This window comes from Choloepus didactylus, chromosome 7 (genome assembly GCF_015220235.1).
Source record: "Choloepus didactylus isolate mChoDid1 chromosome 7, mChoDid1.pri, whole genome shotgun sequence".
Taxonomy (NCBI): domain Eukaryota; kingdom Metazoa; phylum Chordata; class Mammalia; order Pilosa; family Megalonychidae; genus Choloepus; species Choloepus didactylus.
The window spans coordinates 7642742-7786920 of NC_051313.1; the positions used below are offsets into that span (position 1 = coordinate 7642742).

Consider the following 144179-nt stretch of genomic DNA (forward strand, 5'->3'; position numbering starts at 1 on the left):
TCCAGGAAACTGGGTGAAGGCCCACCCTGATTCAGTGGACCACTCCTTAATTAAAAAATCGTCTTCAAAAGTTCTCATTTACAATGGGTTCATGCCCACAGAAATAGATTAATATCAGGAACACGTACTTTTGCTAGGGTACACAATTTAACCTACCACAATAGCAGGTACCAGTGTGTACTTCTTAGCTTGACAAACGAACCATGGAAACATGGGAAGACACCAACTTAGGAGAAATGAAACCTGGGTGACAGTGAGATGGGAACTCTCTTTACCACCCTTGTATTACCTAAATTTATTCCAAACTAAAAAGTTTATTTTAAAATTTCCTGGAAAAAATGCCTGCAGCACTTGTCATAGCAATTACCATACTGCTTGAGTGGCGTGGGACCTAAGAATTAGCTCAGGTCTCTGTAGCCCCAGCTTACTTTTCTATAAAATTTGGTTACTACTCATTTTCTGTGAATATTAAATAAAAAAGTTTTGTGAAAGACTCAGAACAGCACCTCACACCCAGTAAGTACATCTTCAGAGTTATTTATAACTGTCATTATTGATGAAATCATTGATTTTTCTTGCCTGCCACTCCCAGCAGACACTAAACTCCTTAAGTGCCTAGCATGGGCCTGGCAAACAGAAAATACCCAGCAAATAGCTGTGGAATAAATATTGAATGAAAGTAGAGATTCTGATATTTTCCATCTTCGTTCCTTGGGTGTGCCTCTCGTGACATGAGAGAAATAAATACCCTGCCGGTTGGTTTACTTCAGAGATCAGACTTTCCCACAGTATCACGATCGTCTGCTCTCTCACTGAACTCTTCTCTACCTCGGACCCTGGGAGAAACTACATTTCATCTGTCATCCTAGAATCATAACTGCAGTTTATTAAACTGCACAAAGACATCTAAACTGCAGATGGAAAGTCTTTCAGCCAGCACGTTTTGGACGTCAAAACTCTCCTTTTATTGAATTCCTAGCTTTATGCTCAATCAGAATTCTCAAGTTACCCCTAGTGAGAGATTTTTCTTTTTTTAATATTGGACAGTCTTCAGGATTAAAATGATAAGTTGTAGCTGGAAAGACTCTGGTTATTCTGCAGTCATGAAAATTACAAAACAGAAATAAAAATTTTAACCACTCAGTGGTAATTAGATAAAATCATTGAATTGCATGTAAAAGAGACTTAAATTACAGATAATCTGAAACTTAAATTACTTGCTGGAGGACACAAAGTTCAGGTGCCTCCTAAGCAATTGCTTCTTTTACTGTTCTGTACTGCCCTATGGGTGATGGACACTGTGTTCTACTTCCTATCCTCTTTGAAGAAAAATCGTCATTTCTACCAGGAAAAGTGCACACACACACAGCCTGCACACATAAACACATAGACCACAAACATGCACACACACACATACACAGACACTACAGATATACGCATATGCACACAACATGAATACAAGTACATGCCCACACACCACCCAGATTCAAGGTCCCTATGAGCTTCCTGTGCACCAGGTCAGCCCCTTCAAGGCCTCATGACACTTATTTCAATTACGTCTTTCTTTGTTTGCCCTAGCTGCTAGAATTTAAACTCCATGGTCAGATAAATAAGCCTATCTGACTCTTCATTGGATTTCTAGTTCCAAGTACAGTGAGAACCTCCAGAAGCACATGAACGAATGAATGAATGAATGAATGAATGAATGAATAACAGAATCTTGCTAAAATTGAAAACTTGGCCCCAAATATGCATTGCTTTGGCATTAAGTTAAAATTGATTTGATAAAAGGGAGTGTTTGTGTTTTTACTCCTATATTGCATGACCTCAAGTTCCTCATGCCCCAATAAAGCCAAGGATTTGCAATCCCACCTCTACTTCCAACCACTGCCACTCCAATCCCTCCTGGGCACTTGTTCCAGATTGTCGTAAAATATCTCATGTGGACCTTTTCTTCCACTGGGGAAATTCTACAAACTGGTAGGACAGTAAGGGGCTTTCATTTGAAAAATTGCTACAGCAAAGGGTTGGCTACTTCCCTTTGTTACCCCCACCCAGTGATTCCAAATCTAGAAATAATTTATTCCCAGAATATATTCTATCCATAAGAATCAGAGGAAAGTGGAGAAGTTATTTCTTCAAATATCTTCAAATGAAGAACATAATAACCTTTCAATAGGAACATCTTCCAAAATATTCTAAGTAAGCAACACTATGCTAATATATAGGATGTTGCGTTGGAAACACTGTCGTGGGGACGTGTTTTTCACGTGTGTGGGGGTGGCAGAAGTGCTGCTGTCAGGCTTTCCAGCTGAATTTGCTTTGTATGATTAATCAATTTTCCAAAGCTTGAGATGATTTGTATTTCTTCCTCTTTATGACTGCCTTATTACCCTGATATTGAGGCCAAAATCTTTAACCACATCCACATCCCTAAATGTCACCGTCCCACCGAGTCTGATATTTGTATATAAACAATAGACATTAACGGCTCGTCAGTAGCAATGATGATGAGATAAAACCTGGGGCATCTCTGTGTCTTTCCTCCAAACTAATTAACCCCAATATGTTGAGAGAATGGATTAGTTCTAAATTCCTGCAGCATTCTGATACACTTCTGCAAGCATTTATCACACTGCAAAGTAATTATTCATATACGATTGACTTCCCTCCTGGCTTAGGGACCCTTGGGGTAGAGTCTGTGGTTTATCTGCCTGCAGATCTCCTGGTTCTATAACAATGCCCAGCACAAAGCAGGTTTTCACTAAATGCTTCTTGAGTGGATATAGATTATAATCCTAGTAATGACTCCTGTTATCCTAATTTCATAACAATAGCATAGTATAATTAATTCATCTTGTGGTAGCCCATACTGTAGTATTTCCATATAGTCAATTTTACTTCCATCTTCCTTTTTTTTCAGCACTTTTTTCCTTTAACAGCCTTCTCTGCATATGTTTCCTTTCCCTTGGCGTAAGATAATTATGTACAGGAAATAAAAGATCAATCATTGGATCAGATAAATCCAATGCTCCTTTTTTAGGGTATACATTGAAAATAATTTCATAATAAAATAAAGGTCACTTCCTAAATTGGCAATACAATTTTTTTCTGAAAATCTTTTAAAGTTCCTGAAGAAAATAAGATATTAAAGTTACTTCAGCATAAAACAAATAAAAACACTAAGCTAATCAAGATGGATGAGTGCATTTTTTTTTCTAAACTTGAATAAGTCATTCACCAACCCCAAAGAATTTATTTCTTACTTTCCTTTACCTTTCTTTCCATTGCCTGGGCTGCAGAGGTCCCTCTTGATCATCAGAAAGAAAAGTGAAATGCTGTTTTTAATTTCTAACTCTTCTTCCTTTCCCTTCTCCATAGTCCTCTATAGGAAAATCACCATTAGCCTTTTTTTATTATGCATTTACAGTATATTCCTTACCAGTTACATGAATTACATATTACATCCCCATGTTTATGCAAACAACCAATTTCATCTCCACCCTGACCCTTCCTCTCTGACCCTTCCTCTAAGCTCCAGTACCACACTTTTGAATACCTGCTGGACACTACCTCCTATAGTCTCTCTGGAAATTCAAGCTTGTGGTATTCAACATTTTCCATCTGAAGCCTCCTCTTCTTTTGTGTTCTTCATTTCAGTATAGTACCATCATTTGTAAACTTCAGAGTCATATGTGGCTCTTCTCTCTCTTATGTGGTCCCTGGGTCCGATCAGCTTCCATATCTTCTCAGAGCTGTCTCATGTCTTACATCATTTTCCCCTCAACTTGATTGACATCATCAGTTCTCTAGTATAGGCTTCATCATTTCACGTCTCTACTACAATATTCTCAGAACTATCTACACATTATACACCTGATACATATCTAATTGTTTATTACTCTATTATTAAAAATCATCTATGAGAAAAAAAAGAAAAAAAAAAAAGGATGAGATGGTTCCAAGGAGATGGAACCCAAATGTGGCTTGCTACCTGGGGCAGATGGGATGCTATGCATTCACTAAATCTAATTAATTTTATTCCTGGACTGACAGGAAGATAACTTTCCCAGCTCCTGTTGGGATTGATGGAGGACATATGACTAAGTTCTGGCACACAGAGTCCAGGTTAATTTACATATGGGACTTCCAGACTTGGCCTAAAAATCTCTTGCACAATCCTCCAGTCTTGTTTCTCATCCTTTTTTGTAGTGACTTTGGAAGCTACTATTAAAGTTGTCACAAGAAGGAAGGCTCACAGCCTCCAAATGGTGACATTGAGCAAAGTGCCCCACAGTTCCCATTGACCACATTGAACTTTGATATGAGTGAGAAATTCACACATTGTTACATGCCTGTGATCTTGCATTGGCGATTGTTTTACAGCATTTAACCCATACTGAAATCCTCTGCTTCCATCTCCGTATTCTACGGATGCCTCTCTTATGCGAAGTGGTTGGTGGAGTAGAAGCACCGCTGTGTGTCACTGAGGACCCGGCACTGCAGGAACCTCAGCTGGAGGAAGGTGCACGTGACTTTCTCTCTTGCAGGTCAGGAAACACCCTGGAGACCAGCAGGAGAAAGCACCAAGGTGGGCATCAGAATCCAGTAAATCACTAAGAGAGCTTGCCCCTGAGAGATGCGTGAAAGGTCAACATCAGCCAACATCCCTGGCCCCGGTGAGTCTCTGAAGCTGAAAGTGGGTGGGAAATGGGGAGGCAGAGAAGACTCTTCCCAGTAGCTCTCAGGAGAACTGGCATTCTGCTGCAGCTGAACCCTAGCCATGGGTAGAGACCCTGTCAACATTCACAGGACCAAGCCTCTTGGAGAACCCAGCCAACTAGACTTGCCTCCTGATGAGGAGACAGAGGAAAAATAGCAATGCAATTAGGGAGGTATAGAAGCACTAAAGAGGAAAATAGGTCAGAAGAGACCAGACCCATGCTTTGTAAATGCAGGTTTCTAAAGCAGATACAGCAAGCCACTTATTAATGTTATGCAGGCTGTGCCCTGCACAAAGCACCAGCCAGCGGGGCTCATGGATCTGAAATCCAGGCCCACTTTTCTTGTTCAACCAGGCACCCTCCTGGAGGCCACACACCCAGTGGAAGGAAGACCTGTTAATGACCAGAGAAAGTTGTGTCTGTTAGCCAAGCCATGTGCCACGGAAAGGGTCCCACCCAAGTCATACAGAGGCAAGTTTTGTAGATGCAAGGGTCACTTTGTGAACCAGTAGTGTTCCTTGAATAAGAAGGCAATTTAAAAATTAGCACCAAATAATGATAAGAACACTGCCTTAAGTCTGTAGGGTAGCAGATGTACACACGTGCACATGCATGCACCATTCTGGAGTAAACCATGACTCCCCAACTAAATAGATTTTACATTTAAATATGTCCCAGTTTCTTATAGAAGTAATGGCCTGGGAGGTCAAATATAAGAAGTATCTCAATACACAAAGCCGAAAACAAACACAATGAAATCATGACAAAAAAAACTCAAAGACTTGGAAGAGAGATACTAAAGAAGTAACATTCAAATAAGAGTTCATTTATTCATTCATTCAATGAAAAATATTTGAATGCCTGTTACATTCCAGGATATTTTCTAGGCCCTTAGAATATATCAGTAATATATCAGTAAACCAAAAAGACAACAACCATTCCCTCCTGGAACATATCTTCCAGTAAGGAGAAACAGGCTAGTGACACTGAACATAATAAATTACACAGTATGTTCATGAGGGATGAACACAGATTTGGGGGGCCCTGAGGGTTACACAATTTTGAGACTCCCTTTAAGAACAAGAATTCAAACCAACGGGTCTTCTTTTTCTGTTTCTTGTTCCCTTATCTGCCTTCCCAAATAATTTCTTCCATGAAAGAAACCTTCATTTATAACAGAGGTGTATTGCAGATTAGTGAGGCTAAGATGAATTATTCAATAAATGCTACTGAGACAAATAGTTATTCATGGTGGAAGAAATATAACTCAGTCCCTACCTCATATCATGTATAAAAATCAGTTCCAAGTGAAATAAAAATTTAAAACTAAACCTTTAAAACTTTTAGAAGATAAAAAAGAAACTGTATTTATGACACTGGGGTATGGAAGGATTTTTTTTTAACCAACACAAATCATAAAGAAAAACATCAACACATTTGTCTAAAATAAAAAGGAAAATGTCTATGCACCCACATACTCTTAAAACATGAAAATACAATATACAGACCATAATGGATTGGTATCCAATGCAAAAATAAATGCAAACAAATATGAAAGTAATTCATTGAAAAGAGAGCAAATGATACCTAAAGCAATTCACAGAAGAGGAATCCTGTAAAACCAATAAATGTTGCACTAGTGTTCAAGCACTTCAGTAATCAGGGAAATGCAAATTAAAATAACTGTGAGGCATTAATTCATATCGAATCATATTGGCAACATTTTGAACATCAGGCAATACCAACCAAGAGGCAGCAAGGACCTAGAACAAGACGAATTCGCATCGTTGGTTGTAGTGTACTATGTGTGTTCAACCACTTTGGGAGCAATTTGACACTATCTAGTAAAATTGAAAAAACACACCCATCAACTTAGCAGTTTAACCCTAGAGAAAAATCTCATAAATATGCGCAAGGAGATATAGAAGCAGTATTTGAATTAAGAAAAACAAGGGAAACAACTTATCTATCCATTAAGAGTAAAAAGGAAAATAAATGATAAGATAGTCATACAATGGGACACTGTATCAGTGATGCATATGGTGAAGGCTGGGTTGTTGGAGTTGGCCACTGACTTTGGAAGGGTTTGTTAAAGTTCTAAACAGATACGATATTGAGGACAGCTCTTTAGGACTTATTTCCCATTTTATTGAATTCTACTATACAATGTTGTAGATGTAGCACATCCAAACTGTGCTGGTTTGGATGTATTATGTCCCCCAAAATGCCATTATCTCTAATGCAATCTTGTGTGGGCAGGAAATGTATTGGTGTTGTTTGGGTTGCAGACATTTGATTGGATGTTTCCATGGAGATGTGATCACTCAACTGTCGGCGAGATCTTTCATTGCATAATTTCCATAGATGTGTGGCCCTGCCCATTCAGCATGGGTCTTGATTAGTCTACTGGAGCACTATATAAGCTCAGACAGAAGGAGTGAACTTGCCACAGTCAAGGGGACACTCTGAAGAATGCACAGGAGCTGAGAGATGAGCTGCAGATGAGAGACAGTTTAAAGATGGCCATTGAAAGCAGACTTTTGCTCTGGAGAAGCTAAGAGAGGAAAAACACCCCATGAGCAACTAAGAGTGACATTTTTGAGGAACTGCAGCCTAGAGAGGAACATCCTGGGACAAAACCATTTTGAAACCAGAACTCTGGAGCAGACACCAGCCATGTGCCTTCCCAGCTAACAGAGGTTTTCTGGACACCATTGGCCATCCTCCAGTGAAGATATCCAATTGTTGATGACTTCCCTTGGACACTTCATGGCCTTAAGACTGTAACCGTGTAACCAAATAAACCCCCTTTATAAAAGCCAGTCCATTTCTGGTGTTTTGCATTCTGGCAACATTAGCAAACTAGAACATATACTGAGCTGCTGCAAGTCTTTTTCACAGATTCCCCTATTGAATGTGATCGTGCCCCTTGAATCAGATCCTGTTTCATGAGGGGCTTTGATGAGTCTATGGGAAACACTGCATGTGATTTTCAGTGATCCAATCATATATAATATTTCTGAGAGCGTAAGTGGCTTTCTCTGGCTAGAGAAACCCAGTTGTACTCAATGGCCTAGCTGATGGCAAAATGCTCCCTACCCCACCCCTCAAGCACATTTGCACACACACCCACTTCACTGCAGATGAACCCAGAAGAAATATTAGTAGCAAATCCACTAATGCATATGCAACACTAAGATCAAAAGGGATCAGTTCAGATAAGTACATGAATGAAAAAGGACTGCTTTGCCAGTGTCCCCTTTTCCTGCCTCTCCACCTGGCCGGCCAACCTTAGCCTATCAAGTAGGTGGAGTGCATTTATAACAGGGAAGTGCCTTATTTTATGCACAAGAGCAAGGTGATTTTATATTTTCCCAGAGTGGATTAAGTAGTAACAGACAATTGTTAAACTACTAAAATAATCATGAAGAAGAAGGGGTAGAAGAAGGGATCCTTGCAACAGCCCCATGTTAATTATCCTTGCAGCTGGGAGATCAATTTGCATAGAGTCTTTGAAGTCCCTCAGGTTTGAATTGAACCACTGAACTACTACATTTGATAATTCAGCCTTTGAGCTTATTTTTGTCCCCCTGAAGATGTGGTTTCAGCCTAGAATGCAGCTTTCCTCATAGAAAAGTCCTCGTTTCTAATTAATTTGATCTTGTTTTTAGCACACACACGTTTGTGATTTTTAAGGAAGTGATTAACAAAATATTATCAAAAATAGAGATATCGCTCATTACAAGTATGAAAGGAGCAACATTTGTATACTGTACATTTTAAATTTGGTTCTGAAAATCTGAGAACTTAAGAACAAGGTGTCCTGGGATATTTATAGCTTCCCTGTTGGCTGTGATAATGAGGCAGTATCATGAAAGGCTTCACCTGGATTCACTCACTTTGGCTTCCCAACAGCCCTGTGAAGTAGGTAGGACTGTTTTTCTCATTTTACCCAAAGGGAAACTGAGGCAAAGAGGACTGTGACAAATTAACCCAAGTCCCTCCATGAAGGAAATGGTGGAGTCAGGATTTGCACCCAGTAGGCTGACTCTCAGCGCATTCTCTGACCCACCTTGCACTGTCTCTCTTGAGGAGCAGGGTCCTTTCTGTCTAATCATGTTCAGTTAAACAGAAGGAGAAGCCCGGAGCTCGCTGAACCTAGGATTAGTTAACCTCTGGAATAATCTATCCATTTCTGTGCTTTGCAAATTAAAGGGCTACTAGAGGAAGGACAGGAGTGTGATAGGCAATAAGGAAAAGGAAGAAAAATATCCAAGAAGAACTTGAATGGAACTCTACTAAGGTTAATTATGCTTTTAGAAAATAGGATTGAGGCAAAAATTACTTAATTAATTTAAAAAGTTAGAATCAGGAGTCTTAAAAAAATGATACATGCCTACCTTACCTGAAAACATATAAGTCTATATTCTTTCACTAATATTTTGATGATAGGACAAGATCTCTTCTTTGAGTGTGGATCTGCTGAATGAAATTATAGTTATGTTTCTTGATAACCAAACCAGGTTAAAAAAATCTCCCTTCTATGTGAATGTAAATGCTCATAGAATTTAGCAAAAATTTTTCATCTTTTCGGTGGTTTCAATCACACTGAATTCAGTTTGCCTTTATCAAGCTTTTGCAAAGTAGTCAATTTAGTTTTCATAAAAATAAGAAATATTTGCACATTTATATTACTGAAATTTTCATAATATTCAATTAAATTTCATAATTACCAAAGCAAAAATGTTGGCATGTTTGGGGCATGGAGGGAACAGACTTGGTAATCATAAAAGTCACTGAGAAAAAAAAAATTTAATAAAAAAATAAAGTTACTGAGTAGATGCACACAAATGGAGGGTAAAAAAAAAAAAAAAGCCACCCAGAAGCATGCATTTTAAAGTAAGAAATGTTTCTAATGCTAAGGCAAATATTCTTGCCTTAGGATACATGGAACATTCTTGAACTAATTTTATGAAGCCAACATTACCAAACTACAATATTGACAAAGAGAAGGGAAAAGAAACATCAATCTCAATCATGAAGATAGATACAAAAATTCTAAATAATAAATTAGCTAATTAGGCTCAATAGTTCATGATCTAGTTGTTTAAATATAGAAATATGTTTGTTTTACTAGTAAGGAATCTATTAATTTAATTGGAAATATCAACTAGTAAAAGAAGAAGATCAAGAGAACATCTTGATAAAAGAAAGAAAGCCATTCAATCAATTTCTTTGTTCTTTCATGATAGAAAAACTTTAAAAAACAATGAAAGGCCATAGTGAAGCAAGAATAATGCTTACCTCAAACCCATGGCCAATGTAATACATACTGGGAAAACTTGGAATCATTCATTAAAATCAGAAACAGCTGCAGCTACCGTATTAATATTTTATAGTTCTCTGGAAGTTCCTACCAAAGTAAAAAGAAAACAAAAAATAAATATGAAATATAACCACTCTAAAGGAGAGGAAATTATTGTTATGTTCAGACATTTCATTATTGTAAATTCAAAAGAATCAAGCTGAAGCACATTTTAACTGATAAAAAAAGTCCCAATTGTATGTATCAATTGATGATTGCTGATGTATAGAAACTATTTTATACACACACACACACACACACACACGCACACACACATAACACAAGAATAACCTTAAGAAGAAACATGCAATACCTTATTGGAGAAATATTTTGAAACAGAGTGCATGAAAGAAAAGAAAAAAAACACGACTACACAGAGAGAACAACAATGAGAAAATGTATTAATGTGTGTGCCCAGTCTTCCCAAATCAATCCATACATAAATATATACATTTAATTTTTAAGGGCATATATACAGCAAATCTGGAAGAAAAACTGGTAGCGGGATTATTGAGGAAAAGGTTAAAAATCAATATGTAGTAGGGTCCTCGCTCTTTCATATTTCAAAATGTACCAAGAAAGTTCACTAATTTTTAAGTAAATAAATGCAAAACAGAAAGATTAAGGGAAATTAGAGACAATAGCCAGATGATAAAGCACTTAATTCATTCTTTGTAGAATTAAATAAATTCCCAAGTTTACATTGTATGTGTGGGCCTTCCATCACAAATATATAGTTGGACTTAACAAATTCATATAAAAAAATGATAGAGGAATGAGATGAAAATGTATCTGATCTCAGAGTGAAGATTTCCATAAGCATAAATGTAAAGGAAGACTATTTTAAGTAAAACTTGAGATCTTTATGCACATGGAAATTTAAACACTTCCATATGTCAAAATAATGTTATAAACAAATTTTGAAAGCAAAAGAAAACACAGAAAAACATATGTAAATGTGTAACAAAGCTTAATAATCTTACTATATAAAGATTTCTAAGAAATTGATTTGAAGTAGATAAAAATCTCAATTGGAAAAATTGTGGTGAGGCTACGAGCAGAAATTTCATGCAAAATAAGAACAAAAATAGTAAGCATATAAAATGGTGTCAAACCAATGGGACACCAAGTAGTCTTTAAAAATTATGTTTTCAAATAAAATGTGCCCAGATTCATTTTGTTAGTGGAGGTAACCCTTCAAATGACAGCATAAAGACACTGAGAAGCAGAATAGAAGGCTGATATACGCAGGTCCCCCGTCGGCGCCACCCCCTGCCCCTGGCTCCTGCCCTTGGCCCCGCCCCTCAGTGCCTGCCCACCCTCAGGGTGGCCTTTATTTGGAAATAACTGCTTTAGAATAATATTTAGTGTCAAATGAACATGGATAAATTCAATGTTAACTGAAACATAAACAACTTATAAAACAATACACAGTTGAAATGTGCACATACGTACATTTAGGCTTAAAAGGGTTTAAAATATCCTTTCAGTCTGTGGTGGGATGAATGTTTTTGTCATTGTCTTTTTGGGGGGTTTTTTTCTGTATTTTTCAAATGCAAAGCAGGGTGCCCAAACATAGATGAGGGGATTAGGGCTGTAGGGAGGGCACTGGAACTACACCTGTTACCTGTAGGTGACCTGTTATTTGCATCAGGCTGCAGTAAACTTTTCTATGAAATGCTCCTTAGGTTTTGTGGAATGTAGAAAATTAATTTTCTCTTCCAACCAAAGGAGCAAAACAAAAGCTTTATCCCCACCCCACCCCACCCCCTCCAACCCCACAAGCTTGAAAAGAGCTCTATTATTTCTTATATAATCAGGGGGAGGGGAGGGATGATCATACAAGTATTGACTGAGACATTCCCAAATTAAAATAAATGCAAAATACCAGGAGGAATGGCTGGGGGACAAACGTTCACCTGATCTTGGACGAGTTACTACATTCTATGTTCCGTTGTGCTTCACTTACTAACTTGTAAAATTGAAAAATCGTACATATGTAACTCAAGGACCTATGTCCCCACCTGTCAATGGCTGTCTTCCTCTAGTACTGCAGGACACTGCCGTCCATCTGCTCCTCAGTTGTCACTTGTCTCCTGCCACCTGCGCTGTCCCTCTGTCACTTCCTGCCAATTTCAGTCAAGACAGCACTGTCCAATAGAAATACCATGCTGGCCACGTGTGTCATCTCCTATTTCTAGTAGCCACACCTGGCCGGCCGCTGCCATATTGGTTGGCACAGCTCAAGAACTTCTTGTCTTTCTGCTGTTGCCACCTCTGCTATTGCCGCCACTTCTAGGTGGAGCTGTCATTATGCACCCATCTCAGGCTTCTCTCCAAATTGTTTCCACCCAAAGCTCAAAACTTGTATCAGAAAGGCTTGAGAAAATCTAGAAAATAAAAGTGTCAGATACTTCTCTAAGAAAAATATTCCAAAAGGAGTTACACCTCTCCTGGGGAGCAACTCAGTTCCTTACTGTTCTCCCAACAACCCCATCCGTCATTCTCTCCGAGAGTGCTCTCTTCTCCTCACTTCCACCAAGAGGCTCTTCACTCAGCGAGTGGGAAACCCTGCCCCTCACCCCACGGGGCTGGCTCACAACGCACGACACTCCCCTTTCAAGCAGCTAGTCTGAGATGAACGTGGAGACCCGAACCACAATCTGAAGTCACACCCCTTTGTGGTTTATAGACTTTCATGTCCAAGAAAATAGTGGGGATGAGACGAAGCACGTCAGCACCACCCAGTCAACGTGGTCTTCAGCTCATGCATCTGTCCTTCTCACTGGCAGGACATCGTAGCCAGAGCGCACACACACATACACACACACACACACACACACACACAGCTCCCTGCCTTCCCAGTCAAATGTTAACCGCCATCAACAACACTGTTGAACCCAACTGATGAGAACATAGCTTCCTCTCTGCCCTGTAATTTGCAAGGTTACGCTCTTACAAGAGTCTGTCTAGCACCCACCCCAAACATTCCAACACTTTGCCCCCCAGTCCTGCCAAGGGGAATGGCAAGCCACTGAATAACAACTACCTAACAAGGTAGGCTGCTCAGTGAAATAAAAACCATGCTTCAGCTTTTAAGCTTTGAATCGTGTGTGTGGTAAGGGGGCGTTGTCTTCCCTTTCAAGAACCCCAACCCTCTCCAGAGCCTGTGTGATGGGGAAAGGGTCCGGTGGCTCTTACTTCACAGCTTAATTGTGAGGATAAAAAGAGAGAAATCTGAGTGCCTGGGAGGGAACCCGGCATGTAGGAGACATTTGGTGACTCACAGCTAATAAATTATTTCAAGGAAGAAGATGGTAAGGAAAACATGGTCACTGCCTCGATTAATTACCATCAAAACTTATGATGCTGTATTTTTAAAGTAACAATGCAAAAGTTCATGAAAGGAAAGCATTTATTGCTTCAGGATCTTGTACAGTCCCTGCTTGAAGGCATTTTGTGTTAAAACAATGTGGTTTTGGACTTGGGCAAGAAGGCGGCATAGAGAGGAGTAGAAGCTAAGTAGTCCCCCTGGAACAACTACAAAAAATCAGAAACAACTAGTAAATAATCCAGAATAACTGCAGGGGGACAAACGAGACCATCCACTCATCATACACCAACCTGAATTGGGAGGAATGCCCGAGAACACAGCATAAAATCTGTAAGTAAAACCTGCGGATCCAAGTCGTGAGACCCCCTCCCCCATAGCCCGAGCTGCAAAGCCTCGTGGTGCCAGAGAGAAGCTCTCTCCCAGCAAGCGAATATAGCTCAGCTGAGCTCCAGCTGGGGTTTTAAGTAGCGAGTGTGAACTGCTCACTACAGGTACGCATCCCCAAAAAACAGACAGAGGCTTTGGGTGACGACTGACCATGGAGAGCTGGAGGGTTGCCTTGGACTGGGTCTGAAGGGGACTATCTGTTTCTTTTTCAGCTCAGTGGAGAAAGCCCCAGTCATATTCAGTTTCCAGGGCTGTGACTCTGGGAAGGGTGGAGACAGCACAAGCAGAGAGCGAGACCATTGAAATGCTAATGACCTCCACCTGGGGGGTCTGTCTTCTCTAGGAGGAAAGGGGTGGGACCCTTTCCATTCAGAACCAGACCCCAGAGCCTGGGGGAACACGGCCACACCTCCTCACACCAGTCAAGAATTATAGGCTAACAGGCATCACCTGCTGGGCAGAAAAGCACAGTGACCTGAGGCATCAAAGGGTGGAGCAATTTTCTAAGACACACCCGCAGGGAAACCAGATACTGAATATTTCTTCCCTCTGGGACCTGAGCCTGTTCTGGTCTGGGAATACCTGATTTGGATAACCAAGGAAACCATGCCCAGACAACAGAAAATTACAACCTACACTAAGAAAAACAAAGTTATGGCCCAGTCAAAGGAACAAATGTACACTTCAGCTGAGATACAGGAATTTAAACAACTAATGCTAAATCAATTCAAAAAGTTTGGAGAAGATATTGCAAAAGAGATAGAGGCTGTAAAGGAAGCACTGGGCATGTATACGGCAGAAATCAAAAGTTCAAAAAAACAACTAGTAGAATCTATGGAAATGAAAGGCACAACACAAGAGATGAAAGACACAATGGAAACATACAACAGCAGATCTCAAGAGGAAGAAGAAAACACTCAGGAACTGGAGAACAAAACACCTGAAAGCCTACACGCAAAGGAGCAGATGGAGAAAAGAATGAAAAAATATGAGCAACGTCTCCGGGAACTCAAGGATGAAACAAAGTACAAGAATGTACGTATCATTGGTGTCCCAGAAGGAGAAGAGAAGGGAAAGGGAGCAGAAGCAATAATAGAGGAAATAATTAATGAAAATTTCCCATCTCTTATGAAAGACATAAAATTACAGATCCAAGAAGCGCAGCGTACTCCAAACAGAAGAAATATGAATAGGCCTATGCCAAGACACTTAATAATCAGATTATCAAATGTCAAAGACAAAGAGAGAATCCTGAACGCAGCAAGAGAAAAGCGATCCATTACATACAAAGGAAGCTTAATAAGACTATGTGCGGATCTCTCAGCAGAAACCATGGAAGCAAGAAGGAAGTGGGGTGATATATTTAAGATACTGAAAGAGAAAAACTGCCAACCAAGAATCCTGTATCCAGCAAAGATGTCCTTCAAATATGAGGGAGAGCTCAAAATATTTTCTGACAAACAGACAGTGAGAGACTGTGAACAAGACACCTCTCCTACAGGAAATACTAAAGGGAGCACTACAGGGTGATAGAAGACAGGAGTGCGTGGTTTGGAACACAATTTTGGGAGATGGTAGCACAACAATGTAAGTACACTGAACAAAGGTAACTATGAATACGGTTGAGAGAGGAAGGTGGGGAGCATGTGAGACACCACAAGAAAGGAGGAAAGATAAAGACTGGGACTGTGTAACTTGGTGAAATCTAGAGTATTCAACAATTGTGATAAAATGTACAAATATATTCTTTTACGAGGGAGAACAAGCAAATGTCAACCTTGCAAGGTGTTAAAAATGGGGAGGGATGCAATCAGCATAAACTAGAGACTGTAACTAATAGAATCATTGTATTATGCTTCCTTTAATGTAACAAAGGTGATATACCAAGGTGAATGCAGATAAGAGGGGGGGATAGGGGAGGCATGTTAGACACTTGACATTGGTGGTATTGTCTGATTCTTTATTCTACTTTGATTTAACGTTATTTTTCCTTTTGCTGCTTCCTAGCTGTCATTTTTTTTTCCTCTTTCTTTTGCCTCTCTACCTTCTTTGACTCTCCCTCCTGCCTTGTGGAAGAAATGTAGATGCCCTTATATAGATACTGGTGAAGGTGGTGAACACATAAATATGTTACCATACAGAGAATCATCAATTGTTAATTAGGATGGAATGTATGGTGTGTGAACAAAACCATATTAAAAAAAAATGGGTTGATAACAAAACCTCGATGGCAATATACTGAGTGAAATAAGCCAGACACATAAGGACAATTATTGCAGGGTCTCACTGATAGGAACTAATTATAATATGTAAACTCATAGACATGAAATATAAGGTACCAAGATAAAGGACGAGGCTTAAGAATGGGTAGTGGTTGCTTAGTATGAGCAGAATGTTCAATTAGGATGAACTTAAATGTTTGGAAATGAACAGGGGTGTTGGTAGCAAGATGTGAGAATAACTAACAGTGCCGAATGGTGTGTGAATGAGGTGGAAAGGGGAAGCTCAGAGTCATATATGTCACCAGAAGGAAAGTTGGAGGTCAAAAGATGGGAATGTATAAAACTGGATCCTATGGTGGGCAATGTCCATGATCAACTGTACAAATACTAGAAATCGCTTCCATGAACCAGAACAAATGTATGACAATACAATTAGAAGTTAATAATAGAGGGGCATATAGGGAAGAACTATATACCTATTACAAACTATATACTACAGTTAGTAGTATTTCAACATTTTTTCATAAACAGCAACAAATGTACTATACCAATACTATGAGTCAACAATTGAGGGGGGATGGTTAGGGATAGGGGAGGATTAGAGTTTCCTTTTCTTGTTTTCTTTTTTCATCTTTCACTTTATTTCTTGTCTGGAGTAATGAAAAGTTTCTAAAAATTGAACAAAAATTAAGTGTGATGGATGCACAGCTGTATGAGGGTACCCAAGGGCAAGAGATTGTACACTTTGGATTTTTGGATAATTGTATGGTATCTGAACAATCTCAATAAAAATGAAAAAAAAAAAATGTGGTTTTGCCAGAAAAATTTTAAAAACTAATACAGTAGGGAACTTTAATTGTCAGATTTATTTTTTATTTCTGTATTTTTTTCATAATTTATTTGGATTTCAATATAGAAGGCCAAATGACATCATTTTAGAACTTTTTAATGGACAGATATGAAGAAGTTTTTTTTGATAATGCATATTCTAAAGATAATTGTATACCTACAATCATGGCCAATAAAACTGTCCCCATCTAAGCACAGTTTCAGGTAATTTTTAAAGTAAATCAAGTTTAGTGAAACAAGGTTTCTGTTTTCGTAAACATTTTGCGATTGAGTGGACCTTGTGTTCTCTCATGTAATGAAAGGAAAGAAATACATTGAAAGCAAACTTATTCATGGCTAAAATACAGTTTTTAAAATACAAAATACAAAGATTTTCTTAATATAGTGAATATAATAGATAATATCAATATAATTCAAATTATATGCAATGAACTTTTCCAGGCATGATCTCTGTAAATATTTTTGCATATATCCCTAAAAGATAAGGTCTCTTACAAAACACAACCTCAATACTATTTCACACCTAAAAATTTAACAATAACTCCTTAATGTTATCAACTATACACCGAGTGTTTAAATTGCTCTGATTGTCACACCATGCAATGAATTTTAAATGCAGGGTATACAAAGATGGGATTTAAACACAATTTTAGGAGAAAAAAAAATCACAGAACATAATGCACCCAAGTTAAAACTGGAGGAATGATAAATATTTTGAAACACAGGATGACTTTAAGAGGACATTTTAGAAGTGACACCATCAGCAAATGCACAAAAGTAGTTACTCTTTATGGGATGATGAGGAAACCGACAGAAGAAAACACTAAGAGAACAGAAAGCCAGCTGAGAGGTGAGAAATAAGCTTTGATAGGTGAATGCCAAAAAGAGGTGGAGGGACTTGAAAATTATGTAGTTACTAAAACACCTCAACTAGAAGAGGTTTGTGATTATGGTGCAGAGTTTAAGGAAAACATAATCATATTCTAAACTGATGGAGGTGTCGCAACACAACCCAGATGCAAAGACAAAGGGTGAGTCTCCGAGCTATGAGAATAAGCTAGCTCTCCATAGAGAGGGACTCAAAGGGAGAAAAGAAGAGGATGGGGCTTTGGGGATCCTGTGGAGTAGGAGAGAAAAGGAATGAAAAGGAAAGGAAGACAGGTATCCAAAGCGCACCTATTATAGTTATCTATTTCTATGTAAGGAACAATCGCAAAGCTTAAAACAGTGATTTTATTTTCCACAGTTCTGTGGATGGACCGATGCTTAGCTCCCTGTTTCTTTGCTGCTTTCACTTGGGTTCTCTCAGGCAGCTGCCCCCAGGACAGACGGGCTCACATATCTGGGACCCTGGTAGAAGTGGCTGGAAAGCCAAGCTCGGCTGGGACATGGCTATAGCGATTGGGACGGCTCGACCTCGCTCCCAGTCCACCAAGTGCCCCAGGACATCCCTTCTTCACCTGACCTCATCCATCACCCCTCCACATGATCTTTCCACCCAGACTTCCTAGAGGGCAGCTCCAGGCTCCAAAAAGCACAGAGGCCACTGCCTCCAGGCCTTCTTAAGTTTCAGGTCCAGACCTGGCCCAGGGATGGCTTTCCTGTATCTCTCTCTCTCACCTTACTTCTCTCTTTTCCCAGCATGCTTTGTCTTCTCTTGGAAGTCGGTCTTCTTCTTGTCCCATAAACATGTCCACTAAATATCTCTGTTGGCTGTGCTGCTGGGCTTTACCTTTCCTAAATGTCCCCTAACTCCCGTCCACCTTCTAATATGCTGGTGGTGTCACTGCACATCACACGGCAAGTCCCAACTGGTTACGATTGGGTGTGAGCTCCAGGAAGCATCGTTCCCTGGTCACTCTCTTTGGAGTCCAGCTCCCATACCAACCCATTGGGCATTTTTCAGTAAATATTAGCACATTATGCTTTACAAAATCCATGTCAGGAACAAATTGTGATGCCCAGCGGACAGATACAGGAACTGAGGCTGGAAACTGTCAAGTGGTTTTTGTTAAAGTTGCACAGCTAACAAGTAGCAGCACAGAGTTTGTCCAACTCCAAAAAGCTATAGCATGCTACACTGCTTTGTGGGAATAAAAGGAATTCCAGTTTTTATAAAAACAAGGTAAAGGCCAGGGGTTGAGTGCATGATGCTTTCCCACGCTTTTGGTTTAAAGCAGCAGAGTGGCAAGAATAATAAGCTAAGGGAAAACATGCTATAAAGATGCTGTGGGACTCTTTAGAATGAAAGGCCCCTTCAAAGTCACCATTCTCAGTTATGCCTTTGGGCAAGAAACTTAGCTTTCACTTTACAAATGATAGTCACAGACCTGGACACCTTTTTAAATGCTATTTCTCAAGGCTAAGAGCAAGCGATCCAATTATAAAAGAATTGATCGTGTTAAATTTATTCTTAAATTTTTTATTTCCCTCCTTGGTTAATTCAATTTCCCTTCAAATGCATGAATCATCAAGACATAATGTGAACATTCAGACACGATGGAAGAGGATGTTACATTATTTGGATGTACCTGATAGAATTCAGACAGAACCCATTGAGCAGGGTCAAATGAAATTGCTTTGCTGCATATCTACTATGACAAACACGATTCTTGTTTTCTTTGTTTCATAGGAATTTACCAAAGATTTGTGATAATTAAAGAGAATGCACCTATCTCTTTGCTTATTTAATCCAAAATGACAGCAAACTGAAAAAGAGATCGGAGGCTAATGTTTATCTGTGCTAAGAAGGGTGTTGGGCATCCTCTCTTCATCTCACTTTCATGACAGCTCTCCTAGAATATGTAATATTAGTCCATTTTTACAATGGGGGGAAAATGATGCTCAGAGAAGTTGAGTGACTTTCCCACATTTGCACAGCTGATTAGCAGCAGCAAAGTGGGGATTGAAATGCAGAACCATGTCACCTCTAAGCCATCCCTTACTCTTTACCGCTGAAGCACTAAGCTTCAGATCAGTTTTGGTGATGACAGTCAAGAAATGGAATATTCATAAACAAAAAAGTCACCCAATAATATCATAAAACCCATTTGGAGGAAGAATCAGAAAGTTTGCCCTCTGGGGGCTTCTGATGTGTAGGGTCTTCCGAGCAGAGGTGGCAGAGACTAAGAGTCGTGGCTTTTGTTTCTCGGAGAAGGAAATGGGAACAAAACAGGCCCCAGAGACCCTCCCTTTCATCGGGATTTCTCTCCTGAAATATTTTGGAATTGTCCTCTCCCTTACCCCCGACCACTGTAACCCAGAAATTTCTGACTGCACATTTGCCAGAGGGGTTTTACTATGGCAACCTCCAGGCCTACACAAAGGACACAGTGAAAACAAATAGCTCTCCTTAAATGTCATTATGGGGAGTAAAATTCTATGTGGTATATTAATGGGCCTCCCACAGCTAAATCCTAGCGCACCACTTTGAAAAATGTCCCCTGTGGGTATCTCTTAAATCAACAAAAGTGAGGGAATTGGAGAGTTAAGAGAAAATCTGATCTCGCTGTGGTGAAAATTAATAAAAGAGAGATGAGTATGACTAAGAAGTGAGAAACCAGGGAAACAAATTAAATTTGCCTTGTTTTCATCCTTTTTAATGTTATTTTCATAGAGAAGAGCTAAAGAAAAGGCTGGCTTTTTTTTTTTTTTTTTTTTTTTTACATCCAATGTCCTTATTTTTAAATTTTACAAATCTTTAATGAAAGTAGAAATCCTGCTTTCAGCTTAAGAAATATAAAACAGAAGAGAAATCTATATATATATTTCTAACCGAGGCACCCGACACTATAATACAGTATGCAGCAAAGAATAAAAGATCAAGACAATACCCTAAGAAAATAAGATACATAGAGTGCTTAACCAGCATGCACTGCTTACATAATAAATATATGGCTGCTCATTTTTTAAGGGCTTATTATGGAATAAGCTAATTTTCAAAGCTTATTAATGAATTAGTCGGCATACCTAATAGATCTCTGGAGACAATTTGACTTACGATATAAGTGTATCTTGAGGACGGAACTGATGTATGGTTAGAAATCGCCATGAAAATATTTTAAAGCTTTCACTAGTTCTTTATTAAACCAACTTATTTGCTTTTTGTTTCTTTTTCAAAGCAAATGAATTTATTCTTGTTTTGCTTTCCTCTGCCTGAAGCCTGAGGCGGCTTGTTTTAATCTATGCCCGGACTCCCCAGGAGAGCTGGGAAACTTCACTATCCATATCCTACAGGGAGGAAAATGGCAATGAGCCTAATCAGCACCGTCTGCAACTGGGATGCTTCTGACGCGCAGACGTCCTCAAGCTCCCTCTCCTTTGTTCCCACTTCCCCGTCCTTTCTCCCAGTCCTCTCCCCACTAGCTCTGTTCCTAAATGGTCTATGCACAGCCAAACGCAAAGAGTAACAGTCCGCCCGTGGGGTACCCGGGGACACCTGGCCGGCCTCTTGTGGTGGGGTGGGGGGCTTGCTGGTGGTTGCTGGGGGCTGAGGGTGCATCTCCCAGTCCTGTGCCCAACATGCATTCAACAAGAAAGGGACCCTCAGCTCCTAAAACATGGTTTGTGGTTTCTTTTCTAGAAGTGAACAAAATGTCACTCATTATCGATTTCTGAGAGGGACCTGTCCAAGAAAACAGAATTGACTACCACGGTACTTTGGGATTGTCTTGTTGGCTTCAATTCTGGAGGGATAGCAATGGGCGTGGTGTAGGATTCCAGGCTCCACGCCCCACCCAGGGGTAGAGAGACAGCACTCTCCGCCAGGGACCACCAGGGCCAGTGCCTAGGGAAACTGCTAACGTCTATGTAAACAGTTGCTACCTATTACAGAAGAAGGTATCCCAAATGGATTTGGAAAGGAGGCTGACTTGTATATGCTCACCCTCCTTATTAGGCAATAAGGTATGGGCCAAGTTTATTTCTCATGGAAGTAGACCATGATGTGCTGGTGACAGGTGGTTGGTGGAAAGAGCACAGATTTGTGCCTGGGAACCACCTGCCCTAGACTTAGGTTGTTTGGCCATTTCAGTTCTCAGATCTTTGTCTCTCAAAGGGGATACTGGTAATATATATCGCATAGAGTTTATATTAGAGTATATATTGGTTAGAATCCAATTATGTAATATCCATTTGTTTAACAAATGTTGCTTGTACCTGGGCCAATAAAACCCTGGTGATGAAAAAAGACACATGATCAAAAAGCTCTCCCCTTCAGACTTTTTATTCCGTTGGGATTCAGAAAAAATAAAGGTGCAGCAGAGTGAGGAGCAGAGAATGAGAGAGAAACTGGTCGACACCATCAGAGAGGTAGCCAGGGCCAGATCCATGTAGAGTAAGAGCTTTAAAAGAGGTTTAAATGTTTTAGGGTTAGGGTTAGGGTTAGAGTTTGGTTTAATGGAAGCAGATGGGTCATATGATTTGACTTTCCTGTGAGAAGATTCACTTTGACTAGTAGGTGAAATAAGCTAAAAGGGACAAGACCCAAATTAGGGAGACCATTTAGGAATTTACTGGGGTTGTCCTAACACAAGAGGACAGTGACTTGGACCAGTGTGTTAGTGTTAAAACTCATCAGAAATGATTGAATTTGGAGTATATTTTTGTGCAAGTTTGAATGTATTATGTCCTCCAAAGGCCATTATCTTTGATGCAATCTTGTGTGGGCAGACCTATCAGTGTTAATTAGATTGTAATTCTCTGAGAGTTTCCATAGAGATGTGCCCCACCCAACTGTGGGTGATGACTCTGATTGGATAATTTCCATGGAGGTGTTGGCCCGCCCATTCAGGATGGGTCTGAATTAAATTACTGGAGCACTATATAAGCTCAGACAGAAGGAGCAAGCTTCATACAGCCAAGAGGGACACTTAGAAGAATGCATAGGAGCTGAGAGAGTAGCTGCAGATGAGAGACAGTTTGAAGACAGCCATTGAAAGCAGACTTTTGCTCCAGAGAAGCTAAGAGAGGACAAATGCCACAAGAGCAACTGAGTGACATTTTTGAGGAGCTGCAGCCTAGAGAGGAATGTCCCAGGAGAAAGCCAATTTGAAACCAGAACTCCGGAGCAGACACCAGCCACACGCTTTCCCAGCTAACAGAGGTTTTCCAGATACCATTGGTCATCCTCCAGAGAAGGTACCCTATTAATGATGTATTACTTTGGACACTTTATGGCCTTAAGACTGTAACCGTGTAACCAAATAAACCCCCTTTTATAAAAGCCGATTCGTTTCTGGTGTTTTGCATTCTGGCAGCATTAGCAAACTAGAACAATTGGTTTAAGGAAGAGTCAGCAGCATTGCAGATTAATTACCTGTGGGGTGGAAGATGCAGACAATCAAATGATTCTGGCCTGAACAAGAGGGCAGATACTAGTGTGTGGGGACCAGGAAACTTTGGTGCTCTCGACGCCAAAGCCTCTGAGCTCCTCATTTGCACAGGACAGCCCTAAGGCTCTGGTCTGGGCCCTGAAATGCATATACCTGACCATATATTTTTTTAACTTTCCCAAATGAAGAGGTATTAACTGTGATTAGTAAAAACCACCATCTCCTTTCAGTCCAACTTAGCCTGGGTCACACCACTCCCGAGGTCACGGGGTTTCACAGTGGTCAGAGACAGCTCTGGCTCTGGGACCTGACTAGAAGGCAATTGAGTAGGGGGTTGTGGTGGATTGCTAAACATGACCCCCAATAAACCCTCCTCCTCTGTCCTACCCCTTTGCTCCTTCCATTGAGGAGTGGAGTGAATTTCCCTGCTCCTTGACTCAGCCTCGTGTTATGACTTGCTTTCAACAATAGAATGCTGCAGAAGTAAAGTCTTAAAGTCGTGGCTGTGTGAAGCCCAGTAACTTCCACTTTCAGTCTCAGAACCCAGCCACCATGTAAAGAGGTCCAGGCTGCCCTGGGGAGACAGAAGCCATCTCATAATGACTGACACACCTAGGGAGAGAGAACCCACGTGGAAGACGCCACAGCGGCCCAGCCGGAAGCCAGCAGCAAAGCCCTGGCATGGGCTGGAGGCCATCTTTTGTCTTCCAGCCCCCGACAAGCCCCCAGCTGAGGCCACGTGGAGCTGAGACTGGCCATCGCCACTGAGCCTGCCAGACCCAGAGCCACGGAACTGCAAGGCAGAAAAAAGGTTGCTGTTTGAAGCCACTCTATCCTGAGATATTTGATTGCGTAGCAATAGACAACTAGTACAGCGAAGCACAGCTTGGTTTCAGTTGGATATATTCACATAGTTTGCAATCACTTAATAAATTGTTAGATTATTGTTACTGCCCATGGGTGCGACTGGACTACAGGAATCTTCCCACGAGACTGTGCTGACTCTTGACCCCGTGGGCTGGGCCTGAGGTCCCATGGAAAGTGAAAGTGGGGTCCAGTGTCTGGACCTGAAGTATATGGGCACTGGAAGAAAAACAATGCTAAAATGTACAGATCCAGAAAGAGTGCATGGGTTGTGTAAAAAATCCAAGCATGGGTTGTATAAATTTCGAAGAGGAATATTGGACTTTCCCTGATGTCTAATCAAAATGGAAGCTCCTGAAAATGTGGTCTATAAACAACCTTACCATGTATTTTTTTTTCTTTTTTTGATGAGAATTGCACATAATACAATTTATCAGAAATTCCGTGCTTGTAGGACATGAACCTACATCAGAAATATGAGATACAAATATATTTGGGAAAAACCTCAAAAAATCTTCTCTCTGTCAAAACATTTTCTAAATGTGACCACAGGTTTAAAACACATCCATGACATATTAATAATGATTGTGAAGCTGAAAAAACTTTCCTAAGCTAGCAAGAATGTGAATTTATTTTTAATTTAATTTTTGAATGTTCAATTTTGTTAAGAAAGGATTTAGCATGCTGGAGGAAAGAATGAATTATCTTTCTGTTCTCTGTAGAAAATACTATAAAACTTGGTTCAAATGAAAAAGTGATTTAAAAAAATATCCAGCCAAAAATGTAAACAAACAAACAAACAAACAAACAAACACCACACAACTGTATAATATATACAGAGATGTGTTTTGGGCAGTGATTCTTAAAAATTCAAAGTGGTTTTTTGGATTTTATAATTTTTCAGTGTTTGCTGGCTTTTTAAAATTTGTACTTTGTTGTGGTTTCTCATTCAAAGAATTAATCACTTCCTTACCAAATTTTGAATCTATTTTTTAAATTAGTTTTCTTAAAGAAAACTCCCCAAACTGTCTATGTTTCAGGCATCACAAAATAAACATAAACTTAGTGGCACTATTCACTGTAACGGGAACACTGAGGAAGGTATTAAAGGGCTTTGAGAATTGCAAGGGACAACCTCAACTTAGTCTCACCATTTTTATATTTCCTTTCCACAGAGCACTGAATGCATCCTCACAGTTGCACGCTTTCCAAGCTCTTCAAGGGCAAGTGAGCCTTTGGCTGCACCAGGGGCACTTAGAGGTGTCCTAGGCTGAAAAGTAGAAAGGGGAAAGTACACACACGGCTGCCAAAATCTTGGGGTGCAATGGCCAACCATATTGTCAGAGGACCCACAAGCAATGACCAAGGAGCTCCCCCTGGACAGCTTCTCCCGGCTGTGGCAGGAGAGCCGGTGCCAACCCACTGGGTGGCAGTGACGTGGCCCTCACTTAACAGGTAACGCCAGCCTGAGCATGGGCTCTGCACGTCAGTACTGTGGCCAGCCATCGTGCCCATCTTGCTGCTCTGTATTCTCCACAAAGACCTTGCCCCTCCACCTCCAATTCTTTCTGATGAGTGCTTCAAGAGCCTATTTGGACATTTTAAAACAAAAGAAAAGAAGGTCACCCAACCAGAGAACAAGATAATGCTTGACACTTGCTCTTTACATTCCTGCTAATTTCTAATCCTAAAAGTCACACACAAGAAGGGCAAAAGAGTAAACCCAAAGATTAATACATCAATATACAAAGCCATTTCAAACTCCCAGAAATTCATTTCACCAGTTCCACATCTGTAAACATCACAAATAACAGGGTAATTGGGCATGCCTTGAGAGTGTATTAGAGAAGCAATGTGCTCATAGCATTGAAAAAGCAAATTTCTGAGAGTAAGTTACTTGCTTCACCCAGTAGCAGATGATAATGGTTTAAAATCCAGCCCCCTGAATTCACTGAAAAATCCTCTCTGAATCCCTGTTCAGTAGTAACCAACTGAAACCCAAAGGTTGATGAATCTGTGAGAAAAGACGAAATAAAACAACTGGGTTTTCTGTAATATTATATGAAAAAGAAAGACAAAGACTTACATGACTTTTGACTACAAACTACATCTTATTGCTAGATTCAGTATGATTTACATGTGTTCAAAACTAAACAAAACTCTTAAAAGTTTTGTATTCAGTAAACCTAGTGTTTCCTATTCCTATGCATAAATTTCGTTGTCCATATGCTCTTTGATGGAATGCGGGGCTTCTTTTCATAATAATCAGTAAGATTTTTTCTCATCTGAATCTAGGCTTTGGCCATTTCTTTAAAGTATTTAATTATTTTCTGAAGGCAACTCAAAAACAGAAACTTGTTCAAAATATAAAAACTCGGTTATGTAAACCTATGACGGAAAGAACACATTCAATGCTAATTATTATGTTGAAGTAAAATACTGAGTTATATTTAAAGCCATAGCTTCTGTTTGTCCAATGGCTAACCCATTTGGTACAAGTGTGCTTAGAATTCAACTTGATTTCCTACATTTATCATGCCAAGAAAAAAGCTACTCATTTATTAAAAATAAACAAAAACCATTATTAAGGTGCAGCTTCATATTCTCATAAGATTTTGCTTTTCAGGCTAATCTGTAAAGGCTTTACCAATTGTATTCCATACATAGGTTTAGAGCCACATGTGCAAAGCCTGTATTTCTACCAAATCACTTCAAAAGATCCAGACAGATGAATCTGTCTGCTAACTAAACCATGATAACGTCTTTTAAATGCCAGATAAAATCCTTCTGTGACACAGTTGCATCATTTTCTACAGATTTGAGTTCTCAGTTGAAAAATGAAAACTTTAAATATTTGGACCTCAAAGAGAAACATCAAATTATTAAAATCTGGGGCTAGTTTGAGAGAGAAAACAACATCCTTTTTTTCGGTAATGGCCAAATAAAAGGGTTGTCTGTGAGATCTAAAATTTAGTCTCCTTCATCGTTGTAGAAGAAAGTTGTGGAAGCGTCATTAGAAAATCATCGCTTTGTTTTTGTGGGGGTTTCTGGTCAGTTTCAGTCAAATCTTAATATAAGGTCCCAGAACCTTTCAAATGTACTCAATTTTTAAAGACATCAAATTATTATTTATGGCTTCTTCAGGGCATCTTACTATTGGTCTAAATCTTTGTTTTCAATTGTACTCCCTTCTTTTCTTCCCCCATTTTTGGAACAAATCATAGTATGGATCTCCCGACAGGGCATTGCTATCAGAAAACCAGGGTACCGTAGGCCTCCAGGGGTTGAGAAACACTGGAGGCACAAGAACATGAGTTTTGCAGTTGTTGATGGGGACGTTTATTCAAGAAATGGAAAATGTAGAACATTCCGGGTGTCTTACATTTCACTGGGAAGTTCTTTCCTCCATCAGGTGTTTTTCCCTTCGGGCTTGGGGAATTATAACTGCAGGGCAATGACCTTGACTTCAGCAGGGTTCAGTAGCTTAGCATGTGCCCTTTAGTAACCCATGGTGATTAAGAGGGCATTTGCATCTTCCAATTGTTCATCTCTGCTTCTGCTCATATTAAGAGATGTAAGTCTTGGAGGACCAACTCCATAGAACAGACATTTCTGTACCTGCAGGCAGGGGACCTAGGGGGGGAACCTGATAGAGCAGAAAAGACTTTGCCTATCAATGAATCAGACAGGATCTTCAGATGGATTTTTTTTTCTTTATACATAGAATAGCATAATCTACCTAGTGTGCCAGACCAAACTCACAATCTTAGTTCTTTAAACAATATTAAACGAGTCTCATCTTTTTGTTTGATTGTTTTGTATGCAAATTTTTCTTTCTTTCTTGTCCCTATCCAGATGTGTGGCTCAAGCTTATGTGAATTCCCACCATCTTCTAGATCCTTTATATTTTCAGAAACTGGAGAGGAAACTCTAGATTGCAACTTGAGACTGAAATGCTAAGGCAGTGGCAATACGAGCCGAAAACCGGACCTCTTCCAAATCCCCAGCACCTTGGCCAGCTCGTCCACATCCCCACTAAATCTTCAGCAAACTTTCCAGGGTGGTTAACATGCGTCCAGAAGAAAAGACAACCTTGCCGCCACACAGTAACTCTCACATTTCCACTTGTGGAGGCTTCTGTCCTTATTTAAAACCTACCGTTTCCTTCCTTTAGAGTTCAAAACCAGTGATGAAGAAAAAGTAACATATTTGCTCCCCTCCTCTAGTCACGGTCAGATGAGATTATTGCTTTGCCTAGATACCAAGAATCAAGGTGTTGGAACTAAACTAAAAATTAATTTAACAGAGAAGACTACACAAAATTGCTTTGTTAATTAAAAAAATTAAAATTCACGCCTTAGTCACTGAAATCTACTGGGAAATTTGTATCCTGCTTAATGAGTCTTGGTAAAAATCTGAATATCATCAGCTTATTTCGTGCATGCAGTGGAGCTGGTGTCCCAACCTGAAGTTGAGGAGAACCCAGGCCCCTCTGCCCAGGACACACCTGTCATTCACTTGGCTGGTACCCAGCTTTCCACTGTGTCCCTCCCCCAGTTCAAAATCTCTGTAAGATTTCCAAACAGCCCTGTAAATGGATTCTATCAACCCGTGCTCACAAATAATTCAGAATATAATAATGCCAGGCAGAAATGGATTTCCTTCCGTACAAATTGGTAGGGAGGAAAAACATCATTTGGTATGAGCATGTGCTTTGTCTTAAATTTTGAAATAAGGTGTAGGGAGATACCATCAGGACCACTCATCAGGATTAAGATCCAAGTAATACTAAAGTTAAAAGTCTGCGCAAGAGGTCATCAAGCCCATCCTTGTCCCTCTTAATCAAAGGGACACCAAGAATATACCCAGCATGTGCCATGATTTGTAATTTGAAGTTGACGTAGTATAGATTTCTGGGAAACTGTGAGTAAATTGCCTCACCGTTTTCTGCCTTAGTATCACCATCTGCAAAATGAAGGACGTGAATAACCATCTCAGAGAGCCACTACAAACAGATGTAAGATTCATCTAAGAAAATATGTCTTGATAAAATAATGGTTGAATTGGTGACTAATAACCTTAGAATAGAAAAAAACAAAAACAAAAACCTCATGCTTAAAAAGTACCATGCATATTTTGTTCAGTTTTCAAAACCAAAATTCTAAATCTAGAAATATATAAAAATAATATGCAGTAGAGAAATACATGGAAATAACCTCCTTGATTTTTTGTATTTCTTGATCCATCTCTGAGTTGCTTTTTCTGTCAACTTCATGTCTCTAATTTCAGACTGTTCAGCAGAATAATAGGTTTGCTCTTGTAGATCCAATGTTAAAAATAGCACTGAGCACTGCAGATTTGGAGGGTGGTACTGAGAATATTGATTAGCTAATAATGGGCAGAGGAAGAGGGTTTTACTTAGAAGGGATCATAGACTCTTGAATCAAATAGAACATGCTTTAAAAAAGGATGTCTTAATACTTAATCTGAGTATGCAGTTTCCTTCCTCCTCTCAAAATTCTTGTCCTAACAGGAGTTGACTATCCCTTGCTGATCAGCCTCAAAGCGGACAGTAGGACCCTACAACAGGGGGAATGGCTTCCAGTTCTCTGGGTTCCTTCCTCAATGGAAGAAGGACCAGCTCTTCCAATTCAAGCTTCTCCTCCATGAAAGTTGAAGCCTCTCAGGGCTTGTTTTTAGCAGAGTTACCTCTAGCCACTAATATGCATCAATATAAACAAAAAGAGAGAGAAAGAAAGAAATGGATCATATGCCTTTGCATCATATTTCCAAGAGCCAAGGTGGGGGGGAACCCTATAACCTCTGAGAATGCAGGTGATATGAGTTCTGTAATATATTACTCTTTTCTCTCCCTCAGGCCCCAGAAAAGATGATTATGGTAATAACTATCATATTTTGCTGCTCACTGAATATCAGTTGACTCTGTGAGATCTAAATTCTGCAGAATGTGGACCTCAACTCTTTACGTAGCTGTGCTTTATCGTGTTGTGGAAAGAACTCATCTGCTAAAGAGCTGTGGTTGTAGCATGCCCCCCCCCCAATTAAAAAACCTGATGGAAATACTGTTCAACACTTTGCATTTTTTCATATGCTTTCTAATTTTCATTTTTATCTGAACCTCTTTATTTGGTGAAATAAACAATGAGGGGACTAAAGGAAATATCTCTGGGTCCACTGTACCAGAATAAGAACCCATAAGCAGTTTGACTGATACCCAAAGGACACTTTGAATGGGAAAATTTTGCCATTTAATTCAGGGTCAGAATACCCCGTGCATAGCCCTTCCCCACCCCTTACTCACGATGGACATCACTGATCAATCACAAAACACCGCTCACTGCAGGACCCACCTCCCACCCTCACCCAAAGGCCTGGCGGTTCTTCTGAAGGCAGCGTTCTGGTAATTACTACTCGTCTCTGAAGATGATCTGCAAGGGAAAACCAGTGTGGGTCCTTGTGGAACTTCTTGACCACCAAAGGAACTTGGGCTACTGAAATCTAGAATGTTCTTTCTGAATAATCAGTTTTTCATCTCCTGTAGAGATTTCTTCCTTATAATATCCTATAGCTAAAATCCTGACTCACATTACTCAAAACAGAGTTAAATTTAACAAAATTTGCAGGCAACTGCCTTTAAATTTCAATTGACGATGTATTTATATTAACATATTTCCAGTGCATTCTTTCAGTCAGCTGCATCATTACTGTGTGTGTCATCCATGATAAATTGTGTTTAAATATTTGTATCATTCCTTTCCTCTCGTGGCATTTAAATAGGAAGTCAAGCTTTGCAGTTAGCTTGGCGAACCGACTGGGATTCCTCTGTGATAATGACCTTCAACCTTGAATTTCTGCCTCTAACGTTTCTTTTCTGTCCTGCTGTTCTCATCTTTCCATGTATCTAGTTTCAGGATAATTTGCACTATTACAAATCAATCTCCTGCCCTCTCTCTTTTTGCATTTTGATCTTATGCCTTGATCCTTGGCACTGTTACTAATAATGTCTCTTCTTAAAATTACGTGTTCAGTAAACAAAGTCTTTCAGGGATAGAAAACTCTACTCTCTGAAAACACACCCTCACTCCTTCTGAGTTTCCAGGTGTTCCTATCATTGTTTATAAATAGAAAAGCCAGCTTCCATTTGGCCATAAAAGAGCACATAACCACAATGAAGAATAATAACAAAAGATTATTATTTGCCCTTTAATAAATGGAATTTATTAAATTCATTTTGCTCTTTCCCTTTTTAAACTCTTTCTAAGCATTAAAAAAGATAAAGCTGACATTTTCCCCATAAGTCTGTGGATTTCCTCCAAAGAGAAAAAGAGAGAACATTTGGAAACACCTATTAAAGAGCTTCCAAACCAGTGCACAAGTGCGGCTGTCAAGACTGGACCAAGAGATGGACACAGGCTGGGTATTAAAAATGCACACAAGATGGGAAGATGGAAAAATCAAAGATTTAAAGCTCTCTCTTCTCCCTATAATTCAATAACATTATACTTTTTTTAAAAATTTTCTATTAATATGGAAGATCCATACAAGCCAATATCCTGGGAAACTTGCAGTAACAATTAATTGAATGTGTAGATGAGACCTAAAGTGAACCTTAAAATTAGATACTCCAAAAACATAGCAAAAGGATGACGTGACTGGAATTGCAAAGCATATTTTATTGCACAGCTTCTTCTTTGAAATAAGTCTTTCTATGCTGAACCAACCCTGCAGTGTATTATAGAGGAATCTCAGACTGAAGAATAGACACAGGGTAGCTGGTTTTAATATCCATCTATTGAAGATTTCTAAAATCAATTCATTTGGTTACTCTTACTCTTTGTTTTGTAGCAGAGAATCAATAGCTAAAGTTTGCTTTTTCCATCCGTGAAGTAGCTTTTTATTTGTTCTTTCATGCCAACAATACCAATGCACACGAATGTACTAGCACCTCTGAGTATTTGTCAGAAAACAAAATACGGTCTTTTCCTGAGTCACCTTGCACTCACAGTGACAGATTGACTCACAGTCAGACGGGATGCTTTATGGTTTTGTTGGCGAGACTTCCATCTGCACGGCTGTTTGGGGTCTAAGAATATCCCTGCCTTGGCCACTGCTCTTTCCAGCACAGCTTTGCTTGTTCAGTGCCCTTTATTTAACCTTGATACAAAGGAGAGTCAGTCCTAGGCATTTTGCCTTTTACCAAATAAAATGCTATTAAATATGTGCATGTCTGACCATGTGTATGATTTGAATAGCCTAGGAGCAATGCCAAAAGGGAAAGTCTCAATGCAAGTTTGAACAGCAAGTGTCTTTGACTTATTGCTATGATTATACTAATTGCTCATCTACTTGGTGGGAGGTGGCAGGAAGCTGTTTTGAAGTAATCAAGCTGAGATGGGCCTTTCTATTTATAATAGTGCTGAATCCTTATACCCCAAAAAGACTAAATTGCATTTTCTTCTCTTAAAAATAGATTCCATTCTTCCTTCTTCTCACCCTTCCCTTTGCCTCAATCCAGTAGTAAATATTCAGTACCTTCTTAGTTATTTTATAAATAAAGGTAAACTATCCTTCATTACACAGATCTGAACACAAAGCCCTTGTTGGGGATTGAATTATGGGGCCCAGAAACACATGTTCTTATTGGTAATCCTTTCCTGTAGATGTGAGCCCACTGTAAATAGGACCTTTTGAAAATGTTATTGTTAGTTAAAGTGTGGCCCAACCGAATCAAGTTGGGCCTTAACCAGGATTAAATCCTCTGTAAACAGAATGAAATTCAGCCATGGAGGAAAAAGCCATGGGAAGTAAGAAGACGGAAGTCAACACAACCCGGAAGAGAAAGGAGAACCACTGCCCTGTGCGTGGCCATGTGACAGAAAAGCCAAAGGACCCCAGAGATTGCCGGCCACCCAGAAGATTCCAAGGGAAGGAAGCAAGCCTTGTAGCCTCTGAAACCGTAAGCCAATAAATTCCTGTTGTTAAGTCAACCCATTGTGTGGTATTTATTTTAGCAGCCAGGAAACTAAAACATCCCTCAATGTTCCTTAATGGATTTGAAGTGCAATGCCCTCCTTCTATAACAGTAATTCCTTAGGTAATGTCTGCAGAGGGTAAATTTTATTTGCATGTCATCCTTGTGAAAATATTTCTGTTATGAGAAAAGACAATGATGGCATTAGCTCAAGGCTTGTATTCTTATTTATTTTGTCAATATTTTTATTAGCATTATTATATAAATTAATAGTGTATAATCAGCAGACAATCCTTTTTAGCACCATATAGAGTCAAGCATACTTATTTTAATTTGTTCTGGGTAAGAATTTTTTTTTAATTAAATATCCAAATTTAGTGAAATTTACTGATCTTGGAACTATTGAGAACCCAGACATAAAGGTATTTATTGTTTATGCTACTTAACCCTACAATATGCACTTCTCTTTTGCTATTCCACCCTGAGAAACCAAGGCCACACTGTAATCTTGTAAGAGCATGTGTGGGCTTCCGAGTAATAACTCAACGCCTCAAACGGCAGCTACGTACTTCCTACCTGTGGCTCTTGGGCTTCTTTGAGCCACAGTTTACCTATAAGTAGAAGTTGGATATTAATATCTGCTCTAGAAGTGCGGGAGAATTAAACAACTTGCAAACATAACATGCATGGCACAAAGCAGACATTAAAATCTACAACAGCTATGGCCTTTTCTTCAACTACCCCTCAAAAATTGTGCTGCCTACGACATCTTTTAGCTCTTTGGGCTTCTGGAACTGTTCCCTATTCCTGCCTCTTGCCCCCTCTTCTCCATCTTTGATACTTCCCTGAATGTGAAGGAAACAAAATAAAACCAAGAGTGTGAAACACTTTAAAAGAGTCCGTATACAAATATGTACCCATAAATTGATAAATTAAGATATCATAGATTTCATAAAATAAATAGAAGAAGCATTAGATAGTTGATCCTGGAGAAACCTAAGAGATACCTAGTCCAACCCCCTCATTTACAGATGAAGAAACTGCAATCAGAAAAGGAATTGACTTACCTATGAGCACACAGTTCCGATATTTCTTTGAAAGTAAACACTGTACATTTCAAACAATTACATTTTTAATATTTCACTTTTGAATTATTTTCAGGAAAAAATCTGATATAAAATGATCTTTATTTTCAGTTATAACCCACACAATTGAAGGTGACTGTTTATGTATCTGTGTGATTTTCTTTTATCTTCACACCAGTTTCTAAACTTCACTGTATTTTTGGCCTATTTTCAATATGCCTTTCCCCAACAAATAGACACAAAGGCACACATACACAATGTAGCTCTATTCTGTGTATTTTGAGTGTCTGCTCTCAATGAAGAGCCTAGAACATATCTACATCTTAACCAGATACAATTTCTGAACTTGTGAAATTCTAGAAATAATCTAGAAATGTTCCATATGTTGAAATAGTGTGAATAATAAAATATAGAGTCTAATTATAAGTAGCTGTGCCAAGCATGCCCTGTCAAGACATCTTCAGCTAAAATATAATTATATAAATATCCTCATCTTAGTTCACTAAATTGGCACCTCTTTAGTATCATGCATTAAAGAAAATAAACTGCAAAGAGAAAACAGCCATAGAAAACTGAAATGTATCACTGACATAAGAAGACAAATTGTCTAGTGCATGACCATGCTATGTATAACATTTATTTTTCTTCAGAATAATTGCATATCAAACTACTGTATAAACAGGATGATATATGTTTTGCTCAGTAATGATTATCTGCAGAACTCACTGCTGCTTTGCCTAAATAGGATTCCTTTGAAGTCAGAGGGAGTTCTGAGTTTAGAGGAGGAGTTTGAGAGACAAAGAAGAATACAAATCTGTTATTTAAAAATTATATTTATCCTAAATTCATAATTTTCTCTTTTGAATAATATTTTGGTTTGCTAAAGATTCCAGAATGCAATATACCAGGAATGGGTTGACTTTTACAATGGGGATTTATTAGTTCACAAATTCACAATTCTAAGGCCATGAAAATGTCCCAATTAAGGCATCAACAGGAGGACACCTTTTCAGAAGAAACCCTGCTGGCATCCGGGGTTCCTCTGCCACATGGGAAGGCACATGGCCAGTGTTCGTCCATCCTTCCTTCCTGGGTTCCACTGCTTTCAGCTCCTGGCTTCAGTAGCTCTCTCAGCAGCTCTAGGGGCTTTCCTCTAAGCTTCTCTGGATGTTTCTCCCTGAGCTCTTTTTGGGCCTTTTCTGTCCTTTCTCCTCTCATAAAGGACTCCAGTAAAGGATTAAGACCCACCTCGAATGGGCTGGGTCACATCTAATTTGAAATAACTTTATCAAAAGGTCCCAGCCACAATAGGTCTGCCCCCACAGGAATGGAGTAAAACCACATGGCCTTTTCAGGGGCACATAACAGATTCAAACCAGCACAGACGGTGATTACATTTCCTTTGGAACTACCATGGTACCTTAGACAGAAACCCACACAGACTGGATATTCCATATCCGTAACTTGGTTGAATGGCTGATCTATTACTTCTTCTTTCCTTTTACTGCTTGTTCAACAAGTCATAGAGTAACAACTATAGTTGTTGTACTAAAGTAGTCAAGTGAAAAGGACTATTCTTTTTCCCCTTAAACATTATTTTCTGCTAACACAGCACACTTGACAAGGTCCCTGAGTATTTCAGCAATAGGCATCCCATAAACATACAAATAACCAGATAAATAACTGACAAAACACTGTATACTGCTTGGGGATAAATGTACGCACACCACAAATTGTAAGATTAATACTTAGTTTCATTAAAGAAATGCTTCCAAGCTGAAAAGAATGTATGATGAACCGAAGATTATAGATCAGGGTTTTTTAATATTTAAAAGTTCTTTTTAGACTGCGTGCTTTCTAGTTGTTAGGTAACAGTGATAACATAACATAGTTGGATTCTGTCAGAAGAGTGATGATTAAATAAATTATCAAAATCAAAGCTCTCTGTTTGTGTTATGGAGCATATGAGCTTGCACTGTAAATAGGACTGGAAAGAATTCACACGACTCAAGACTCAGTCAAGACAGTGAAGCCTCATTTGTGTAGAATGTTAATACAATTAGGAGATTGAGAATGCAGATCATAATGTCCAGTTTTCTCAGACAAATGCTATAGGTGCCACAAACAGGACACCCATGTTTGAGAAAAAAAATCAGAATAAAACACTGTGTCCCCAAATCACGGCAAGCCAATGCAAACCGGGTACTTCCTATGGGAGGGACAATCCCGTATGTTAGTGGCCATCCCTGCCGGACCCATCAGGAGGCCACGTGCTGCGCTTCTCAGTGGGACACGCACCACATGGGGATGACGTATGGAAGCCAGGGAAATTTCCACTGTGTGTCCTGATCCCGCAGAGTGCAGGGCCCGGCTGCTGCTGACAGTCAGTGATGGTATTAGCTGGCCTTCTGGAAAGGCAGCAGCAGAAAATTTAGTCAACATAGTTTAACCTTCAAAGTTATTCAGGCACATTCTGATCTTACCAAATGGGCTGATAAGAGTGAAGTACAAACGTGGCGTCAAACAGCTGTTTCCAAACAACCCATGGAGGCGGGGCAAAGGAGAGCTTTTTTCTGTTTTTAGATACAGTCAGTGCCTTTCAAGGCTAAGACATCAACAGCAATTTTTCCATTGCATAAAACACGGAGAGCTTCTCTTTTGAACTTGTCAGAACACAGAAGGGCAATGGGGAAAAAAAGGAGAAGAAGAAGAAAGAAAAAATAAGTTAAATGTTAGGGGCGCAACCAAGCAGGATCAAGGCCAAAACAACCTATAAAGATTAGATTATGCAGTTGATTCAATTCTAGCTTGAGTCAAGCCTGTTCAGTGTTTCACTTACAATAGCTTCTCCTTTTATGCTTTTTGCTTCTCAAGAAATCTGATCTATTTGTAAATTTAGTGCAGGGGACAGGGAAAAAGCTGGCCTAACTTTGGCATTATTGGGGACTGCACTAAATGTGGGAGTGAGAGCAAGTCCACAGCTTCCTTCTTGGAGATGAGCCCAGCTTGAAAAAATACAAACAGAAGTGTCTGAATCCAATCAAAAAGCTCAGCCACATGGAATTAAAATGCCCATTTCCTTAAGCTATATTCCGCAACCCCCCCCCCCCTCCGCCAGTTAGAATTTAGAATTCCAAAGCCCCCAAATGTGAAAGCCCCTGAAGTCCACTATCTTTTTTGGTAACTCCTCACATTGATCCAAAAGTCACTGCATATACAGTGATTTCAACCTGACTATTCTCATTCCTTTAAACAGACAAAAAGCCCAAGTTTAACATGTACATAAATAAATAAATAAGCTCCAGACATGCAGAAACTTGAGGGCTGCACTTGGTTAGCTGGTGGCCGTCCTGAAGATTCCAGAATGCATTAGAAACAACTTTTTCTGCCTACTAAGTAAACACAAAATTTTAAACTGAAACAAGAAAAAAAAATTTCCTACAGTTTTACCAACCTCTGTTTCCAATTTGCCCAAGGCCGTATTTAGCATATTTTCAGTATCATATATTCAAAGTAGAAGACCTGGAAACAAAAAACAGATTTAGGAAACCAAGATATACCACTTGCATAAGATGACAATTTGGTGTATCTGATGATGACTATATACATCAATTGTTTTTGTGAATACTTCCACATTTTAACTCCTGTCTTCTTAAAAATAGATATGACTGGATGTTCTCAGAAAAATTGAAATCTCTCTCTTCCTCTACCATTCATTGATGTTTGGCCTGAATGAGATGTCTTTGAAATTGAGGGACTTTGTTTGCTTAGATGATGTTCTTAGGGTGCAAAGAAGAGAAAGAATCTGACCCGGGCCATTTTCAACTCATGTTTATGCAGCATTCATCCTTTTCTCCTCCAACATATGAATATAGTTCCCCAAACCACAAAGCTCACAAGTGTTTAGATCCCAGACTTGTAAACAGGTTTGATTTCCTTTTATTGAGTGTCTTCCTTCCTCCTCCCTTATAGCATTCAGATGGCTCTAATTCCTTTTCATGCGTTTAAAGAAATGACATAGTTTGTCCAAATTAAGAATAATCATATGTTCGAGAAGATCAGTCCTGAAACGATGGAAAAGTGAATTGTTTTCAATGAATCTGTTGACAGTGACTGAGTATCTAGGGCTTAGATGAATAAATAAAATAACCAGTAATTTTATTGAATTATATTGTTTAGTTTCAATTGTGTCTCTTAATATAATCAGCTCCGTGACTGATGTGTTATTGAATATTCACGCCCAGTGTCTATAATGAATGTTCTTATGAATGACCCTCTGAGAGTGAATCAATTATAGAAAGAGGTGTCTGTCGATTTGGAGTTTAAACAATTGCAAATCAAACTTCAAAATGTCCATGGAGTCCTTTAAAAATTTCAGAGGGGAAAAAACAAAAACTAAAACTAAAACAGAAAGCCAAAGAGTCAAGGATTTATGGGGAAAGGGGAGCAGACAATCCTCATTGCCTTTTATTTTTAGTATCAGATACCATCTTAAGAACATCACCAGAATATCACCATGACGTAGTCCAATACACCAGTGTCTTAAACCAATCATGCCTTTCTTTTAAAATTATGCAGTTGTTAATAGTCAGGAAATGAACTTATTACACTATCCAATGTATACCTCTTTGAGAATGATGTTCTCAAAAAGCTACTGAATCACATGTTCTCTTGAGTTTCATAGATGCTTAAGGGTCTGAATCATTTTTGCTGATAGCCAGCTGCAGAATGCTTCACTTCTTCCTCCTTTTATATTTTATAAAATTTATGATCTCCTTCAATTGCCCTACTTTGCCAGATGCCTTGGCTTGGTCCAAGACAATAATGAATCATAAAGGATATTCTGGATGTACATCTTCCACCACCCATCTCATAAACCCCACAGGCAAATGAGGTGCATCCTTACTATGCACAGCAGAAAGAATGTCTGTAAACTCAACAGACGGTTATCCTCCATCACATGGATGCGAAATCTGTTGACACAGCCCAGGGTAAACCAGTAATGCTATGTCCTGGAGCTAGAATACGATCCCTTGTTCAATGAAGCCTCCTCCTTCTCACATCTTCCAAATGTTTTCTCTTCCAAGATTTTGTGCTTCATCTCTTTTCTTTCTGTACACCCACATATTCAGGAATATCATACAATCACATGTGTACAGCTCCTAAATTGGTATCTTTAAATTCTTTTTCAAGCTTATTTCTGCCTCATATGTTTCAGCTGCCTGCTACTTTTCTCAAAATCAGCATTTTTCTTAAACCAGTTCATCTTCCTGAATTTTCTATTTCTATAAAATGCCCCAAATTCTCTTAGTCAACTTAAAACTCACAGTTGTCCTTTCTGTTTTCTCTATCTACCAATCCACTACAATCCCCTTACATTTACATTTTGCAAAGGGTTTTTATTTATACACTTTTATTTAATTATAACAATAAGTGTGTGATATATGGGAAAAGAGCGGCTTAAGAACTTGCTACCCAATGTCTGGTACATGGACATCGGTAGCACCTGGGAGCCTGTTAGAGTGCAGAAGCTCAGCTCCCATCCCAGACCACCTGAATGAAATCAGCATTATGACAAGATCCCCAGGTAAATCCTACATTATAGTACTTTAAGCATTGTCCTAGAAAAAGTAATGGAATTGCTTGAGATGTCACAGCCAGTGAGTATCAGAATAAAAGTTGATAACAAGACATACAAACTCCAGGACCCAAGCTCTAATGCAGTGCTTTTCAAAATGCAGCCCTCAAACCAGCAGCAGCACTACCTGGAGTTTGTTACAATACAAATTCTTGGGCCTCGTATCTCCTAAAATAGAAACATGGAAGATGGGGCCAAGGAGTCTGTACTTTTACAAGTTGTCCAAGTAGTTTTTAGGCATGTGGAAGTTTGAGATGCACTATTCTAATGTGATATAGAGAGAGATGGATAGATAGATGGATAGATAGATAGATAGACATCTTCTAAGATCAATTAGGTGTCAACATGTCTCTCTTATATTCTTTCCTTTCTGTGTCCTTTATGGCTACAACATCCTCATTTTGGATATATGCCAGTAGCCATCTTATCCTTTAACCAACTAGTTTATCTATACTGGTCTCTGGATTTCTTACGAAGCATTCATTTACTCACTCAACAAATATTTCAGTATCTTTTGTGAATGGGATACTGGATTCATTGCAAACATTTCCATGACTCCCCACTATCTCCTACACAAAAGTCATATGCCTTTGTTGCATCCTCAAACGCCCTTCCCTTATGCCCCATACTAAGGTCTACAGGAGGAGCTCCAGTGAGATCCTGATTTCAGCAGCCAAGTCTGCACTGGTGTCGAGCCAAGTTCTTTGCAGGACAAAGGCTTCTTAGGCTCTTCCAGCCTGAGGCCAAAATTGATCTCAGAAAAGGGTTGGGTGTGAACCCACTGGAAGAAAAAAGTGGCATGCATGCTTGGTGAGGATATGTGGACCAAGGCACCTTCTAACCATCCGGAGGGAGTTCTTTGACTGGCTGACGATCATTCGGTATGAGCTCCACTATGAAGCCACATAGAGGAAGAACCTTCAAAATGGTTGGTAAAGACTAAGATAGGAGTTTGCAGTCTTGGAAATACTGGATGTCAGGAACATCATTGGACTTAGCAATTTTCAAGTGACCCCCAATTTTTACAAATGAGGTAACTGGACTCCATTACGATTGAGCATCTTTCACTAAAGAGATGCCTGCCGGCAGCAGCCAGAGACGTTCTGACTATCGCTGAGGGCTTTACACGCTACCAGTTATTCTCAGTCTGGGCTATACCTACAATCATGAGGGGAGCTTTAAAAACAAACAAACAAACAAACAAACAGAAAACTATCTTCAGGCTGCAGATGCAGAAATTACAGTTTAACGGATCTAGAGTGAGGACTGGACGTTTCACTTCACTTTGTTTTCTTATATTTTTATTCTCTGAGTAATCCCTGTGTGGTGATCTCCAAACTATAAATGCAGACAGAACACCCAGACTCTGCTCCAGTCGTTCTGGGTGGGGTCTGGGATTCCAATTCCAGCCACGCTGCTGATCATTCGTGATGCTCACTGAGAACCCAGTCACCACATGACTTCAGCTTCCATTGCTGTTAGCTCTGCCCTCCAAATGGCTGCCTTTTCTGAGCACAATCAAACATGGCATCCTCCACTGAAAGACTCTCTTACATCTTATATACCTTAGCCATTCATTCAACAAATATCTGTTGAGTTCTTACTCCATACCATACATTGTTATAGAGAGCGTCCAGGCGAGTTGTAAATTATCACAATCAAGTTCTGTACAAAGAAAAGCTTGAAGAAAATAAATCAAACTTTTGAAAAGCAAGAGTCTGATACTGGCATACTACCTTGAAAATGAGCCGATCCATAATTATCTTGGAAATGAGCCACAAAGCCAAGGCAAGAGGTGGGGTATACAGCAGGGATAATGCAACTCAGGGCAGGAATTATGCAGCTCATGGAAAAACCAGAAGCCCAAGTAAGTGTGTATCGAGCCTCTGTGACCTCACCTTTAAACCATGGTGGTGGAGATAGAGCCATCTCAGGGCTGCTGTCAAGTCAAGGAGAATATGTATTTAACAGCACTTTGTAAGCAGAAGTGCTAGCTCTTTACTTTGAAATCCTGAGAAAATTTTCCACAAGATTAACTTCTCATTTATGTGTAATTCCTGACAATAAGTTGTGCAAATATTTCTTTACCAGTTTACAGCTTTGTAAACTTGCTCTAAATTTTCTTTTTTAAACAGTTGAGGAAAAAGCAATAATGGCAAAGCTAATACAGTTTTCCCTATCACAAAGCCTTTATAAGTATATACTCAGATTAAATATGCAGATCTTTATATATATATTCCAATTGAGTTCTTTAAACATTTTTAGAGATGTTTTAAGAACTACAAAGCAGTAAGGGGAAGTAATAAAATATGCAAAGCCCTACCACATAGCAGTTATCAAATACATACTTAAAAATACATACATCTCTCTCAACCAAGGCACATGTATATTCTTATAAATAAAAGAGGCTTGCCCATCACAGTCCATCAAAAACCAGGATGTTTCTTGTTTTATAGATCACACAGATTTTGTGTGACCATATCCATCTCATCAGCCTGAAAAATTCTCCAACACGCAAAGTTTATCAGAAACAGGAGCAAGTTTAGTCCATTTCCCCTTTTTCTACCTTTTGCAACAAAAAATAAAACTTGAAAAAGTTAGCTCTAGTTGCTCATGCAAAATTTCAACTTTTTTCTCATCTCTATGAATACTTAGATTTTATTTGCCCAACTTACCTCCTAAAATAAACTTTGTCTTTAACTCTTCTAAAAAATGACAAACAAGACAAGTTCAAATATCTATCAGGGTTTTGATGAAACCCAACTGGATATTTCTGTCTGTTTTACAACTTTAATTGAGGGCATGTGAGTGTTTTTTAAGCTTTTCGTGCTTAGTCTTCATGTTTTGATGAAATCAATACTGTTCTGCTATGTGATTTTTTAAAATACTGCTGACAAGTAAATGTTTGATTCTTTCCCCTTTAAAACAGTCTTAAAATAAGAAAACAAATACACTCTGAAGGGTGAAAGCACAGGAACCCACACAGCTCTGAAAAGGACAGGTGGCAATCAACCATACACAGCACCAAGCCATGATTAGTTTGAGAGGCATAATGTTTGTGAACGAGAAGCATATTTTGCCAGTGATCAAATTCAAATATTCTAGATGCTTGGAATTACAAACATTTGCTTCTTTGTCTGCCAGGGGGCAATTACAGGCAGCAGCTAGAGAATAATTAGTAGAAGATGACGCCAAGGAGTAACATCAAATATTACTAGTTAAAATGACAGGAATGCAAAATGTGAAAACTCAATATGTGGTAAGAAGGACATAAATGGAAAAAAAATCTCAAATGTTTAGGCTGTGACTCAAAGAAGTTTAATCTAGAAATAGTATCTTTAAAAGAACCATTCCAACACATGTCATATCCACTGCATCTTCTCAAGTAAGAACAAATTGCCCCTTTTCCTGGGATGGTGAATCCTAACAGTTCTGTGACATGGTCTTAAAATCCACTTTGATAGCAAATGATTTAAAATACTGAATTCTAGATTTCTTCCTTCTGCCTTCAGTCACCTTGAAGATGGGAAGTCAAAGAGGTGATAGCTGCATGTTTCCGTCCCAATTCATTGCATCATTGTCCATCCATGGCAGGGCAGAGTAGAAGAGACTAGCGCAAGTTTCCATGCTTTCTACGCCAGGCAACTTACAGCTAATTAAAAGACCAAGTCCTTACACTGTGTTGAATGAAACAAGTCAGAGACGAAAAGACAAATATTATACAATTCCAATTATAAGGAATACCTAGAATCAGCAAATTCATAGAGATGGAAAGTAGTTAGAGGTGACCAGAGTCTGGGGAATGGTAAGCTATTGCTTAATGGGACAGAGTTCCTGTGTGGAGTGATAAAACAGTTTTTTTAACAGTTGGTGGTGGTGGTAGCACAACATTGTGACTGTAAATAATGCAGCTGAATTGTACACTTATAAATGGTTTAAGCGGCAAATTTTGTGTTATGTATTATTACAACAAAAATTTTTAAAAAGAAGATCAAGTCCTTTAGACAACCGAATTAATCATTTCCATGATCCTTTAAGATGATAGGCATGTCAAGTCTTATCCCCACCTTCTCAGAAGTGTCCTTCCTGCTTCTCAATCTTCTTTGGGTTCAATGGAATTGTCTCACTACCTATGAACTGTCATAAAAAATGTCCTTGATTACCAGGAAGGGAAGAACATCTCTTAGAGTCTCCTCTGAACTCTGCCATTAGGTTGAAGATGTGGATTAATTTTTTAAATTCACTCATTTTCATTCTCATTCGACGCTGGCCCTAAGAATAAGCAGGGGAGTGTTAATTGGAGATAGGGAGCTGGGGGGGGGGGGGTGGGCAGAGGGCTATCAGACCCAGGAGAGCCAGGCTGTCAAGTGTGGTTGGAGATAACTGCGAATGGAGAGGTGCGGGAGTGGATTTGGGGATGGGGAAAGCCCTTATTCGTTTAGCACTTTTCCACAGGACAGGCCCCATCATAATGCAACATCTTGTCCTCCTGTGAGGAAATCTAAGTCTGGTTGAAATACCTCTCTGTAATAAGGAGAGGGTTGCTCCACTTGTCTTCCCATTCGGGGACCACAATTTATAGAAAAAGAGACACACAGTTGACCCTTGCCATTTATGAGGACTATATTTTGAAACATCCATGACTTCCTAAATTCACAAGTCCTACTTTTATAACTAATCTCGTCATAAAATGCAACAAAGTATAACTGAAAAATTTAAGTAAGCCCTTCAAACCCTTGACAGGTCTGAGAATACAGGACTAAAAGATCCATAAACCATTTTTGCAGATAAAAAATCATAATATATTTTTTTTCACATTTTCTTCTCTTTCATTACTGGCAGTAGCTTTCTATCCCGACTCCCTACCCCCAGTTGGGTAAACTTCTACCAAGAGCCCTGGTGTCTGCGCTTCTGGCCGGTTACCGGCATGTTTGCAACAACTGGGAGCCGGGGAAGGGCCCCGTGAGGGTCAGGGCCGGGGGCTCAGAGGGGCCCCAGGGCACGGTTTGTTCTGCTACATCACCGTGTGTGCGCGCTCCTGCCTCAGCGAAATGCAAATCGTCCCAAGTACCGTCTATCAAGACTGTCTTGTTGCTCGTGAATGACTGAATAAGCGTTGCATTTGTAAACGCCAGCCAACAGTCTACTCGCACAGATTATGAGACGCTTTATGTAAACATTGTCAATCTCACTTCGTATCCTCGCTGGAGAATCTGGGAAACTGGTGGCTGACGGAGCTACCTCTGTTGGGTCTCCGTTTGTAATCAGGGTCCCGTGCAGTCTTCACCCACCAGATTCTCCATGAACTAGGTATTGCTTTTCCCGTTGTGTTGACTCTTCACTGAGGGTAATTCTCAGATCTTCATTCTCACAGCCTCCAACTGATCAATTGATGCTTTAAATACAGTCATCATCTCTGGCATTTCTAAGTCAGTTTTCCTTGGCAGAACATGGCAGCTGCCAATTCTTCCCTGGCATGATTTCTCCACTTGCACGGCATTTCAGCTATTTCGTTACGATATGAGCAATTTCTGATCCCCACCACTGAACCTCTCCGTATGACAATCTCTCGGATACATTCTGAGCCCTACTGTAGGAAGGAATTTTTATACAAAACACTGGTGACATGGCAGAAAATAACAAGTTGAGTTCTGACTGGAGAAGGCCCACCCTCACTGAACAGAAATTACTCATTCTCTGATCGTTACCATCTGATACTGGAAACCACTGGCTCTGGTTGTAGTTGCCCAGCGTTTACTCATGCTCACTTGTATGTCATCCAGAACAGCACCAATGAGACCAGAAAATACGAATGAATTTACAAGTAATGCCTGTGTATTAGTCTAATTAATGATGAATTTCCTTCATCTAAAGGTGAAACTAGGAGCAGAGTCTTTCCCTCTAACTCAGAGGGCCCTTTCATAGGAAACACAGACAAACATAGCAAAAGCATGTATTTTCCTGCCATCCCTAAAGGTGAGGAAGGGAGGATCAATCTGAGAGCTCTGCTCTACTCCTCCAGCCAGCTACAGCCACCCGGAACCAGCTTTGAGGCCTGGGTCCCACAGAGGGGGCATTGCCCAATAGAGAGAAAAAAGGCATTTCTTTTTAATGCCTTTTTACTGAGCTCTCCCTCCAGGGCTTCCTAAGCTAAGGATTTGAATTTTTTCTAGAAGCTTCATCATCTATCTTATCACTGAGGATCTCTTTGGTTTGGGATGAGTTCTGGATCAAAAACGGGTTTATTGAGGAATATCTAACCAATACCAAATTACTGATATTTTAATGACATGGATATTATGTATAAATTTTAATTTACTTTAAAGCAAAGTTCTGCATATTGTACATCCTTAGGATGAGAGGGAACAACTGCTGTCCACATGCCATTGGTAAGGAATTTATTTGATGTTATTGGGTGGATCCTGAAGAACTCACACCATTTCAGTCTGAGTCATTCTTGACCACAGGGCAGCATTATGGGATCAGCCTAAGAAACCAGTGGAATTTTTTACTCTTCAGAGCAGATTTTCTAGTTTTGGAATCCAAGTCATGATTTTGACCTCCTAGCCTCACGATTTAACAGCTGAGTTGAACTGACCAGATTATCTCCCTTCTGGTTCTGTGAATCCCCAAATGTATAAATATTAACGTTATGCCATGCTTAGGGTTCACACCAAAAGTGTTTACAAGGGGTTTTAATTCCTGTGGTACCCGGAGTATGTGTTTATTATTTTACATCTTGCCCTGAGTAGTGATCGTATCTTTATGTGTCGATCACCCGCACCTGGCCTTGGAGTTCACTGAAGAGGGAAGAGTGCCTTACCCGTCTTTCTCTCTCGTGGCTCAGCAGGACGCAATAAGGCACGTTAAACAAAGGAGTGAACAAAGAAGCACTGAAGTCATATGTTCCCCCACAGAAATCCTCTCATGGCAGAAATGCAAAACTATGAAACCAAAGTTGCAGCTAACAGTTTGAACTCCAGTTTAAAACCTATGAGCCTCTTTGAATGGAAAGGCCTTCTCTTTGGAACAGCAATGTAATAGTAAAATTCATTTCATCATAAGCATTTAAATACCCACTACTCTCCTCTCATTTAGGGAGGTATTAATCCTGCTGATTGTATTACAATTAGAAGAGTTCAGACGAAAGGAGGAAAATAAGAAATTCAGGCTTTTAAAAGTAACTAATATTTTGTGCAAACCACACAAACCTCTGAGTCCTGTTAAAATCACCGACACGCAATCTTGGAAAGACAGACTCCGGTAATGGCTAACTGGGCTCTTGCAGCAAAGCAAATTGTTTTTTCTTGGCAAATGTCCCACAAGAAGAGGCAGCAAGAAATTGTTCTACACATACAAGTTCTCATGTTTATCTGCAATTCAAGTGCCAAATTTGGTTCTATCTCAAAAGCCACTTTAACTGCAAAGAAAACTGCCAGAGACTTGACCAGAATATCTAATTGATCCTTAGCAGAGGTTCCCAGGTTACCAGAATGAACTTCCACATGTTAACATGGCCAACATAGAAACTCATTCTAGCCATTTGGCTAAAGATTCCTACATATTTTCTTCCCCTTTGCCCTGGCAAGATTTTTTGTTTGGTCAGAGACATCTGGTTAGCATGTGGTACACAGAAGGCATTACTGCTTTCCCTCCAGAAACTTAAAATAAAAAGATGTTAAAAAAAATAAATAAAAATAAAAAAAAAAATAAAAAGATGTTAATAACAAATAAAAGGAAAAGCAGAAGAAATATGCCTTAGTGCAGTGCCATGGATCCTTGGACAGCTTGAGGTGGCCAAGCCAATTGGACTAAGCTGAAAGGATTGGTGAAGGTCAAGAATTTGAAACAACACTTGAAGCAACAGATATAATTGAACTATGGGAACTTAAGTAGGCATTTCTCAAGAAAAGCTGTGCTGTACAATAATTGGCAGAAGACTGAACACATCCAAGGAAGGGTCTATATGTGTTTCTGAATATCTATAGGCAGGTGTCTGAGTTGAACAAACAGGCAGAAACACACACACACACGCACACACACACGCACGCACATACACAGTACTTTTGAGACTCCTCTTATCAGTTGACGTGGCCTTGCTGTTTTTTCAGAGGTAAGAAAATGACCTTCGGATGCCCTAATCACAGAGATAATTTCTGGATTTTCCAACAAGCAACTTAGTGTATTTGAAGTTAAGTAAGACACAAATGACTGGACACAAATGACTGATATTCAGGATTTCTCTCCATTTTTGGTTATGTCTGTATCTGAACATGGATTTCTTTGCTCTGTGATGGAAAGTAAGGCCACAGAGAGGGAATAAAGACTGGGATGGGGTTGAAAAGCAGAGGGGGGCTGCCATCAGAACCACAGCGCTGCTCAAATACATGGGTTTCCTGGAAGATCATCCAGAAATGAAGGGGCTGCGGAACACAACTGTTTGCACAACATCACCATTTTCTCTGACATCCGTTAAACCATATGACTCTCACTTAGACATACCTCTGCGTTTTGGGGTCAGAAATACCCAAGAAACCATCTATTTTAGATTTATTTATTAATTTAGTCTATTAAACAGAGGTTTAGGTGGTGATAAGGCAAGAAAAATGAGAACCAGATTGTCACTGATTTTCAATAATTCATCCCAAAGAAAGGAGCAAATTAAGGAAAAACTCTTTTAGGTTTTAAAAACTTTAAAGTTAATTTTATATGAGTCTTCACATTATTTCAATGATTTTATAACATTTTCTTACAACACTTTTAGTTTCAAAGCCTATGAAGGAATTAAAAAAAGCAAGACAGAAAACACATTCAAAGAATTAAAGTGAGACTATTACTAATACTCTGAAGTTAATGAGTCTAAGTAACAACAAAACATCTAGATTAAAACTGAGTAGAAATTTTGTGAATGAGCCGCCTACTTTTTCCAGCAGCCCTGGCATTGCCAAATTCTAGGCTCTGATGTTCAGCATCAGTGGGTACATTTTTTTTTCTCTATGAAAGGAAATAACCAGAAAATTATATTGATTTATAGTTGACTTTCGAGACACAAACTCATCTATATACTTATTCAAAAACAAATTACGAAAGATTTTAAAATGTATTATTGTCAATTCACATTATTTTTATTTTTTAAACTTAGGGTGGAAATTGCTCATATTTATTGTCCCAAATATATAGACTTTCTAAATGTTCACTGTTATATAAGCTACTATCTTCTGATGGAGGTCACTGTCTCAACCCAGCTGGAATGCGATAGAATCAAAATTGGTATTGGAAGAAACTTCAAGTCTTTGGAATATGTCAGTGTTAGGGAGGGGAAGAAAAAAAAAGTAACATTCCATGAGCTATATGTAGCAATAAGGAATGCTCAAACGTGGAAAAATTCCAAGGAATGAAATCAGAGGCAAGAGGAAGGAAGAAAAATAGTGCTACGATATGTTCAAATGAATGTTAAATGTCCCTGGGAGCCTATGTCTAGCTAGTATGGTTTGCGAAAACCAGTGTCTTCCGTGCCCATGCTGCCCACAGACCTAGTCCCCTTCCCCAATAGCATGGCCAGTTGCTTAATTTGTTGTGCTTTTTCTCCATGTGAGTACTCACCCCATGTTATAATGGAAGAAATGGAAAAATGGGATTAGGTGCTTGGAGATTCCCATTACAGCCATATTTACCATACTAAAAATATTGCTGGATTCTTAAATGGCTGGAATGGGTTGACTTGTATCCCCCAAAAAGACATGTTGAAGTTTTAATCCCCAGAACCTCAGAAGGTGACCTGATTGGCAATAGGATTGTCAGAGATGGAATTCATTAGATTAATAGGAGGTGGACCCTCCATCCAGTAAGAAGAGGGTAGAGATACAGACAGACAGACACAAGGGAGTAGCCTGAACAGTGCAGCAATAATTTCTGTTGTTTTAAGCCACCACGTTTGAGGTGTTTGGTTCCTCCAGCCCCAGGGGAACTGAGACAGTGGAATGTGCTGCAAAAGTTGTTCCTAGGATGTGGTTTGTTGGTGGATCGGAGGAAGCCCACAGTGCCCTGTCTCCTAGGCCACCGGCATCCTCCAGAATCGGGAACCAGGAAAGAGCGATTTGAAGATAAATGTGCTGTTGTTAGAGGTGCCTCAGGAGGACCCTTGCCCAAACCCAGCGGGGAGGAAGGGGTGTGAGCTCCACGCCACAGCCTTCTTAATCAAAGCTGCTGAGGTTCCAGATCGTGCATCCTTCTTCAAAGACATGCTCCACCAGCCCCTGACACAGACAGTGGGTGTGCTCTCCAGACACTAGGCAGTTGCACTATGACCAGGGCCTCCAAATAGGCAAGGAGAAACCCTGTCTACTTCCTCAGGCATGAGGGGACCAGAAATCTCCAGGTGCTCACCCAAGTTCTACACTAAGAAAACCCACTCTTGGGTGTTCATCTGCCTCACTTCCTTGCTTGGTCCTGGGAACTTAGCAGCATCACCTTAGACTTGCCAGAAATGGATTGGCGTATTGATTAGGAACAGTATTGGCTCTGGGTTCTGATCACCTGTGTTGAAATCCACTCTCTGGTTTTAAGACATCTGGCAAATTACTTACAATCTCTGTACTTCAGTTTCTTCATCTACATCATGGGATACTATTCACACCTCTCTAATAGCCTTGTTAGGGCAATTTAGTTAATATTCCTGGGTCTCGAATCACATGTCAGAAACACAGAACATGCTTAGAGAGTGTTAGCAAGTCCTATGACTACCTCCGCACTGTGAAATCCTGAGAGTTTGAGCATCACAGCTCTCTCTTTGTCTTTCTCTCTTGTTCACTTTGGGCCTGGTGACTAGATCTGCTACACTTGGGCCTCATCGTCAGTCTGTCCTCTGGGAAGTCAAGCATTCAAACAAGTCACAGACAAGATGCACATTCCATTGGAGCTCTACTCTCACCTTACCTTGTGATCTCATTCACCTCTTTGTTTACTATGTATTTTCTCCCACTGTGAAGTGACAGAGATTTTCTACAAGTCCTCCAGAGCAAAAACAGGTATATTGGTATTTTTACTTCCAAAGAGTTTGTAATTACACTTTTGAAAAAGATTTCAAAACACAGGAGACTGTTTCAGGTACTGCTGTATATCATTATATAATTCTATCATTTCTAAGTGCCTATTCATCAGTTCTCAATTTATTATGTGTATAAAACTTCCAACTGTCATGTCCAAGCTAAAATAAATGCGTGTAAATGAAGACATAGACTCAGCTTCATGTTTAAAACATCTAAACTAACTTTGCCGTAGGAAAAAGCTTACATATTAAAAACAACCGAGGGAATTTCTGCTGACAGCAAGATTCTTGGAGCTGTGTTTCAATTGCACAGCTGGCTTACAGCCCACAACAAAAAAAATATATTTTTTAAAAAAGATTCTATTCGAGTTAGCTAATATTCTAAGGGTTATGATTTTAACATTGAACTTACAAAAAAGGCTTTGACGGTAATCCAGTAGACTTGATTCTTGAGGATAATTGTATAAATATATAGCATTTATCGTGTGACCGTGTAATAGTAAAACCTGGTGACTGACACTCCCTTTAACCAGTGTTTGGGCAGATGAGTAACAAAATAATGACAAAAAAATGTAAATAATAGGGGGGATTATGGGTATGGAATGATTGGGTATTCTTTTACATTTCTTTTTTTTAATTTTTTCATATTTTTGTTATGTTTTTCTTTATTTTGGAGTAATGGAAATGTTGAAAATTGATTGTGGTTATGAATTCACAACTACATGATGATGCTGTGTGCCACTGATTGTATGCTTTGGATGGGTTATGTGGTATGTGAACATATCTCAATAAAATTGCATTAAAAAAAGAACAGAGAAAAGAAAGGCTTCAAAAGTTTCCACACAATGCGCCATAAAAAGTGAGTGGTGGTGCGTGCCGTGGGACTCCAAAATGAGCTCCTAGTTCTCTGAGATTGCCCTGGGAAAAAGAACACTGAACGCAGACCCTGCTAACTATCTCAGCAGCATGCTTTCCTGGGAGGTACCCAGCAGCTGCAGATAACCCTTTTGTCAAGAGGAAGGTTTTGACAAAAGAAGTGAAAGCAGGGACTGAAACAGATAGCTGTGTGCCAGTGTTCATAGCAGCATTATTCACAATTGCCAAAAAATGGAAACAACCCAAGCGTCCATCAACAGATGAGCGGATAAACAAAATGTGTATATCCATACAATGGAATACTATTCAGCCCTAAAAAAGAATGAGGTTGTGACTCAAACTATAACATGGGTGAAATATGAAGATGTGATGCTAAGTGAAATAACCCAGTCACAAAAGGACAAATATTGTATGACTTCTCTTATTTGAAATAATAGAATAAGCTAATACCTAGGACACAAAGTTTGTTAGAGGTTATCAGAAGCCCATGGGAGGGTATTACTGGGGTTATTGCTTAATGGGTACAGAATTTCTGCTTGGGGTGATGAAGCATATTGGTAATGGATGGTGGTGATGGTAGGCAACATTATGAATGTAATTAATGCCGCTGTATTGTGTACTTAAAATTATTAAAATGAGATATTTTGTATTATATTTATGTCACTTTCATAAAAAAAATTTTTAAAAAGAGGAAAGCTTTGAAATTTGGAGCATCCAGAATCTTTTTTAGTGCTGAGTATAAATCCCTGTTTGCAAGAAAAATGTCATTTGGAATATGCTCCAGAAATCCTGTCATTTATAGCTTCCAAACAGTGAAGGGCTCTGAGTAGCAGGGTTAACGTGTAAACAGAGGTTATCATCTTGTGTGAACACAGCTTTTTTTCTTCAGCACGTCCTCCTATGTGCCACAGCCAACAAACCTTTGCCCCAGGCAAACTGCTTTGACTGTTCTTCTATAGTGTTTTGTAGGAGAACTTGGTGAGTGGCCTCTACACACAGGACAAATTCTGGGATGACAAGCCCCCAACAAGTGTCCTGGTTCAGCGCTTCAGGCTGCCACCAGACAGATAGGCATCACCACACACGCTCGCTGCACTGGGAGCACTGGCCGCCTCCGAGATGAGCCAGTGAGGGGATGGGGTGAGGCCAGCTCTGGCACCACAAGGAAATTTTCCTACTGTTTTTAAGTTGCTTTTTTCTTGATTCAGTATTTGCCCTGTTACTTCAGCCCTCTGTTTTCTGGAGCTTTGAGAAAGCTGGTTCTGCCAGTCTTTGCTTGTTGCTTAAAACTTCTGTGTGGGGACTGAGCCCTGGAGAGGTTTGCTCCACCATCTTGATAGCTGGAACCACAGATGCGCATCTATGGTATGCTGCTAAGATGCATGAAACAGCATGCATTTTCTTTTCTCAACAATCATTTACTCTATGAGACATACAACATTATCAACAAATGCAATATATCATATAAATATATAAATATATATATGAAAGAGTGGGTTTGGAATAGTCCATGTAAATATTATATAAATATACTGTAATTTAATTACATTGCTGCTATTTTGCTTTACTTTTGACATAAACTAAGCAAGTAATAATGTGCAATGTGGAACATGAGAAATGTTGAATACCAGACTCTTGAGTTTAAATTGTGGCTACCATCTTGTATTCTTTTTCTTTTTTTATGATTATTAGAGATGTTGTGGGTTTACAGAACAATTATGCATAAAATACGGGATTCCCATATATCACCCTATTATTAACAACTTACATTGGTGAGGAACATTTGTTAAATTGATGATAGCACATTTTCGTACTTGTATTGTTAACTGTAGTCCATGGTTTAACTTAGGGTTAACACAAAGAGTTAAACACACGTGTTTTGTAGTCTAACCAGTGAAAGAAGAATGCCACTTCTCTCTCTAATGATTTATCAAAGAACAAACGTCCTTTCAGATCCCAAGCAAAGGCTTTGAGCAGGTACGTTGGGTCTTCTTTGGGGAAATGGGAGATGGTAGGGAGGAGGAGGTATAGGGAAAGAATGAAATCCTTTTTCCTGACCATGCTAACAGGTCTGCCATGGTAGAATTTCCTGACCATGCTAACAGGTCTGCCATGGTAGAATTGCAAACACTCATATTTAAATTTTGACAGTTTCCTAACAAATTAGAGTTCTAATTGGAACACACAGGGAAAGTCAGCAGCAGCAGCAAGTAGTTAACAGGCCTTAACACAGAGATCAACTGTCCTGAAGTCTCTTTTCATCTCTTCTGCAACTGGGAATGTTTGGGAGTTGCTTTGCCTGTTTCAGCTCAGGAAGAACAGGGCAAGCAAATTCACTGCCTTACATGGAATAAAATCACAACCCCAAGTCTCTCAGAAGAGTGTCTGTCATTAGGACCAAGATAAAATGTACCACATGGTGAAAAGGCAACCTTTTTGCCCTTCCCAGTATTCAAGACCCTGCCGTCCTTTTCCGGAGCCAGTAGGCCAATGCATTTTGATTTTCTTCTCCATGGATCACCCATCTGGATCCCACGTCTCCTTTTTTTCTCTTGGAAAACCCAGTAGCCCACGTCTGCTTTTTACAACCAAGAAAGCCCATTTCTTTCCTCTCAGCAACCAACCGCATAACATGTCTTCTCCCCAGCAGGCAGGAGCTGTAAAATGTTAAGTTAACTTGCCAATACATGGAAAGGGATAAAAGAAACTTGAATTTGTGGGCCTGTGCTTTGAACACCCCATAACTGCTGAGTTTATGTATCTTACATGACAGTTTATATTCTTGGGCATTTTTTATATATGAGAAGAAATGGATCAACTATTCAGAAGATAGATAGTTGTTTATTACCTTCAGAAGTTAGCTGAAGGATTCAAATACATTGACTTGTATTTCAATGAATGGATGAGGCTCATTCATTTGCAACAGAATGAAATTCTCCTATGGTAAAGAGGATGCATCCCAACACACAATTCCACCTTTCTGAGTTTAAAGATGTAAATAAGTTGCGTGGTGGGGTTTTTCTACTTGTAACCAAGAGCCCAAGCGTTTTTTGTGAGAATATATCCTTCACAGCTTTGTCATGATCGACTTGTGACCTCAGCTGCTGTCATACGCACTGACAACCAGTAGTCCGTGATGCCAACTGATGGTAAGCACTGAACTTCACACACAGACACAGGCAAGAAGAATTAGCCAACACCCTCTTTCACTTAGGAAAGTTAAATGCAATTTTCATTATATTGATTATATCAAGATCAGGTTTCTTAAACCATGGTACCAGTGCCATGATGGTAGATGATGTATGCTGAAATTTGTGTGTGTGTGTCTATGGATGTGTATAGCCATGAAACCCGTAACTTTCGACATAGTATTGATTTCCTTTAAGACAATTTTAATTAGCAAATATGGATATTTCAAAAATCCTGGGTAAATAACAGTTCAGAGGCATGCATTTAGGACATGTATCATGAAAGTAACAAGGGAATACTGGATATTTAAAAAATCATTGCATAAGAAACTTTTCTTTCTGCACCTATATTTAGCATTCAAGGGTAGAAACTAGAGCACCTGAGAAGTTTCTCAAGGGTCAGAGATGTTGCACTCAGTCCAGTAATTATTTTCAATAGTACTGTCCATGAACATTTGACAAGAAACTACAATAACTTCATTGATTGTAAAAAGAAAATTCCAGAACCCCAACAAATCTGTTTATCCCCATCAAAGAATTCTGTTAGATTAAGGAGATTCTGTTATCTTAGAGATAATATTTTGGCAGGCCCTCAATTAAATATCTTTGGTTATGCTTCCTTCTTTGCTTTATGTTCTATTTGTTTCCCAGACATGCAAGAAAGATTCTCTAGAACTCATGGTATAAACAGAAAGAGGATGTAAGTCATGTTTGCAAGGCCTAATGCCAGCAGAGCCTGCTGTGGCGATTGTCCACCCCGTCAAGCAATATGGAAACATTGGGAAGAACCCCAGAGGAGGCCCAGAGATGGGGGCCTGGAGGGGGCGGACAGAGCCCAGTACTTCGTCAGACCTGCAGCCCACGGGCTTGAATGGACAAAGGCATCCTTCATCTCCTCACTCTGACAGTCCTGGGCCCATGTGGCCATGCTGCGAAGCCCAGAACTTAAGCTCACATCATTAATTACCTTTTCTAAATTAGCCCTCTGTCCTAATGACTGACACGTTATTTTCCCTCCTCACTCATCTCCCACCCTCATTAGCAAGTCCTTCTCCTGGGCTCCATTTCTTGAGAATCACGTCAGTTTGAGCAGATGTCTGCTCTCTGCTCTCTCAGGAGCCTTAAGGCTTCCATGTCTAATGTTCCCTCCTTGGAGGAGAAGGCCAGGGCCGTGCACACCCTTCACGTCCTCTCTCGGAGGCCATGGACAATTTAAAATGCACATTGTCGAGAGCGTGCGACAGTGTATGTGAACGAAATGTGCCCAAAGTCCCCATCCAAGCAATTGGGCTGCACAGCTCAGCCTCCGTCCCTGCTGGCCGTGAGCTAGAAGGACCAGGGCTGGCTTGGCCCACTGACCACGTCTACATGGACCTCAGAAGCTAAAAGGCTGGCATCAGGACAATATGGGGGCACCACTGAGGGGCAAGTGATTTGCGTTCACCACATAATGGGCTATCCTAGGCTAGAGGAAGTGAGCACTAAAATGCAGCCAGAAACACCCAAGAAAGGGCAACGTCTAAATAAAAATCACCTCGTGTTTTTACCTTGGCTCTTTCACCCAGTTTTTATTCATATCTCATTTGTCAGACCTTAATAAAGATGCTAGTTACTTTTGAAATAGGTTTTTGTCAGATTGCCAATATCTTGAAATCTTAGAAACCCACTGCAAATGTGAACACAGATTTTGAACTACCTGGCAGTTGGCCAAGCACAGAAGATATTTAAGACAAGAGTCATTGGCCATCCCTTTTAATGTTTTGATTTTGTGCATAAATTAAAAAAGACTGGACTAGATAACCTTCCAACTTGAAGATTCCAGGACTCTATTTTTCAAATATCCTCATCTTCCAAGTATTCTATAAACAAATGTTCTACAAGAGAAATTCCAAAACAGATGTGGTTTCGTGTGTTTTCTTCTCCCCCCACCCCAGTTTCTCTTCTTTTTCTCCTCCACCCAACCCACCCCCAACACAAATATGGTGCAATAACAAATTCCTTCACCAAAGCAATAGAGTTGTTAGTTATTACAATACATGTTTTTAAACTCACCATGCACTAATGAAACATGTGATATGAAATACTGAAGAAACCTCAGGGGCATTCCAAGAATTTACAAAGGAGAAAAAAAAAATAAGTCAAGTCCTGTGGTATTTTTCCTCCAAATGCATGCAAACTGAATCAAAGAGAGCTAAGGATTTATATTCAAGTCTTCTGAACCCAAATGGTTGCCTTCTGTCATCGGCAGTCCCTGAAGAGTGTGACTCTGATATAACATAAATCTTTCTAGCCCTCTCCTTCTCCAGCATTCCTGGGTTCTAGCTTTCCTGAAGTCTTATCTGAAAAAGGAAAATAGCCTCCCAGGGCCCTTTCCAGTCCTGCTCCAGTCTTCCTTCACACCCAAACCAGGGTAAGCCCCCAAAGCTCCACCCTGATCCTATCACATCTCTGCACAAAACCAATCTTTGCCCCCTATACCTACTAAGTAAACACCTGGCTCAGGCACTTAAATCTTTGTACAGTTTTGCTTTGCCTGAATTGCCAGCTTTAATTTCTATAAGGTTCCTGTATTGCTATAATCCAGTATTTTTCAAATGCATTGCTATTGATCCTTTGGATGAGATAATACTTGATCACGATGGCCCACCCTGTATGCCAGTAGCACCCCCTCCTGTTGTGAGAACCAAAACTATCTCCAGACATTGCAAACATCCCCCAGGGAACAGAACAAATCCCATTCCTTATTTTTCCTCAACAACACCTTCTCCTCCCTAGCTCCCTAACAATGTACTTTTCATGACCATGATTCCTCCTAAATACTTCCACAACCCCCCCCCACACACACACACAGACACACACACAGACACACAAACCCACTTTAGTTCCACAGGCTGATATTTCCAGGGGCACCTAGAGATTTCTAATTTCCTGCATCCTGATGTGCTCAGTCCTGTGAATCCATCTTATTCATTAAACATCTACCCTCTCTGGACCTGCAGTATTCCCATTGATAGAGTTGTCAAATTGCCCTTGAAATGTATGAATCCGTTGGCCGTCTGGTTTCTGAGCTCTGCACTGTGAGGGGTTGTTGCAAGCACTGGCACTGGTGAGCGCTCAGCCCTGGTCAGACTCACACGTCAGGGTGAGGGTGGGGGGTGGGTGGAGGGGGCGGCAGAGAGCAACAATACATGAGCAAAACTAAGTAAATAAATAGGGCTTTTGATAGTTTTTATGATATTTTTACAAAGAGTACAGCACTATAATGAAATTATGAATGGAAGCCAGTGACCAAGGAATGGTATTTAGGCTGAGGACTGAAGCACGAGAAAGGGTCAGCCTTGTGTCTTTGCCTTTGAAAGTGCCAGGGCGTGCAAAGGCCCTGACGCAGGAATGAGCTTCGCTTATTTGGAAACTGGAAAGAAATTCCTGAGTCAGGATCATAGTGAGTAAAGGAGATTAATTTGGAGAGGTAAGCAGGGACTAAATTGTGCAGGGCTTATTAGCTCAAGGTAAGTATTCTGGATTTCCTTTAAGTATTTTGAAAAGCAAGTGAAAGATTTTATGCAGGGGAGTGGCATGATCTGGTTTACACCATTAACATAGCCCTCTGAATTCTGTATGAAGAATGGAAAAAAGGAGTGTTTCTGTTTAAAGAACTTCAGGTTAGAGTCTATTTAATTTTTCCTATAGCAAAAACTCCAGAAGGATGGAATCCCCCATTCTAGAGCATTCCACATGTTGTGCCATGAGAGAGTCATGGGGGGATGAGCCACTGGTCCCTTCAGCCCTTGGAACAGGGTGTTCCTGGCCGGTGTTTCATTGTGCCAACATTTCTATGTGCCAATTTCTATGTGTGTCATGATGCACAAAAAAATGAGAAAAGGTGTTGACACAAAGGACTAAATCTGTCATCCAGATGATGTTTTACCACCTCCAAAGGACTGGGAATGCATTACCTCCAAAGAGAGCCCTTTCCAGTTTTGGAAAGCCTTGACAATTAGGAAACTCTTCTTTTCATTGAGCTGAATCAGGGATATATCACATGGATCATGAGTAGATCAGTTCGGCTCAGGCAAGGTTCTTTTAGAGGAGGTTCATCTAATTCAGCAGCTCTCCTACTCCATCGATCAAATTATCTGCTTCTCTATGGACATACCCGCTTCTGCCAAGAGCTTGCTCCCTTCACACCTGCTTCTCTGCTCTCCCCTCCTCCCATCCCCGTCATGCCAGTGGGTTGGTCTCCATACATCTAAGACAACCCCTGTATCAGTCGGGGCTCTCCAGAGAAACAGAGGGAACTAGATACGTGCACACGCACACACAAAGAGATTCATTTTAAGGATTGGGCTCACACAGTTTGGGGATCTGACAAGTACACGTTCCATAGAGCAGGCTGAATTCCATAGGGCAGGAAAATTCCAGTAAGAGTGATGTTGAAGTCTTGAGTCCAAAATCCATAGGGGAGGCCGAAGGGCTAGAAACTCAGAGAGGAGCAGAGAGTGTAAGCAGCAAAATGCTTTCTTCTTCCTGGGACCCTCAGTCTTTTGATCTAAAGACCTCCACTGACTGCACAAGGTCTGCCCACACTATGGATTGTCTTGCCTTTCCTTAAAGTCAACTAAGTGGAAATGCTCATCCCAGTTACAAAATCCCTCCACAGCAGCACCTGGACCAGTCTTTGGCCAAATGCCCAACACCACAGCTTTGCCAAACTGGCATGCAGCGTTAACCACCACACCATTTTAGATATTTTCTGTTGGTGGTGAGTCCATAAGTGACGTGGGGGAAGATTCTGGGCTTCCCAGGCCAAGCACAGCACAAACTCAGTGTCTCTTGGTTCAATGAATTATGTCAAATAAACATTTGGGTACATAAACTATTTATGGAAAATTTAGCAGTAAAACATTTTAACATATTGAGTTTTAACTCTTCAAAAGTAAAAATCATGTTCTCATTTTATTTAATTGAAGAGGCAACGCATGCAGTAAATTAAGTCCAATTTGCATGCAACGTAGCTCTTGGCTTTAACTAGGGAGCAAGCTGTGTACAAACCCAACGCCCTTGTATTTGAAGTTAGTGTCAGTTGTTTGCTTACATTTTCCAGTAGTCTCCTTCCCTTGCCTTCAAAGAAAAATGCCATAGCATCTCTCTTTCTACTTTAAAGTTCACAAAATCCATAACTGATAATAAGAATCCAGCCCCCAGGGGCTAATGCTTTTCTCTGATATCATAGTGCTAATGTCTTTGAGTTCAGCAGCAAGCCTGTAATGCTGTGAAATATATATATATACATATATATAAATATATATATGTATATATAAATATATATACATATACAGACACACACACCCCTTCATGACTTTAATTCATATGGTGCTGCTCTATTTAATTATATCCATCACCCAAAAATGCCTTGTACTTATAAAAATAGTGAACAATGTATAAAGAAGCAATGTACTGTGTCGTATTTATGAAATTTCATATGCCATGTGTATTGATCTTGGTATAAACTAAAGAACATACTTTGTTTAAATTAAGGCTTTAAATTCAATTTTATGCCAATTCCTTCAACTCATTGTCTATATTTGTTTACATACATGGAACTGTTACCTGGTTAAGCCATGCATTTTGCCTAATTCAAATTGACTTATATCTCCTATCCTCTCAATTTGTGTGAATCCATGCTGTGATCTCTAAATAACAAAAGAAGGGTCCTTTCAGCAAATTAATATTGCTGCCCAGGAATACTAAATATGCAAAGAAAAAGAAAGCAGAAACCTTTTTTTTTTAACTGCATTTGAAAAATGCTGCACCAACGTCACAGCAGTTTTCCAGGAGAAACAGCGCTCAGGGATTTGGGGGTGTCCAATGCCTCCGTGGAATGAGAGACCCCTTGGCACACATATTCTGTTTAGCATCTGTCTCTAGAAACTTCCCTGGGATTCTTTCTGGGAATTATCTCCTTCTTCAGACACTCCCAGAACTGTCCAACCACTCCTGATTAGTGGTTCCTAAACTTTATGATGATGGCTGGATTCCTGGACCCCAAGAAGAGCCACGGAAATCAGAATCTGGAGACACTGGGCCCATGATGTTGCATTTTTGCAAGCCCCTGCTGGCCTTGACGCAGGTGATCTAGAACCCCTCTGGAGCAGCCCAGCCCCGGACTCGCTGGCTCATGGGTTCTCCTCCAGCACAACCTACTTCCTGCCTTACAGATACTGTGTCCTGACTCACCCTCCTATGTCCTTTACTCTTCTAATCATCACTTAATCTGGAGGACCAGAGTAGGTGGGGATTAAGTGGGAGTGAGGACCCCACCCCAATTCATACAGGTGTTCCCCTCTACAGCCCCACTGGAAGAGGTTGTAACCTGGACCAGATGCTAAGGTGGGAACATCATCCAGTGGGCATTAGCATCTCACCATGTGCCTAAGATGACGTGTTGTAAGTGTCCTCAGTTTGCATGGTGGTGGAGGAAGACCGTGGGAAGCTCTGAGACAGGTCTTCACCCCCCACAGACCTCAGCTTGAAATCCACATCTACCACCTACTGCCTGTGGGAGTTAGGTCAAGCCGTGGCACCTGACCAAACTCACATTCATCAGAGATGATAATGTATTCTTCCCAAAATTGTTTGGATTAACAGCAGTGTGTGGAAAGTGTCCAGAACATAGCACTTGCCTAATAAATGATAATTTCTGCAAAAAAAAGATCAGTCTCAGTTCTTTCAGCAACCCCATGCTATCCTTGCCCTGATGGGGAATCCGCCCCAAGCTCCCAGCTGCAGCCCCAAGTAAAGGGGAAGGTTGGGGTAAGAGTAAAGGCAAGAGCCTCTGAATAAGTTGAAGTTCCTGGTCAAGATTTCATCACTTAGGGGCATAGTGATGGGGAAGAGGACAAGGATGGCTCCAGTAAAATTATCTTTAAATTGGCAAGTAAACCATACCAAAATGCCTCTGGGTGAATTCCAAGCAACAATAGAATGCAATGTGAGAAAATATTTTACTTCTTTCTTTTGTCCCACCAACCATGTCTTAGAGCCTATTCATGGGTAGTTTATTGCATTTCAGCACCTCACTTCCTGGGACTGAGGCAGAGGCTCGGGGACAGTCTGTTGTTTGTGGTTTGTTTGTTTATTTTTTCTTTTCATTTGTTTGTTTAATTTCCATGAGGAACTGGGCGGCATGGAAAGCCATGCATTCAGTGCCCTGACGTCAAAGACATCCCTTGTGCCTCCATCGTTAACAAGCCGAGGACTGATTCCCGTCACCAGAGAGCAGTGGTGAGTTCCAGGGTGTCCTCCAGCCAACGACTGAAGGCTCTTACCTGCCTGTAACTGAAAAAAGCACCAGACAAGTTATCATCTATCCCTGAATTAACATGTGAGTAGTTTCTGTCTTAGTTGCCATTGCCCTGAGGGGAAGGATAAAATTACACAGCCATAGAATCCTGGGCAAACTTCCCTTGGGCTTTCATGAATTCATGAGATCTTTGGAGCATAAAAGACATTTTGCCCCCTTTCCTAGCATCCTAGCTGGTCCTCAATCTTGGAACACTTCCAAGGATGCAATAGCTATTGTCAAATACATATTTTCAAACCAGGTTGATGCTTATTTTTCATAAAAGAGCACTTAGATTCTTGAGTAAAAGAACCTAAGAATTCAGTTGGGTCTTATGTTCCACTGGGCAAAGCAATTTAGGTGGGTTGATGGTTCACAATGTAGCAATATACAAAAGGTGCTGGAATATCGAGTTTTTAAGTTTGTGGACTAACTGGGGGGAACTGAACTCCGAGGACTGTTGGAGCAAAGTTCAGCCACCTGCTGTCCATGGGCCAAAGCCAGCTCGCTGCCTGGTTTCCTAATCAAGCTTTATTGGAACACGGCCACGACCATTTGTTGAGGTGTTGCCAATGGCTGCCTCCACGCTAAAATGGAAGAGCTGAGCAGTTGCAACCGAGTCCTTTCGGATCCAGAGAGCCAATGATATTTGCTATCCAGCCCTCTACAGAAAGGGTTTGCCGACTTCTAGACCTGAGGGCATCCCAAACAATCTTTTGAAGGTCAGTGACTGCAGCCTTCCACAAATTGCCATTTGTTGCCTATCCCTGGACTGTGGAAGGAGTTTAAACTTAAGCAATCTGGCTATTTTTATGTTCTTAAACAGAGAAGTTGTCGCATTTTTTGTTGTTTTAAGTGTTGGATATATTACCAGAAGCATACTTGATTCTCTGTTACATGTTTTGCTTTCCTGGAAAATGCTACCATAGTCATTATTCCTCTTCAGGACTCTCTGTGAGTACATTGCCAAATAAAGACAAAATGAAAAATAGATGTTTGGAGTAGTGCTCTGACAGGAAGTGTATTATTGTTTTAGCACAAGCAAGAGAAAGAAAAGGACAGGAAGGCAATGAACAGAGAATGTTTCTAGATCCATTTTCATTAGCTCAGGTTCTGATTTGATCTTCTAGATCAAAAATTCAACACAGATAATTGCAAATTACAAGTCTGTTAATGTATTTAAGTAAATTCTTACTTTTAGTGCTTGACACTATACACTATAGGCTGGGAGGATTGGGTTAGGTATATAACTGTCTTATTTAGAATTGGCTTTTCTCAATCAGAGCTGGAGTATTCTAAAAAAAAAAAGTCTTTCCATATGCTCAACATACAAAAAGCAGAGACAGAAAGAGAGAAAAGCAAAACTATCTTTCAAATGTCTTTTTTGCCCTTGTGACATGTCCTGGCTTAGATGGATATTGAGTAACTTTGGCTCTACTTAATCCAAAGCCACTGCAAAGCCAATGAAGGGTTTTACCCAGGGATCAAGACTAAGGACACCTCAAAGAGTTCATCAAGTCATAGATAAGGCTTTTGCCACATTTCTGACTCCACGCTGACATTCTTCTAAAATAGAAGCTGTTCTTTGAGCAACAGAATCCTCACACCAGCCATTGATGCAGGGACAGATCTAATGGTCCAGAATTAACTTCACAATCATTTATTCACAGAACGCACTCTCACTGAGTGACCAGGTGTCGAGAAGTGCACTGTGTGCCGAGCTCATCCGGGACAAGGTCTCTGCACAAGGGAGCGTGTGGCTTAGCAGGAAGGCAGAGGATTCTGTCTAGGGGAGCCTGGAGAAGGTTACACTCTACTGGCGTGGAAGACCAAGACCAATTGTAGAATGATCAGATGTCAAATATTTTGCTCAACTCATTAATTAATGAGATTTTGTGACCAGGTCAAAGAGCATTTCAGAAATTTGATGGATGGGTAGATGCAAAACTGATTCTTGTCCAACAAGGCCATAAACCTTTGGGGTTGTCTGTTCCACTAGAGATGCAGAAATTGTTTGCATCCCTACTATGCAGAAAGCTACCCATTAAAAATGTAACTTCACTAAGTCCATGGTCTCTAATTATTAATGAACAGGGAGGCAACCTAAGTAAATTCTCCTAGTTAATCCTTGGGTGGTCTTGGCTTCACTGCATACCTAAAGGAATGCTTTCCACACTTCTGCCTTGTTTCTAGGATTCAGAAGCACAGGGGACGGCACCTTCATCAGCTGGGGTCGAGATGGGGCAGGGGCGGGGGGGTAATATTTGAACTGAAATTTGAAAGGTCAGTAGGGGAAAAGTGGACAAGGATGGGGAGGTGGACTTTCTAGGAACAATGGGGAAAGTGCAGCTACTTGACATTCATTCCTGCACTGCCCAGTAACCCAGACGCAGACTGGCTGGTGAGTCAGGACCCTACCCGGAGAGAGAAGGGCACCCTGAGGTTCTGTTGCTTAGAATGTGACCTAAAAGTTGCCGACTTTTGATGGGCGTGGATTAAAGAATACTCTCCTAGGGTGGCCCTATCCAGGAGCCAGAGAAGGACAGGAATGCCTTCACAAAGCTCCAGGCATGCCCTAATTTGGACCGTGGGCTTAGCAGACGACTGAGAAAGAGGGAGGAATAAAGCCTGTAAATCGTCTATTTGCTAGCCACATGTGCTGCTTGTCAGAATCCATTTGTGGTCTCTCACTCGTTCTATTTAGAATTCTGTACATCTGGGCGTGTTTTTTCTAGTGTTTCCTATCATATCAGTGACAGAATTGCCAACACAGAGGTATCCATAAATTATACTGCAGCCTCATAGTTTCTAATGTCTGGAAAGCTTGGAACAAAAGACTCAAATGCAAATGTGAGCTGCTTAATTCAGCGAGTATTTGTGATGTTACCCAGGTGCCAGCGACATTTTTCTGACCAGTGCAGAGGCACCGGGGACCAATGGGCATACATTTTTAATGTGCTCAGCTGTAACAGCATATACACAAAGAAGGCCTCACGGCCTTAAAGACCCCCTCTTGGAAACCGCTGCACCTTTAGGGACCCAAAAGAAATAGTTTAATTAATCTTCTTTTTCAGGGTAGCTTTTTTTGATATAAATTATGTACACTGAAAACCTGCCAATTATAGCAAATTAAGGGACTTGGCAAATGCATCCGTAGGAGGCAGATGGTAAATAATATTCAGATTCTGACTTGAAATAGGACCAGAGATTAGCTGGTATGGAATGTAAAAGCAATCCAGATAGGAGAAGTAAGCAGATCCACTGTGAGCTCCAGCGTGTTGGGTTTTTTGTTTTGTTTTGGTTGAGGATAACATAGTGATGAGCCTAAAGCGGAAGATGCACAAGCATTAGGGTCTCATGAGATGAACTTGTTCTTGGAGATTCTTCCTGTGATTTTTTGATGAACAGTTATTTATTGTGGTCACATGTTTGTGATGCTACCCAGGTACCTCAGTCTCCTCATCTGTAAGATGGGCCGAACAGTCGGCAGAAGGTTTTAATGATGTCACCGTATAATGTGCTTAGTGAGGTACATGCCATCTGGTAGTGCCCACAGATTTTAGCCGATTTTGTTAGTGTTGTTATAATATGACTGCCCCAAATAAATGACAGCTATATGCCACTACCTTTTTGTCCAAAAGAATAACAAATGCTTACTGGGTGCTGACTGCTGTCATGCACTGTATCATCATCCTCATCCTCCAGGTGAGGGGCAGGAAGCTAAGAAAGGTTGAGTCGTGTCCTCTGTCACACAGGTATAAGTGGCAGGTCCCAGGTGCTTAATTACCTGGACACTCTGTCATCACTCAGAGACTGGCAACTATTTAAAACCCAAAGCAATCCAGAGATGCAAAGTCTTCAGATTGACATCTCCTTGAAAGTGACAGAAGAACCTCACGTATTCCAAAGTTGGCATGATTTTGGGGACAAGTTAAGAGCTGGGGCTCTGCTCATCTTTTCACTCCTCCAAACTCAGCGTGCTTCTGCCTTGAGCATCTATGGCAAGGCAAGTGGTGATCTTGGCTTATTTACCTAGTAACCAGCTTTCTTTTTCACTAATTCATCACAGGCATCGTTTACAACAATTCTGAGCTCCATTATGGACTATGCACCTTGAGTAAGGGGAAGGCGGTTGGGGGACAAAAGGGGCGATGGAACCAGCCAGATGACAGTCAGGGACAACCCCAGATGGGATGAAGCAAAAGGAGCAGGGGTCTCAGGGCCACGATCTCACCATCTTCCCTGTCATGGTTGCCCCAACCTGTCCAACACCCCCAGCACCACCGTGTCAGCCCGTCAGGCACCGGCATCTTCCCGGAGTCTGGCATCACAGATCAGATAGTGTCAAGTGCACGCGCGTCATGCCATTCGTGTCAGCCTCAGTGCTAAAATTAGGAAGTGACTCAGCCACCATGGACCACTGCAGCTATTCTCAAGGCGAGGCGGCCCTGTAGCCTCTGATACCAACGCACACCCCAATTAGCTTCTGCCAACGCGCCTCCTGCAACGAGACTGTGTTTCCTAGGAGCCTTCAATCTAATTGCAAGGCTTGATTCTCCCGCAGGATCTGCCTCTCCGGATGATTACAGTCCACTTTCTGGCTGACCTCTGCCATCAGTGATGTCATGGGACTGTTCCTTCTCCTGAGAGGTTCCTAGGCACACACGGAAAGTTTAATTTATTTGACATTTGGTTAGAGTCATCTCTACCAGGATCCTGTTTGGCTTTCCGCAGGTAATGGTGCTGAACAGCCTTCTTCAGAAGAAGGCAGCTTGCACCCACCCAGCAGCCACATCCCTCTCTACACCCACTCCCTAGAAGCCACTAGGATGCAGAATAACTGCTGGGAAAGAAGTCGGAGAGTACACTCTACAATTCTGATTATTCATTCACAGAGACTTTGCATATTTCCTAGTGGCTTTTCTCACCAAAACAAGAGTTGCAAGGCTCAGTGGCTTGCACCACAGGAAACACTTGCATTTGACCATCTTAAACCTTCCGAAAAATAAAGGAAAAGGCACAAGTAACTTACCCACAAAAAGTCTACCAACATTATTCCCCAAACTGGAAACATAATTATTGCTTCTGGAGATCCATTCACTCTCTCCTGCCTTCCTGCTGAAAAATTAAAAAAAAAAAAAAAAAAAAAAAAAACATGGCAACTGAACATTTTTTATGAGCTACATGATGACAAATAAATGATTCCACCAACTGTCGTCATTTACTAATCTCATACAAATTAGCCATTCTGACCTTGACTTTACTCATCTTTTCTCCTTCAGCCAACTTTTAGTAATCCTCTTATGTATCACCTTCTAATCACAAGGTTTATATCGTTCATTTAATCAAATAGAAGCTCATCGACTCCATCTATACAACATTTCAATTGTAAATGGGAAAACCTTTACAACGTAATATGAGTTTGAAGCCATATGAAAGTAACAAATGAGAGGTTGGGGACTCTTAAAATATAAAATACAACAGGATCCATGATCAAACTTGGCAAAATAATAAACCAGATGGACAGAGGACACATTTTTACACATATCCCCCAAGTAAAAAAAATGTGGCTTACATTAAAATTTGAAAGCTGTAACAAGAGGTTAAGTAAAAAAGAAAATTACTTCGTTCAACAGGTAATCAGTATATGAGACTAATTGTCTAGATGCTAGTTTAGGCTGAAATTTTTAAAATGGATATGTGTTTAGATAAGTTTATGAACAATAGATTAAAAGTTGGTCGTTGAAGATTTTAGTAAAGATGGCAGAGTCAAGGCAGATCACGTCATTCCCATTTTCCATCCTGCTTTTGCTAATGAACAAACTTAAAAAAATAAAATAAAATAAAAATTACCCACAGCAGCCAAAAAGGAAATATGCAGGATTAAAAGTAATGAACATTAAACAAAAAACCTAAAACAAAGCAACAGAAGATACTAGAATAGGATGAAGCAGTGTGGGTCACTTAGTTGGCTTCTAGCTCTTCACCAGCATTTGAGAGGCAATGATGCTAAGTCAACAAAATACTGGTGATTTTCACCAAAGTGCCAAAATTTGAAGAAGCAAATTAAAAGAGTCTCCTTGTATTTCCTTTCTTCTAACTAGAAAGTAGTGGAAATAGTTCCTGAGCAGGAGGGTAGAAAGGAGAAAATGAAAACCTGAAGATAATTAAGCTTGCTTAGGTTCACACTGAAGAGAGGGTAGTCAGAATGGGAATGAGATATAAATCCTACTGTTCAGGGGAAACCACAGTTTAAGATATTCAACACAACCTCGTAAGAGAGAAAAGAGTCTAAAACAATAATTTACCCAAACAACTTCAGCTTAGCTGTTGTTCATCTCCCATGCTTTTACACCATAGCTTCAAGGAGAAGCAACACAAAGATGTGTCAATCACGGTAGGAAAAGAGGAAAAAAAAATGTACTTGCATCATATCAGCAAAACCAGGAAATCAGACAATCGGCACCAAACAATTTTCATTAAGTATAAACAAGATGAAAAGACCCTCTGTGACAATTCAAAGATATTTCAGGAAAAAATAATCACTAAACAACAATAGTATTAAAAAAAAAAAGGAATAAAACATGGAAGACAAGAAAAAATATTGTTTGAAAGAAAGCAAAAAAAAAAATTCTTGATAAGTGCATTGTGCTACAGAAAAAGTTAATAAGAAAATTGTTCAAGTAAAAAGAAAAGAAAATGGAAAGAAATAAAAGTGTCCAATGTTAAACTGATGTCCAAATGCAAGAAATTACAGAACACATTAATACATTTAAAGCATGAAGGGATAGAACAGACAAGGCTAAAAGTAATATTGGTCCCCTAGATTAAATTTTAATACTCTCAACCAATATTGTGAATGAAGACAGCATATCAAAAGAAAGAGAGAAAGAGAGAGAGAGAGAAGGGAAGAAAAAGAGAGAAACATGTTCAGGGCAGATAAACATGAGCCTAAATAAGATCATTGGATTCCTTGAAGAAAAGAGACCAACTACAGAGCCTAAAACATATTAAAGGATATAAAACAAGAAAATTTCCCTGAAATTATGGAGAAAAAAATAGTTACACAAGGACACACTTTGATCCAAGCAAAATTAATTCAGAAATAGAAAAGCTGGTTTTCTATTGAATTTCAAAGAAAAAGAAAGACATTTGCAGGTTATCTCCAAAAAACTCATCACACATCAGGAGACAATATGAAGATATCCTGAAACTTCTCCACAGCAACATTTAAGGCTAAAAGACTAGAGGGAGAATTCTACACATTCTTGAGGGAAGAGAAAATGTGTCACCTGAATCGTGTATCCAGCCAAGTTTCAGGTATGAAGGTAATAACGAAGACATTCAGATCCACACTAGAACTCAGAAAATACGGTATCTGAATGATCAGTGTTTAGGAAAAACTACAATAAGCCGTTGGGATCCACTGTACATTTTTTGGTCATTTTTAAATAGGAAAATATTTAAAGGAGATTGTCAAACTGAACTGAACTTTGAGATTGAGTACTGGATAGAAATAGATTGTAGTATTGAAGGATGGATAAAATGAAGACATTCTAAGCCGGTGGCAATATCACTAGAAGGGAAGAGAGACACATTTATATATACAAGTTTGCAAACAGTAGTGATAGATCAGTATTTATTTCTTATGTGCACACTTCTCTCAGCTTCAGAGAAGATTTTGCTATCCCAGTATGTTAAATAACACTTTATATTTGTATACTTCCTATACCCATTTTTGCCACCTTCTAAGGTGTGTTTTGTTTGCTAAAAAATATTTGCAAGTCAAATTATAACACTTTTTCCTTCCAGAAATTAAAAAAAAAAAAATTATGCAACTTTTCAAATTGATAATGTAATTTAAACAAAATAATTGGAATATCTATTATAACTTGTGAGAAACGACAAAAAGTTGGGGCACTATTCAAATTCCATTTCTTCCAGGTTTAAGATGCCATATCTTAGAGTGGAAATTCTGGTAACTTTATTGCCTTATTACTGCATTTCTGATGCAATGCTGTATAACCAGGTCCCGGAGGAATTAGCCTGGATTTGTGTGGAGTAAAATAAGTACATTAACTGTCTCCGTAGAAACATTCACTTCTAGGAGAACCTACGGATCCTGTGTTTCCATGTGGGTAGGGACGCTGGCTGATTTCTTCTGGGTCCTCATCCAACCCAAATTCAGCCATGGCTGCCTTTATATCGCATGTGATTTTATCCCCTGGATCCCAAAATGCAGAAATCAGCCCTTCCCCTGGTTTTAAGGAGAAATTTACTCGTACAAAAGTATTACTGGGCATCAGGGCCTACAGTGTAGACCTGGCCGGTCATGGGAGGGGACTTCCAAGCTTTCCCTTCCCTTGCTCACCCCACTGCCACTGTCTTCTCTCTTTCTCCCTTTCCCGCAGACCCCCAGTCTTTGCCCTTTGACCACTGGATCCCACCCACCAGCCCAGTCCAGCCCTGATGAGGCTCATCAATTCATCCAACCAATAGCCACTGAGCCTCCACTGGGTAACCAAGCTAATTACTATAGGTTCAGGAAGGCCCCGGGGGGACTTGACAGCCCTATTCTCTGTTTCCCATCTCTCCAGCCACACACTGGGGTTCAGGTGTGTGTGTGTGTGTGTGTGTGTGTGTGTGTGTGACTATGCATGTACGTGCATGCGTGTGTGTACGTGTGGCCAAGGAGGAGAGCCACCCTACCTGGGTAGAATCTCCCTTCTCTACCCTCACCCTGGCTCACGTGGATGGATGACTTCTTCAGTATTGATGAGATTGGGGAATGTTTATAAACACAGGCAGCACAGACCCTGCCTCTCCCTCTCTTTGGACTTTTCCTAGGGGAGAAGCTGGGCCTCCCGGAACATCTCCATCCTCACAGTAACCACCCCGGGGCCAGCGCCAGGCCTTGCTTGCAGCGATAGATCTGAGACCCGTTTCCCTCTCTCCCTCTTTGATGGGGATATAAGGTGGGCAATTCTGGGTAAGTGTGTCTCCTCTACAGACTCAAGCAGGCCATCAGTTGGGACATATCCAGGTCTGTTCTTGGGGAAATGAGAGAAATATTATGAAACATTATGGCCCTCTTCAATCCAAAGCTTTGACAGTCATAAACCTAATGAGTTAACCTCGTTTGTCTGCTTTCAAAAATTACTTCCTGGACCACAGAGGAGATGGATGTGATTATTATCCCTAAGATCCTACAACATCCAAGTCTGCTTCTGAATGGCAATTAGATTTAAGGAAAGAATAAAGAAAAGACAGAGGATTTACCTGAATTAATTTTTCATTGGTATAATAAGGGGTCCATGGTGTAGACAAAAAAAAATTCTGTCTCCCTTCTCCCTTCTTTCCTCCTTCTCACTCTTTTCTTCCTCTCTTCTTGCCTCCCCTTCCTTCCTCTTTCCTTTCTGCCTTCCTCCCTTCTTTCATCTTCTTTCCTCCTTTCTTTCAATCCTCAGCTTATCCTGGGATGTGTAAGTTAAAGAGAACCTAGTTTTGGAGGCCATCAGCCACCCCAATACAGAGGGGCTATCTTGGGGTTCCCCTGTGCTATTTATCCTGGGGCAGCCAAGCAGAGCCAGGCAGAGGGGGTGACCTTTCTTTGAATACTAGCCTTCTGCTTCTCAGTTACAGCTGACTGGCTAAATATCAACGACACATTTATTAAGAGCCATATTTGTCCCCAATTAAGACTGAATTAAGCATTCATTAGCTCGTGTGTTCGGTGGTGAGAGACCTCTCAGGTGCATGGCTTGTCTCATCTGACTGGGGACCTCTTTGAGGAAGGGACAAATGATTGCTTCCCCTTTTCCTTTCTTCTCACCCTCTTTCTCCACTCTTCACTAACCCTCAGTAAAACCCCCCGATCGATTGAAAAAGCATGCCAATCAGTGGTACCAGCCCTTCTTCAAGTCTGTATACTAGAAGAGGAGACACTAATGCAGAGAATGGCATTTGTAAAAAGGTAAAATAGTGCTCACTTCAGCAGCACATGTACTAAAATTGGAACGATACAGAGATTAGCACGGCCCCTGCGTGAGGATGACACACAAATTCATGAAGCGTTCCATATTTAAACAAAAAAAAAAAAGGTAAAATGATACATGATGAAAATAATTTTCAGGAAGTGCAAAGCTAAATTCAATGCTCAGTTTCAGAAGCTATCGTTAGCCTCTATATCCTGGCATAGCTATCTTGACCTAGCCTAGCCCATAATCACATTCATTTGCCCTGCTTGAATAGTTTTAGTTTATCTGTGTCTTTTATTACAGCTGTCTCAAATATTTTTGGAAATAAGAGGGGTTGTAAATAACAAGTGCAGTTTACCTCTAACAAAATACATTAGGCGTTAGAGTACAATCACTGCATTATTCACAAGCAATGAATAGGAAACGCGACACAGGTGGAAAAAAATAACAAAGAAGATGAAAGGGGGCTTTATGCATCAAATCTATTTGAGGAAACAGGGATGAACAGCTAGCTCACCTGGAGAAAGGACAATGCACCAAGGTCACAGTCTTGGCTGCCTGTGGCAACGATCGCGTGGTCTTCACAAGTGGCCCAGCAGGAACTGGGTTTGGTGACTCATCTAAGGGGCAGCCCTTCCTTCAGCACCCCCACCATGACTCCGAGACGTTCACTTAGTTCTGACTCACGTTGTTAAAATGCCACACGCTGAATCACCCATCCTACTGCAGAAAGCGCCTGTTCGAATGTCCCTGTGAAGTCCTTCTCTGGGCCTGGGAGACGGAGGAAACTTCCAAAGAAGCTCACATGGGTTCAAGTTCACAGGCTCTCTGGATGCAAGATGCAGCCCAAAGGGACAATGGATTTTATTTCTGTGTGGTGCTTGATGATCCCACTTTTACCTTTTATTTTATGCAATAAAGATTCTCATTAACGAGTCTATTTCTAATAATTTTGGCTTTTAAAAATATTTCTCTTTCATTGTACTTTGTTTTCCTACTTAAGCTGTTTTCCAAAGAGATGCCCCAAATATGGAGAAAAAATACTACAAGGGTCTTCAGTGAAAATGTTCTCTAGCGATCCAGATGTTCATCTACATGCACGCAGCACATAAATCTAAGCTGATGTGGGTGGTAATGGCCCGGCTCTTTCTGTCTTAGTGGGTGAACTCAAGCAAGAAAAATAAAAAATGTACTTCTTTTGAAGTTATGAGTTTCAACAAGTCGAGGAAAGAAAACATTAATGTGTGTTTTATTGTTTTGCTTTTGTGGACAATAAAATTGACTCCCACAATGGTCTCCTGACTATGTGATGGACGAATATCTTCTCTCTTCCAAAATCAGGCCCAAAGGTTTCCTCTGCACTGAGGCTATGTTTGCAAAAACACAAAGAAAAGCCCCAGGCCAGCCCAGAACACACTCTGAGTATGACCCTACTTTCTACCGCGTTCCTTTCGGACAACTTGAATGGTTCGTCTGTGTATCTTCATTGTTCTTCCCACATCTCCAGTGGGGCCACGTGCACTCATCTTCATTTCTCCCACCTCTGAGAATTTTTAGGAACATGCATGAGCCAAATGCCACGGCACAGATATCCTTCCCGGGGCTGGCAGGATGGTGTCAAGTGAGGCCCCACGTCGGGGCTGCAGGGGCTGCCTCGCCTACAAGGACGTTCCCTGTGATGGGCAGAACGGCCAGGGGTCCTCCGAGCTCGGTTCTAGAAGGAGCGGGCGCCCCTGCTGCTTCATCATGCAGCTGCTCTTATGGAGACTCGCATCCAAGGGAGGAAAGCTGTCGGGGGTTGACGTGTGTCCCCAAAAGAGACACGCTGAAGTTCTACTCCTTGATACTTCAGAACATGTGCTTATTTGGAAATAAGGTCATTACACATGGAATTAGGCAAATTAAGATGATATCATTCTACATAAGGGTGCGTCCTTAATCCAACACGACTGGTGTCCTTAGAAGAAAGGGATAAGTGGACATAGACGGACAGGAGAACAGCATGTGGTGACAGAGACAGAGAACATCGCGAATTGTGGGCAAGCCACCGCCAGATGCCGGGAGAGAAGCGAAGTGCAGATTCTTCTCTGCAGACTTCTGAGGGTGCACAGCTCTCCTGACACCTTAGTTTTACACTTCTAACCTCCATCCCGAGAGACAATAACTGTCTGCTGTTTTAAGGCACCCAGTTTGTGGTCCTTTGTCACAGCAGCCCTTGGAAACCAAGACAGTCACGGCAGCAGAACCCACCTGCCCGTCCCTCCTCTGAGCAACCGTGAGAAGCTACAGGTGTCCCTGGAGGAACGCAAGTCTCTGGCCTCTGCCCACAGCGGTGGGCTGCTGCATGGCTGACATTTTATCCTCGCCCTTCCCCAGCATACTGCATTTCCGCAGGTGTGCTTGAAGGAGGCTCTCCACCTGCATGGCAGCAGCTACTTAAATCAGTTCCATAGTGACCCACAGCACCCAGAGCTGGGGTGCTAACATCGTAGAGGCAACAGTTTCAGGGATTCTACCAGCAAATATTTACTAGCCCCTACGTTGTGCCTGACACTGAAATCAGGCCTCATATGCAGTATGAGAGGCCCATCAGCACATCTCCGGGAAGAACCTTCTTGATCGGCTCTGTCCATTGGGAAGCTTCCCTTCCACAGGTGTGCAACCTCAGGCAGGTCTCACTCAGTTTTCCGTGGACACGATCTGAAGGCTGTTCACTGATTCCTCCTCTCCCCTCCCCAACTACTGGATTAGAAACCCCCCAAATGCAAGGACTGGTCAAGAATCTGTGACTTTTTTAATCTTTCCTCAGCCATAGTACAATGACAAGGGCACCTTAGGAATGTTGGTGACAACCGACTAAGTTGACAAAACAGGAGACAATAGAAGGTTCTTTCTCATGTGGGAGAACAACTGTTGTTTTCTAACGGCTTAAAGAGAAACTTGTTGAGCATCAAGTTCAGTATTTATGACAGCAAAAACTATTTTCCATAGAGGACATTCATTGTTATCACATAATTTGGCTTATTTTAAGAAGTCAGTCAACTAAAAGGGACACTTATGGTTTTGTATACTGCCAAATTAGCACTGTCAGATAAAAATTTAAATAGAAAGATCTTGAAAAATTTCCTGAAACTGCTGAAATACTTTTAAAGGCTGGAGTCAGCAATTTATCTTGTGGTATTAAGATTAAGTATGTGGTGACCCTTGAACCAAAGGCATTTCTCTAGATTCATCTACATCTTGGAGATGATTTCAGAGGTGCCTGTGTGAAGATGAGGAGATGAGCTAGAGGCCCACAACGTCTTCCCTTGTCCTGTAGAGCAGAGACCATGGTCTTGGCATTTATTCAAGAGGCACCGCACTCGCACACACAACTCAGCTTCTGAGCATCTTCTTGCACATCTGCTGCCAGCTGTCCTGACCGTCACCACCAGCTCAAGCCCCATTTGGTCTGCGGTAACTGGGCACCTCTGGGAGCCTCCAGACCCTCCTCTGTTGAGGAAACATCCTCACCTCTCCCGCCATGCTTCAGTAAAAGACCTCCACTCCCTTTGACACACTTCCTCTACATGCCCAATAAATGATATTTTATTTTAAGTATTTCCAAGCCTCCAAACCTACCCTAGTCTCACAAAGTCATCTCATTAACACTTTCTCCCAGCGACTCCCCATAGAGATACAGTACTTAAGCAAAAGGCACCATGAGTCATCCCACGTTTCCTCATGGCGGTAAAACTGACCTTGAGGGCTCAGATTTCCTTGCAAGCGAGGTGGGAGTCTTTATCTGCCCAAACTAATAACAGTCCCTGTTGCCAGGGTAGATGCTGTTTACTGCACAGCAGCTGCTGGAGGCAGGATGGCTATAGTGCATCAGGCGACGGCGCGAGGTGCTTCTGGCGACACATTGACAGAAAGATCTTGTGTCGCCCCTGTCTGCGCCAACCAAGATGACTTTCTCCCTGGGCCACAGGCCCCCATGCATACCCCCTGGGGTGAAGCGGGGCCTATTAGCAATCTGGCTTCTCAAATATTTCATAAAGAGTTAGAGAGGAGACTGGCTAGAGATCCCTCTGCTGAGCTGCTGGGGACATCCTGGACTCTGTGTGTTGACTACACAATAGGTCTGTTCCACCACCAGGCTCCATGGAACAGAGCACACAGCTGACCCCACACTCTGAGAGGACGAATGCTGTGATGGAAATGAAGAAGTCGAGAGAGGACAGATATAAATTCTGCCACCAAATGAATGTAATTCCTTGTGCAGATCAGTTAGTGATGCTCTGACCAGTTCAAAGCAAAGCAGTGGGATCTGGTATATTTACCAAGAGTTACCTCTCTAAGCAAAGTCAAGGTCTCAGACTCGGATTTCATTTGCCAGCATTTCCCTAATATCATCATTCCTCAGTCAATGAAAAGCAAGTTGAGAGAAGTGCAAAGAATGTCCATTAGATGGATTTGTCCTTTAACGGTGATTCAACCTCCAACCCTTCATAAAATTAATAAAAGTAGTTTAAAAAGTCAATTGACATCCATCTGGCCACCGCAGTGCTTTAGGTTGCACCACGAAGATGCGGTTTGTGTCTCACAGGAGCTCAGGATGTCTGACAGAGCCCTGGTGGTTTGTAGCAGGTCGTGCCAGCTCCTTCAGGGAACAGGCCATGTTACTCAGCGTCAGATGGAGACAGTGTGTGCTGAGGCCGTGTTCTCTCTCCCTTAAACTTTCTTTCCTATTTTCCTTTCCAAGGTGAGTTTAAAATAGAAATGAAAAAGGTTCAAATAAAGAAAACTGAGGTTTTTGTGCACTCACACAGCTTTTTTTTTTTTTTTTTTCCCCTTTTCTTCTGCCACCAACCCCAAATTTTGGGAAAGAAAAGTACTTCAGAGAGGTAGTGACAGGTTCTATTTCTGGTCAAGCATCTTCCCTTTTTCTAGCAGGCTGGCCACCAAGACATAAGGAGGAATCACAACTATTAGAGGAATCCCCCAAAGGTAGTTGGGGTAAGAGGCAGGTCAAGGCAGACAAAAAAGTGTGTGACCTTGAGAAAATAAGGAAGTGATTTAAAGCTCTAGATTGTACTCAGATTCAAAGGCCAAGAAAGAGAAATTGGCTTCTCTCTTTCCATTTCCCCCTCAACTTAACACATGCACACACTTACACACATGCAGACACACATGCACAGCTATGAATGCAGATGCCATGCACATACACACTCACACGTGCACAGAGACACACACCGATACAATATGCACACACACAGACACACATGGATGCCATGTGTGTACTCAGACATGCACAGATGCACCTACAGATGCCATGTGCACACACTCACAGACATACACATGCAGATGCCATGTGCACACACACTCGCACTTGCACACAGACATTGATACAATGTGTACACACACAGACACACATGGATGCCATGTGTACACTCACACATGCACAGACACACATGCAGATGCCATGTGCACACATTCGCATGTGCACACACACTGATACAATGTGCACACAAGCAGACACACATGGATGCCATGTGTATACTCACACATGCATAGAGACATACATGGATACAGTTACAGTGTACAAACATACACCTGCATGCACACACAACACTTCCTGCTGAGTTGAGGTCAAAGTCAAGAAGCTATTTATCTTGGAGATATTGTACATGTGTGTGACCTTATTCCAAATTCATAGACCATCCTTCCTTTGGTAGTTTGCTGGTATAGGCTGAGTCAATGCAACATCAGTAAATAATCTATTAGTATTTTGTACAATGTAGTAAACACATTTTTCAATGCCATTTTATGATGGGGAACTAAGAAAATGGGAGAGGAAAAGAATTGTAATTGCTTAGTAAAGATGATCTATGTGGCCAATGGACCAGATTGTACATTTAAATGTGCCTGCTTGCAGATTAAACATTCCATGTTACAGATGGAAACAGATTCATACAGCTCTATTTTGGTTGTGGTTGCAAAGGATAACCACAGACCCCTTTTTCAGTTCAGGACTTTAGACAGGTACAGATCACACTGTCTGAAGATATTCTGAACTCTCCAACACTGATTTATTTGCAGGGCATGAGATCATTATACAGAAATGTAACATTAACAAATTATAATTTAAAGGCTTTTATAATGTCCTTAAAGAGCAAATGGAATAAGTATACTGCTATTAAAATGATCAATATCCAATTTCTACTAATGCCCAGGTTTGGGGAAGAGGTAAGCTCATTCACATATTTCTCTAATGTGTAAGATTATTCCACAAATTCACTGTAACTAGAAGAGGTGACTTTTGTGTAGTGGTAAGGTAGTGACACAAAGAGGACCTGCCTCTGTCTTTCGCATGAGGAAATGGTTTCCCTGGGCGGGGGGGCAGAAGAGAGCCAGTTCTTGAATTTCTCTTCCTTACCAAAAGAGGGATAAACATGTTTCCTTGGGTGTCAGGTTTCTGGATGTGAATGGTCTGACAAAGCTGCAACCGACATTTCCAGCAATCGCTTCTCTAGAATCTTGCTTTGCAAGGTGTGGACTGAGCACTGGCACTGCCTGGCACCTCCTGAGAAACGCAGAATCTCAGGACACGCCCCCAATCTACTGCATCAGAATCCTTATTTTAACATGATCCCTGGGTGATTCTTACGTCCAGTGAATTATAAGAATCTCTGATTTAGATATTTGTAAGTTTTTAGGATATCACAGCTCTAGTGATGTAACAGAGACACCCAATGTAACAGCAAACAAACAAGTTAGAAGTTTTGCTCTCTCTCACTAGGAGTGTAAGCACTGCAATATGGGCAAGGAAGGAGACTTGGCAATCACCAGGAACCCAAGCCCCTTCCAACTTTTTGCTCTGCCCATCTCAGCACATGGCTGTGTCTCATGGTCCAAGGTAACTGCATCAGCTCCTGCCATCAAGCCTTTGTTCCTCTCAGCAGAAAGAAGAGAAAGACAGTGGAAGGCACAACCCTTTCCTTTAAGGACATGATCCAGAAGTTATAGTCACTGCCTCTGCTCAAATACCATTGCCCAGAAATTTAGATACAACTAGCTGCAAAGGAGTCTGAAAAATAGAGTCCTTCTACTGGGTGGTAATTTATTCAGTAATAATTCAGTAAGAGTCAATAATTGTGAAACCAAGAAAGCAAGATAGACTGTCAGCTCTAGGACAGCAACTGCTTCTGCCTCCTATCTTTCAGGCCTCGTCTGTCCTACCTTCTCCTGCATCCGGGACAAGTGGACCCAGCCCATCGCAGTGTGGTGGAGAAACCAAGGCTGATACTGACGGCAGGTCATGTTGTTGATGCATCGATTGGTCTCTTCTTCAACACGGAGCATCTGCCGGCTGAGGTGCCAGGGGTCGGTTTCCCTTCTCCCGAGGAGGCAGCATTGGGGTACAAAGGGGAATTCTAGGCCCTAGCTCTTTTTACATCTCACCACTTCCATGTCCTCACTGCCACCAAGGATGATTCACTTCTCCCTGTTTCCAGGGCCAAGGAGGGTTTAAAGAGGAAAGGACTTCTGCCAAAACTCCCCGTCTCCTTTATCAGTCCCAGTAATCATCGTATTCCACAGAAGAGAATGACAGCAGGTGAGTGACTTACCAGGTTCGGGGAACCACAAACACCTGGCTATTTCCTTCCCCCAGCCAGAAGGGCTGTGTGCTCAGGGCTAACCAAGAAGCATGTGAAGGTTTTCCTGGGATGCTGTTATATGGAGGAGTGATGTTTACTTAAGGATACTTTTTATTTAATTGATGAAAGGAACTTACACAAAAGGTTACTTACTAGCAGAATAAAATATAGCTATAAAAATAAATCAACTTCGCTATACTACTGCTTCCCACAATAATACACATACACACAAGAAGTCTCTGCAGAGACCAGACGAGGCACAGCCTACAGGAACTGTTATAACCAAGGCAACAAAACATTTTTTTGTATCTTATTTTTCTAACTTTTTATTTTGAAACAATTTCAAATATGCAGGCCAGTTGAAAAAATCATACAAAACCCATGCAGAAAATTCTAACATACCCCCCCGTCCAGACACCAGATCTAGCAACTTTTAATATTTTGTCACATTTGCCATTTCATTCTCTCTACCCATTTATCCATCTGTTTATCTCTCTATCTCTATCATCTCTCTATATATATATACAAATATTTATTTATTTTCTAAACATTTCAAAGTAGATTGCATACCTCATGCTCTTTGAAAACTTAATACTTCCATGTATATTTCTAAGAACAAGGATATTCCCTTATGTAGCCACCTTGTTTCAACTTTACAACAACAAAAAAAGACATTGTTATACTGAATGTTTCTTTGTAACAGTGCTTATTGCTGTGATGTTTGCTGTTATTTTCGAGATTTGGGTTTACACCAGCCTTTGTTTTCCTCTAGGCATCAACTCTGTAACTCATAACTTTCCATAAATGATTAGAGGCACTTAGATTATCTGTCAAAGCCTTTCTGAAACATAAACAAGTAAGAATACCACTTAGACAGGATTCCACTTATTTTCCCACTTCTATGAAAAATTATTTAATATAATTGACTATCAGTAACTGATACCTATATAGTAATTACATGGGTCACAAGCATGCAAGCATATGTAAACAATGATGTATATGACACTTCATCATTGTCACATATATTGACTCATTTATAATTATCTGCCATCTGATTCTAGGCTGAAATAGAGTGAGACGATCTATCCCAAAGCTTCTGTAACTTGTAAGAGGACCATTCCTCCCAAGCATAAACACACATCCTTCTTAATGTAAATATTCTCTTTTGCAAGGTTTCACATCCCTGAGGGCTACACTCAGAAACCCGGCTTTGCTTTACAAACAGAACATTTTTGAAACACGTGAGATCAGAGCTCAGTAGTCTGGAGTTCTGTGACATCGAGTTCTCCTGCTACAGCTTTATCCTCTCAGTCCCAGTTTGATGTGAATCTCCGGTACATGTGCTCTCATAGTCCTCCTTTTTGCAAGGATTCCATTTTATCTTTTAAAACTATCAGTTATTTTGTGTAAAATTGGCTCAGAAAGACACTGGGAGTGTTAGTAGTTTGGGCTCCAGTGAATGACAGCTGAGAGCTACTGCTGTCACCGAGCTCTGGAGAACTTTTAAAGGGCGTATCTGTTTGTGTGTGTGTTTGTAATCAGTAGTGTTTGCAACCAGTTACATCATGTAATTATAAATGCTATTATGTCAATACCACCCATGTGATGATTGAATTTACATTTCCACTAATTAAAGAAAGGCTTCTTTTACTTTGGAAATTAGTAATTGGTTATAAAAATGTTTGTCTACAACCTGAAATTTGGAAAACATCTATGCAAAACTGGCAATCTCAGGCCAGAAAAAAATAACTTTCCTTCTATCTTTCAAAAAAAAAAAAATTAATTATTTTCTTATGGTTTAGTTGAGCAAAAATTAAGCTGTTTTCATAGTGTCCCTAATTTCCTCAGGGAGTTTGATCTCCTCAATCTGTTTCTCTTTTATTTTTTTCTCACATTAGGGGGAAAGTTGTCCCCTCAGAATCCGGGTTTGTACTCTGTGGAACTGTGTGCCCTGAATGACTTCGTTTGCACGGGGCAGTGCAACATGCGCATGATTGAACTTTCCCAGTACTATAGACTTATTAACGCTAAGAATTTGCCAATTTGCATTAATCTTTTCTTACCTTGTGATATTTTCCCTGTAGCTCTTGAGTTAGACTTCTTATCCAACTCCGCAGACACCAGTGTGGTTTCAGATGTACACATCTGGGGAATTAGGGGAGGGGCTTGATATACATTCATAAGGGGCGATTCTCCATTCTTTTTTTTCTGAACTAATTTCAAGAGAATGTTCAGTTGCAGTAGGATTTAATCCATATCCTCAACAATTTAGAAGAAAACATTTATTAACAATATTAAAGAGATCTGTCCAAAAATAGACCTAGATATGGCTGCTCAATGGTCTTTCAAAATGGCCTTGTTTTGCCAACCACCCTCTGATTTTGACCATTATTGTGGTTATGCATTGGCTTGTCACCATCTGGTTCTGAGCTCCACCAGCCTGGCCAGCAGGAGCGAGGTATGTTCGGGGCCCAATGCATCCATGGAAGAGTCTGGCCCCACCAGTCCTCACGACAGGCAGTTGGGCTGGCTGCTCCCCCTCAGCCTCAGCTTTCCCATCACTGTCTCAGCTCTGGCACCAGAGCAGCATCTCCTGGGTAAGATTAGCACCCAACCACTGCCCCCACCAAGCTCCCACCATTGAGCTGGCAGTGCTGGGGAGAGATGAGGGGGTTTCCTGCTACTAATCCACCTTTCTTCTCAGGGACCCACTCTCTCCCAGGCCAGCCATACACTACTTAGTCCACTCTTCCCATCAGAGCCCTACACAATTTCCACGTTGGAAAATTCTGGCTGCTATGGATGAGCCCAGGGTTTCAAAACAATAATAATAATGACAGCAGCAAAGATTAATAGTACTTACCATAGGTGGGTCCTTCAAATGCAGAAATGTGCTCAACCATCAAACACTATCAGGAAGGATGTGCTATGGCTGTCTCCATTTTACAGATGAGAACAGCGAGGCCCAGAGAGATTAGATGGTTTGTCATGAAGCCAGTAAGCAGCAGAGCTGGAGTTCAAGTCTGTGCACTCTGCTTCAGAGCCTACGTGCTGCGCCACTACCTTCGACCGTCTCTCAGTGTGACAAAGCCCTGGTGAGTGCCCTCCGGGTAAGATAAGTCACCCAAGTCTTCAGTCCACAGAGGCTCAGTTACTTAAAGGGTGATTGAGATTGGGGGAAAAAGGTGTGTGAGAAACAAAAGGCACAAAGTACCTCCAGGGGAAGTCAAATGCTCTCTCAGGTTGTAGCAGGACCTCAATTGTACATTACAACTGGAGTGCACCGTGAAATGTGCTTTCCGCATCCTCATCTCTTCCTCCACCTGCTGGACAACGGGGGACCGGGGGACAGGTGGTACGAGTGTCCAGTATATTCTTCAACTTAGGCTGGTTTAGTATGTTCAACACCCTAGGTGTAATCAGTCTGTTGGGATAATCATCCAAATTCTTTGATATTTGAACCGCCCCTCTGTGGCTTATGGCCTTGGAGATTAGGGTCCTAGACCCAAGTTTCTTGTGACATCTACTGCTGCCGTCTGAGGCTGCAACCGCTCACAGTCTCTACCCACCCTCCTTTTCTCTGTCTCTGTCTTCCTCTGTGTCTCTTTCCCTCCCCATCTTTCTCTCTCCCTCCCGCTCTCCCTCTCTTGGCTTCTCTCTCTCTGTCTCTGACTCTCCTTCTGTCTTTCGCTCCTTGGCCATAGCCCAGAGACAGTGTTCTGTCCACCTTTGTCCCATGGGGGCTCTTTAGGTCTTGCTGAAACCACATTCTCCGCCCCATCCTTGGCCTTGGCCACCCTTAACCTTGGCTCTGGAACTGCGTTGCTATGGTGACTGGGGACTCCAGGGAAGGCGTGCTGGTTCTCAGCTCAGGGGTCAGACCTCACAGAGCAAAAGGAGACAAGCACACCGGGCCTTGTGTGCCCAGTCCTGCCGTGAAACCTCCTTCCCAGGAGCCCTCCAACAACATCCAACTAACCGTGGAGCAAGAGCCCCAGAATCCCCATCCATGCTCATGGATGCTTCCCCATCGCGGAGACAACTTGTGAGCCTCACTGGGCCAAGTACTGGACTCTTTTCCTTTCCTTCCCCTCTCACCACATCCACCTCTTTTGCTCCACACTCCCCTGGACAAACTTCCTCCTTCCTTGACATCATGGCAACCTTCTAACTAAGATAACAGGCTTCACTTAGACACTTTTTATAAAAAGCTATATTTTTACAATCCAATTTTGTGGTCATGAAAATCCTACTTGCTAGGTGGATGATAAATGGATATTATAATAACTGTTCTTAGCTTTCATCCCAAACTCCCATTCTTCAAGAAGGCATAAAATTAATGTTCCAGTTATTTAAGGCTTTGTAACAAACCGCCCAGATACATAGTGATTTAAAACAACAATCATCATTTATTTTGCTCACAAATCTACAATCTGGGCAGGGTTTGGCAGGAACGGCTCATCTCTGCTCCAGACTGAGTTAAGTGGGGTGGCTCGAGAGGGCCTGAAGACACACTTCCAAGAAGGCCCCTCACCTGGCTGGTGAGCAGGTGCTTGACGGAGGCTGTCGGCAGGTGTCACAGGGCCCCTCAGCGAGCCTTCTCCCCCATGTTGCTTCCTCCTTGAGCATGGGAGCTGGGTTTTGAGGGAGGAAATGAAAGAAAGTAAAGGGTCAATCTCTAAGGACCCAGGTCCAGAAATCAACAGAGTCACTTCTGCTGTGTTCTGTAGGTCAAAGCCTCTTAGATCCAAGAGGAACAGACTCCACCTCTTCATAGGCAAAGTTCAAAGAGTCTTTGCCCAATTTTTATGCAACATACTTAACGTAGTCATTTCCAGTTAAATTAAGTCACTCGTAGGCTTTCTCAATTATTTACCGTGTAAAAGCAAGTCAGGTGAAAAGACTTTTGACTCTTCTGTAAGGAAGAGTTCAGAACTGCCCCCCCCCAAAAAAAAGGAAAAGAAAAAGAAACTATAAAATTGAACATAATTGGCAAAAAAAAAAAAAAAAAAAAAAAAAAATTAAGGGCTCTGGAAGTCAATCAATGACAATCAACAAATTAAGAAGTAATTATTTATGAAAATCTATGCAACATCAGGTAAATTGAGTGGGGTCTACAGCCTTCCAGCCTGGGCTTTCTGCATCCCGCCCTCCAGCACAGATGGAGGGAGAAGGACATAGGAAGTTTCTGAGCAGAGGGAGAAAGCCCCCAGTTGCAGTGTTAATAAAAATAACAAGCTGAGTATAAAGTGAAGAAAGACAACCGCTAGCCTCAGTGGCCTGAGTTCTGGTTCTGTGGAAGGCTGCAGACAATCCTACTGGCCAGATAGGAACAGGGAGTTTTTGCAAATGAGAGAAGCGTAGAGGGTATGGGTAATTTCCCCACACGTCCCTGGCTGAGGCAGCACGTGCATGCAGCGCAGACCCACCCACACCAGACACCCTGATTGACAGAGAGGCTGAACTCACAGACAGAAAAGACCTGGGAGGTCCTAGCTAAAGAAAAGATGGGACCACCTAGAAAACCAGGAAGTTGTCTGAATTTGGGGTGTACTCACCAACCCACACAAAGATCTATCTGTACATGGGAGAAGCCTTACAGGCTCAAGATGTTTGAGCACAACTTCGGAACAATTATTGGCTAACCTGTAAACTATGTAGACACAAAAACTGAGCAGACTCATTGCACACTGTGGGAGAAATAGATTCTGCAGTTTAAGTCCAGACAATTAAAAAAAAAAAAAGCACCAACAATCATAAAATTTCAGAATCCAGAATTGCTAAAACATATTCTCTAAAATGTCCAGTTTCAAACAAAAAAATTGTGACATTAAAGAAAAAGGACAATTTTACATATATGCAAGAAAAATAATGTAGTTGGTAGAAATTAACTTTGAGTGTGCCCAGATGTTGGATTTGGCAGACAAAACTGCCAAGACAACTTTAATAAATATATTCACAGAATTAGAGGAAACCCTGGTTAAAGAATTAAAGGAAAATAGAATGATGATAACTCAACAAATAATGATTTCAGTGAATCAATAGAAATTATTAAAAATGACAAAACTAAATGGATATTGGAGAGCTGAGATGGGAGAAGAATCAGTGGCCTTGAAGACAGATCAATAGAAACGAGCCATTCTGAAGAACAGAGAGAAAAACATGAAGAACAGAGAACCTAATAGAACTTCAGAGACCTAAGGGACAGCAGCTATCATATCAACGTATCTCTAAATGGGGTTCTAGAAGGAGAAGAGGGAATCAAAGAGTAAGAAAAAAAATATCTGAAGCATTAATGGCCAGAAACTTCCCAAATTCAGTTTTAGAACAATAATTTACAGATCCAAGAGGGTCAATGAACCCCAATAATGGTAACTTATAAAGGAAGTTCTTCGGTTGAATGGAAATGATACCAGATTGTAATTGGAATCCATGATGACAAATGAAGAACCTTAGAAAGAGATTCACATCTAGCCACTTCATAGGGAAAGTGTTGAAAGCCAGAGACAAAAAGAAATTCTTGAAAACAGCAGGCAAAAGAAACAATTTAGCACATACAGACAATATCAGTGTGATTAATAGTTTACCTCTCAACAGAAACATTTGTGTCAGAAGGCAGTGGAATGAAATACTCTCAGTGCTGAGAGAAAATCACAGTCAACCAAAAATATATGCAACAAAACAATCCTTCTAAACTAAAGGCAAAATTAAGACATCCCTTATGAACAAAGACAGAGAGAAATAAATGCTATGATACCGAACCCTACAAAGAATTATAAAGGAAGTTCTTTGGTTGAATGGAAATGATACCAGATTGTAATTGGAATCCATGATGACTAATGAAGAACCTTAGAAATAGTAAAAGTGTGGGTAAATATAAAAGAATGAATAAATATCTTTTCTCTTTTCTTCTCATAATTTCTTTAAATGACATAATGTATAAATCAATAATTATAATATTTTGAATTTATGGCTTACTTTATGCAATATATCAAAAATGATAGCACAAGGAAGGATGAGAAACTAGAGGTATATTAGAGCAAAATTGCCATATTTTACAGGAATTAAGTCAGTATTAACCTGAAGTACACTGTGATAAGTTAAAATGCATATTGTAATCCCTAGAGCAATCATTAAAAATAACTCAAAATACAGTTAAAAAATCAACAGGAGAAATAAAACAGAACACAAAAAATATTTTCTTAACAAAAATGAAAACTTTTTTGTAAAAGAACATAGGAAGAAAAAAGACAAGAAATGTAGAAAACAAACAAAAAACAAGACATAAATCCAACCTGATTAATAATTACATTACATATGAATGGACTAAACACTCCAATCAAAAGGCAGATACTGTCAAATTGGACAAAAAAACATGATCCAAGTGAAACCTCATAGTCAAAGATACAGATAGATTGAAAGTAAAATAAATGGAAAAAGATATAAAATGTAAATATTACAGTTTATCTATTTCAACAAGCTATAATGGCTATATTAATATCAGGCAAAGCAGAAGATCAAATTCCTCATGAACATAGATGGAGAAAAATCTATAACAACTTATTAGTGTACCAAATTCAACTAAGAAGCACATGTAAATATACTCAACATAATAAGTTACTATGGAAATACAAATTAAAACCACAATGAGATCACACTACATACCTAGTAGAATGGCTATAATCCAAGTGACTGGCAAGACGAAGTGATAACAAGAATGTAGGAAAACTAAAACCCTCATCCATTGGTGGCGGGGATGCAAATTTGTGTTGCTGATATAGAAAACAGTTTGGCAGTACCTTGAAAGTTGAAATTTGTTATATATGACCCAGCAATTCCACTCCTAAGTATCAAGAGAAAAGAAAGCATATGTTCATGGAAATAAATGTATGTAAATGTTCATTGCAACACTATCGATAATAGCCTGAAACTGGAAACAATCTGAATGTCCATCAACTAATCCCACTAGCTATGATGTTACATGCATACTTATTGTATATAATTTATGAACTTATAAATTATATGCATTACAATTAATATTTTAGTTTTACCACAATCCCTATGAATTACAACAATTAAGATTTAGTGACATATTGGGAGAAATCCCATGATGTCTATTGATTAGGCAGCTCTCCGGATGGGAACAACATTTAACAATTGTACAATATTCTGAAAGTTGACAGTATTCTGAGTGGAATAACTGTTTCACTTCTTAATAGAAAGCTGGTTCCATAAATTGCCATTAATCGTTCTCTCTCTGAGTGTCCTTCTAAAGAACTGTTGGGTTTACCATAAAGAATAATCGGTTGAGATAAGCTAATGTAATGAAAACTGCATAGACTGTGAAGGCAGATAAAAAATACTGAGTCCTAATCCTCCCTTCTGCTTTGTGCCAGTGGCAAAATCACTTCCAATTTGGCTCCTTCGAGTGTTGGTTATTTATGTTAACGGGGAGGGGCAGTTTTGAGAAGTGAGTGTTAACCATGAACTTGGAAAACCGATATGCAGCCCCAAGTACTTTAAACACGTTAGTGTCATGGGGTAACTTTGTAGGGATCTGTTGGTCCGTCAGTGGGAAGAACGAAGGCTGTGTTTTGAGGCACTGATGTGTGTGTCTGTGTGTGTATAAGAGAGAGAGAGAGAAGAGGGGAGGAGCAGGGAGGGAGTATAGGGCAAGAGAGGGAGAAGAGGGGAGGGGAGGGAGGGGAGAGGGGAGAAGCTAATTTCTTCTCCCCCAGCTTTATTCTAAAAGAAGAGGAGGAATTTTTTTTTTTTAAGATGGTGACAGGAGAAAGGCAATCAGATCTTTTGCTGATTTCCTTTTCCCTCCTTTTATAATGCTTTAGTCATTCTCAGAATGAGCCACAATGTCAGAGAAATTGAGAACCTGACACAAAGGAGTAGAAGCGAGCGTGAAACACAGGCCTGGGTGGGCTGCAGAGTGGAGAAGGCGGGATGCAGCACTAGGGGTTGCATAGTCGTCAGGTGTGGAGGCCGTGGGCAGAGCAGGAAGTGTGGGCAGCCTGGGTTCTGCTCTCTCCTTTACCAACTGCTGGGAACACCTGTGTCCCAGAGACAATCCTGGCAGGAATATTGGGAAGAACGGAGGAAAGAGTCAGCTCTGGCCAGGGCTGCATCAACCAATGTCCCCCAGTGTTGACAAATGGCAAAATGGCAGCAGACTTGGGAGAACTGGAGACAGCACAAAAGGCCTGGCACGTAGCAGACACTAAGTGAATCCTAACGTGTGAAGGAGACCCTCTAGCGATGTGAGCCGAAATAAACGAGATGAAAGACATCAAATAGAAAAGTGACTTCACAGTTTTCAGCTTGCGTGTGCCATCTGTAGATAAAATAGTTGTTACGCTTTTATTGTTGTTACTGAACTTTAAATTTTCTCTTGCTGAGACTGCAAAGGATGAGAATGAGAGAACATGAGGCTGTTGGAAATAATGGATGTCATCTGCTGTGCACGGACAGAATCCTGCCAAGCTATGTGAGAAATTCCTAAAAGAATAACCTGCACTCCCACCACCGTGGAAATGGAAATATTTATTGCAGTTATGATGATGACTACTATCATTATCACTGTTTTCAGAAGCCCCTGCTAGAATGATGCGTTCTTAGGGGGATTTAGTGGTGTGGGTTTGAAGCTTGTGCAGCTCTACCTGGAGAGTCCCAAGCACTTTCAGTTTTGTTTGTGCCTTCTGGACCTAATCTCTCCCCAACAGTGGCAGCCTTCCTGCTTAGCTGTGACCCAGTTAGCTTGGTTTTCCAAGCTTAAAACCTGTTTCACCCTTTACTTACCCCTTCCCCCTCTTCCTTCACTTCCCAGAAACAGCCAATGCTCTATTCTTGCCACTTCTATGTGCTAAGTGTCTTCTAAATCCCTTCTCTCTGCTCCCTACCCGTTGCCATTGCTTTCTTTCAAGTCCTAAATAAAGGAAAACTTGTAATAGCCTTTCTCTTGTCAGTGTTTAAGAGGAGATGTTTCAGGTAAGTGGTTCTCCCAAATAATGCTGTTTTTAAAAATTTGTTAAAACCTTAGATTATATTATAACAGGCTTTGGGTTATTCAAATAATAAAGAATTCTCTCCATCTTAGGGGCATTTTAGAATACCCTCAATTATATTGGTTCTCATAAGATAATTAGTCCATCCTTCTACCAAGCCCCCTCAACTTAGCTCTTATCTTTATTTCAACATTTTTTACATTTCACTTTAAGCATCTGCGGTGTGCACCAGTCTATGCATGGCAAGAGACAGCCATGACACTTTATTCTTCTGAGTCTTCCCAAGCACCTTGAAGTGTCTGAGTCATAGTGTGCTTGCTATAAATGGTAACTGAAGATCCAGCCTTATATAAAAGTTGCTGATGTGAGAGAAACGGCAATGCAATAGCTCTGTTATAAAGAAAGTATAAAAATGTTCTGGGATTGAACGCCATCCCAGAGGTCAAGCAGAGAATATACTTGCCTAGTATACTGGAGGCCACCTCCCCTGACAAAAGCTAGGGAGGATGGTTTCCTCGTATGCATCCCAAAAGGACAGAAGCAAACTGTAATGATTAGGAAAGATTATAGCTCTATAGACACCTTCGAAATTCTCATTTGCACAAAAGTGGAGAGGGAAGCAGTTGTCTCCTCACCTGCCCATTGGCCTTAGGAGCCAGAGGGGCCCTGGAGCAGAGCTGTCAGCCCTGCCCCTCCCACGCACGCACTCACCACTGCAGCACACACCGGCTGGACGTGCAAATGCCAGCACCTGCACACACTCGCCGAGGGCTGTCTCTGTGCGGCATTCTGGAGATGTTCGGATTTTAGGTAACCCTGGAATTGTCCTCCTCCAAGGGCTGTGAGGGGTTGGCATAAAAAAACCCTGCTGCCTGATCCCCAGGTGGGGTGACTGAGGTACGTGCTTCCCATGAGCCTTCAGAATTAAACTCTATATGACTCCCGGGGATGAATGTGGACCCGGCATCGTGGGACTGAGAGTATCTTCTTGACCAAAAGGGGGATGCAAAATGAGACGAAATAGTTTCAGTGGCTGAGAGATTCCAAATGGAGTCGAGAGGTCACTCTGGTGGACATTCTTATGCACTATATAGATAACACCTCTTAGGCTTTAATGTATTGGAATTGCTAGAAGTAAATACCTGAAACTACCAAACTCCAACCCAGCAGTCTGGACTCCTGAAGACAATTATATAATAATGTAGATTACAGGGGGTGACAGTGTGATTGTGAAGACCTTGTGGGTCACACCCCCTTTATCTAGTGTATGGATGAGTGGAGGAATGGGGATAAAAACTAAAGGACAAATGGGGTGGGATGGGGGGATGATTTGGGTGTTCTTTTTTCACTTTTATTTTTATTCTTGTTCTGGTTCTTTCTGATGTAAGGAAAATGTTCAGAGATAGTTTGTGGTAATGAACGCATAACTATGTTATCATACTGTGGACAGTGGATTGTATATCATGGATGATTGTATGGTGTGTGAATGTATTTCAATAAAACTGAATTTAATAATAAAAAAAAGGTAAAAAAAAAAAAAAAGAATTAAACTCTAGAGGGAAGCAGTGGATGGCCGGGTGATGGGCACGTCCGTGGCTACTTTCCCTTCATTGCCTCAGTCCCCATTACACCACTGCTGTGTTTTGGTTTTTTTTTCCCCCCAAGTAAATAACCTACACATGAATCTGTGTCTCAGGATCTGCTTTGGAGGCAACCTAAACCAAGACTCTAACCACCGCCCTTCCTGCAGCCAAAAACAAAAACAAAATAAAACAAAAACTGTTGGGTAAATCAGAAACAGTGGAAACTCTAGGATAAATAAACCTTCATTTCTTTCTGAAAGCAATTAAATACAGGTAAAAAATCAAACAAGTCTTTAGGATAAATTAATCATTCAATTCAGCAAACAGCCTGCGCACCTGCTGGATGTCAGGAACGTGCACGGGGCTGGATGAGCAAAGACTAACAACACGTGAGCCCTGATCTGAACGAGATCACCGATGTCAAAAGCGGACTGTTACTGGACGCTTAAAAGCACAGTAATCAGCATTTGCCAAAATAGTGCTTAAGCGCAGCTCGGGAGTCATCCAGACGCTGTCCGGGGTGGGCGGGAAGGAGTGGAAGACTTGCCAGGGAAGGAACATTTGATTGAGTTTGCCAGATGAGAGCAGCGTTCGGCTCAGAGCAGCGAGGGATAGTGTCGTCAGTGACAAGGAGGCCTCAGACTTGCCGGGTGACGTGGTTGTTGGGGGTTGAACTGCATCCCCCCAAAAGATATGTTGATGCCCTGATCCCCGGTACCTCTGGATTCAACCTACTTGGAAACTGGGTCCCGGCCGATGGAAGTAGCCAAGGTCCTGCTGGCATAGGTGGTCCTTGTCTGCGTGACTTGTGTCGTCACAAGAAGGGGAGAGCCAGAGGCAGCTCACGGGGAGACGGCCGTGTGAGGAGAGAGATGGGGGGAGAGCGCCACAAGCCAGCGCAGGCCCCAGAAGAGGCGAGGAAGGCCTTCCCTCCCCAGGCTTGCCAGGGGCACAGCCCTTCGATGCCCTGATTTCAGATTCTAGCTCCAGAGCCGTGAGACCACAGAGTTTCTGACAGAGCAGACCCAGGAACCTAAGACAGCTGGTAAAACATGGGTGCCAACTCTCTGGGTTCAAACCCTGGCCTTTCCGCTGTCGCCTGTGTATCCCTGGGCAAGCCAAAAAGTCTCTCTGTGCCTCGATTTGTTCATCCATAAAACGAAGGTACCTATCTCCTACGTTTACGTTAACTAGGGGAGTTAATACAGGTAAATGGTTTAAAACAGTCCCTGGCATCTAGAAAGTGATGCATAAATGATCGTTGTGGTTTATTATCACAGCCAACCAACACAAAGGGAAAGGACTGGGAGAAAAAGCTGGAAGAGTAGAGGAGAAATAAATCGTGGACGGCCTCATTGTCCGTGCTAAGGAGCGCTTTCTTCTCCCTGGAGATCAGAGAGCAGCACGCCCCAGCCCTCCCCCTGTTTCAGTGAGTTAAGTTTCACTGGAAAGCAACTTCCTTCAATCACGTGCATATCATCTAGGCCTGACTGCTCTCGGGCTGTAAGGCACAGCTGAGTTGTTGCAATGCAATGGATCACATGGCCAGCAAACTAAAAACAACTGACCATCCATATCTTTACAAAAGTTTGCCAACCCCAACCATATGGAAGGGGGCGGCATAGGGAAGAGTGAGTCGTAGGACAGTAGGAGCTATGGGCAGAGTCGGATGGCCCTTCCTGAAGTTAATGAAATTGGAAAAGAAACCCAACTTCAGGAGCCTCAAAAGGGGAAGGGTCTGGTATGAAGGTGACAGAGGAAGAGACCAGAAGTCAATAAAGAAAGACTCAAATAACGGTTACAAACTTGCAAGCAACAGCACAAAATGGCCTACAGAAAAGTTTTATTTATTATACAAAGTTTGAACATTTTAAATTAGTTGCTGATATTTAAAATATAGAGATCCTACCATGAAAACATGAATTTCTGGCTTCTTTTGAAAAATTAGAAGATGTGGCAAATGCTTGCTTTTAGTCCTGAATGGCCGAAACTCTTTCTGGCAGCCAAGTGGCTGCCGTGTTTACCTGGGGCGTGTCACGTCCTCCACCACTTCCAATTGTGCCCCAACTGGGCCAGCTTCGTTCTCGTCAGTGGCTGGCCTGTTCCCGTCGACATACTGAGGATTCAAGCCTCCCTTATGCCACTTATGGACAAACCTCCGGAAGCAGGGGGAAAAGCCGTTTTCTCTCCAAAGGGCTCTGATAGAAACAGTGGCTTCGAGGGAGAAACAGATCTCAGTAAAATGGGCAGGGGAGGAGCGAACCATGGGAAGAAGTTGAGGTAGGAGTTCAATTTATTCACAGAAGAATGGAGGTTTAAGATGGCAGAGGAGAGAAATGTTTAAAAGCAGTTGCAGGATGCCAAGGCGTGGGGAAGGCCACAGCAGGGCAAAGTAACAGGGACGGGAGTAGTCAGGGGTGTGTGCATTCTGGCTGATGATGATGTTGACTTGGCCGACAGCCAGGGGTTTCCTCAAAGTCCTCACCTTTCTTGTACAGTTTCTAGGGTGTCCGAATTGGCTGTGGGTAGGTTAGGGTCAGTGTGGTGTTAAGTTGTGTCTTTCCAGACGGAGCCTGCAAGTCTAAACAAGATCATTGGGACTAGCCTTAAGCTAAGCCGATGTCAGGTTGAGTTCTCTCTCTGGGAAGCTGGGGAGGAAGGCCTGATTGGTTGGGTAAGAGAACATCTGTGGTTGCTTCTAAGATCCCATGTTCTAATATCTGTAGATATGGAAGACAAAAAAATATCATTACAGGAATTGTAATCTCAGGATTCTGCTCTTCCTTCCCGCTGCTTAAAGAGCAGATGCTGCCTTTTGCTCACTGAGTGTCTTCATGGACTTTGTCAATGGAAAAGCATTGCCTTAAATACCTGCAAGTGTGTGTCTTCTCATGCTTGTTATGTAGATGTGTCCTGGTCGTTCGTGTGTCTTCACTGTTTTTCTTTTAATTTTTCCTTGTTTTTCTATCCTTTCCTCTCAGAAGTCATGTATCTGTTGAATAAAATAGAGACAATAGGGAAGGGGAAGATATTGTTAAAACCCTACTATTTGTTTTCCCACCATATCATGGGAAACATTTCCTTAGTCTAGCATAACTGAATATCCACTCCTGCTCTTCATGTTTGTCCCAGGAAATCCTACAGAGTCATATTTGTCTTCTGTTTGCTGTTAGGTGCCGTCCTCAGGGATGCCACAGCCACAGCTGCCCTGCCGCTGAGGAGTCACCCTTGAAGAGGAAGAAAAATCCAAGCCTATGGACTACTTAGTAGGCAAAAATCTTAAACTACATGCTTGAAATGAAAAGATGTTTTAATGTTTGCATTATTGGCTGAATATGATTCTTCATTCAAAATGAAATATTTTACATTTCAGAAAGAAAACTGAAGCTGAAGAGAGTAAAGATGCAAATACCCAGACTGATGACATTTGTTAAACACATTCCCTTAAATTCTTCTCCAAGGTATTATCACTGGGGTAGGGAGTGGAGAGAGGACAGGCAGTATTGAAAGTAATGGCTATAAATCAGAAAATTATAAACCATAGAGAACCCCGTATTAATTAAGACAAAGAATATAAATATTGTCTTAATATTTATAGTGATACTACCCTTTTATACCAAGATTCACTCTGGTCAATGCCCTGAGAAAAATCTACTTAGAAATAGGTAAATAAGAATCATGGAGGACATTTCAGAAGTTAGCAAAACACCGCTCCCTTAAGTGCTTTCTGAAGTTGAGTTCCCACAAAGTCTTAAGAAAGGAGGAAGGAAAAGATGAGACAGGAAATACAAGTCCCTAATGACTTATCTTTTGACCCACAAATAGAGGGAGAGGATGGGAAAACATACAGCAGAGCTCAGGGTTAAATCATCATAGCTCAAACTTCTGCTGGAATTAGAAGTTCTTGACTTAATGGGAAAAGGAAAGCTGTCGGTTTATATTTAGTCATCTTGAGACTTCAGCAGCCTAGCAATCTAGAATTTGTTTCTCTCTTGTTCTTTTCTTTTCCACCTCTTCCTGCTCGCTTGCTTTGTTTTAGATGAATAAACTCATGATCTTTTAAAATAATAGTGTGGATGACCCTCCTTATTCTTTTCTAGGCGCAGAAGCCATGTCCCACTAGTAAAGAGTGGCTGCAATTCTCCCTCGCTTTAAAAGTTCAAGGAAAGAAATCTTCTCTATGATGCAAAATTTACTTTCTCTGTCATATCACTTGAGGTAAAAATTGTCTAGGTGCTCTGCGTGTCACTGTCCCTTTAAACATGAGAAATTTGAGAGATAAAACAAGCACTTATTTTCTCCACTGCGCACAGAGGTCAAGATCCAATGGTGTGTCACAATCTGCTGTGAGCTCTGTTGAAAGTAATTTGCTACTATTTATAGACCAAAGTTTGCAAATGATTTACTTTTGTTGGAAGACGGAGAGAAGTCAAGGGCATCCCAAAATGTCACTCCCTCGGCTGTATTCCGAGAGGCCTTCCTGAGGGGGACAGAGGAGAGACCTTCACCACCGTGGTTTTCAGAGGTAAGGAGGCTGGAACTGCCTCAGAAGACAGTGTGCAGACAACAAAATGCCCCATGGCCTGGAAAGCAAGGTGCCTGCCGAAAGTTAAACTGTAAAAATGCGAGAGGGGTGTGATCTGAGAATCGCAAAGTCATTCCTGAGAGACTCGCAGGCCAGAATAATTTTTAACTGAAGACTGAAACAGCTGAAGAAAACACGTGATCCCCAGACACAGGGGAAAAGAGAGACAGTGCGACAGTGCGACGCACCTCCGAGAGGAAAAGGTAGACGTTTCTCTTGGGGGTTCAGTCGTGCCCCCACATGTTGCAGTCTTGCTCTGCATTCCTGTGGGGTGAGCCCGTCTGAGAACAGGACCTTCGAGGGTGTTATTCTTACTTAAGGTGAGGGCTCCTTTGTGAATAGGATGTTCAAAGATGTTAGTTAGATGAGGCCAAATGGAATCAGGGTGGGCCTTGGAAGGCAGAAGAAATTCGGGAGCTGCCGGAGAAAGAAGCCAGAGCACAAGGCAGAGCCACTTGACGGAGGCCGAGATGCAAACCAAGGAACCCCTGGGACTGCAGCCGGCCAACACCAGAAATGGTGTCGAAATCTTGATGCAGGGCTCCCAGCCTCCAAAACTGTAGACGGATTTCCGCTGTTGAAGCCAACCCATCCTGTGGTATCTGACAGAGCAGCCCTGGTAGACCAGGACCGTGAGAAGTGTGTGGGGCCGTGGCCAGGCCATCCAGGCCTGTCTGTGGGGCCAAGCACACCAGGCCTGAGGCCATAGACAACCGAAAGGTGAAGAGTCCTCAGTTCTCCTTGGTATGTTTAGGAAGTGCCTTTCTGAGTCCTATTTGTGTTTTTATATGTATTTTTTTCCTTCAGAGCGCAAGTGCCCAGGGTTTTTGACATTTATATTTTTATTATAAAGTAATAAATTTGCATTCTGGTTTTATGAGCAACTGATATGTGTTGATCGTCTGTTTTGTTCCAGCATCTATGCTGGGCACTAGGTTGTCAGATATAGATGAGGGACTGTCCACTCCTCAAGGAACGTCCCTGTGAAGTTAACAAACATGAGTCTGATAGATGCTCCGTGTGCTCAGAAAACCATGTTTATGAGCCTACAAAACTGAGGAACGGAACTCGGACTGTGGTGAATCCGTCACGTTAGAGAACAGCCTATGAAATCTCACAATGAGCAACTGTCTCACCCCAAATGTGAAAAAAAAAAATCCCTACACCCCAATTTTTTGTGTTTATGTAAGGTCTTAGTCATCACGGAAAGTCATTGTTGCTGAGTGAAAAGTCAGATGGTCTGAGTTTGCTACGTTTTAGCTCTAATGATTGTAAATAGGTTAACTAAGATCCTTGGAACTTGGTTTTCTCACCTTTAAGAGGAGGAGGATGGTTTGTCCTTTCTCCTTCTCCCAGAGGTTAGGAAGACAGCGAGGACAGGGCAGAGCAGGGAGCGGCCATCTCTTCCACAGCTACTTGCACCAGGGACTTGGTTCGATGCTTCTCTTCTCTCCTCGAGCTCTCAGCAGCCTTTAGGGAGTGTTCCTTGAAAACTGGCTTTCTCTAGACTAGATCATCTGGAGGCAGGGCTAGGATTTGAACATCTGCCCGTCTGTCTCGGAAGCTCGGGCTCTCCCTCACTTCTTTCCTGACAATCTGTGCACAGGGATGATGAAAAGCAGATGTGTCCTGCAGGGCCAGCTACACCCAGACCCACGGCTCAGAGCGAGGGTTCCCCAACTCCTTCCTGTGCTCCTTTACCCAAGGCAGGGTTTATTTCTGGAAGTTCCTGCCCATTCCTGAGTCCCCGGGCCCTGCTAGGCAAGGCTGATCTGTCCTTCCCGTGAAATTTTCTGCTATGTCTCTCCGATTCCTCACTCACAGACATTTAATACCGAGTTTTTTCAGTTATTATTTCACATGTGTCTTATTTCCTCAGCTAGACTGATATTTCCTTTGGGTAAAAGAAACATCTCTGTACTCCTCGAAGATTCCAACACAATGCCTTTAAAAACTTAGGTTTTCAGTGTGTTTTAGGTTGATAGATTTATAAAATATTTTAAGACAAAAACCGAAAGGGTGGTTACGAAAAAGGTATTCTAATTCATCTATTTTAAAAAAAAAACATAAAACATTTATTCCCATCTATATTTTGGGTAAAAAATGCATTCCACTTTTATTATCCTTTTCTCATACTGAAAATGTGGTAACATGATGAAAATAAAAAAGTATGTTATTACCTGGACATAACCACTGTTACTATTTTTTGTGTATATCTCCCTATTTTTCCATAAAAAAGTATATTTGTAACACTTGAATGAAAATAAAAACTTGAATGACAAGAAATTCTACTTCATTATATGTTTTTGTACTTACAATCTATAGAGGAAATCTTCCCATATTTTCATATAATTTTTCATTGCATCATTTTAAGATAAAAATATACCAAGTGTTTATTATTTTATTTCTTACATGCTAATTTGTTTCATGTATATGATTGTAAGTTCACTGATTGAGCTCATTGCTGCAGAAAACTTTTCCCTTTCTTTTTTCTCGATGGTCATTGTGTTGCTTCCTCTCTGAACTCTATAATTAATGGGGAAAGATATATTTCTTCTTCCTCAAACCCTGCTTCTACCCCCAATTTTTCCTCCAGGAACCATCACTACACATGCATACAAAATGAAAGCATTGCAAATGCAGTCTCATTTTTCTAGGATATCTGCCTAAAACCACTCTAGTGACAAGGTATGTGTTCCTGAAATAAATATCACAGTTCAGAATTAGTAGGGCTCATCCTTGACTTGATCAGATTGGGGTTGCATTAAACTTCATTTCTGATGACTTTTTTAAAATGTATTCATTCAACTAATATTTACGGCTGACCCCAGCCATGCCAGGTTCTTCTCCATGTACTTGGGATGCAGCGCAAAGCATTCAGCATTTCCTGCTCTCTTGCTCTAGCAAGGGGAGAAAATGAAAAAGTTAAAAGATAATACAGAAATAAATTATATGGTAAGTTAGCATGCAATCAGTTCCACAGGGGGAAAAAAAAAGGAAAGAATAAATAGAGCTGGATAAGTGGGTTGGGACTGTTCGAGGGGTTGAGTGGGACACTATTTGAATAAATAGGTAACACACAGCATGGCGGAAAATTCGGGTCATTTAGGTAAATTGTGGACATGATAAAAACATTCAAATGATGGTGAAATGTGTGGAGTTACAGGAAGTTCCCTTCCCAACTCTCCTTCCAGGGCATCCTCCCCATTCCCACAGCCACCAGGTGACTGTAGGTCCTGCCAAAGCTAGCCTGTGTATAAATATAGTCGAGCCCCATTGTTTTTAGATTCTGTGTTCCCCAATTTGCCTACCCACTAAAATTTATTTGTCATCCCCCAAATCAACACTTGTGGCATTTCTATGGTCATTTGTGGACAGGAACAGAGTGATGAAAATTCTGAGTTGTCTGCTGTGCATAATCCCAAGTGACATGAAACAAGGCAACGCTCTGCCTTCTGTTTCAGCCCTCACACCGCAGACAAGTGTGTTTTGCATGATGTACTTAACTTCGCATTTTTTATATTTCTCTGATTTTTGCTGATGATTTTGCTACTTAAAACGGCCCCCAAGTGTAGTGCTAAAGTGCTGTCCAGCATTCCTTAGCACAAGAGGGCTGCAATGTACCTTCAGGAGAAAACGTGTGTAAGACGCGCTTCATTCAGGCATGAGCTGCTCAATGTGAATACAATGTTAATGAATCAACAATATATGGTAAATAAACTGTCTTTAAACAGATGCACACATGAAACAAAGTTATGTATTGATGATTTGTCAAAAATGTGACCAGAAGCTCACAGGAACCTACCTTATGTTTCCCCTAGGAGCAACGGTTCAGGATTCACTAATTTTGAGTTCTCAGTAACTTCATAGAACACAACAACTACCAATAACAAGAATCATCTGTATATACAAACACTTCAACTGTGTGTATAGTTGCCTACGTGCAGGTCTGTTCTCATCTATTGAAAAGCAGTAATAGAAACATACCATATGCACTGTTCCTTACCTTGCCTTTTCATTTAATAATAAATTTTGGAGATTGTTCCATATCAGTACATGTAGATTTGTCTCATGTTTCTTAATGGTTGTGTGGTATTCCATTGCATGGATTTATCAGGATTTATATAATCAACCCCCTGTTTAATAAACAGCACATTTCTTTCACTTACATGATTTGGTGCAGAAATAGTCTTCCTTCATTCCAAAACTCCATCGTATTCTCTCTTCCTGCAAGCATCCCCTCCATTTTTTCCCTGGAAAAAGCCTCCACTCTTGCGTTTCTGCCTGTGCTAGTTGCTCTAGGCCACTTGAAGAGCTGTCACTGCTGCTGCCCCTCGCCTCTCTCCTGAGCCTCTTTCCCTGAATACTACTTTACCTTTCGTAGTTAATACCTACATTTTTCTGCAGTGCATCCACCAGCAGCTACCCAAAGGACTTGTGAGGAGTATGACTTCTGGGTCCTTGGGTGTCTACGTTATTTATTTTTCCTTTATGTACAATTTGGTTGAATATAGAACTCCAGATAGAAAACGTCTTACATCCAACTTTTGAAGATATTGTTTCCTTGACTTCTAGCCTCCAAAGCAGCTGTTGTGTAGGTCAAGGAGCCTTCAGAACCTCATGCATTGACTCTTTCTCTTCTCTTGATTTAGTCTATCAATATATTTCTCTGTTTTCTAGTTCCCAAAATTCTGTTGCAATTACTTTCCAATGATGTCCAATTTGCTGTCTTCTTTGATAGAGTTCATTTGCTTTCCCTAATGGATTCTTGGGGGAAAGAAGTGATAAATGCATGTGTCAGTTCACCATGCCTATCCCCAAAGCCTGCTATTTACCTGTGGTGCTTCTACTGAATATTTAGGAGAGTTCTGGGTTTTCATTTTACCAACTCTTAAACATCTTCATAGTGACACTCAAGTTGATCAGAGAACTCCCAACCATGTGAACCAGGGGGATGAGAATCCAAAGCTGGAAACCTGCCCACACAATAATGGGATTTCAAAACAGAGCGGTACTAACTGGCAAAAAATGACTACACCCCCCAAAAAAGGCAGGTTGCATCATCATAGCCCCAGTTTGCATGCATTCTACATACTGATTGAACCCTTATCTAACAATTGCTCTAGTTTAGAGTCTTGTCATTTAGAAACAAGAAAAAATCATATATTGTTGAATTTTTAAAAAAATAAAAAATGTAAAAAGTGAATACATTGGAATAGATTATCCACAGAAAAAAGACTAAGGCAAGATTTGTCAAACTTCTATTTTCTGAAAATATGTACAAGGATCATGTCAAACAACATCATTTATGTCTGCTTTTGAAGTTCAGTGATGAATTGATGTTTGTCTTCAAGAATATGAAGAATTATGAGAGGTTCCTAGCAAACTGTTCTTCATCTTCATAAAGGATTGAATAAAGGAAGAGGAAATAGGCTTAAATCAGAGTAAAGGGAATTTTCTCTTTTCTCTTTTTTTTTAATTTTTTTGAGGAGAGGGGATGCAGAAGGGTGGGTTGTGATGAAATTGTTGCAACCGATAGCTTGGGAGTTCATTGTGTTGCCACCTTTGAAGAATGTCAAAATGGAACACCTACCAGTCTGACTCGCTTTATGTTTCCACCTTAAGCCAAGTGTCTGTGCCCAGCAACATAATGGACAGACAGAATGACCTGTTCCTTTTCCCTTAAAGGTCTATAACAGGCTGCCCACTCACTGCGTAAGAGCGAGAGAAAATAATAGCAAACACACAACTGTTTAGTCTTGAAAAACACTGGATAAATATCATATTATGAGGATGCCGGATGCTTACTGGACAGTTGCCTGTAACTTCCCATCTCCTCCTGAAGAGGCAGCGGCAGTGCACAGCCACACCTGGAGGAGCGCGGAGAGAGCGGCTGGGGGTGTGGGTGGGCAGGACAATTGGGTAAAGCATTAGTGAATAGGATCTTGTTCCCAGAAGAGAAACGCAATTTTGTCAGGAGAAAGGAGGAACTGTTTTCTTTTTTTATGCAGCAGAATTCCTTTCTAATTCTCTGAGCCTTCGCCTATAACTGCTGTAGCATGTGTTTTAAATTATGTCGTATGCATGTGTTCCCTATAAAATTAGCCATCATGACCCATTGTTCCACAGTTCTGCCTTTCATCACATTTTAGAGGCCTGTGTTCCATATTAGCAGATAACCCTTAGGGAAAATTATGCATTTTGCATACACCAACTTTGTTACATGTTTGATGACACTTATTGTATGTTTAAGGATATGGGTCAATATATAAAATTCTTTAAATGTTAAAACAAGTGGCTGATTGTTTCCTCGTGACAAACAACTAGGAATTCAAAATGAATATATCCAGCATCAATATCAAAAGAGTATTAACAGCTCCACTTTTAACCCATATGTATGCAGATATATAATTCCATCAATATGTTAACTAGGGAGAAGGCATAATGCCAAATTTAGAACCCACTCAAATTCCTTGGGTTCTGAGTTTAACATGAAATCTGAAACTTTCCAGGTTCAAGGACCTTTTTGGTGCTATAAAAATGTGACTTCCTGATTGAAAAAACTAAAAGTTGTTGGACATTACTTGCTCACACAAAACAATATGATAAATGTGAACGAATCAGTAACGTGTGGGTTACATTTTCTTTTAAAATATCTATGATTTTTAAAACATTTAAATGGAAAATTCATGGCAAAAACGTGTATTGGATTTAGTGAACTCTAACTCATTTGAAAAATATGTGTATGGCATTTTTCTCTCGATGGATATGTGACAGGATTTCCAGCCCTTAGTGTAAATGTACCGCACTCTTTTCTCCAACCTCCCACCCCCCAATGCACAAGAGAAAACAATAAACTGCTGCCAAGTTCTTCTTTTCTCTTGCTTTTTTCCTCTCCTACTTTCCTGTGTTCTGAAAATCTTTAGGTGTATTTCTTTTGCAATAGCACAGATATGTTTTAATTAAATTGTGCTCTAAACTATTCTAAATGTAAAGCTTTGGGGAACAGCAGCAAAAGATATATATTTAGATAGATGAGGAAAAGGGATAGATTTGTTTGTAATTCAGCATGGACATCTCAAAGACAAGAATTGCTCCATTGCCCTCAGTCGACCATCCATTTGTAGTAACAGAGTCAAAATCAACCACCTCCTAAGCCCCTGAGAACCCAAGAGTGGTAAATAAAAATACAAGGAAATAATAGAATATAATATCTCAAACCTTAGTCTATTGGGGGTGGGGGATGTCAACTACTAGTTTCTTATTTAGACTTCCCCATTTGAAATGTTTTCCATTATCAAGTATCTAGAATTAGACTTTGACATTGGAACATTTTTTTCTGTGTTGTCCTCAATTGCACAAGGAAGTTCACTTAATTGCCTGCCTGAATTGTTTCTGAACACCAGATTATATTATCCACGTGAACTTATGATTGCAACTCTGTTCTGTTTTCTAGAATTCTGCATGTTCTCTTCCCTGAGTGGAACGTGCTGTCTGAATTGGTCGGGGCACTTTGCCAACTGCACATTTTGAGAGTTGTGCAATCTTACCTCCTCGGCTCCAACGCTGCAGAGGTCTAAGTTAGGTTTGGACTATGAATCAGAATTTACTATTTGATGGATTTATAATTTCAGAGTAAGAAAAACAATTTTCTATTTCCTCCAAAGAATATTTTAATATAGATGTAGCAGGCCACCTAATTTTCTTCAGATTTCCATATAAATAATGTGTATAAATATATGGGCATGGCATATGGAATGTTGACAACCTTTGTGTGTAGTGTCAGTCTAAATTCTGTGGTTAGAATAAGAACCAAGGAGACAATAAAAAACCAGGACAACCATATGCTCTCATATTTCATAGGATAGTAGAAATTCATAACAGTTCATTACATTTAATGACATAAAACATAACCCTTGAGACTGTGGATCATTGTGATTCCCTGGATTGCAGCTGATCAATCCATGAAGATTGTCTCCCAACTCTCTACAAATGGGACAAATGGATCTATTACTGTTATGGCCTGAAGGTTAGTCCTTTGCCTTATAATCTGTTGTTTCTACTTTCCATTTCCTAAAATTTTCAAGAATAGTAAAAATTTTCTAAAGAATTTTGAAACTCTTCTGTTAGAATGTTGGTTTTATTTAACATTCCACAAAATTTATGAGTGTCTACAAAGTGCCAGATACTCTCCTACATCCTGGGGATTTGTAATAGCAACATAAATTTTATGCCAGAAGTGTTGGGATAGGAAATACGCATAGACCACAATGACTATGATATTCTCTTTCATGTTTCCAAAAATTAGTGAGCAATTGTTCAAATCTTTCTTCTCCAGATTTTCTTATTTACCTTTCATGTAATATTGTAAGGAAGACTGACTTTCTTTTCATCCTCCTAAATGAAATTTTATTTAGGTAAAAAGGAAAACAACATAAAGTAACACTACTCTGTTATAGTCATTTGCTAGGTTCCTTCCCACCAGTGGAGAAGGATGTTCTCTTCCACACCAGAAGGTGCAGCACCTTATGAGATAGCCAAAATAAGGGGAGAAGCCAATGAGCTACGAAAAATCCCTAAATTTCTCTACTGATGTTGACAAAAGTCAGAAGTTAGGTTGCAAGATTATTTGTTTGTTGTGTGTGTGTGTGTGTGTGTGTGTGTGTGTGTGTGTGTGTGTGTGTGTGTATGTTTGGCATGTGAGCAGTGGAATACTTTGGAAGCCACTGGTCCAGGTAGTAGGACAATGGGAGTCTATGCAGTTGAGCTATGGGGGTCCATGCAGTGGGGAATTGGGGTCCATGCAATGGGGCAGTGGGGGTCCATACAGTGGGGCAGTGGGGATCCATGCAGTGGGGCAATGGGGTCCATGCAATGGGGCAGTGGGGATCCATGCAGTGGGGCAATGGGAGTCCATGCAGTGGGGAATTGGGGTCCATGCAATGGGGCAATGGGGGTCCATGCACTGGGGCAGTGGGGATCCATGCAGTGGGGCAATGGGGTCCATGCAGTGGGGCAATGGGACAATGGGTGTCTATGCAGTGGGGCAATGGGGCAATGGGGATCAATGCAGTGCTGAAATGAAGTCCATGCCGTGGCACAATGGGGGTCCATGCAATGAGACAATGGGGGTCCATGAAGTGGGGCATTGGGGTCCATGCAGTGAGGCAATGGGGCAATGGGTGTCTAGGCAGTTGGGCAATGGGGCAATGGGGTCCATGCAGTGGGGCAGTGGGGATCCATGCAGTGGGGCAATGGGGTCCATGCAATGGGGCAATGGGGATCCATGCAGTTGGGGCATTGGGGTCCATGCAGTGAGGCAATGGGGCAATGGGTGTCTAGGCAGTTGGGCAATGGGCAATGGGGTCCATGCAGTGGGGCAATGGGGATCCATGCAATGGGGCAATGGGGTCCATGCAGTGGGGCAGTTGGGCAATAGGGCAGCTACAGCTGCTGCAGACATTCCCTGGACAGCCACATGACCCTAGATGGCAGCATGTCACTGGAGCTGGGTAGAGAGTACTTGTTAAAAGGTGACTCAGTTTGAGCACTAAAATAGGTAGGCATGGCTGTTGTGAAAACAATTATATAATAGATCTTAACACTGCTTACCCTAGGAGAAAAGCCAGTGACCGTGAGGGTAGCAAACACTCACAGCTGCATTCTCCACCCCAGAGTGCTGAGCACGTGAGCCACTCAAGAAAGCTGCACAGTCCCAGGGACTTGAGTGAGAAGGAAAATGTCCCTGCCAAGAGTTGCCTGGTACATTTGGAGAATCTTAAGTGGGAAAAGGGATTTTTTATTTTTCCATGGTTGGGTCCTGGACACCTTTTCCCACTCCCCTGGACATGCATACACACAGACATGCACACACAACCACAAAGCACCACCCCTGCACCGCAAAGTACAAACTTCTATGCCACCAATGAGCAGCTGAGTTGGAGCATGAGCTAAAATGCAGCAAATGAATAGAGCCCGGATTTTGTATCAGCTCAAAAGTTTTGAGAACACTGGTAGATATTAAAAAGAATATATCTGGTTGGTATAGGTAGTCAACTGGATGATGTTAAATAAATACTAGTAGACAAAATAGTACCAGCCCTTTTAATAATTTCCAATAGTCTTCCTTTTTTTGTTAGACTCCTACCTCATGCTCAAATTATTTTTTGGAATCCTTTAAACTGAAAGCTCATTTAGATTTGATCAAATAAAATTCCAAAATAGTTTTCATATAAATTATTTTTAGACATGTCTCATCTCTCTTACAATATGGAATTAATAACACGAGCCTAAACACAGAGCTCAACTTTGATTCCTGTTAAATTTCTTCTTGTTAGTTTTGGTCCATTATTCAAGTCTATTGAAATAATTTTTCATCTGATTCACTCATCCATTATATTATCTATCATTCCTATCATTGTATAAACGAGTTGATAAGTAGTATCCCTTATCTTTGGGTACAAACGGGCCAATAACAAATAGAAAATGTTCCTTAAGAAGTGATTTTATTCAGTCAATTGACTTTTGAGTGCAGTCCATTTGCCTATTTCAGTTTTAATGAATGTGCAGGTTATGAACTGAGGCTTTGTCTAAAGACTAGTACATATAGCTGTGGGGACAAATCATCATTAACCATAATTTGTAGAATGATCATCAATCTACCTGTCCTCCATATATACTTGCATTTTTATTGAAAAGCTTAACTCTTTTTTTCTCTTCATGCACTTCCAGTCTTCTGTAAGATACTCTCTGAATATTTTTAGTTTCATATTTTGATTCCTGAAAGTTGAAGAGGATATTAGAAGAGAGCTAAACTTATAATTTCTCCATACATAGCAGTCCCCATAGTTGTTACAATCCAGTAGAAGACATCTTACTCACACACTTATAGATGAGAAAACTCTAGATTCTGAAAAATCATGTGCCCTGGCCACAATTGCAGGGTTGCCAAGTGGTGATTGTATCACACAAAACCAGGTTCATCTGCTTCCAAAGGTTACCTTGCTTGCTCTCTACACCTTGAATTCATTCTTAACAAATACTCTTTGATGATTTATTTTAAGGCACTTGGTGCCAAGAGCACTAGCAGTACAAACATGAAAAGCACAGCAATGCCACTGTCCTAATAGTCAGGAAAAGACAGATATGAGAATATTTATAGTACAAGATGAATGGGATGAAGAACCAGAAAAAGGCAAGAACACCGGGCTCAGATGAAGATGAAAAGGAAAGCTACCTTTATGGGGAAAGCCGTGTGTGCCTCACGCTACGCTCTTCATCTTGACTTGCACCCCTGCTTGCCTGGCTCTTTCCAGCTTCTCCCCACCTCCTTCATGCTACCATGGAAAGCTACATGATACAGAAAACAGCATGTGCTCTGGGACCTGGGTCTGAAACATACCTGCCTCTTCCCAGTGACACAGGGCAAGAAGCTTTACCTTTCCAAGTCTCAGTTTCCTCTTGGGGAAAATAGTCATAATGACATCCGTGGTTTAGAGCCCTGTATCCCAGAAAAACATGTTCTTAAACTTAATCCATTCATGTGGGTGTGAACTCATTGTAAGTAGGACCTTTTGAAGAGGTTAATTCATTGAAGATGTGGCCCACCTCATTCAGGATGGGTCTTAATCCTCTTATTGGAGTCCTTTCTAAGCAGAATGAAATTCAGGCACAGAAAAAGAGAGCCACAGAGGGAGCAGCCAGAAGCTCCAAGTCAACGGAACCCGAAGAGAAGGGAGAGACCAGGGGAAGCCGCCATATGCATGGCCATGTGACAGAGGAGCCCAGGACCAAGGATCGCCAGCAGCCAGCCCCAGAATGCCAGTCTTTGGGAAGAAAACATAGCCTTGATGACACCTTGACTTGGACTTCTCCTAGCCTCAAAACCATGTGCCAATAAACTCCCACTGCTTAAGCCAACCCAGTGCATGGTAGTTGCTTTAGCAAGGAAGAAACCAAAACAACACCTAGATGCAAGACTGTAATAATAATTTATGTAATACATGTCACGATGGGCCATAGAAGCTGTTCAGAAAATATTTTCTTTCTCAAGCTCTCTCGTAAACCAAGTTTCCTTGAACACTATTGTCTGTGCATGTGTAGCTCCTGGTTTTTATGTGTCATGTGTTGTTCGTCTGCATATAAATCACTGTGACTCTCTTTGCCTTCCCCACCAAATCCATGCTTCTGGGGCAGATTGAAGAAATCATCCCTAATCCAGTCATTCCTACCTAGGGGCTCCCAAGTCCCAGCTCTGAATTAATCAGACAGGGAGACTAACCGACCATGAAGACATGTCACCTGCATCAAAGGGGCCTTTGACCCCTTTTCCTTCCCTTTTCCCTTTGCTTTTCCACCTGCACATCTTACTCATCCAAAGAAGCTCAGCTCTGACCCTGCTATCATCACTTTGAACTACTCCAGCCTTTATCGGTTTTTCCTTCTGTAAGTACTCAGAAGGATTATTGTAAAACAATCTAGCACTTCATTTCCAGTGTTTCCCTGTCATGCTGCAATCCCACTGCTACATTTTCCACCTTATCCCATCTCACATCCCGGACCAATCCGGAGGTGAAGCCATAGACCAACAGTTATCTCTGGGCTCAAACTGTGCCTGTCCCTGGGCAGCTCAATCCACTCAACCCCCTTCAGGTGCAGGCTGCCAGACTAGCACGTTCCCATAGAATTCTGCACGGATCCCTGCATCTGGCTCAAAGGCATCCCCTGGGTCCATGCTGGATGCCAATGCATTTCCAACTAACAGCTGCTTCCTCTGCTCCCAGGGTAGGCTCAATGCTCAGAGTTGGGCCCCTGCCTTGTCCTGTGTGTTACTCCAGCACTCGAAGCCTGCTTGCAACTTCCCTTCCCTGTGCACGCACCTCCTCCCCTTGGCTACTGTGCTGGCCCCAAGTTAGATGTAACAGCAGCAACAGAAGCAATGACAATGGTAATCACAGCCAAATGCTCCCGAGTTCTCCCTGTGCCTTAGGCCCTGTTCTAGCACTTTACATGTTGTATCTCATTTAATCTCTGCAGCAATAAGCTTACTGAAATGGAAACTGAAGTCCCAAAGCATAAGCACCTTGTCCCAAGTGAATGATCCAGGAGGCAGAGCAAGGCAAACCATCTCCAGAGCCTGCCCTCTTAGCATACTTCAGAACTGAAACTTTGTGTCACTTAAAACCTATACTGGGTTGAATCCTGCCCTCTCAAAATAAATGTTCCCCAGGAACTCAGAGTGTGACATTATTTGGAAGTAGAGTCATCATCACACATGTAGCTAGCTGAGTTAAGATGAGATTACATTGGAATGGAATGGACTTCTCATCCAATATGATTGAGTTCCTCATAAGAAGACACACAGAGGAGAAGGCCACATGAAGACACACAGAGGAGAAGGCCACATGAAGACACACAGAGGAATAAGCCACATGAAGACATGCAGAAGAGAAGGCCATGTGAAGATACAAAGGGAAGGCCACATGAAGACACATGGAGGAGAAAGCCACATGAAGACATGCCCAGGAGAAGGCCACGTGAAGACACAGAGAGGAAAAGTCCATGTGAAGACAGAGAGAAGAAGGCCATGTGAAGATACAAAGAGGAGAAGGCCACATGGCAGTGCCCAGAGGAGAAGACCATGTGAAGACACACAGAGAAGGTCACATGAGGACACACAGAGGAGAGGGCCATGTGAAGATGCAGAGAGGAGAAGGTCACATGAAGATACAGAGCGGAGAAGGTCACTTGACGATGCAAGGAAGAGACAGCCACGTGGAGACATGCAGAGGAGAAGGCCATGTGAAGTCACAGACAGAAGTTTGGGTGATACTACCACAGGCCAAGAGCTGCTGGCCACCATCAGAAGCTGAAAGAGGATGGAAGGGTCTCCCCCTAGAGCCTTCAGAGGGAGCACAGCTCTGTTGAAAGCTTAACTTTGGAGTTCTGGACTCCTGAACTGAGAAAGAATAAATTTTTGCTGTTTTAGACAACCCAGAGTGTGGTAATAGATTACAACAGTCCTAAGGAAACTAATATAATACCTGTCAAAGGATTCCTTGAAAGTTGGCCAACCGAACACCCAAGAAATGACTCAACAAAGTACCACAAAATGGGTGGCTTAAAGCTACAGAAATTGATTGTCTCACGGTCGTAGAGGCCAAAAGTCTGAAATCAAGGAGTCAGAAGGGCCCTGCTCCCTCTGAAACTGCAGGGAAGACTCTGTTCCATCCCCCTCCTGGCTTCTGGTGGTGGCCGGGGCAAACCTTGGTGCTCCTTGCCTGCCGCTACGGCCCTTCCATCTTTGCCTCTGTCACCGTGTGCCCTTCTTCCCTGTTGTGTGTCTTCTCTCCCCTTCTTACAAGGACACCAGTCATATAGGATTAAGAGCCTGCTCTCCTCCAGCATGACCTCTTCTTAAATAAATACATCTGCAATGATCCTATTTCCAAATAAGGTCCCATTCTAGAGGTTCCAGGTGGACATGAATTTTGGAGGGGACAATTCAACCCATAACATATGGCTCAACCCATAACAGGGACCAATAACTAAATCCTTCAATTAATTTTAGGACAGTTGGAAGAAAAATATTTCTGGGAAGAAGGACAAAGGAAAATGTTAGAAATGATAGGGAGATTCAGTACAGGGCCTCTCCAAGAGAAACAGTGGATGTAATAGTGACTTTGGGGCTACCTTCATTGGCTGTATGATTCTGGACAACTTTAATCTCAATTTTCTCAGACATCATTTGGGAATAATTATTAGGACCTACTGCAATTCTAGGGGAAAAAAAAAGAGTGACAATATATATGAAAACATTTGTTATATATACATAAATATTTGTATCAAACATTTGCTCAATTTTATTTGCACTTTGAACAATCCTACTGAAAGCATCACCTAGTATTTCAGGAACGCAAATAAGCTCAGACCCAAAACCCATGTCTGTGCACTCAAACTTAAATGACCCCATATACAAAGGTTGTTTTCTGTTGCTTGTTTGTTTTGTTTTTTAAGTATTTCATGGTTTTTGGGGGGAGATGTAGTTGGTGACTGATTTCCTTTGTTTTGCACGTCCAGACTCAACCATCATCTTACTCCCTCACTCAGGCCTTAGATCCAGTGTCCCCCACCAGACCCCCAGGGGCAGTCACCTGAAAAACGTGCCCTCTGTCACATCCGTATCCCTAGTGAGAGCCTGTCCTCAAGTCCCTTCATCCCACTGCACCGAAATTCAGTGGATTAGACCACGTGCTCAAAAATCCACACAACCGCATCAGTGGCCTTGATTTTAAAGCAGCCACATTAACTTTCTTCTCTTCAGTTTACCTTTTTGGCAGTGGAATGAGGCAGAGCACTTGAAAAGAGAATTACTCTGTAACTAGGGTCGCATGCTTTTTTTTTCTTTTTCTATTTGATGCAGGGCTGGGATCCCATTTTGGGTTTGGAATAACTCTGAGATAGGTTACACAAGCATAAAAACACATTGTCATCATTTCCTTCAAAACGACATTTGAAAACGTCTTCGACTCTAGAAAATCAGAGATGTGTCAGTGAAGCCTAAATTTGGTGTGGCACCTGAGAATCACAAGATTAGAGTCCTCTGCTGAAAAGACAGCTTAAAAAAAAAGTTGTTCGGGGGTAAGAGGCAGCCAGGAATGAACTTGGCTTTGATGATGAGGCGGCAGAAACACGGAACGTCGAAACAGACTGCGCTGTCACAGAACCAGTCAGAATTACAGAACCTCGTGGGCAAGGAATTGGAATCCTGTTTGGCATTTGAGAATATTGAGTAAAATGAATAGGCTGGTTCTACTTTCTGGAATATTCTATAGAAAAAAAAGGAAGTCACTGAATTTTTACAAAATACAACAGTTTATTTAATGGCACTTTTATTTGAGAAGGTTGCTTAAGAAATGTATGCTAATTAATTGCCATTTGGAAAAATAGATATTAATAATTTGGAGGCTGTTTTGCTTCCCCACCCTTGGAAAGAAATTGGACATAATTTCACAGAATCTTAGATCTACTACCTTTACCACCTGAGCTAAAAATGATAAGGCCTGCTACCCAGATAATTTTATATATTGTTAAAGCATGCTGCTAAAAAGACATAAAGCACCACAAGATTTCAATGGAGAAATTTTTGCTGATTGGTAGCAAGTGCAGGAAGGATGGTTATGTTTGGGCTTGGGCTCATGACCCAATTTCTTGCACCGTTCTCCAGCCTCGGCAGCTTGCTCGTCTCTGACTCACCACAGGAAAAGAGAACCAGCACACGTTGCTCTCAGGAGGCTGTTGAGCTTTTCGGGATGCAGGACACCATCATTCTTAGAAAAGGGTTGTCTCCTTCAAATACAGCAAACACAAAGGTTGAGCAAGTTCGTTGACCAGTGCCCGTTTTGAGGCACACCTGGTCTTGGCTTGGCGGCATGAAGATGAATATTCATCGGAATCCAATTATTTTGATTTTTCCCCTCAAGATAAATAGAGGCTTAAGCCATCTCAGAGGAAGTTTTCCAGAGATAGCAAGGGATGATTTGTTTTAAACATTAAGCAAATGCAAGCTCTATTGTCAAAGCCATTTCATTACAATGCGCTGGCCACAGGCAACCTCTCCAGCGCGTGGCCAGGACAGGCCCGAGGACATGCAAGCTCTGTGTTACTAAAAACTTGCAAATGAGAAACAGCTAAAATTGTGAAAATGATACCACCCTATCACACTGTCCTTGAAACTGTAGGATACCAGGCAAGGACGTGCAATACAGCCTTGATGACAGCAGTCTCTCTAATCCGCATGAGAAACACCAAAACTTCCAGCTTCAACTCAGGTAAGAGAAACAAAATGAAACTAAAGTATTTGAGACTTGAGTGTAAGGACTTTTCATCTCTTATCTACAAAAAGCAATGAAGCGGGACCCCCAGCTCCCACTGGGGAAACAAACCAGGATGTCATTGGAAGGAAAATCTGTTTGGTTATGAGAATAAAAATGAAAGAATCGTCATCCTAAAACTAATTCATGGAATTTCCTCCTCAGGATTTTTCCTTCAAAAGAGAAGCCATTAGGACATAAGACGAGGTGTTTAGCCTTCCTGCAACAAAACTTAAAAAGCAAGAGATCCGCAAACCAACCATGTGGTCTTCCTTAGGGAGCTGGCTGCACAAGGACTCTGCCCAGCTCCCAGTCCTGTGATGGGACAATTATTGCTGAATTTCTCTGTGCCTCAATTTCTTCCTTTAGGAAAGAGAGCAACAACAGGAATTAACACGCAGATTGGCTGTAAGAATTAAGTAAAGTGCTGTATGGAAAGTGATTAGGTTTCCTAACATATCGCTAACTCTGGATCCATTCAGCGCTTCAGAACCCGTACCCCAAGTGCCTGCTCGACACAGTCGGCTGCAGCAGTGGGCAGATTTGCCTCTGCCCTCGTGAAACGGCTATTCTGATGGCTTTTAGCTACTGAACGATTGATATTATCCAAGAATCCATGGCAACCATTTAAAAATAGTTCCAACTGGTACTAAGACCCCACTGCCTTATAGACACAGCAGAGTCCAGTCCTCACATCACAGAAGCAGTAACAGAGACCCAAAGAGAAGTGACACTAGAGTCAGAAGTGAAAACAGAAACATTTGTCCGGATACCCTGAAAGCAATGCATCTTTCAATTTGGGGGAGTAAGGACCCCTTTGAGAGTTTATGAAAAGCCATGGATCTGTTTCTGATTAAATTAATGCATCTACCTTATGACTCAGCGATTCCATCCCTGAGTGCTTACCTCCCCAATTAAAAGTACCCCCCCCAAAAAGATGTGGACAAGATGTCCCTAGCTGCCTCATTCGTAACAGCCAACAACAACCCCAAGGGCCATCGATAGAAAAAGAAGCTAAACACAAGAATGCTGCCCACAAAAAGGAATGAACTAGGGGTAGTTGCAGTAACACAGTGGAGCCCACAGACGTTAGAAAGTAGACACCAAATGAATCCAAACTTTCTGATCCCACTAAGCTTACGTTCCAGAATAGGCAAAATGAAAATATAGTGATAAAAATCAGTAAGTAATTACACTCAGTGGTGGATAGGAAATTCACTGGAAAGGGCCTGAGGGAACTCCGTGCAATGGATGTCTTTTATATATTGTTTTAGTGGTTGTTACACAGATGTACACAGTTGTCAAACTCACAGAAATCAACATTTAAGATCTGTGTATTTTATTATCTCTCATACCTCATTAAAAATGTCATAAAAAAGAAACTGTACATACTTTCCCCAGGGAAATCATAATATATATTTATATATAACATTTTACATAAAATTTCAGATGGTAAATGGATCCCAGGTTAAAATATCCTCAGTAACTAGTGGTGGAGTTGATTAAATTTAAATGTCACTGTTTAAAAAAAAAAGCCATTCAAGGAAAATCTTCTAGAGAAAAAGCTTGGTCTGACTTACTGCCATTCCCTCTGTACCAAATCTACTTTGACACACCTTCCCCATGGATATCAAAATAGAACACCGTGCGTGGTCAGGACATCCACCGTGAAGGATCCCACTATTAATTATGAAAGGCCTGCATGTTGAAGTCATTCACTATTTCCGTTTGATAAATAAAATCCAGTAGGCCCCAGAGGAAGCACCCGTGCTCAACTCCATGTCAGCAAAATCAAAATAGTAAGTTACTATTCCTTGGAATTGCCCGGCTCACCCAGAAAACAGAATTTAAATCAGCCAATCAGCCAATCAGCCAATCGTCCATCGTCAACTCCCAATTCTTACCCAGCTAACTTCCTCACTGCTAAGCAATCACCTGCACTAACCACATTAGGAAACCAATTGACCAGTGAAAATTTCCATCCAATGAACTCCCCTTTTCTGTCTGGAAAAGCCCACGGGTCTCTGGCTTGGTGGAATGCCTCTCTACTTTCTGGCCACTGGAAACTCCCCAATTCATGATCGACTCAATAAAACTCCGTGAGATTTAACCATACTTTGCTCAAACTTTTATTTTAACGCATGGAAGGTTTGTTAGGTGTGCTAACTACGAGGAAATCAATCCCTGTTTCTGCATAAACCCTCCCTTATCCTTTGAGCAATACTTTCACATGTTCTGAAGAAATCTGTGCTGGTGTCCATTAAAAAAGAAGCGATTTTCCATGAGGGTCTGTGACCCCAGCCAAGATGTCCATCTGCAGAAACGCCTATAGATGCTAATAAGGAACCTGACGGTACGCAAATTTTAATCCAGCTTTTACACTAGGTCCAGGCCTCAAAGAGGACTGAAGGAAAAGAAACAGTTATATGGAAGAAAAGTACCCCTGATTAGGAAAAGAGCATCGTGAGGGACCCCCACTTTGCTCTCCCTTCTGATTGGAGTGAAAGGCCCATGGAGGGCGACAGCACAGACATTTTGAGGGAAAGAAGACCGGAGCAAAAAGCTGAATAATAAGGTGGTGGCAGACGGGCCCAGAGGAGGCAGAAAAGAGTAAGCTTTTCCTTAGACTTGGGAGAAAAATTTAGACTTAGGCTGAAACATGACTGACGTTTAATGAGAAGGTGTCTAATTACATTGCTGCATTTCTTTGATTATTTTCTACTTAGGTATTACATTCATAATGACTTAATTAGTTTATAGTGCTGGTTGTTGATTTAACAAAGAGCTTTGCTTTTATGGAAAGGGGACGGATGTTCTCTCTTATTTATGTCTGTGGACACTTTACGCATTTAATTCCTTGGCCTAAATCTGGCAGCCCCTGTGCCCCAGGAGGCTGCCACTGACAGCGGGCACAGAATTTGAGAGACAATAATCTGTATCCAGACAGCATATTCCTCCACCCCAAATTTGTAAAAACCTGACTGCAACTATGCATTGTACATAAACCATTAGACTGGACCAGTAGCTTTCCAACATTTTTGATCAAGACCCTCCAGAACAGATATATTTTACATCATGACACAGAACACACATCTATATCACTGAAACAAAAGTCTACAAAATAAATCTAATCCTTACAACATATGATTCACGGTGATATATTTTTATTCTGTTGCATGTTTTTCTACTCCATGTTTGTATGCTAACTGTGATCCATCGAAATGAGTTCACTACCTGCAGTTTAAAAAAGCACATACCGCAAATTCTTCATCTACTCCTCTTACCCTAAATTATCTTTGTGATTGGTAACTTGGCCTTAAAGGTCCTTTGGTGACTGTCTTAGTTTGCTAATGCTGGAGAATGCAAAACACCAGAGATGGATAGGCTTTTATAAAACGGGGGTTTATTTCACTACACAGTTACAGTCTTAAGGCCACAAAGCGTCCAAGGTAACACTTCAGCAATCGGGTACCTTCACCGGAGGATGGCCAATGGCATCCGGAAAACCTCTGTTAGCTGGGAAGGCAGCTGGCATCTGCTCCAAAGCTCCGGCCTCAAAACGGCTTTCTCCCAGGACGTTCCTCTCTAGCAAGCTTGCTTCTCTTCAAAACATCACTCCCAGCTGCACTCTCTTTCCTCTCTTTGAGTCAGCTCATTTATATAGCTCCACCAATCAAGGCCCACCCCGAATGGGTGGGGCCATGCCTCCATGGGAACATCTCATCAAAATTATCTCCCACAGCTGGGTGGGGCACACTCCAAGCAAATCCAACCAGTACCAAAACTTCTGCCCCACACAAGACTACAAAGATAATGGCATTTGGGGGACACAATACACTCAAACCGGCACAGTGACTCTAGATCCAAGGGCCTTAGACTAACTGAGGCCCACCCAAGAAGGGAAAGCCTGGAATCCTCAGAAGGGACCTCAGAAGAAGTCGTCTAAAGCCGCTGAGGAGCTAGAAAGTTCTTTGCACCCCTGGCCTTTGCTCCACGAACTCAGACGCTTGCAGCTCCCCCTGTGAGGTGTCCTGGGCCTCCCTGTGCTGTCCCAGGGCAGGACTCAGCAACTCAACTCAGAGTGAGTAGTTTCGAAACCTGAGACTTCTGAATTAATACAGCTACGCAGTTAATCAAATATTTGCTATGATGTTTAGCTACTCGAGGAATGATTTATTGGCCTTTTCATTAACTGTGTTTTGCCCTCGGATCTCCATTACCATATTGAGTATAAATGGTGAAGATGTCAAATATAGGAAGGAACATTCTTTCCCAACAGGAAGCGTCATGCAATTAAATATAGCCAAAGCTTGTCTCGGAAAGGGTGAATGTCCCTACAAAGGCTATCTAAATGAAGAAAGTCTAGGGCCCAGCATGCTCACTCACAGCAGCTGAAGGATTTATGGCAGTGGGAAATGTTGAAGGAAGGATGGGCCCGCAGCAGGTTAGCAAGTGTCCAGGACACTTGCCCGGGGTGTGACTACAGCCCCAGGCCCTAACACTGAGCAGGAGGGAATAAACAGGGAGGGGGCCTGGAGCCCTAGAGAACACAACTCAAGCAAAGGGAGAGAACAGATGTGCTCATGTTGAGCCACATGCTCCTCCCCAGACAGCTGATGAGCCCCAACGCAGACTTGACAAAAATGCTGACCCGGAAGTCTCTTACTTGGCCATATCTATAGGAAAAGCAGGAAACAGTGTCCCAAACTGCAGGATGTGTGACTTGCTCAGGCCATCATTATCCTAATGTATATGCCTGCAGCACAGCTCTATTCCCTTATTTGAGAAATAATGAGAACTTCTGTGTGCCTGGGGCTGGGCTAGCCTATCATTTAATGCCATGAAATGTGAAGTGAGCATAAGAATATCATCAACTATCATGAAATAGTATGAATACTACATTCCTACAGCTCAGCTACTTCATGGCTCACACAGCCTCAAAGAACTGACCAAAAGACTTGATCACCATTTATAATGTTTGTATGAAAAATATGCAGCAGGCTCCAAACAACATTCTTTCAGGCAAACTTTGAGAACACAGCCCGCTGGGGAACAGCCTCTGCTGGTCTGTGGTACGTTTGTTTTGCACATGAAGTTTGTTTCTGACCATTTTTATGAAGAAATGTTCTGCTCTTGGAGGATGACTTCAAATAATAAATTGTGACTACAAGCCAAAAATGGACATGAAACTTTTAAAAAGCTGCCGGGAGGTGGAAAAGATGAACAAGCTGAAAACAAGTCCATTTTGGGAAGGTTCGGAGCGTCCCGGGTAAGGGAGCTTTTCATTTTGAAGGAAAAGGTCGCATCTGATGTGTTTGTTCATGGCCCTTAATATAGAATTCTACAACAGGAAAACAGGAAATCGGGTTCTAGTGTTTTTGCTATAATGATACTAAACTGCCTGGAAAGAGCAACACAAGCACGTTTCAGATAATAAATGAAAGCTCACTGCCTAGCTCCTTTCTAATGTCTCATATGATGTCCCAGTCTTTATGGCCATTTGAGAGTAAATCAGGAGAAATTCTGGAAACTTAGAGATGGTATAATGGCCTCAGGCATCCCAATTATCTATCCCTGTTGAAAAGATGCTTTGGCAGATCCCTCCCTTTCACAGGTTATAACTCCAAATTGCCGGTGTCTAACTGTAGATTGCACCCATTTATTAATATGGGGTATCCAATATTAACTTCCTATTTTACGGCCATCTGCTGCTAAAAGCGGCACTAGCACCCACCTTGCCTGAGGGAGTCTTACGCAGCCCTGGCTCTGGGCAGAGGAGGAGGAGGAAATGGCAAATGGCAGGATCTGCTGACTCAGATGTGTCTCTCGGCAGGAGTTTCCAACTGTGTTTTGTTTAATGTTCTGGGTTCTGGGTGGTTGTAAGGCAAGAGCTAAGGAGGAAAGAATTTGTTGCCTCAAGTTTTAAAAGGTGTGTAACTAAGATGTGAAAGAAAGGCTGCTACCACCCAAGGAGGCTCACTGCCCAATGCCCATAGAAGTCAAGGCCATAGCACAAGAATTTCAAAAACAGAAAGAATGTTGTTACGTGGCAGCCAAGTAAGGAGACAGGAGCAGGTGGCTCAGGTCTGTCTCCCCGAGCTGCAGGGATTTGCAGCTTTTATGTAATTTGGAGGAGGTTGGCTTAGGGAAATTAGGGGATGGGGTGAGATTACGTAGGTCAGGGGACTGGGTTAAGTGGAGCATGTGTTGTTACAAATTATGCTTATTCATACATGGTGTGCTCAAAAACAGCAGCTCAGCATGCAGAATGGGCATGATTTTTACTATTATAATTAGGTGTAGGTAACTTTAGGTCAGAATTTCTGTTGGTATGCACATGTGTGGCTAGCGGTAGCTAGAATTTTCTGACTTTGTCCAGTTTGAACTGGCCAATAAGGTAAAAGTAAAAAAAAAAAAAACAGGAACTTAATTTATGGCAAAATAACAAGAACTTAATTTTCGGCAAAGCAAACTGCTCATTAATAAACATGAGGTGAGGCAAATCCCTTATTAACAGACATAAGGAGGTGGACTTCCCAGGAAAAGGGAAGCAGAGGCTTTTGCAAGCAAACAAGGGAGGGGTCCATGAAAAATGGGCTAATTGGCAGTGGTTTCAAGAGTAGGTGAAATTGAGAGCAAGAAGACGTTCTCCGTGTATTCTAAACCAAACATTTACTCGCTCATGAATTTAAACATCATCTTTTTAAAAATACGTGGTCTTCAAGCCAGATCCCCTTACGTAAAGTAGAAAATGTATGGCCATAATGCACACAATCCAGACCTTAAAAATACGCCACACAAACCATCTGCGTACTTAACACAGTGTTCTTGGTTAGTGTTTCTGAAGCCTTCATTCTCCACCTGGAGGAACTTGCTGTGAGAAGTAGAAAAATTTCTGCATCCCAGAGATGGTTTTGCTCCAATACAGGCCCTGACCCCCAAGTCTTGCCCTGTATATGAAACAGTTGACCTCTCTGAGCCTCAGTTTTTTTCCTCTTAAAATGTGAATCATAAGGAAATATCAAATGTGGCATTACATAAAAGAACCCACAACCAGCACTGTCTCTAAAATGCAGTTTTCTTTCCCCTTTCCCCATATTTAAACTTCAAATAAGAAATCCTTTAAGTGATCACAGCAATTACCCCCAAAGCCTTGCATTTCACTGCAGGTGTTGGCATTGCACGACACAAGCTAGGGGGTGTGAAAGAGTTAAACGGGAACCCCACTTTTGCTGCTGTGAGGCCTCTGGGGGTGGCAGTGAGGGGTGGGCAGTGGGGGGACAAGACTCTGACAGGGGCCCCAGGCAGCATCTGTGTCCCATGCCCTGGCGTTTCTTCTCCGGCTCCAGGAGTCAGGCAGTGGACCTGCCCATCCCGAGGAGCTCCTGTCATCCTCCTGCCCTCTCTGCTACACAGTAGGAGGCCCAGGACCCCAAACGCCCAGAAGACACCAGCCTTCCCAGGATCACATGCAGAGCCAGGGGGCAAGTGCCACACAGCACACGGCAAGGGCACCTTTCTCCTAGGCAGCACTGCATCACAGGAGCTCACCTTACATGAACTTTGAGCGCTTGCAGATGTAAAGACCAAGAAAGCCACACAAATAGTATTAGAAAGCTCTAATGCCTGCTCATTCCCAGTGCAGATACCACGAAATTCTTAGAGATTACTCCCACTAACACACGCACATCCTCACAACCCTATCAGACAATGCAAGGAAAGAAATTCAGACCCGCTCAGAGCAGAATCTGTCCCCGCAGCCAGGCCAAGTGTTTCCACCATCATCTTGGAGGAGGTGAATGGAAAAGGCACATCGGAGCTTCACCGCAGGTCATTCAAAATCTACTTCGGGTATTTATGCCCGCCCAGTTCGTGGCGTGCATTCACTCCTTCAGCCAGGGTTCTGAAGTCATTAATTTAAAAATCCTGCCAGGTGTTTTCTTATATGGATCTGTAGTTTCTCCTACTCACTACAGTCAGGATGTTGCTCTCCAGAGGAAACCACACACCCCTTGTCTGCTCCAAGTCCTTTTTGGAGCACTGGCCTCAGCAGACTTGTCACTGGCTCCACCTCACCGAGGTGAACACAGCTCCTGCCCGGGGGCTTCCACATGAGCGACACAGGCACGGGTGACATCTGTCAAGTCTCCACACAAGGGTACAAGCGTCCAAATATCTTGCTTCTTTTATTGACCCCACATAGCTCTGTAATTTGTGAATTTACCTGAATTGTCCTTATACTAATTTATATTCTCACCCTGCCTCCTTCCGGGCAATGAGTTCAAAGCCAGTGTTCCCCTTTCTCCAAAACAATACCCTCTGTGTTTCTTAGAATTCCCCACCGGCAGTTTGACAAAATGCCACTAGCTTCCTCCAATAAAAGATCATAACTCTGACATTTTTTATCTTCTTTACCATAAAACCTTTTCTTATGCTTTGAGTTTTATCTGCTTCTTTCCCCTTCGTCATGGCCTGATAATGAGCCTCCGTGGTCCACACATCCTGGCATCCCCCCAGCCCCCTGGAAACCACCTCATCTCCCCTGTTAGGACGTGCATCTCTAACCATGCGGTGACCCTGCTCGTCATGATTTCCAGTGGACGACACAGGCTCCGGGGAGATCTGCCACTCCTACACCCTGCACAGCGTGGGCAGATTTCTTCTAGAAGGGATTCTTACTCACAACCCCCAAGTTCCCTTCTCTTTGTAAGAAAAGTGCCACCAGCTACTGCCAACACCCAACCCATGTTTTATTAGTAAAATACTCCCATAGAACAAAAACACCAACCCTGCTGTGCAAAGCCTTTTGTATGTTTGAGGCAAATTCATTTATGCATTCCTCATGATGGCCTTATGGAGAAATGCTAATGCTGTCATCCCCTTTTTAAGATGAGAAACCTGAAGAGATAAGGTTGAGCCAAAACCCAGGTGACACCAACCACAAATGCAGAGCCACGCCCAGCTGCAGCCTCTGCCCCTGGTGTGGAAGATTCCATTTTTGCAGAAAGAGGGATGATGGCCTTGAATTCACTGCTGGGAAGGAGAACAGGTTGGAAGGAGAATGAGACTTCATAAGGTGAGCAATGTTTTGGACATTGGTATGTACATTGGAATGTACAAAAATAACAACTTATGCATATTTTCTAACCTTTCATTTTCTACTTATGTTAAGCAGTTTTTTAAAAAAAATAGTGAAAACAATATTTAAATACAAAAAGGAAGTTGATGGCAAAGTCATAATATGATGTAACTGACCATTAAAATAGGAATGCCTTCTCTCACCAGAAAAATGACTTTTCTCTGTTACCTCTGAATCATCCAAATCAAGTTTCTAGTCACAAGTTTTTCCCTCCTCCCCAGGCTCTCTAAACTATTTGCTGTAGTCATCTGCACAGAGCAGTGCATACTTTACATGAAATATTAAAAAAAAAAAAACCACTGCATGTATCACTCTGAACACTGTTTCAGAAGGAAATGTAGAAGTGCAATAATTCCTAATGGTTTTCCATAACAATGAATATAAAGAGTCATTTCAAGTTTTTACTTGCATCTTGACATCAAACTGCCTCCCTAACTCTTTTGACTATCTGCCTAATTTTGAAGGCTCCCACAAGTTTGTGCTGATTTGGTGGTTTGTTGCCTTGTCTTCATCTATATTTTCTATTTTAAAAATCATTTGATGACCTGTATGACTTCTAAACACAGAAAAGAATCAATTTTTTAAAAAGTTTAGTCAAGAGAGGGACATCTAAATTGTTTAGCTAATTGGCGAGACATAGACAAAGAAAGAGATCCCAAAGTCATAGCTGTTTGTTCCCAAAGTGCAAATCCCCTACCAAAGAGTGAGTTTCATGAAAATGATTACAAATGTAATTACAAGCATATACAGGGTTATGTTATAAAAATATCATTGACATCAAAAACATCACTTTTCAGTTGGAGTTGCTTGGATACAAGAAGAATCTTACAGAATACAAATGAACCGCAGGGGAATTAGTAATACTTTCAAAACAGTAGAGAAATGACATTACTAGTGAAAGAGATCATTGAAATCCATCTTTGATGGGAATAGCAGCCAAAGGAATATTGTAAATATCCATTGGCAGCTTTTAAAAATACTAATGATTACTGAAATTGAGAAATGTCAACAGTGTGGAAGGAACAAAAACTGCCTCCCTAATGAGATTTCATAAGGTGAGCAATGTTTTGTACATTTTCTAACCTTTACTTTTCTATTTATGTTAAGTATTTTTTAAAAAGTGCAAACAGTGTTTAAATATAAAAAGGAAGCATGTGGCCCATTCAGAATATGATATAAATGACCATTAAAATAGAAATGTCTTCTCCAACCAGTAAAACGAATAGGGAAATAATACCTTGCATTCTCTATGGGAAGTCTTCATAAAGAAGTAAAGCGTTTCCTTGACAGCCTGTTGGTGTTGGATGTCACTGTTTACAGAAGAGGAAAATATAGGGATAATATGTTCTTAGAGAACCCTGGGATGCACAGAGCAGGAGCATGGAGTTCTCTCGAGTTGCATAACTGCTTTGGAGGCAGTTTTCTTTTCTGTGTCATCAAAGAAGAATTTTTGGCACTGCCAGCGTGCACCAACATTTGGCCCTATGGACTTCAAGCCTGCCTGGAACCATGTGTCTCAGTTTTCATTAAGTAGGAAAAATGGTTGGTGCTTTCTGGTCTCTGCCAAGCTACCCCATGGGACTCAGAAGATGCTGACCCACATCACATTCCAGCTATTGGTTGTTTGCTTTTCATCTGAATCTAGTTGAACGGGAAGAAGGCTCCTAAACTTGCCTGACTGTCAGCTGACGAATTGTCATGGAAACTGATCTAAAGGGTTGGACTTGAAGTTGAAAAGATAAGATTGTGAGTTAATGGGTCTTGTTGTTTGAACCCTGTGCTGGTTTAGCACTTCTCCCTACTTACCTCACAAACAGATTCCTTGGATTTTAAACTAGGAATCTTAATCTGTAGCATTTACAGAGACTTTCTTCTGTGAAGCACAGAGTTATTTAGGATCTAACAAGTATCTGAATTTCCAACTGGATCTATTTCCATCATCGTTATAGCACTGACTTTGGGCCGTATCATATCCAAAGTGCATCATATTTTAGTCCATTCAAGCATGGAAGCAACCCTGTGCCTTCGGCCCTATGTTTTTTTTCCTACTTAATGATGAGAAAACTGAGACACAAAAAGGCGGAATGATGTCTCCAAGGACATTCAGCCAGGAAGGGGCAGGGCCAGGGCCCAGAGCCAGACAAGGTGGCTGGAGGTAGATCCTCTGTTAACAGTCACCTCACTAGACTGCCCCCAACACAAAATACAAATGTGACAAGTGTTGACTGAATCAGTAAGGAGGAAATAATACTATTTTCTTTCCTGATTTGGTCATTAATAATGGCCAAAACGATTACCAAGCAATTTCGGTTGAAACAATTTAATTAGTTCATAATAATAGTTTTTTTTCTGAAATGTAAAATTAGATTCCTAATATCTAAATAGAAAATAAAGATAGAGAAAAACATATATATTTTAGTCATTTCTGCCAATGGACCTCAATTTTGGATCCCAGAAATCCATAGCTAATAATAAGTAGTAAAAGAATCCAGTTGTCACAGCAGCTCAAGATGACTGGACAAAGGTTACATATTTTATGATTAAAAACAACAATGACACATCATTACTCACTCAAAATAAATAACCTTTAACTAAGAGAGCACTGCACATTTCAAATGATATCTTATTAGAAAGATGTCACTGAATATGTTTTAAAGAGAATTGTCATGAGCAAAATATCTCAAAGGTCAATGTATTGGATTTCAATCTTTTTTCTTTTTTCATGTGGAGGTAATAGAGCTTTATGGGAACTGATAAATATTCACATAAAAATGTGAAGCCTGATCTCCGATCCTTGAGAAAGCACTTCTTCTGGGAAATCTTTTCTAGTTAATCCAGGGTCCTCTGCTCCTCCCACAGGGCTGAGAGGCAGACCCGGCCTGATGGAAGAAACACAGAGCTGCCTGCTGACCTTGAGACCCCCACCAAAGGGCTCAGGAGGACACCCAGCGTGGTGGAAATCCAAGCACTGACCAGCAAGGAGGTGCTTGGAGACCACTAATGGAGCTCATCAAAGGAGAGCAGGAGAAATTCAGAAAGGGGGGCGAGGGTGGTGGGGGGGTCTTCAAGGGAAGGGTGGGAAACTGGTGAGGGTGCAGCAGAGGGGAAAGGGGCATGAGAGGGGATGGAGATGGCCAAAGGAAGAGAGAGGGAGCAAGGTGAGAGAGGAGAGGAGACTTTCCCTCTTTTATGCCATCAGTTGGCTTTAAAATACTTTAAAATAAAAAGTCGGGGGGTGAGGGTTATCCTTGTAAATCATTTTAAAAAAAAACCTGAGCGCCTCACCCTGGTAGCATGTAGATTTCAATTACCTGAAGTGATTACAAATACCCTTTCTAGAGAGTAAGTAAAAGTGTCCATCTTCTCCATGAACAAAATGCTATTCCTAATGGAGCTGAAAGGGGGTGGAGGCATTTACTGTGCATTGTACCCACACAGAAGCATGGCCACCCCAAACTTTCACAGAGGCTGGGGACTCTTAGACGGTGGCTTGTCACCCATAACCCATTTTTGCAAAATGGGAGAATTAGCTGGTCGATCTTTAACAGCCTCCTGTGAACACGAAGAATTTATCAAAGAAAAGGCAACTAAAATCGTCCTCTTCAAATATAGGTGACTGCACATCTAAGTATAGTGCTGTGAATCGGGCATTATATACTCTCTAAATAAAACAACTTTGGAGACTGTATGTAGGTGTGATATGCACATATGTTTACATGGATGCATACCTTTTACAAAGAAAGATCAGAGAGCTAAAAATATCCTGATCTGGTTAGAGTCCCGTTGCTGACACCACCTTCCACGATCGAGAAGGTGCAGACTTCGTGGGGAGAGGAAGTGCTGGGCTTTGGGATGGGTAATTGGTTTCATGGAATCACTTAAGGAGAGTAACAGTAAACCATCAGGGAAAACTTCTTCCCAGTGAAAACAATCAGATAATGGACTCACCTCCCAGAACAAACACCAGCAATCCCACCACAGAGAAAATCTAGAGCCTCCTGGACCCTACGAGACCCTCCACCAGCCCACACTCCCGGCCCTTTTACGCCGTGTTTTATTTGATGAAATGTGTTCAAATCCCTCCTGCAGTGACAGTGCCTATGTGTGTGTATATAATGTATATGTCTATACAGAGAGAGAGACAGGGAACACTGAGATTTGAGTTTTTTTGTTTGTTTTGAAATGTGTAGATCATAAATTCAAACACTGAAAACTGTGATTCATGGGTATTAAAGAAATCTGCTAAGACAAGTCCCCCATTCTCCTTATTGCATTAACTACACCTTCAAGAAGCAGAAGCGGCCAGGTTCAAATTTGTTTTTAAGCCAATATAATACCGGCTGCCTCGGAGAATAAGCCCAAAGATGAATTTCAACTTCCAAGCGACAGAAAAAAGTACTGATGACGAATTAAAAATGTGTAAACTCTCAGTGAGAACTGAAGTTTCCGTGACCTCGCTAATTTTTCCTTAAGAAAAGAACGATCGCTTTCAGAAAACCTGTGTCCCCTGGAATGAGGCAGCCACTTCCCCCAAACATACATCACGTTATCCGTGTTGCAGAATCCATCAGCTGCTGCTGGGGGCTGAGCCCGGGTTTCCCAGCTGGACCAGCACAGCACGAGCACAGCTGGAGACCAGAGATCGGAAAGTATTTCCCAAACCCATGCCACAACTTTTTTTTCTTTTCTTTTTAATTAAGGGAAAGGGGGTTATTAAGCAAGACAGATATGAGAGTGCTGTTTAGGTATCTGCTCTGGAACCATTTCTTTCTGCTGAAACGTAAACGATCTCCAGCGAATTGCACCTCTGCATCTTCACATCACAACTCAGAATACGGGGAAAGAGGGTCCCAAAGTGAAGTTTCTACTGGCCACCCATTCAAATCTGTCGCGAATGCATAGAGAAAATTCCTGAGGCTCCCAGAGGTAAATTCCCAACTTTTCCCCCTCTGCGTAATGAAACAGTTCAGAGCCCAGGAACTGGATGGGCTCAGGAGAGATTTATGTAACCATTTGTGAGAAAAATCATGCATTTGTATGAAGTAGTTCACATTGTTTAATTTCAGAAATAATGCATATTTGTTGTAAGATGTTCAGAAAATATAGAAAAGCTACAAGCTAGAGATAAACGCTATGAAATTTTTTGCATATTTTCCTAATCTATGTATTAAAAATGGATATTTTAAAACAAAAATAGGATCATTTTGTATATATAATTTTACAACCTCTTTCATTAAATGCTATATTTTGCACATATTTTAATGGCAATAAAGTGTTTTTCTATAACACCATGGGCATGACTAGTCAATATCCTATTCCATCACCGTCCCTCACTTATTTTTCCAACCCCCTGTTGTTGCAACCACAGGTTCAAGATTATTAACTGTACCCTCATACTTACCTTTATATACACCCACAAATATTTGCCTGGAATAATTTAACCAAAGTGTGTCACATGCTGAACAAAATTCCAAGACTTTGTGATATAGAAATGCAAAATATCCCTCAGAAAATTTGTAATAATTTTCCTTTCTGCCAGCAAATATTTTTGCCAGCAAATACATGGTTTTTTGACAGAGTACCTTTTTCATATATTTGTTTATTTATTTGTGTTTTGCTTACTCAAACCTGTCAATCTTCCTCTATAGCTGCTTTATTAGGTTTCATGTTAGAAAAGCCTTTCTCCTCCAAGATTATATAACTATTCACCTTTAATTTCTTCAAGTGGTTTTATAGTTTGTTTTAAAAAAATATGTCTATATTGGTGTAGCATTTAGAATTTCTGTTGATGAACAGTATGAGATAGAATAAATTGTTACACAATTTTCTCAACACATTTATTAACTAAGCCCTCTTGTCCTGGCTGATTTGATATGCTACCTCATAAAATTATTATACACACACTATTCTTTATTTAATTAAATCTGTAGAATTATTATAACCACTTCTCTGGTGAGGCTGTATCAGACTCAGGAGTAGCAATTATTCCACCTGTGTAGGGAGTACTTAAAAGCTGGGCAGATTTTCATCTTCTGTGTTTATGTATTCTCGATTAAAAAAAATCAAATATTAATCTCTCCAGGAAAACTTAATCCCACCCATGAATAAGAAGAGTGTAGAAATCAGTAAATCATATTGAGAAGAGATTATGCAGCAGCCCTGCTAGATGGAGAGCCAAATTGCAACAGGAAAATAGACACTTATCCAAAGGGCCGGTAAGTTTTCTGTCCCTCTCTCTTTCTCGCTGTCCTTCTGCAAGTGAGGTTGTGACCAGCAGTAGCTTCATTGCCTGAGAACTTGCCAGAACTGCACCATCTCAGACCTACCAACTCAGAAATTCTGGGTGTGGGACCAAGCAATTTATGGTTTAACAAGCCCTCCCAATGATTCAGAGGCACACTGAAGTACAGAACCACTGGTTAAAAGAACTTCATCCAGAAAGAATCCGACTAGAACCCAAATTAAATATGACATCTGGGACATCGTTGCAAGACAACCCCTTGCTGGGATCTTTAACAAAGACCTTTTCCCAATGCCCTTCCCTATTTATGGTGCATTCATTCATTTATTAAACAGTGTTTATGTGCCCAGATCTGGGCTGTGTGCTGACTATGGGCTCTGAACAATCCGAATCCACCACCTCCCAAAAGTTTACAATATATATATATTTGTTCTACCTTAAGATAGAAAAAAAGACACCTAAAAACTTATAAAGGAAAACTAATCTATTACTTTTCTCATGTGTCAATCTCCTATTTACATGACTAGTTAAAATAAAGCCAACTATCTGCTTTATAGAATATAAGTTTTTGTTGTTGGAGGAACAATTCTGTGATAACTTGCAAAATGAGAACCTACAAAATATGAAAAGCATTTTTTTAAGTGAATTGGAAATTAGTGGGAATTAGAGTGGAGTCATGCTGTAACAATCAGGAAGAAGCCCAAGGAGAAGGGGCTGTTGAGAAGGGATATAACCAAAAAAGAAGAGATTAACAAGCTAGTTTGAAAAGACAGTGATTATAAGGAAGGATAACCAGGGTATTATTGAAAGGTTTCTCTGGGAAGAGCGGAGAGATGTAAGAAAGCAACAGCTTAGCAGCTCTGGGAGTGGATGGAAGTCATGAAAGCAGACAGTAGGATGATCTTGAGTATTCAAACCCCCAAAAAAGGAATAACCAAAATTTTGCAAAGTGGGTAGAGTGAGACTGATTCACTGACCCACTTGATTTGTCCGATGTCACGCAGTTAACCTCTCTCCTCTAAGTCCACTGCTCTCACCAAGGGGTTGACCTTGGGCTCAGCTCACAGCACATCCTTCCCTGCCAAGCCCCTTTCCCACCAGACCCACACTGCCTCACCCGGCCGCTCATCCAAACAACTCTAACAAGTACAGGAGATCCAGTGCCATCTTGACATTCCAGAAAGGATTTACAATTGACACGGTAAGGAACTCAACAGAGCTTGCCCCAAAGGGAAGGGGTGGTGTGCAATAATAGAAGGGATGGTCTTCAGAATGTTCCAGAACAGAGTTCCAGCAGAGTGTTCTCCACTCTGCACCACTCACTTCTGTGCACACCCGCTTAGCAGCCAATGTCCCTTCCCTCTTCGTCTAGACAATTCCCACTCATTCTTCAGATAGAAGCTCAAGTGTCAGTTCTGCCTTGAAACCCATCCTGATTCTCTTGGACAGAACAAATTTAACTGTTAGAGGTGCTCATGGCTCCTGTACCTCTCTTCATAATATTGGCCATGATTCTAACCTTGCAGATGCTTATATGATTTATTAAAGCCCATTTCCTCCACATGACACCTCTCCCCGATGAGGGAAGAGACTAGGTCCATTTTTGTTCACTTTTTAATCAATCATCAGATCCATGTGTGGCCCATGGTAAGTGCTTAAAAATTATTTGTTGAGTGAATAAATGGGTGTTGACATCCTTGAACAAGCCAAGCACCCTCCCTTCTTGTGTCTTTTTACTTGTGTTCTCTCCATCTAAAATACTTCTCTCTTGAAATCCATGCCTTCCTCCCACAATGGCTTTATAGCAGCATTTGTCAAATTATCACTGGAGGTCTTCATCCTATTATTTCAATAAAAAGTCACTTCTCTCCCCCTAGCTCTTATATTTACTTGTCTCCTGTTTGTTCCCTGCCTCCCCCTCACCCCCAACCCCAACCCCTAGTATAAAATGAGCCTCTGTGAGAACAAGCATTTTGACTCAGATTCACGACTGTAGTTGCAACACCTGGTATTGTGTTTGAATGAAACACTAAAACAAAGGAAGTTTCGCCTCTCCTAATCAAAAGCACTGAAGGAGACCAGCACAAAATATCAGAAGGAGGAACACCAGCATCTACTAAACTGACTGTGAGTAGCCAAAAGATAAATGCAATATCCATTTTAGATCGGTCATAGTTGGTGCAAAAAGAACAAGAGCAACTGGGAGCAGACTGGGAGATGAAGATGGACCCAGACACAAGGATGCTTCACAGTATCAGATGTCCTAAGCAGCGGACATCCCAAAATGTGGGGAACTGGACAACATGGGTGAGTAGGGCAGGGAAGAGCATTTCAAACAGGAGCTAATAACAACACCAATATATATTATTTTCTATTAAATAGAAACATAACCATGTGTCAGGAGCACTTGTAAGATGCAGTGTTTGGGGGAAAGAACACTGCTTGTTTCACACAATTGTAAGCCCAGACACTCCCCACCAAAGTGAGCTCATCTTAAGGGTTGTCATCTCTTACCCCTTCATGGCAGTAATAGCGAGAATGGATGGTATGGATGCTATGTGCATTGTGACATTTATTTTATTTGTCATTGCCCCCTGTTTTAAAATGTTTGCATTTAAATCTATGAAGTTAGTAATGTGCATTGTATCTTGAGAGCCTATTTGTTGACCCAATGAATGAAAAAGGAAGAAATAGTCAAAAATAGAAGAGTTATCTGCAAGTGTTAACAATGAAGTGAAGTTGATGGAATAGTTAAAAGATGGTCACTGATGATACATTTATCTGGCAAGAAAAATCTATCATCAGATATGGTTTTCCAAGAAAATACTTTATTCCATTCCACATAAACTGATGCCTGAAAGTGCATCATTTATATATACTGATAAAACTAGATGGAAAAAAGTATCTCCCAGAAATGACAAGTAGTAAAGATATCAGAAGTTAGACAGGGGTATTAAAAAATACATTGGTAGAGGTAAGGGAAAGATCCTGAACATGACAATGGAATTAAAAATAACCTATAGAACTGATAGGAAAATGAGTCTAGAATGTGAAGAGGAGGTGAGGCAGACGGACAAAGAAAAAAGAGTTATTGGCACCGCAGTTCCAAGACCAAAAAAGAGCCCTGTAACTTTTCGTATGCCCACAGAAATATGTGGAGTTTTAAAATAAAATTCAGTGGCTCCAAAAGATTAAAAAGAGCTGCAAAATCAAAATCTCAAAATATAAAAGAGTTTATAAAGTGTCATACTGTGTGTGCTAGTCAACTGTATCTCATGCATATAGAGAAGTTATATATCAATTTTACATTATCTCAGGAAGGGGAACATTTTAGCATGTTTAATATGATGTATGTGGTGCCTCTAAAATAAGCGAGTCAAGGATATTTGAAGGTCTTAAAATTGCCCCGGGAGTGGTGACAAAGTCACATAGGGGTACGAGGACATGGTGGAACCAGCACAGCTTTACAGGAGTTATGGAATCGTGAGTTCTCTACCAATTTCTGTTGGCACCACCAGACTATTGTTTCTAGAAGAAAACATCAGGAGTGGTAATAACCAGCACTAAGAAATCAAACATCACCTAAGTATTTTATTTTATTTTTTTTTTTGGCATGGTTGCCAAATTATATCCCAGATGTATATTATTGCATCAGTCTGTTTTTAATTTATTTTTTAAAGCACAGGGTTATGTTTCAATGATGCCAAGTAACCTTATTAAATTAACAAACTCAATGAAAGAAATCTGCTATCAAAGGGGAAAAACATCATTCACCAATTGTTTGGCATTGAAGAGAGAACTTATCACTTTTTTGGGAGACTGAATCACCACTTCCTGTAGAAATGACCTAATAAAACACACTGGGTCACTTACATCAACTTGAATCCATTGCTCAATAAAATGTGACCATTTTTGACCATTAAAAAATAGTGCTTCCAGGGAATGCAGATAAGCACTTGCGTTATCATCTTCAAAAAACTTAGCACTTCAAATGGAATAAAAGTCTATTGATTAACACTTAATTAAAAAGATAAAGCCACTCAGTGTGATTTCACCATTGAAGGAAGAATTATGACAACTTAATTTAATGCCAAAATATAGGACCTTATTTTTGATTGAGTAGTATGGGTATTTTAGGGAGGACATAACAAATAATAAAAATCAGGATGTTTATCATATTGATAGCACATAATAAATTTTTACAACATTCTGCCAGCATATGAAACCTGAGAATAAATTTGACTGAAATATAAAAAAGCCCGGGTTTTGGTTCTCAGTAGAGTAAAAATCGATTGTTTAAGCTATGAAAATTAAAACCATATTTTAAATGTTCCATCACTAAAGTTTCTAATGCTTATTAGGTATACATCTTCTAATGTGTATTTAGATATTTTATTTTTTATGCAGCAGGACTGAGTTATATCCAGTGTCCTAAGGAACCCATGATATATATGCAGATTCTGAGTTTTGCAGTTTGGGAGTTTAATTATTAGACAAATAATCTATCTCCACTCTGAAATGGAAACTACCATCATTTGGGGTAAACCCGTTACTAGGCATTGAGTTGATAGAGTTTCAGTGCGGGTTTCCTCGAATTTCACCCACCTAGAAGATATTCGCCAGGATACTGTAGTTCCCAGATCAGCCTTCCTGGGAAGAGGGAATATGGACAAGTTACCTTCACTGCTAAAGTGGGCAGTGCTCCCAGGGGATAAAACTGCCATCCTGCTTCACTGGATTTCTGAACTTTGGATTTATAAGCAACGGATTTTTAAAAGAGTAAATGTTACTTTTGCACATGTCAAACAAGCCTGAAACTCAGTCCTGTTTTAGCAATATCGATGCTGAAATTTATCTTTGCAGGTATCTATTTCTGGTATTAGGGGGAACACACTGGGCCAGGCATTCAAAGGCAGTTTTAGTCCAAGCTTGTCTGTATCCTAGCTCTAGAACTCTGGCTGTCACTCATCACTTAAGAGACAGTTTCTTCATCTGTAAAATGGGGATCTATTTGTACTTGCATCTCACAGGAAGACAGAAGTAGAATACAATCATTAAGTACTGTGGGTAAAAATGCTGAGTCAAACATTAACCAGATGCTCCCAATGAGATATATCACATTGGGCAAATCACTTCATTTTTTTGGACCCCATTTATGAGATAACAGGAACCATAATTATATGTCAGACCTCCGTGTTGCACTAACATCTTGCTGGCGGTATTCTGTGTGTTTTAGATAAATTAATCCATCGGCTCCCTAAATGCCTGTGAGAGCTATATCCTGATTACCTAGCAGATATCCAGGCACATAGAAAGCAGTCTGTTGAATGAAGTTTGGATAAATTAAATTGAAAAATTAGCTGAAAAGCAAGATTTTGACATTATTTCTACAGAAAAGAAAATATCCAAATTCCCTTAATTCACAAGAAAGGGAACGAGGAACAAAAAGAACAAAACCTGTATATGTAAAATAAATGTTAATGGATGCATGTTCCAATTTTTTTAAAGTGAGTTTAGAGAATAAAAGGATGTAGAAAAAATAGGAAGTCTACCGATGAATACATAAAGTGGTACTTGCTGTTCGAATTTGTTATCAATCTTGAGTTAAAAAATAAAACAAAGCTTTATATATTCTCACATTCGCCTTCTAGTTAAAAGCTCCATTCTCACTTTTGCATGCAGTCGTTTCTGGCTGCTGATTTGTTAAAGACAGTCAATTGAAGAGAGCAAACTATGGACTAGAGAAAACCATGATCCATTTTCAGGATTTGACATCAAGAGTGGCAAAAAGGAATAATTACGCTGGAATAAACACACACAAATGAACACCCAGAGATAATTTTAGAGCATTTAATAGAAGTGAAGAGTACATTATTTAACTCTAATCAGGGCTAAGAGCTTTCGGTAGCTGCCACTTACTGAAGTAAATCGGCTGCAGTATGCATTTCCCAGCTGGTAGCTCTGTTTACTTAACATCTGCCCAAATGCTCTGCTAGAAAGGATTTCAGTGACGCTGCCAAATTTTCTCTAGCTTAAAAATGTACATTGCTGATAATATTTTTATAACCACTGCCCACTGAACGAGAGCAGTGTTCTTTAGATGTCAATCGGCTGCCCTTTTGTGGCCATTCTTTTAGGTCTTGTCACTCTGCAGAATCTCTCCAATCTGGGAATGCAATGTTCTAGGAAACTTACATCAGTGTTCCCTTCTGGGTTTCACCGGTAAAGCCTTAAGGCAATTCCTCACTGTAAATGTTGGAATGTCCAAATATTTGTTCATGAAGCAACGTTCTCCAGTTCCAGAGCAGGTAACACATGATGTGGTGTCAAGCAGGCCTTGTAGAAAAGGACTCAGAGTAAATATATCTTCCCTCCACCCCGTTGCCCAGGTGGAAGTTGCTTTTACTACTCTTGAAGTAGTCATAGTAGAGGAATTCTTAGCTTTCCATTATCTTCTGAGATTTATCCTGGGGTACAAAAACCACAGGAGTTTTATTACACCGAGCCTACTCACCATAGGTCTCGTAAGTGGCAGAGGGGGGTCTAAACTGAAAGCTAATGGGTCAGCAGAAGCTTAGGGCTGCAGTGAAGGGAAGTCGAAATGTTTGAGAAGCAAAGTCTTGTCCAAGCTGAAGAGAGGAATGGAGAAGACACAGCGAAGGAACTGAAGCCTGTTCCCACAGGGTTAAAGTCAACAGAATGTCAAATAAGGAGGTCAAACACATGAAGCAAAAAAGAAGAAAACCTGGAGGAAAAGGGTCAAGATGGGTGAAAGTTGAGGCATGTGTGAGATCTCCCGGCTGCTCCATCTCGGGGCCTCTCCCTTTAGATTATGTGAAATCACTTCTTCATTCACATTCCTCGTCCCAGAGGACACCAGGAGGCCTTGGCCAACCTGCCTGGATCATAAATTTTGCTTAGAGATTGGCAGGGGATAGGAAATTAAAATTATGATTATTTTTTATACTTTAAAAACATGTTTTAAAGTTTATATTTAAAAATAAATATGGAGAGGAGTTAAGATGGTGGCACAGAGAGGAGTGGAAGACTGTTAGTCCCCCCCAGAACAATTCATAAATGACCAAAAAACTAGTAAATAACCTGGAATAACTGTGGGGAGACAAATGTGACTGTCCACGCATCATCCACAAACCTGAATTGGGAGAAATGCCCGAGATCGCAGCATAAAATCTGTAAGTAATAACTGCAGACCCGCGCTGAGAGCCGAGAGCCGAGAGCCCCTCCCTCACAGAAGCTGCGCGGTGCTAGAGAGCAGCATTCTCTCAGCCCAGCTCCAAATGAGGTTTTAATGTTAACTGCTCAATACAGATAGTGAATCCTCAACAAGCAGACAGAGGCTTTTGGTGACAACTGACCTTGGGAGAGTCGGGGGACTTATCTGTCTCAGGACAGGGAGCCCAGAGGATCGGGTGCTATCTCTGGCTGACAGGTGAATCTGGGAGCTTTTCTGTCCCTTTCTCTCTCTGTGGAGAAAACCTCAGCCATTTTCAGCCTGCAGTGCTTTGCAGTAAAGACAGCCTCAGCCATTTTAAAGTCAAAACACTTTGACCAGCAGAGTCAGAGAAACAAAGAATTTATTGATATGCAGATGACCTCTCTGGAGGGGGCATAGCTTCCCAAGAGGAAAGGGAGGGGCCCAGCTCTACTGCCTGCCTTTCCGGAACCAGACCCCAAAGCCTGGGGGAGGAGAACCACAGGCCACACCCTCTTACACCAGCCAATGACAGGCTGACAGGTGCACCTGCCCAGCAGAAAAGCATAGGTGTGTCAGTCCTCTAAGAAAAACCATCAGGGAAACCAGATGCTGAAAATTTCCTCCTTCTGTGACCTGAGCCTGTTCTCGTCTGGGAAAACCTGACTGGGGTGGCCTAGGAGATCAGATGCCTAGACAACAGAAAACTACAACCTACACTAAGAAAAACGAAACTATGGCCCAGTCAAAGGAACAAACGTACACTTCAACTGAGATACAGGAATTTAAACAACTAATGCTAAATCAATTCAAAAAGTTTAGAGAAGATTTCACAAAAGAGAAGCTGTAAAGAAAACACTGGGCATACATAAGGCAGAAATCGAAAGTTCAAAAAACAACTAAGTAGAATCTACAGAAATGAAAGGCACAACACAAGAGATGAAAGACACAATGGAACATACAACAGCAGATCTCAAGAGGCAGAAGAAAATACTCAAGAACTGGAGAACAAAACACCTGAAAGCCTACACACAAAGGAGCAGATAGAGAAAAGAATGAAAAAATATGAGCAACATCTCCAGGAACTTAAGGATGAAACAAAGTACAAGAATGTACGCATCATTGGTGTCCCAGAAGGAGAAGAGAAGGGAAAAGGGGCAGAGGCAATAATAGAGGAAATAATCAATGAAAATTTCCCATCTCTTATGAAAGACATAAAATTACAGATCCAAGAAGTGTGGTATACTCCAAACAGAATAGATCTGAATAGGCCTATGCCAAGACACTTAATGATCAGATTACCAAATGTCAAAGACAAAGAGAGAATCCTAAAAGCAAGAAGAGAAAAGCAATCCATCACATACAAAGGAAGCTTAATAAGACTATGTGCGGATAGCTCAGCAGAAACCATGGAGGCAAGAAGGAAGTGGTGTGATATATTTAACATACTGAGAGAGAAAAACCACCAACCAAGAATCCAATATCCAGCAAAGCTGTCCTTCAAATATGAGGGAGAGCTCAAAATATTTTCCAACAAACAGACAATGAGAGACTTTGTGAACAAGACACCCGCCCTACAAGAGATACTAAAGGGAGCACTACAGAGTGATAGGAGAAGACAGGAGTGCATGGTTTGGAGCACAATTTTGGGAGATGGTAGCACAGCAATGTAAGTACACTGAACAAAGATAACTATGAATACGGTTGAGAGAGGAAGGTTGGGAGCATGTGAGACACCAGAAGAAAGGAGGAAAGATAAAGACTGGGACTGTGTAACTTGGTGAAATCTAGAGTGTTCAACAATTGTGATAAAATGTACAAATATGTTCTTTTACAAGGGAGAACAAGCAAATGTCAACCTTGCAAGGTGTTAAAAATGGGGAGGCATTGGGGGAGGGATGCAATCAGCATAAACTAGAGACTGTAACTAACAGAATCATTGTAATATGCTTCCTTTAATGTAACAAAGGTGATATACCAAGGTGAATGCAGATAAGAGGGGGGGATAGGGGAGGCATGTTAGACACTTGACATTGGTGGTGTTGTCTGACTCTTTACTCTACTTTTATTTAAGGTTACTTTTCCTTTTGCTACTTCCTAGCTGTCATTATTTTTCCTCTTTCTTTTGCCTCTCTACTTTCTTTGACTCTCCCTCCTGCCTTATGGAAGAAATGTAGATGCCCTTACATAGATAGTAGTGAAGGTGGTAAACACATAAACATGTGACCATACAGAGAACCATCAATTGTTTACTTAGGATGGAATGTATGGTATGTGAACAAAACCATCTTAAAAAAAAAAAAAAAATGGGTTGATGACAAAACCTCGAGGGCAATATACTGAGTGAAATAAGCCAGACACATAAGGACAAATATTGCAGGGTCTCACTGATAGGAACTAATTATAACATGTAAACTCATAGACATGAAATATAAGGTACCAAAATATAGGAAGAGGCTTAAAAATGGGGAGCAGCTGCTTAGTATGAGCAGAATGTTCAACTAGGATGAATTTAATGTTTGGAAATGAACAGAGGTATCGGTAGCAAGATGTGAGAGTAACTAACAGTGCCAAATGGTGCGTGAATCAGGTGGAAAGGGGAAGCTCAGAGTCATATATGTCACCAGAAGGAAAGTCGGAGGTCAAAAGATGGGAATGTATAAAACTGAATCTTATGGTGGGCAATGTCCATGATTAACTGTACAAATATTAGAAAACTCTTCCATGAACCAGAACAAATGTATGACAATACAATTAGAAGTTAATAATAGAGGGGCATATAGGGAAGAAATATATACCTATTGCAAACTATATACTACAGTTAGTAGTATTTCAACATTCTTTCATAAACAGTGACAAATGTACTATACCAACAGTGCAAGTCAACAATTGAGGGGGGTTGGTTAGGGATAGGGGAGGATTCGAGATTCCTTTTCTTTCTTTCTTTTTTTTCTTTTTTTATCTTTCACTTTATTTCTTGTCTGAAGTAATAAAAAGATTCTAAAAATTGAACAAAAATTAAGTGTGATGGATGCACAGCTGTATGGGGGTACCAGGGGCAACTGACTGTACACTTTGGATCTTTGGATAATTGTATGGTATCTGAACAATCCCAATAAAAATTAAAATGAAAAAAAAATTTAATGTTCAAAAAAAAAAAGGAAAAATTTTGTAAGGCACAAACATACTTGATTTTAACTAAAATAAATGTTAGAATGGCTTTAAGCTTGGGCCTCGTCCTATTACGCCCCTCTATAGTTAGGGGCACTTTAGGAAGTGCGGGAGGACTAATTAAATTCCAGCACTGAAAAGGGAATGAGGTTTGAGAGGGCTTCTTAATTCTTCCCAGGTACTTCACTTCCTCTGGAAGTTGCCACCAGCTATTTATTGGGATCTTGTTAGGTTAGACCAGACAAGGCCTATAGTTTCCAGCAGAAACACATCCATGTCTTAATTCTTCTGCGAGATCGTGCACGTACATATGTGTGTGTGTGTATTTAGATATATATAATTAGACATATACATTAAACAGATAAATTACCTCTGCTTTAAGTGTTAAAAATCCATTCAGAGCATCAGTACTTTAAGTGATATTTAAGTGATTTTTTTTAACTTATTTAAAACAAGCTGCCACCAACCCTAAGAAGATCGAATATGGAATGCTGATAGCTAGCCATGACCTAACATCCTTCAGTTGCATCAAGGGCTGGGGACCAGGCAGGCTCCTGTGACAGGAAGGAGCCTAACTGTAGCCAAAAGCCGAGTCTGGAAGGTGAAGGGGAGGTGGTGGAGAAAATTCCCCGTGAGAAATAAAGAAGTCTGGCACTTTGAGTCAGATTCTGGAATGGGGACTGCAGCAGGGAGAGGTGTAGGGTACAAATAGCAGCTTTTTCATGAACCCCACCACCCCTGTATCACATGGGCTTTGCAGGGAGTAAAGTGGGTTTGGGAAAGGCTTAAAAAAGGAGGATAACAGCTTGAGGTCCAAGTTATACCTCAGTAGAGATTCTCTGAAACAGCTGAGGCAGCAGAGACAGGACCATCTCCTTATTCATTTGCAGAGGGACATGAAGACGCCACCTGAGCGGGTCGCGGCAGCCCCAGGGCTTGGAGCAGTGGCCTGAGCAGCAGGACTGAAATCCAGCCTTGAGTAGCCTGTGTGTGATCAAGAGGCCCCGGACAAGAGCATAGTGTCAGCCCTGGGCAAGTGGTGATGTGGAGCTGCTTACCAGGCAGGAGGCCCCTGAGGCCCTGCAAGTTCACAGGGAGCCAAAGCTGGGTCTACAAATCCATTCACCATCGTTCCCACAAGCTGGGGAAGCCTGGGAGTGTCCAGGAGAGAAGGGGACAGATAGGAGGCAGTGCGGAAGCCAAAGGACCCAGAAGCAATGGGATAACATGACCAGTAAGAGGGCACAGTCAAAATGGCAGCGATGTCTAGAATCTGGGTCTCCAATGGAACATTAGGAAGATTATTGGTACAACAAATAATATTGACAGTAAATATAAGTGCTTGTGGATTTCAGTATCATCTGGTTTTGTGATTGGCACATGAAATGCAATCCGTCTCAAAACTGATAGACTGTTCAATGGAGACCTGTGTCTCTGTCTTCCCATGGCCCCACAGAGCTGCCAGGAACCCAGGTGCTCAGCACTGTGTCATCGTTGTCACTTGTATCCAGTATCTGAATCCTTTTGAGTCTACCTCCACAATGCCTCTTATTTGTCCCCTTCTTCCAGTCTTAATGACCACGGCGTGGGCAGGAGCTTTAAAGCAGCAGCTACTTCACTCGCCTCCCACAGACTTAACTGAACCCTTCAGTAGTGGGTACTCACGGTCTCCTCTGGTCTTCAAAAGCACTGTGATTTATCCACACCTCTTTCATGGCCATATGGCTTCATATTTAAGTTCATTTTATGGGCATCTCAGTTCCCTAATAGACTGGAAGCTGTGCAAAGAACATGTACTGATTTACTTCTGTTGCTTTTCAATGAGTTTACATGTGCCAGTTATAGAATAAATACCTGTTTGAATTATAGGTGGATGAAGAAATGAAAGAACGACATTCTTATTGTGTGCAAGGCTGAATACTAATGTGCTAAAAAATTACCAGTGTCCATTTTTAGTACTGTAGTTCTAATATTTATATTGACATTTATAGGTCCTCATATAGACATGTTTTTTAAACAGCCCCCCACTTATAGATGTCTAGGATATATATATATATATACACATACACACACACACACACATATATACATGGATATACACATACATAACATATATATCCCCACACATACATACATATTTTTCTATACTATTTTAACAAGGCAGCATTTACCAGTGGTTAATGTTATCGAACAACCTGAGTTTTAGTTCAACTCAGCCAATTCCTAGCCATAGAAGTTATCGTAGCTGTCTATGCCTCTGGTTTTTCTTCAATAAGTGGCCAAATTTGTAGACTCATTATGAAGTCAAAATGAAATGTATATGTGAGTGAGAAAGCATGGTTTGTTCAAAACAGACCCCGATACTTAGTACGCCCTAAGCACTAAATATCTGCCAAGCATCAATTTATGGCAGTTTTCCCTTTTCCTCTTACCTCTTCCTTATATTACTGATTTCTTTCTTCTCATTCTCCTTGTCTCTCTACTTCTTCAAACTACTGCTTAATGTTCTGGAATAAATGGCGGACAAAGGGTCTAAAGGCTCTTTATCTTTTGATTAAATAATAGTCACGTGACCTTGGTCCACATAAAGTGACCTTGGGCAACACACCTTGTGTTTACAAATCTCAGCTTCCTTTTCTACATCATGAAGTGTGATGTGAAAATGTCAAGAAAGCTATAAATTGTTATTCATCTGTAAGATTTTATTAGATTTACGAAAAATAACATGAGGTCAGTATGACTGCTCTCGTTGTTCCAAACACCTCTTGGGATCATGCTCTTGACCTTGACAAACTGGAATTTAAGGGGGACAGGTTTGATTCTTTCAGCAAAATCTGAAACTGAAGTACAGTTTTAAGTGTACAGGTAGTTACATGAAGCAATTCAGTCAGTGGAGAACAGAGTGGTCAGGCTGATGTAAGACGGCTGACAGCTTCAAAGAATGTTCATCTGCCTGGGTAACATTTGGGTTCCCTATATCTGTAAACTGATACATACTGTGGAAAGTAACAGAAATTCTGACTCTGGATATTGACTGTACTTTGAGACAGTCTGATTGGCAAAGAACAAGAAGTTTCCACGTGATCCGTTTTAGTCCTGGGCTCGGAACCCTCCCTCCTCCTCATGGATGCTCAGGACGGGTAGACTTGCCACCTGGCGCCAGCCAGCCTGAGCCCCCTCCCAATTACTGCAAATGCTTTCCTGCTTGCTGTGTTGCAATGGGCAAACAAAGTCAAACGAAAATTAGAGAAGGGCTCCCAAAGTACTTTATTACTTAATGTATTTCATTTCATCCATACACTCGGAAAGAAGGAACTATCAGTAATGCAGATACTCAAGAATTGGCTAGTACTTTGCTTAGTATTCATCCTAAAATTTCTGCATGTTCTGGCAAAGATTGTCAAGTCATCCTAACTGAAGGAAAACTAATTTCCACAACCTGCTTTTTGCTATGATCTTCCAAAAGTCTGTCATTACCACCTGTGCACATTAGCTAATTATCACCTATCTGTTGTTTAAATACATATATTTTGTTTACATTTCTCTGTCCCAGTAAGAGGTCTTTAAAAATAACTGATCATGGAAAAATAGAATATGGAAAAACAAATAAAAGTTTATGGAAAATAAGTATAACTTAAGGGCAGGATTTTCCTTAAAAAACTGGTGAAAGAGATAAGAGGAAAGAGTAAGAAAAGAAAGAGAAGATACTTTCATGTAGTACTCATTAAACATATGCAGATATTTTTTTAAAAATTGGAAACAGACTTTTGTAGAGAAGTAAAAGATTGTTTTATGACAAGTTATGAGTGGTTAAGAGTTCTTTGTGGAGGAGAACAAATGGCGCATTTGGAGGAAAAGTCCTGGACCGTCATTAGATTGTGATATGAGCAAGAAATCATTTTGTGTGTGTGTGTAGGCAGTGATACATTTTGCTTATTTTTTAACACAGCCTGACAAATATAATCATCAATGCCAACTCTCAAAGTGAAGGTCATAAGTGTTATGAAGCTTAGAGAAATGGAGATGTTAACATTTAAACCTGATGAGCTCTTATATTCTGAAGGGCCCTATGTTTTTCATACTTCGTGCTTTCAATGGGGTTGAAGAAGTCAAGAGAAACTTCATGGAAGAGGAAAACACTGCACAGGACTTTGGTGGTTAACATGTTTTAAATAAATGGGAAGACGGGATTTGACCTAATTATATTATTTTGCTTTAAAAAAGAATACTGTGACAAAATATCATACTTTAATTTGAAAAAGGGAATCTTCCAAACGTGGGAAATGCACTAATTCCCTTCAGGTCATGAGTGATAAGGCAAGGATAAGGATATAGGATTAAAGAAGAAGTTTGGTTAGAGTACGTTAGTGGAGAGAAAATTGACATATGGGTTTTGGCGGGCACCTCTCGGTCATTCCTCATGAAAAGTATTCCAGATTATAATTATAGTATCACAAGTTCAAAACTGCCATGGATGACTGAGGTCACAAAGAAGAAATCATTGCAGGCAGCTCTCTGAAAATATGAACTCTATGTGGTACTCATGAAATCGTGACCAACTCTGAACCCTCTGTGGGTGTGAAGGTTTGTAGATGGCTCTCCCACACCAGAAATCAACGTTGGTTGAAATCTTTAGGACGCTTTCTTTCAGTTCATGTTCACAAACCCATCTTCAGGCCCCTCTCCTTTCTCCTGCCACCACCCCCAGATTCTTTATCCCCTTTAACATTTTGTGGATATGTCGATCTTTCTACACCTATGTTTTGAAGAATTGTTATAAAGTGAACATACCAATATAATCACCTCCCAGATCAATCAATGGAATATTACCAGGACCAAGGAACCCTTCTTCTATGTTGACTTCTTTTGCATAATACAATGTATCTGAGATAAATCCATGTCTGTTGTTCCACTGTTTGACTCCATCAAAAATTTTGCATCCATTCAGTTGTAGAGTGAATATTGGTGCTGATCTGAGTTTTCAGTTCTTAGGAATAACAAAGCCATGAACATTGCTGTACACTTATTCTGGTGAAAATATGCACACATTTCTGTTAGAAAAATATCAAGAAGTGCGTATGCTAACTCAGAGGTATGAGTATAGTCCATGGTAGAGAATGCCAAAGACTAGTGGTATCAATTTAGACACCACTTGATAATCCATGATTAGCAAAAGTTCTGGTTGCTCTACATCTGCTTATATTTGGTAATGTCAGGCTTTTGTTTGTTTAAACTTCAGCTATTCTAGTGAGTAGATGTTTTAGTTTCCTAGGCTGCTCAAAGCAAATACCATGAAATGGGGATGCTTAAACAATGAGAATTTATTTGCTCATGGTTTTGAGGCTAGGAAAATTCCAAATCAAGGCAAGGCTTTCTTCACAGAGACAGCTGCCGGCGATCCTGGGCTCCTCTACATGCAAGGCACATGGTGGCGTCTTCTGGTCTCTCCCACATCTTCCAGTTATGTTGATTTCAGCTTCTTGTTTCTGTGGCTTTCTTTC

General features: G+C 40.9%; 3 long non-coding RNA genes and 1 other non-coding gene across 6 annotated transcripts; 2 read left to right on the forward strand and 2 right to left on the reverse strand.

Annotated features, from left to right (window-relative positions):
- Positions 1-36042: 36042 nt before the first annotated feature.
- LOC119540415 lies at positions 36043-72797 on the reverse strand. Its single transcript, XR_005218091.1, has 3 exons — positions 72740-72797; positions 37609-37676; positions 36043-36817 (listed from the first exon to the last, which is right to left on the reverse strand). It is a non-coding gene; the product is annotated as an uncharacterized LOC119540415 (long non-coding RNA).
- LOC119540413 lies at positions 62839-98258 on the forward strand. Of its 3 annotated transcripts, XR_005218088.1 has the most exons (7): positions 62839-62967; positions 79428-79587; positions 79719-79819; positions 82812-82957; positions 94632-94724; positions 94832-94919; positions 95559-98258. It is a non-coding gene; the product is annotated as an uncharacterized LOC119540413 (long non-coding RNA). The 3 variants fall into 3 exon arrangements; XR_005218087.1 differs by lacking the exon at positions 95559-98258 and having other exon boundaries at positions 94832-95509; XR_005218089.1 differs by lacking the exon at positions 95559-98258 and having other exon boundaries at positions 79428-79578; positions 94832-95509.
- On the forward strand, positions 72227-72330 carry LOC119541065. The gene has a single exon (XR_005218195.1). It is a non-coding gene; the product is annotated as a U6 spliceosomal RNA (small nuclear RNA).
- LOC119540414 lies at positions 93298-98040 on the reverse strand. Its single transcript, XR_005218090.1, has 3 exons — positions 97357-98040; positions 94330-94450; positions 93298-94178 (listed from the first exon to the last, which is right to left on the reverse strand). It is a non-coding gene; the product is annotated as an uncharacterized LOC119540414 (long non-coding RNA).
- Positions 98259-144179: the final 45921 nt, after the last annotated feature.